The 144,179-nt window shown below is 29.9% G+C and overlaps 1 protein-coding gene across 1 annotated transcript; it reads right to left on the bottom strand.

Annotated features, from left to right (window-relative positions):
- Positions 1-19,898: 19,898 nt before the first annotated feature.
- Positions 19,899-119,528, bottom strand: LOC107450980 (T-box transcription factor TBX3-like). Its single transcript, NM_001323825.1, is given in 6 exon segments — positions 19,899-20,980; positions 27,227-27,363; positions 28,557-28,633; positions 32,153-32,299; positions 64,292-64,559; positions 118,429-119,528. Coding segments are annotated over 6 exon segments (1,686 nt in total). The 5' UTR covers positions 118,842-119,528; the 3' UTR covers positions 19,899-20,336.
- Positions 119,529-144,179: the final 24,651 nt, after the last annotated feature.

The raw sequence follows: 144,179 nt of genomic DNA on the forward strand, positions 1-144,179 counted from the left end.
TATTATTATAATTCAAAAATTTTAATGACATGACTTGAGTTTCGCTACCACTTTAAATACAAAATTAAAATCTTCGCGTAAAACCGAAAAAGTTAGCAGGTATGAAATAGTCTTACAAGAACCTATTTTCTCTGCAGAGTGTCTATGAAAAGTTAGCCTAAAAATGCCCGGAATTATAGGCAATTCCAAGGTATTCTACAGAATGCCGGCATTTTATACTTTTCTGGTAACATATGCAGTTCTCCGCTCCTAAGAAAATATTATCTGACCTTAAATATTTAGGTCAAAGTCTAGTACTTTATTTAAGGCAAAGTAACAGAATGGAATATCCATTAGGTGTAAAATATACACTACCACTTTTTTATATTGGTGCTTTTTATATATAGATAAATTATTAGATAAATCTTTTTCATCATCAATTTAAATATAACATAGATGAAGGAGCAGATATCCCCCTAGGATAGGCACTCCGTTAAAACTGTGTCAGTCAGTCAGTGTAATCATTGAAATAAGCAGGGCTTCCAAATTTCCACGCATATGGTAAAACTTTATTCTGGTGCTAACTATTATTATTTGTTGATCATATAAACTTATGCTCAGCATTATTACATATAAATGATTTAAAAGTTCATATGCAACGCCACTTTGTTTATTTATAACTCGACCTGCCCTATTTAAGGGCATACTAGAGTAGATACATAAAACATATATTAAACATGCGTAAAACACCAGAAATTATATCAACAACAATTATTTTAAAATCACAGATGTCAGTGGCAACAGCCCGACAGAAAAAGTACAACATCACCAGTAACAACACAAAAAAGCTATAACATCAATGACATCAGCTAAAATTGAGCTATTATAGAATTAAAAGTAAAAGTTATTTGGGTCAACATTCCCTTATGACTTTATGGTTAAAAATAGGTCAACAGACTCTTATATAGCTAAGCAGACTATTATATAGCTAAAGATAGTGTCAACAGACCCTTATATTTAAAACAAACCGTGGCTCAAAAGTTAAAACCAACCTGCACAAGATCATCCCCAAATTTGTCGACTATCATGTAGAAGCTTTTAAAATGATAAAAAAATTATCAAAAATTCTTAAAGCTTTGCATAAAAAGCGCAGTAGTTGGTAAACCTACAATATGCGAAGGCATAGTTCTCCTTCGAGTACTGCAGCATGCGACACTCATTATTAACACATTGAATGCCACGAGGATCACCCATGACCGGCGAAGTCAAGATTATTAAAAACACATAATTCGAGTAAATTTTTAATTTTTTTAATATTATTATAGTTACTAAAATGGTTTGAAGAAATCACTGCTATATAGAACACACAAAAATAGTTTTATTCATGTACACAGCGATGCCAACTTGCTCCGGACAGCGACTAAATATTTTCAAGTGGTAGTTCATTAATTGTGATTCTTGGTTTAATAAATTCAATTGAGTAGATTTTTATCCAACACTATTTCTAAAAAATTCGTAAGGTTATATAATTCACCACTTTTTTCAGTTACGTCATGCAAAACCTTTTTAAAAACTAGCAAAATTTGTCAAATTTGCAAATTTAGTTTGTAGTTATTTACCGTTTGGCCAGACGAGAGAACCATGTAAAATTAGTCTGTTTTTCAAAGTGTTAAACAAGTTACAATATTTTATGTAGAAAAAATGGTGACTAAAGTTAAAGCAATGCCAAAAATTTGCTTTTAAAATTGATTATCATCGAGCAGTTAAAAATGTAATTAATTTACTTGATAGATTCTCTACTGATTATTCTTATCACGATACTTTATTTCAAAACCGGAGCTGATTTTTCTTACGGCGTTATATGTTCCGTGTTTGAATGCTGGTATTAGATTCTTAACTATTTAAATTTCTTTGTAAGTTTGGTTTAGAATGAGAAATTAGTAAACAAAAGGATTTTCAGTTTTTTTTTTCTGAACGAACGTTCACTGAGAAAGCATTTGGTGAGTTATCTTATCTTCCTTCATATTTTTAGCGCCAAAACCATCACGAGTCTACGCATCGGTTAACCTTTTCATCGATGCGGTTCTCACGGCCAGTTACAGTTGTTAATGATTTTCTAGAACGAGACTAGAAATTCTAAAGAACTTCGCCAAGTTTTGGAAAAATGGAAATATCCGGAATAACTCTCACGCCAGTCTAAAAATGGAGAAAGTAAATCAGGTGGGGGTGGCGAAAAAGCAAAAATGGTTTTTGTTTTCCATCCTGCAGAAGTTTATTCATCTGTCTTGAGGTATGGAATTATTTCCGCCAAGAATCATTAGTATTCCACGGTAGCCGATAATGCCGAATCTGTCCATCCCACTTTGTGTGTGGCATATTTGTTCGAATAGGAGATAAGAGACGCTTTCTTATCATTAATTATAATAATTTATGACTTGTGCGACTAATTATTTTTTGCAGATAGTAAATCCACTTGTGAACTGGTTAGGAAACATGTTCAATTATTATGTGATGATTAAAATTTTAATGTTTTGGAGTTAATAGTGAGATTTATATGAGTTGAAGCACATGTTTGCATGATTTCTTTTACATTGGTATTTTGAGCACGGTGATATGCTAAATGTTTATTAATATTAAATGTGCTAAGAAAAAATATTTTCTCAAGCATACATATATCAGCGAAACTTAAGTTGACTATTTACAGTCTACCGTGGTCAACTTATAGAGTGATAATTTATTTTATTTGACTATAATAATAAGATAAATATTATTTTTTTTTAGCTATCAATTTAAACTTTTTGATATCGTTAAAAAGAGAGTATTGATTTAGGACTAATCCATGGTTGATACTTATCTACTTATCTGGATGATACTAGTCTCAAACTGGTTGACGATACTAGTCTCAAACTGGTGACTACTTACGATACAACTAACTATTTAATACATTACCGATATACTATGAAAACTGGAGTATGATACCTATCTGAATTTGGTGTTGAATAAATCTAAAAGTTTTGTGATTGATTATGTTATTTCGGATTAATACCGAATCGTTGAATAAATCTAAAAATTGTGTGATTGATTATTTCATTTCAGACTAATACCGAATCGTTGAACTAATCTAAAAGTTGCGGGACTAGCAACTTTATTTCAGACTAATACCGATTTGCTCACTTTAACCCTTTCGCACCGGACGGGACATGTGCTGTCCCATCATCATCATCAATATTTATCTGGGCGCCTGGGGCCGTTAGTGGCCTTTTTCCCATTCGTCTTGAATTGTGATCTTTAGGGTGGTTCTTTCTGGTAATTGGAATGCAATTGAAGTAAAAGGAATTTAAATATTTTGAATTTTTGATAAAATTACATAACTACAAAAGTAAGCTGCCATCGGCCTGAGGTTTATGTCTTCTCTTAATTTTTCAAAAGTAAAAATTTTTGAATCCTGCGGTGTCACAATTTATGGTTTTTTCAAAAAAACTGAAATTTAGCTTTGCAATGTGATGATCTAAAGAATCCATGTTGATGTGCTGTCCCAGTCCATACCTGCCAACTTTTAATCCCTTTCATTATAATTTTTCCCAATGGTAGTAAAATGGAATTAATATTTCAATTACAAGCAAAAAAATACGTTGTAACTGAAAAAGCTTTAGCTGACAAGTATGATAGTAATACATTTAAATATATATGCTTAATATTTTTAAGAATAGTGGTAATCAAAATCATTTTAAAATTAATCTTATAAAAGAAAAAATAGTATATATTTTCTACCACTTTAAATATAAAAATAACATTTTACGCCAAATGCGTAAAAGTTGGCAGGTGTGCCAGTCCATGGGTGAAAGCCCTTATTTAGCAAGACGGAAAAGAGAAAAACCTGGTACGTAAAACATTTCATTCCAGCATTTTTTTCGAAAAAAAATGAAATATCTGTAACTATCAAGATTTCTTTTATAATTCTGGCATATATATAAAACTGCTTCTTTTCCAAGATAAAGTAGATATTGTTGAAAAATTTATAAAAAGAATAAGTAAACTCCTCCCCAAAACTAGCTATAACTGAAATGGTTTTACTACCAGCCTTTCCTCTTTTCCGTCTCGCTTTCACCCCTGCTGATTTTTCGCCGTATTGAAAGGGTTAAAGGGCGTTGTTAATTCTTAACCCCAATAATAAAACTTACACCAATCTGATTTTTTTCCTTCTTTTTTTAATTTTTTTTAATTTCTTTTTTAATCGAATATTGATTTTAAAGCGTTAGCAAAATTATCAACAATAAATAAACGGTAGATGAAAATGTTTGGATTCTTGTTACTAAAAATTTCTAAACATATCATAAACATAAAATGTTTCGATAGCTAAGCCTATGATATATTAGAGTAAATAATTGATTGTAATTGTAAATTTAAGGCAAAAAGTTAATGTTAAGACAAAACAGAAAGGGTTTTATAAGTTAAAAAAAGGAGGAAAAAAATTCTTTATTTGCTCAAAAATTGAAAAAAAATTATAAAACATATTGCAGGCAAATTTTTCGGCATTCCGTAAATTTGATGAATAATCATCATAAGATAAGTAACTAAATTTTTGTGTGAAATGATGATAGGTTAAACGTATAAATGATTTTTTACCGTTATTAGAAGTTTAATAGTGAAAAATTGTGCAATGTCAGAATAGTGACAAAATGGGGTCAAGACATACCTGCCAACTCTTCCGGATTTTCCCGAAGATTTTATTTTCATATTTAAAGTGGTAGCAATACTCAGTTTATTCCAATTAACTTTTTGAATTATAATGATAACTATAAATGAGTTTGCCCACCACTACATATAAATAATTACAATAAATATGTCAAAGCATAATAATCCTTGCTCAAACGAATTTTAACGGGATCAAAATATAATTATATTTTTGAGTCAGATTGTTTTTCGTTTATTGTTTTACAACCACTCTGAAAATCCTTTCTCGGAAAGAGTGAAAGTTGGCAGGTATGGGTCAAGATAGTTGTTTGTTTACATACCGCGTATAGGTGAAATGTGAGTTTCTCCTGCCGGATTGAATTGACAAACTGATCATAATCTCTTTAATACTAAGTAATGTTGAATCCTCTTTTCTGATTGATCAAAATATTGATTGTGGTCGATTATTTGCCAAGTAATTTCAAACTTCTCGTAAGATTGAATTGACAAACTGATCATTATCTCAGATATAATCATGATGATGATCATAATGTTGAATCCTCTTTACTGAATGATCAAAAATATTGATTGTGGTCGATTATTTGCCAAGTAATTTCAAACTTTTCGTAAGATTGAATTGACAAACTGATCATTATCTCAGATATAATCATGATGATGATCATAATGTTGAATCCTCTTTACTGAATGATCAAAAATATTGATTGTGGTCGATTATTTGCCAAGTAATTTCAAACTTCTCGTAAGATTGAATTGACAAACTATTCATGCAAACTGTTATAAAATGCATGTATGCTTTCAATCATATAATATATTTATATTCTCAATTAGACTTACATAAATCTGTCAACTGTATTAAATAATTTTATAATATTTAACTTCTATTAACTTCAGTTTTGCTTAGCCTAGGACAGTGTTTTCCAAACTTATGAATCTTGTGTACCATACCTGCCAACTTTCACTCTCTCCGAGAATGAATTTTCAGAGTGGTTGTAAAACAATAAACGAAAAACAATTTGACTCAAAAATGTATTTATATTTTGATACCGTTGAAATTCGCTTGTGCAAGGAATATTATGCTTTCATATATTTATTGTAATTATTTATACGTAGTGGTAATCAAACTCATTTATAATTATCATTATAATTCAGAAAGTTAATTGGAATAACCTGAGTATTGCTACCACTTTAAATATGAAAATAAAATCTTCCGGAAAATCCGGAAGAGTTGGCAGGTATGGTGTACCCTTTCTAAATTTTTCGTAACGCTGTGTACCCCTAATAAAAAAATGTATGTATTTTTTACTATGAAAAAGGCACAAAAGTTAAAAATCACAACTGGATGTTGACACTACTAATTATTAACTGTTAACTCTGCAAAAAATAGTCAATATAAAAATAAGTAATCGTAAATTTTCATGGCTAGTTTTTTTTTTAAATAAAAAATTTGGCAATTTTGTTATATGTTGCAAGATATTTCGCATAAGAACGCGCACCGTTTCTTTTCGGTTTGCCTCACTTTGGATAAAAAAATTTCTAGAATTGGCCCAAATTTATGTTTAAGTGTCGAATTCTCGGTTTAATAAATGTGTAATAAGTAATTTTTTTATACCTCAAGAAAATTATTCTAACGCATAGATATTATTTAATATGCTAATTTGCTTTTACCGTTTTGTGGTGAGTCTCCTTAAGCGTTTGTATAAAGGGACAAAGTTCTGCAGGCTTTGGTCTTTAATTCTTTAAGAAATATTTTTCAGAAATTGGAGCATTCGGCTTCCCGGTCATGAGAAAATGGTTCCTTTCGAAACAATTCATGGCTTCGAAAAATATTATTTTTCGGCAAATATCATTGCAAACTTAAAATTCGAGAAGAAAAAAATCGAATTGTTATAATAATTTGGCCAGCTATGTAATTCCTTTCCACAATCGAATGTTAAAATTGCTTGAATCTAAATCAAAAGCTTTCGGTTATTTCCCTTCGCCATTCCATCTAAAATTGATTGCTTTTTAGATATCGAAAGGGAAAGGAGTTTCTCAAAAAAGGAAGAAGAAAAAATCGCTTGGGAATACAAACCAAAGCGAAATCCGTTAGTGCTAAGTGGCAACAGCTAACAGCAGACGAGAAAAATGGAAGCATTTGAAAAAAGAGTGGGAGATTCGTTACCATAGCAACAACTGAGCTTTGGATGAAATTGAGTGAAAATTGTGGCTGATACAAAATGACGAACATTTTTTTTAAAACTTTTTTTCCTCTTTAACTGTAGATAATATTCTTTTTCATAAAGCTTCGGTTCTCTTTTTTCTTCTTCTTTTGTTCAACAGAGACGCAAAACTTGGGGATATGTGGTTTTCTTAACCCATTAATGGGGATGCTCACTTGCTCCGTTTCGTGGCAAATTTTTTCTAGTGGCAGTAAAATTCTGCGTGATCATCGGCTGTGAGTTTTATTAAATATAAATACGCTTAGCATAACTAATAAATAATTAAAACGTACATATAAATTCTAGTTATCGGGTTATGAGGTTTTTATGGAGTTACCAAAACCAGATTGCTAAAAGTTTTTGTTTCTCCCCTACCTCCCGAAAAAATTTAATACAAAAAGCAAACTTTAATTTTCATTTATTCGTATCTATATTTCTTATTGAGTTTTGATTTGTAGAGTATTACATCCTATTAAACAATTAAATCTTAAACAGAGATGCAAAGCGGGGCTGAAAGCCCATATATATCAAGACGGAAAAGAGTAAAAACTGGTAACAAATAAATTTCATTTTATAATTTTTTTTCGGGAATAATAAAATTCTTTAATTGCCAATTGTTTTTAACGGATACAATTTTTATATTGAATTGCTTCTCCGCCGACTAAAAGTTAATTAAAGTGAATTGTTTATTGTTGAAAATAGATTAACTCTCCCAAATATTATCTAATATAGAAATAGTTCTCCTACCAGTATTTTATCTTTTCCGTCTCGCTTTCAGGCCTGATGCCAACTGCGAAGGATTCGCCAAAATAATTAAAAAAATGGTAAATAACTACAAAGTAAATTTTGCAAATATTAGACTATCTTTGCTTGCTTTTTAAAAAGCATAGCATGACGTAAGCAGAGATGCCAACTTGCTCCGGAGGGTAAATAAATATTTTAAAGTGGTAGTTTATCAATTATGATTCTTGGTTTAATAAATGCAATTTAATAGATTTTTATCCACCACTATTTATAAATAAACACTAGGCTTATATAATTCACCACCTCTAAGTTGTTACGTTATACTCTGCCCTTTAAAAAGCAAGCAAAAATAGTCAAATAATTGCAAAATTTAGTTTGCAGTTATTTACCGTTTTTTTACTTATATTGGCGTGTCCGGAGCAGTTGGCATCTCTGCGTAAGTACAATTGAGTGATGAATGATATAAGCCTATGAATTATTTAGAAATATTGGTGGATAAAAATCTACTAAATTGAATTTATTAAATCAATGAATCACATTTAATAAACTACCACTTTAAAATATATATTTCCTGTCAGGAGCAAGTTGGCATTGTTGCTTAAAGAAAAAATTCAAAAACAAAAAAAAAAAAAAAAAGGAAGAAGAAATAAAAGAGTTAATTTGAAAAAGAATATATAAAAGAATAGAAATTTGTTAAAAAAAATAAAAAAAAAAGAATTTTTTAAAAATAGTTGTTACAAAAATATATTATTTTGAAAAATAAATTTATTGAAAAAAAATTTTCATAAATTTTCGAAAACATATTTGCAAACTTCGTTGTCTACCAGTGGAATTTAACGATACATTTTATATTAATATTTCAAAATTTTATCGTGTAATACGCTTTAAAAGTCACACATCTCCCTAATCAAGAGAACATTTTCCAGATCAAATAGAAAAGTTCTGGTCAATGTGAGTTATTAGTTCTAATCAAATTCCGAATTTTCGCCAAAATTAAGTGTGGTATTCTGCGTGCCTAACATATGAATTAGTTAAAAGTTGTAGGAAAAGTTTTTAGTCTAAAAAAAAAAAAAATCAAAGTTTGGATTTCAGACAGTAATTTCGATCGTAATTTCTGCAATATTACATGATATTGTAAACGTCTGTCTTAAACATTGGAAGTAACAGTATTATTTAATAATATAATTATATTATTTTATTGGAAGTAAAAATAATGTAATAAAGCAATAATCATTTTATTATTATTTCTTGTATATTTTATAACCGTTATTGAACAGCTGATTCAATTTTGGGTTTACTACTACCGATGTTCAACTCCGTAGCCTTATAATTTTGAACCCAATCCAGAAGACAAGGGAACTTCAGGATCAAGTAATGGGTTAAATGTGCCTTTGTGGAGAACTGTTTTATGGAACTAAACAGCATTTGCGTTACATGGAGAGGCAAACCACGAAAATCTCCCACGGTTATTCTAACGGTAAGGAGACTCTAACTCATGATCCATCTACCGCTGATGATATTTTATGCCAGCACTGTGGTCGGTGCAAACCGGCTGTGGAATTCCTATCGAGCAGCCATTGCTGGGATTCGAGCCTGGGCTCACTGCATTGAGAGGCGAGAGCTCTATCCTTTCAGCCACCACGGCCCAAGAAATAATCTTAATATGACAAACTAAAATAAAAATAAATAAAATTAATAAATGAAAATTTCTACCAGAAGCCATCATTTTTTCTTCGTTATTTGATCAGGAGATTTCTTTAGTACAGATTAGGTTTTCTGCCATAAAATTATGTCCTCTTATGAGTAAATTCGGCCACTCAAAAGAACTCTATAAAATGAGCAAATTTTCAGGAGATGAAATTCTAAAAAAAAAAAAAAAAAAAAAAAAAAAAAAAAAAAAAAAAAAAGTTTATCCTATATAGAAGCTAATAAAAGCAGATTATTAGAGTAAAAAAGAATGTTTCTTTCCCTCCGCTTTCAAAACATATTAACTAGAATCATAAGTAAATATGCTTGATTTTTACGAAGAAAACAAATCAGTTTGCTTTCAACCAACGCCTCCTATAACTGAAAGCCTCCACACAATTTATTTCTAGGTTGTCTGATTAGACCATTCTGAAGGGTAACTAGTTTGAGAAAGAGACATTTAATACAAAATTTAATAAAAATTAGAAAGTGGTAGCAAATATATGTCTAAAAACTTGTTTAATTTATGAATATGAATGGTTTGTTTTATTTACTTGTCCACCGCTACAGATTCAATTCTCAACTATATATGATAAGTTTCTCTCATTTACTTTTAAAATAGAATTTGGGTTCATGCGCACAAGTGGTTCGCTTTTTAAATAGTCTGCGCAAACTACTTATAAAATCCCGTGTGGAGGCTTTCTGATGTAGGAGTTGTTGTTTCAACGCAACAACATCGAACTTAATAAAAGTTGTTCTGGATATTACTCTTTGAAAAATGTAATTAATTTGGTAGATGAAAAATAAAGTTTTTATCAATAAATTGCTCGTGCCCACAATAATTACATTGCCGGCCAGGTGGTCGAGCGGTTAGCGCTCCTGACTGCGAAGCCAATGGCTGCGGGTTCGAATCCCGCTCTGGGCATGGATGTTTCTCTCTCTGTGTGTTGTCCTCTGTTGTGTGTGAATGTGGCCCACCCTATAAACAGGTTTGTGGCGTGGGTAATGTTGCTCGCCTCCGTGACTTTGGTTCACAGGTGCCCACTGGGTAATGTGAAATGAGTAACAATTCCGGTATCTTCTAAGGCGAAGAATAATGTTCAGTGCCTGCCATTTGAAGAAGAAAAAAACAAAACAAAAAAAATAATTACATTATAATAGCCTTATTACTGAGCAAAGATATTGTAGATTTAGATTTTATTGTAGATAATAAATATAATTCTCTATTAAGAACTATAAAGATGACACTGTTAAACAATTCTTTTTTTCTGCAGCATGAGAATTTTTGAGCTGATCTAAAGTACTTTCGCGTCTCTGATTTCAAATCTGCAATCGGAATCTCGCTGTTCTTGTACATTTTAAAAATGTATTTCTAGTCAGGATTTTTTCAAAGTCACTATAATGAATACTAAGCATCACCATTTTTCTGCTACGTAAGGAGTGGTGGGAAGAAGGAGATAAAATATCTCAGGAGATAATACATTCAGGCTGAAGACGGCATGTCTGTAACAAGAGGAGCAACGGGTGACAAAAAAACTAAAAAATTTGCTGATTTATAAAATTCAAAATTCCAGTACATTTGCTTTTTTGTTTACTATTGAATTTTAAAAGCAAATAAGCTTTTTGCTTTAATATGAATAATTTGAAATGTAAGTCATAGTGGTAGATACGAAGGAATAATTAAAGATATTATAAAGAAATTAAAATGAATAGAGCTTCTACTCCCTTTTCACATTTTTTGTTGTCCATGGCATCCTTTTGTAACAAAGTGCAGGGTTGACAAGGGCGAATGAAATTGCAGACAGTGGTGAGTAATAAAATACATTAAAATAAGCAATTATATATATATATATATATATATATATATATATATATATATATATATATATATATATATATATATATATATATATATATATATATATATATATATATATATATATATATATATATATATATATATATATATATATATATATATATTTCTGTTTACTTATTGACAGATTTGAATTTGAAATGAAAGTTACTGTAGTAGTAGTACGCTTTCAGTGGCCCGTGGCATCCCTTTAAGTGGCAATAATTGTTTTCAATATCTATTCTGAAATTGAAATAAATAAATAAAGCCTGTTAATCTAGTTCCTAAAAGGAAATGGAAAAATATCGTTTGCAGAAGGTGAATCCCGACAACGACTATAGAAACAAAGATACTATAGTTTCGTTTGTGTCCCGTCCCTTTTAACAAATTGTGCAAGGAAATAATGAATGATAGTGATGTTCCCCCACCCGCCGATGGTGGCGCCACTGGACTCGTTACTCACAGTCGGAGGTGACAACTCGCCATTCCCACCACGGTTCCGGCTACGGCTCCAGTTAAGCTTATAAACTGAAGCCGACGCCGCCATAAAACATCGCATTATGTACGCCGAAATGCGATCGAGAGGCATCAGTTCCATCATTCGTACGATCCCCCCTCCCTTTAAATGTGTGTTTCATCATGAAGCATTCGATATAGGGACAGCAGACGATATAGAACGAAACTGTAGATTATCTGGTACAAGTCATGGTTACACTTTGTTATCTGATTACCACGGTTGATGCCTCTCTACATATCATTTGGAACATTTTTGGAATGCGTTTAAAAGGTGGTAATAAGTGCTAGACTTATCACTTATCTTTAGAAAGAGTTGGGCGTCGAATCGGGAGGAATTTTTGAAAAGGGCATTGTAGAATTATAATTGATTATCCAGTGTCTGTAGCCAACTGCAAGGATATTTTTGTTTGCTCAATTTCGAAGATAAGTGAATAGGGTCTAAACAACATTCCTTAAACTATGTAACATTCTAACAACTTTCTTTAAACTATGCATATTGTAAAATATATTCTAGTAATCCCTACTTTTTCTACGAATTTTAACGGAATTTATGAGTGACAGACAGAACATTTTTTGTTTTTTTAAACAAAAATGTTGTCTAAACAACATTAGCAGGGCTGGACATACCACCGAAGCTATCCATGCAATTCTAAACTAAATTCACACTAAAAATCTATTCATGTACAAAAACTATTCCTGTGCACCTTTCCGTGAAATTTTCAATGCATAATTCAGCATGAGCATTTTTATTTACTCAATTACGAAGATAAGTGTTTACAACTTTGGTTAAACTAAGTATTCTGTAAAAAAGAAGGAGAAAAAAATCACGAAATCAATACTGTTTTTATGAATCTTAATGGAATTTCTTGGTTTCTGAATGAATATTTTTGTTTGCGTAATTATTAAGAAGATAAGAACGAAAGGTCTAAACAATAGAAGGGTTAGCCTTATGAAAGTTTTGAGCACCTTTTCGTGAATTTTTTTATGAAGATTAAGCATTTTTGGTTGACCAATTTCGAAGATAAATAAAGAATACGATAATTGTAATAGTAAAAATAGCCATACTAAAAAAATTATTCGTGTTATTGCGAACTTTTTCTGTGAATTTTAATGAAAGTTTTGAGTCTCTAACCGAGCACTTTTGTTTGCTTAATTACGAAGATAAGCAGAGAGGGTCTGAACAGCCCTAGAGTCAGGCGTACTTAAGAAATGTCCATGCAATTACATACCTTTCTGGGAATTATAATAGAAATTTAAAGTGGCTTACTCATAATTTTTGTTAGCTAAATTATGAAGAAAATAAATAGTAACAATGTTAGAGTTGTGCATACAATGAAAATTATTCGAGTAATTGCATACCTTTTTATGAATGGAATTTTCGAGTGTCTGACAGCGCATTTTCGTTTGCTTAATTACGAAGATAAGTAAAGAGGGTCAACTCAACACAATATTAGAGACAGGTATATACAGCAAAACTTGCCGATTATTGATCAGATGAAAAATTTATCCACTTATAAAAATTCTAAATCAATTAAAGATTTAATAATATATTCAAATTTAACTTCCCAAAAAATAAATATCAAATTGAATAAAGGTGTTGTTTTGGAAAAAAATAAGATTTTTTTTTTAAGAATAAAATATTTGACTTTTTACACAAATGCGATCAATTTATTTAAATACTTTTATCCTTGCGAACTGAAGAAGAAAGATAATTTATTTTCTTCCCCCTAATATTTTGAAAGTGTTGGCAACTGCGTCGATTTTAACATTAACTGCAGACGATTTTTATCATCTACGTATTTTGAATTTGCATTAGTGCGAAAGTTTCCGTGCTGTGTTGTTTCTGAGTTCTTGTCATGCATTTCCTATTCTTTTTTTTTTCCTCTGAAAATTTTCCCTCTTTTTTTAGAAGATTGTTTTATTTTATCGCGTTTTCACTCGATGAATATGCATTTGTTTTGTATTCAGGTCCTGTGTGGTCTGACAAAAATACCAGAAAAGTCAAACGATTTCGAGATGAAAGGAAAATGGCTGGTAAAGAATATCGCTTTTTATATTCGAATACTTTTGGAAAGTTCGTATCAATTTCGACAAAGAATCATTGTGAAATGAAATTTAAATTTGTCATCTAAGAATACTTAATTAGATACAGATTTATTCCGTAAAAATTTGAATTTTAGATTTGAATCCAAGAGACTTGGAAGTGTCAATCCCAGATTCTTTTGCTTAGACTTAATTTTTTTCCCACTGATTTATTTGAATTCTTTCATGCATATTTTTTTATAGCTTTTTTTAAAATATTTCAGATACTATTTAGGCAGCACGCATTATTTTTTAAAATTAACCCAGGCTAGAGAGGCTAAACTGCTACAAAACTCTAATCAATTATTAAAATTATTAATATTTCTGTTTTTAGCTAAAATTTTAATTAATAAACTATAAAATTGATGTTTAATTATTTTAATTATGATTATCTTGTTAACATTCTGCGGACAATATCATCTTCGTAGATAAATCTAACAAAGACAATTAACACGTTAAAGGCTACGCTAATTTTACACGGCCTGCCCGTATGGCCAAACGGTAAATAACTACCAACAAAATTTGCAAATATTAAGACAAATTTTGCTAGTTTTATAAAAGTTTTAGCATTAAATTGACGCAGAAAGTGGTGAGATATATAAGCCTACGAATTGTTTAGAAATAGTGGTGGATAAAAATCTACTTAATTGAATTTATTAAACCAAAAATCACAATTAATAAACTACCACTTGAAAATATTTATTCGCTGTCCGGAGCAAGTTGGCATCTCTGTGTATATAAATAAAACTGTTTTTGTGTGTTCTATATGGCATCAATTTCTTCAAACCATTTTAGTAACGATAATAATATTAAAAAAATTAAAAATTTACTCGAATTATGTGTTTCTAATAATCTTGGCTTCGCCGATCACCGGTGACCCCCTGGCTCTACAAACAAACTCAGTGCCGGTCACCGGTGACCCCCATGGCATTCAATGCGTTAAACTGAAACCATTGAGCAAATTATGCTCGCTTTCATCAGCGTTAGGTTTCCTTATTAGCGAGTTTCACCAAGAAAATTAATACTTCATTTGAAGTAAAGTTAATAAAATTAATCTACCACTTCTAACAAAAAATAATTTAATATATCTAATTTTTTTTAAAAATTTAATGGTGATTGGAGCATAGGTAATAATTCATGCCTAATTGAATGAATTACTAGCTAGAAAATATGCTGGTAAGGTAAGTTTAACTGAATATTGCCAATCAAGCTGTTGTCCTTTGGATTTTATTTTGGGCAATAGTTAATGTCTTGCGTATAACCTTTAGCGTGTCAAGATGTAACGTGTTAAAATAGTCAGTAGGGATTTAATTACTATAATTTCATTTTTTTTAACTATTATAATAATGCAAACTTAAAATAAAATCAGATTCAGGAACTTCGAATACATTTTTTGAAACTATTATACTTCTTATAACTTTGACTACAAAATGTACTTTTTAACATAAAAATTTTATTGTACTTTTTTTTTTTTGCGCTTGAAAATATTTATTCGTTGTCCTGAGCAAGTTGGCATCTCTGTGCATATAAATAAAACTATTTTCGTGTGTTTTATATTGCATTAATTTCTTCAAACCACTTTAATAACCATTCTACTTTTTAAAAAATTAAAATTTACTTGAATTATGTGTTTTTAATAATGTAAGCTTCGCAGGTGACCCCCGTAGCGCTACGAACAAACTAAGTGCTTGTGACCCCTATGGCATTTAGCGTGTTAAAAAGTAGGTGCAATTATCATTATTCTATAAGTTTAACTATTTAATTCGCTAACAATTTACTAAAACTTTTGCAGAAAGCGGAGCTGAAGGTATTCTTTGAAGTCCAATTAACTACTATTCAGATATCCGGGTATTTTTATGAAAAATTGCATTGTCTAGTATTGTGTATAAAGATACAAGAAACGACAGAGATTAATTGGAATAGTTTAATGTATTTATATATACAGTTACATATAAATTACACTATTTACAAAGAATTGCCATAGTTTATTTTAACCATCCATAAATACTTTAATAGTTTTTATTTTGAAAGAAATACGCACCACACACTATAGAATCCTTTTACAAAGCACACATCACAACATTGCAAGAAGACTAAAAAGTATTCTTTTTTTTAAACATTTACACATAAACAAATATACAGCCACATTGTGATGAGGAACATTATGATGTTGTAAAAGTGCTACATTTCATTTCGATGCTTTGAGTAAAAAATAATTCTTTAAGAGCACAAATATAAATTGACTAAAAGAAAAAATATTAATGATTTAGTAATAGATACAGACCTTTACACTTTTTGTGGAAGATTTTTCTAAATTATTGAAGTACAACAATTTTTTAAATATGATTGCAGAAGTTATTTAATTAATTTTAATAATTTTTGCAGAAATTCGATACATTTTTACAACTCTTCAGAATATTCGTTGTCACAACGTTCGTTTGAAATATGCCATCAAATTAAGAACAAAAGTTTTAATATAAAAATGACAAAATATTTAATTTTTCGATTTTACTTTATCATTTTTAGAACTAAAGATGCTCATGCCGTGGTAGTAAAAATATTTTGCTCAATCAAAAATTAGGCGAAACCATTCTAATTTTATTTGGTTATTAACCCGCAAAGATCGCTATGCAGTGGCATAATTTTCAAATATTTTATATACACGTCTTAAAGGTTATACGTTGCCTGATAATTTTTCCGGATTTTCCAAAAGATTTTTTTTTTAATTCATCATTTACGGAAGAGGCCTCATTGACCAGGTATTCCGTGTCACAAATTATTAGTTTCCTCAATACTCGTGCTAACAAATTAAAAATTTTAATCAAATTAGTAAAAGCTAGCCGATATCATATTATAATTTTTAAGTTATACTTTAAATTTTAATTATTATATGATAAAACTAAATTAAATTAATTATAAGTTAAAATTATTTTAAGTTAAATTAATTATAAGTTAGAATTATTTTAAGTTAAATTAATTATAAGTTAAAATTATTTTAAGTTAAATTAATTATAAGTTAAAATTATTTTAAGTTAAATTAATTATAAGTTAAAATTATTTTAAGTTAAATTAATTATAAGTTAAAATCATTTTAAGATAAATTAATTATAAGTTAAAATTATTTTAAGATTGATTAATTATACGTTAAAATTATTTTAAGTTAAATTAATTATAAGTTAAAATTATTTTAAGTTAAATTAATTATAAGTTAAAATTATTTTAAGTTAAATTAATTATAAGTTAAAATTATTTTAAGGTAAATTAATTTTAAGTTAAAATTATTTTAAGTTAAATTAATTATAAGTTAAAATTATTTTAAGTTAAATTAATTATAAGTTAAAATTATTCTAAGTTAAATTAACTATAAGTTTATTATATTTTAAGTTAAATTAACTATAAGTTTATTATATTTTAAGTTAAATTAATTATAAGTTAAAATTATTTTAAGTTAAATTAATTATGAGTTAAAATTATTTTAAGTTAAATTAATTATAAGTTAAAATTATTTTAAGTTAAATTGATTCTGTACAAATGTTCCTAATTTAAGGTGAAAAGTGAATTTTATATTAGTTGTACCTTTCTAGCGGGAAACCATACATACTTATTTATGTTATAAAAATGTAACTTTTAAAAGTTATCTTTTCAAAGAAAGGGTGAAGCTACCATAGAAGTTATTTTCGCTGAGCGTTGAGGATATTTCCATAAAAATTGTTAATGATGCGAAATTGGAGATATTTTATCAATTTTAATATGTATGGTGGCTCTAGGACTTCTAAAGAGGTAGATGGAATATTAAAATTAAATTTCGAAGAAAGAAATGAAGCGAAGCTATTTCTTTGATTTAGTTGAATTTATAAACGTTATTTTTTTGTTTCATGTACTTAAAAAACTTCATAATTATGTGGAGATGTTTAATGAATTTCTACGATATTTAATAAATTTCACTACCAATTCAATACTGCTTCCAAAAATCTTCCGCAAAAAGCTTAAAAGTCAGCATTTTGTATTTGATTGAAAGGGATTTTATATTCTTTATCAATTTAATTTCAAAACTCATAGAGAGAATCTAATAAAAAATACGTAAAATTAATTTAAAGAATATTAATATTAATAAACTATTATTATTATAGATTTATGAAATTATTAAATTTATAAAAACATATTTACAACATTGCGGAGCAATTGTTTTCTTCTTTTTTTTCTGTTGCATGAGATTTTTAAAAAGATCTTAAATATTTTTGCGTCACTGGTTTCAAATCTGCAGTTGTTTTCTCTCTAAAAGCCACAGATTTAATGCAACTTAATATACTCCTAATTGGGATTTTTGCTGGGAAAAAATATTAAGCGTTCTCACTTCTCTGCTACGTAAGGTGTGGTAGGAATAAGGTGATAATGCATTTCAGTTTTTAATGCGATACGTTAAGTGATATATGTTTTTTTACCAATGTAAGTGTTTTTAATAATGTTTTTTTATTGTACTAATGTTTTTTTAATGTTTTTTTATGTAGCAGACAAATGTACAAAATTGGACAAAAATATGGGAACACTTCAATACTATTTCCATGTAAACAATTTTTCTTACAGCAGTAATTGTTTGGGAAGATTTTACATGACAAAACTACTCACATATTCTGAAAGATTATGCTCGAAGCTTTTAGAAATGGTGTTCTTATTACCCATACAAAATATGTATCGACCAAAATGGAATTTTATGCGTCTTTCCTGTTTCAATACTACTATAACTATAAAAGCTTTCTAATATAAATATTGCAATCCTATAGAATGCTATTGAAATCGAATTAGACAGCCTCTGTTAAAAGCTTCAAGCATTATCTTTCGAATTGTGTCAAGAGTTTTGCCATGTTAAATATTTCTAAACATTGGCTGCTAAAGCAAGATATAGTTTGTCTACAGAAAAAACTCCCCTCGCCACATAGTCTAAAACCGTCTGCTGCTATGGAAACAAGAAAAAGAGCATTTCAAAGAGGGTTTCTCTTTCTTTCGCCGATGCGAGCGAAAACCAGTCTTAAATAATGACCCAACATCTCTACTTGAAATAGTTTAACCTCGTAATCATAGTCACCGCCACTGCTCCAAACTAATGGCTGGTGGAGTTCTTTTCATAGATAAACTATAGTTTATATATAATTAGAATAAAGGTGTTTCCACATTTTTGTCTATACATATATTAACTTGTAAGTTCTTTAAAAACTTGTACATTCATTCAAAAAATTAATTGAATTAAAAATATCATTTTGAAAAGAAATCTGTAGCTTTTGGAACAAAACTAATTTCAGATTTGAAAGCCACACATCCGAATTAGGTAAGATGAAGTATTTAATGCAATAAATGCAATCAAAAATTTTGTTGTTCAGTGAAATAGACTATTTCTGCTATCAAGATTTACCATCTAAGCGGTAATGTAAAATTCAATCGTAAAAAAAAAAAAAAATATTTAATAATTTTGATATTTTTTCAATTGTGAAGTATTAAAAATGCGGAAAAATGATTGAATGAAACTTTGGCTAAAAATGCTAATGATTTGACCAGAGTTCTAAACATGAAATGTTACCCGATTCCCAAATTTGGCTCCCAAATATAAACACATGCTCTTTTTCACACTAATAAAAGCATTCCTCTTTACCAGAAAACAAAAATTAAAAATACTTATTTGAAGAAGAAAAAAAGTTTTAACTATTACCATATATTCTAAACAGTCATTTAACACAGGCTGTGACATGATTAGACATGCTTTTATCTCACTTGAGAAATAATTACAAAAAAAGATTTAAAAAAAAAAGATTGCACTACAGGAAACACGTAACTCCCAGTGGTTAAGTTACACAATTGGCTTACGCTTTAATTCCACTCATAAAATAACAACTTACGTTTCTTATCCCCATTCAAACAAACGAAAATCCAAATTTAAACAAACTAGCGACGATTAGATCACGTGGTGTTGGAAACACGTGGATCGTCACGTGGTGTTGGAAACATAATGATGCCAATTATAATTTTGAATATTTAATTTTTAAATGGTGTTAATACTGTGACTTCTTTGTTTAATTTTGGTATCTCGTTTCCTTAAATGGGTTAATTGGTTGAGAACATTCGATAAGGTTATAGGAACGAAATTTCGAATATTTTTTTTTTATCACTGGCACCGGTTAGTCAACATGTCATCATGTGTATGCCAGTATGCACAACCCCGTAATTTCTATCACAGTCAACATACACATCATGATTATAGTAACGGAAATGCAATGGGACGTGAGGTAACTGAAAGTCCAGTTTCACGGAATGTTAGGTAACACTTTGGCCAACTGTAACCTACAACAACGATCCACTTGTTTTCTTTTTTTTCAGAAAACTCATTTCTTTTTTGTTGAACATTTTCAGAATTTTATGAAAAATTGCCAAAAAAAAAATTATTATGTAACTTTCATGCATTCACCAAGAAATTGGGTTGGTGGATAATGTATAAAGCATCATTCCATTTGAGTTCACGAATTTCAAGTTCCGCCAGTTTTTCTTTGGCTTATTAAAACTGCTTTAAATGTGTGAGTCAAAGCTTATTTAAATCAGTCTTTCGGAGGCGAAGGGTCTTTTGGCGACGGTGAATTTTCCGTGTCACTTCTTATTGTTGTTGGGGGCAACTGACCACTAGTGGCCAATCTGTGAAATGCAGACGCTTCAGCGCTGGACACTGCTGGTAGACTGTAAGGTGCAAATCGATGTGCCTTTGGGCTTTTTATTAGAGTTCCACCATTGCTTGGTACATCCTGGTTGTTAGCAAGTCCATCATACAGTCCATCCATCAAAAGTCTTTGGTTGTGACCCAATTGAGCATGGAGCTGACGCATGGCTGCTAGCTGGGCACCATCACTAGGAGAAAAAAGGGAGCCCATCTGTTGCTGGGCACCGGGCATCAAGAAGGGTAGATGTCCAAGTAGACCAGTATAGAAGGACGGAGGATAGGGCAGCGGCAGGTACTTTTGCAAATTGTCCAAGCCACCTGCTAGATCTGTACATCCACCAAAAAGCTTTTCCTGCATAAGTCTCTGTTCTGCAGTTGGAATCGATGACCCTGGAGAAATAGAACCAACGGGAGATGTTGGCGACCCTCTGGTTAAGTTGTTCGATTCGAACATTCTGATGGAATTGCTGCCAGGAGATAAATGCGTTTGATGGTGACCATTGATGAGAGTCTGTGGTTCTAAATCATCTGGAAAAAAAAAATTAATGATGTTGAGAACATAGAATTTTTATCGCTAATGTTTTTTCTTACTTTTTTTTTCTTCATGAAATATAATAATTTTTAGAAATAAACAACTCTTGGATAGAGATAGAAAGTCGGATTAGATTATCGAAATATCTAAATTGGAAGTAGATTCTCCAATTTCGATGGTGTAACGTTCGTGTGACGACCTTCAGGAGATAATGCAGATTTCGTAGATGCTAGCTGGCTTCGGACAACTGATAAATATTTTTAGTGGTATTCTTTTATTATATGATTCTTGATTTAGTAAATTCGATTTATAAGGTTTTTACTCACCACCTCTCTAAATAATTCAAAGGCTTATGTGATACTCCAATTTGTTATACTTAAGCTACTAAAAGCAACCGCCAGTGCCTGCTTACTTCAGTGCTCAACCAAAACAGTGTTAAAATTCTAGATGAATTAGTTAGAGAGGGGCTCTTCACTTAGGGGGGGGGGGGCTTCGCGGCCCAAGTACTCGATAAAATCAAAACACTAGGACACTTAAGCTGTGTTGAGCCTTTTAAAAAATTAACCAAAAATCTGCAAATTTTAGTTTGTAGTCCACTAACGTTATTTTAAAATATTTTGTCGAATACGGAGCAGTTGGCTTCTCTGTGATTAGTTTGTAATATGAGTTTGTCAAGATTAAATAAAAGGTATTAAAAGAACAATTAGAATTTTATACTCTCCATCACCTCCGATAACTGAAGGACTCCTTACGGAATTTTACTAGGTAGTCCAATCAGACCACCATGAAGGTAAATCGGTTTACAAAAGAGCCATTTCTTTAAAAATCTAGTGAAATTAAGAAAGTGGTAGCAAATATATCTCTTAAAATTTGTTTAATTTATGAATATGATTGGTTTGTCTTACTTGTCAAAAACCACAAATTCAATTCTCAAATATATTAGATAAATTTCTCCCAATTACTTATAAAGAAGAATATGGATTCATGCGCACAGCTGGTTCACTTTTAAAATAGTCTGCATTGACTACTTATAAAAAAACCGTGTGGAGGCTTTCTGATGTAGGAGGTGATTGTTGAATTTGGTAGATTAGAGGAGGTGCTACATTATTTTGACTTTCGCGGTTCTGTCCTTCGTGATTTTGACATTCATGTTTTTTTTTAAAGTAATATGACTGTATAAATAACAAACGTGATTTTTTTTAATACGTTGATTTTAAGAATTTGCATAAGGTATAAACAACTTTGGTTGCAATGTTCTTATCGTAAATATAAGGCGGATCATTATGCAAAAAATTATGATATAAATATTCAGTTGATTTTGAAAACAAAGGTAGCGTGCTTTCTGTATATTAACGCAGAAAAATCAGAGCGATTTTCTAATATTCGAAACAACTAATACCCTCAAATTCGAAAAGAAAACTATCACAAAAAGCGGTATATCACAGTCATTTTATAGGTATTATTTTTCTCATAAATTATCGATGCGTTTCCACTTCCACGTATAAAATTGGATGCTTAATATTCCCGGTTTGTAGCAAACTAGAAAACGGAATTCATTTCACGCCATTAGAAGGAAAAGAAAAGCGCCAAGGCGTTACAATAATGCCCCGAGTATGCAAATCCTTTAGCCAGCTACTGTCGACTAACTGCCTCTTTCACACGCAAAGTACACGTAATAAATAGCATTCTAATGCGAGGAAAAAGAGGCAATGGCTGATCCAAGTACCTGCAATCGACTTGGCGAAAGATCTCATCAATTATTTCGCACTTCTCTCCATTAGATGGTTTCATTGTTGGCTTCAGAAAACGTGTTATGTGGTTGTGCGTGTCGAAATGTCGGAAAAGTTTATCGCCACAATCCACGTCAATAGAAGAAAGGATTTAATGACTTTCGGCACTTTTTTTCTTTCGATCAATGATGTTAATATTGATGTACGCCAATAAGAATTGAATATGCATTCTGTGGGCATTAATGAATATCCAATAAGAATTGAATATATATTTTATAGGTAACGAAGACAGTAACAAATCTATGATTTAATGAATGTACAGTTTAATAACACAGTTAATTATGTAATAATTAATTTGTCTTAAAATTTTACAGCAGGGTCATATTACTATATATATATCATAATAAATAAATACAAAAAGAAAAAAAAACGTAGACCAATGGAAAAAGAGGAAAACAGTAACCGAAAAAAAAAAACGGAGAAAAAGGGAAAAAAATTATTAAAAAAAACCCGGAAAATAAACGATATAATCTTTTCATCAGCTCGCACGATTATATCCGCAAAAAGGAGTGCTGCAAAAGGAGAAAGCACTCCTTTTTGCTGATATAATCGTGCGAGCTGATGAAAAGATTATATCTTTTATTTTCCGGGTTTTTTTTAATATTTTTTTTTCCTTTTTTTCCGATTTTTTTTTCGGTTTCCTGTTATTTTCATTTTTATTATTATTTTTCTTACCCATCTTTTTTTTTCCTTGTTCTGTTTCTCTTTTTTCTCTAAACCCGTTTCGAACAGGGTTACCATTGTCTGGAATTTTTTTCAAGTGGAAGCGAAAGTGAGATAGATCTAGATGTTTTAAGCTACCAATAAATGTTTCATTTAAAGGAAATATATATAGGTTCAAAAAAATGCATCGGGAATAATTTCATGCTTCTCAAATGAAAGCTTAATTTAAGCATCTTTCAGTAGTCTGGAAAAATCTTAACTAAAACTCATTTATTTTTTCCCAGTCGTGGGAACACTGTTCGAAGATTATAACTCAAAATTATTAAAAATCATGGTATAGAGATATTAACTGCTCCGGATGCAACAAAAATATTTTTAAAAAAAATTTATATAGTACAGCAAATTAAAAATTGTCGAATTTCGGTTAACTTTGTCCACTTTTCAAGAGGCTCAACGTGGCTTAATAATTTTGAATAGTAAAGTATAAAATTTTTGACATCATTTTAAAGAATGTAATAAATTTTATGTGGGAAGAGTGAAAAATTTGACAAAATTCGTTTCCACGAAGAAGAGACGATAATTATTTCGTCACTTCGGAAAAAATCTTGCTCGGGAGCATTAACCATTTATGCTATTTTTCGAAGCTTACACTTGAAACAATACGATGATTTTAAACTATAGATATACTCTTGTTGTGAAGAATTATCTGGCCTTTAGAACAGACAAATAACTTAAATATTTTAAGAGTTATTAAACTTTTTTATAAATCGCCAATTTGGCGACATCTTTCCATCTAGATCATGTTTTCCAAACTTGTGATTTTTGTGTACCCTCTTTAAATTTTTCGTAAAGCTGTGTACCATTAATAAAAAAAATGAATGTATTTTTTTAAAAATAGGTTTATTTTTCTTTTTTGGTACAAAGTTTTGTAGATACTAACCAGCGATCCATATTTTACGTTAAAAAATAATCAAAATAAGTAGAATTTATTACAAACCTTTACTATAAAAAAATTGGACAAAAGTTAAAAATCACAACTGGCTGTTGACACCACTAATTATTAACTGTTTACTCTGCAAAATATAGCTAATAGAAAAATACGTAATCGTAAATTTTCACGCTTAGCTTTGTTTTTAAATAAATTTTTGTGAAATTTTCGTTTGTTGCAAGATATTTCTCATAAGAACGCGTACCTCCACTAAACAGTTCCGTACCCCTGGGGGTACGCGTACCAGGTTTGGAAACACTGATCCAGAGGAAAATTATCAAAATCACTGCCTTATTCTCAGTTTTTTCAAATTTTTATAAACCCAGGTAATGCAGCATTGGAGTAAGTTTTTAAATATTAAAATATTAAGCCACAAATGCTTTTTATTTTCACAAAACTGTGGCTTTACTCCATATCGACGTTTTGTGACTTTTACAAAATGAGCTTCTACAGCACTGGTTTTAGATAGGCTGAACTTGACCTAACAGTCATAAATAACAGTTGTAAACAGTTAAAGAAAAAAAAAAGCGTATTATTCGTAAAAAAGTATCATCTCATTTTACGACGAAAATCAGCCTTTTAAATGGTTTCGTCAAAAGCGAAGAAAGTTTCAGTTACATTTTTTACAGTGAGCGCTGAGAGAATTATTTTTGGCACTCGTTTTAATTTATTCGAAATAAATGATTTTTCACTCGTGAAAACACGATATTGTAGTAGTCAGAGGTTTTTTATTACCTTTTCGAAGACAAAACAAGTTTTTATTTTAGTATTATTTTTTTAATATAAAAGCAATAAGGTGGTGTAAGGTGATAAGACAAAAAGTTAATAAGGGGTTACGAATAAACCACTATAGTTATGATCGCTCTTTTCGACACCCTTGACTTCGCGTTTCCCACTACAAAAAAAAAAGTGGCAATTGTGGGCGTGGCTCTTCTATTTAGCGCCACTTGGAGCTCAGAACGGATGCTGTTAGAGACCTGTAATTTTGCAGTGTTCCAAAACTAGTGGAAGGTATGAAGATTTCTTTTTTTTTTCTGAAGAAATTGTCGTTTGGGTAAATTTATGGAATCAGTCATTATTGTATTAAAGGAAAGGGGAAAAAGGTAGAGGAACATTAGATCTATTGCTGGAAAGGGGGGGGGGCTTAGTTGGAAAATTTATAAAATCGTGTGATAAGAAATGTAAAGAAACACGGAAAGTGGGGTGAGATAATATGATACCAATGCACGCAACTTATTTTACGTGTAAAATTAGGTGCTAGTGATGTACTAAGGGGTACTTATTGTAGTATAACAATAATCAAACGATATTTTGACAACTGTTAAAATGGTATATTGAAACTTGGATTAATAACTGTATTTTTTTTAAAAAAGAAGCGTTTCCTCAGAATTAAAAAATATGGACAAAAAAGAATAGCCTTATTTCTGAATTTCTATAATTATTTTTTTAAAAAAAATGGCTAAAAGTTTTGTATTTAGATATTTTTTTTGGGAAAATACTATGTTTAATTACTGTATTTTAAAACGAAACATTTCCCCTGAAATAAAAACATGATAAAAAAAGGAAGCCTTATTTTCGAATTTTTATAATTATTAAAAAAATTTGCAAAACTTTTTTTATTTCGATAATTTTTTGGAAAAAATGCAAAGTTTAAGTTAGAGTAGTGATTTTTTTAAATTTTTTATTATCACGGAAACTGTTTATTGAAAGTTATTGCTTTAATTGCGATAACTTTTATTATTTCTTTAATTGTATTATACATATAAAATATTAATAATGAAATATTAATATTTGTTTTAATGAACATTAATACAATATAAGTACAGGGTGAATGGTGTTAATCTTGATAAATTAATTTGATTGTTTTCAAAAATTTATAATAGCAAAACAATTATTATTATTTATTTATTTACTTATTTGTTTCTTGCCGCAAAATGATCCCACATGGCCTCTTTTCTTAAAAAATAAATCCTGATTTTAGCTCAAATTTTTGTCTACAGATGGTGCTGTAGATAGTTAACGTATTAATCGAAGTAGTAGTAGTAGTAGTAGTCGCTCTAGAGCTGCACAATGGGCGCTGTTGGCGACAGTATGAGAAACTTCCCTAAGGATGATTTGAAGACACGCATCACATTTCTGATCCTTTAAAGAGGGGATGGCTCCCCCAAGTTCACAGCAAACCGACCTGTGTGCGAAGTTTAACTATTTACAGCAGAACAGTTCCATGGGGACCTATACCGCGTAACCTTGGTCTCTTCGCAGGCTGATCAAAGTGCTCGTCCACCCACTCACTGACTGACTGGTTGCTAGTGAGGCTTGATTTCGGTGATCTACTGAAAACCGCGTCTTACGAACAGTCTAATGTGAAACGCATAAAACAGAGAAAATGTTATTGAAAAACGTAAATTTGAAGATTTCCACTATGAAGAGATCCACTATTATTCGTAAATCAAACTGCCCCACAAAAGAATAGTAACAAACAAATACTCAAACTTGTTATACTGTCAATACTCGACTCTGGCATCAAAACACAACAAAAAGAACAGATGAAGAGATTTGCAGCGCTATCTTTTGGCAAATTTTAAAACTAAAAACTGGAGTTATGGAAGGCAAAATATATGGCCTGTTACCTAAATTTGAGGTAAGAATTTTTTTTTAAATTTTGTTTATTTGTTTTTTATTATTATTCTTAATTGTTGTTGAATTATACATTTTTGAAAACTATTAGTTTTATTGAGAATCCCTGTATATGTGGAATATTAAAATAAACATTTATTTTAATGTCTTTCTTTTCTTCTTACCGTTATCTGGCGTATCAACATCAACATTTTCATTATCACTACTGTCTTCACCGTCGTCACCTCTTCCGTCTTCAGGTGGTGACGCAGTTAGCGATTCTTCTTGGTAGGAATGAGAACCGAATAAAGAATTCTGTCTTCTGAAAAAAAAAGAAAAAAAATTCTGTCTTCTAAAAGAGTAATCAAGGGATTTCAACTTTATCGCTGCTTAAATATAATACAGATTCGAGGCAGTAATAGCAGAATATTTCAGGTTCATCTATAGGGATGACACTGTAACAGGGCGCAATTAGAATACATAATTATGATTACTATTTTCATAATAATAAAATACACTATGAATAACTAATTACAGATTAAAAATGCAAGTGAATTTTTAGCTTAATTACTGCGTTATATATAAATTATGTCGACATATGATATATTTAATCGTTTACACATGTGATAGATTAATAAATTAGTAACTGGTGCATAGTGTAGGTAATAGATTCATAAATTTTATACTGGTTTATACGAAATATGTTTCTGATTTGGTCTGTGATATGCATATGTAACAAGTTTTACAATTACTTGTTGGTATGCATATGCAACGGGCTTTACAATTACTTGCTAGTATGCATATGTAACAGGTTTTTGCTATTACTTGTTGGCATGCATATGTAACAGATTTTGCAATTACTTTTTGCTATGCATATGTAACAGATTTTACAATTAGTTGTTGATATGCATATGTAACAGATTCATAAATTAGTTACTACTAGTATGCATAACTGAATGATGAAACAACTACTGGTTTACACACGTAACAAGTTATAAATAGTTATAAGTTTCTGTTGATGGAAAAGCTTCATTAGCTTTTCCAATTAATTTTTTGAAGATAATAAAGTTTAGCCGCAGACACTCTTTTTACTTCAATTTCTTGGGATTATTTAATTTGTTTCAAATTAGTTAACAAAAGCAACTCCTTTAAAAATTTAATTGCTGGCATAATTACGCATTAAATTTAAAAATTAGTTACCTGCGTGCTGGTTTATGAGGCAGATGATTACTTTTATGCATATGTAACTAGTTTGTAAATTAGTAACTGATATACAAGTATATTATACTTATAAAATTTAATAATTTCGGCAAAATAATAGTCATAAAGTTAGAACACTTTTTGGTGCTTTGCAATGGCTCAGAATGCAGGGAAATTTTTAAAAAATGATATATGACATTTTTAATATTATTTCGCAACTTTCACACTAAACTACAATGTATTTATTAATTCATGTAAATGTGTTTTTAGTTATTTATTTATTTCAATTGCACGTTCTGACACATAACAATTTACCTTTTATCTTTTCTTGCAGCTCCGGAATCCCGAAATCCTTTGGCAAATGGATTGTTGTCAATCTTCAGCCTTGTTATCTATAAATAGATAAAATTACTTTTATATACTTCAATAAAATTGAATCAATTCAAACATTATTCTTGTGTATGAAATATTTAATAGTTTACACATGCAATAATGTAACAGATTCATAAATTTGTATCATTTCAAGAATTATTTCTGAATGAGATACCTGCAAGTGACGTAGTGTGGATATCTCGATCCTGATTGGTTGTTGAAATGTAGCATTTGTTTACGTTAGCAATTGTTCTTTCCATTCTATTTCGAGTAAGCCAAGCCCGTAAAGTATCAATTCCATTAAATGACACATTCTATATTCTTTGACATAGATTTTAATTCTTTCAATATATACTATTTCTTACGTAACACAAATACAAGTACGAAACCATGTGGAACAAAAACAAACTAATCATGCATCGAAGTTGCCAGGTACACAAAACAAAAATAAATCACTATTACAATAAAATACATAAACAAATAATAAGTCTAAGTTAAACAAAACAAGTAGACGAAGAAGAATTCTATTTCAGCAAATTTGATGCGCGATACAGCACTGTTTTTAATTAACTTCACGTATATTTTAACATTTTAACTCGTGTGGAGAAACTTAGATCAATTTTAACACGCAATTTTGCCTCTGGCGATGACGTCATAGATCACATGTGTGGGTATAAGTGATCTTCTTTTTGAAGTGCGAGTACCCAATTGTATCATTTCAAACATTATTCTCATCTATGAAATATTTAACAGTTCACATATGTAATAATGTAACAGATTCTTAAATTTGTATAATTTTAAACATTATTCATGAATTTTATTATTTTATAACATTATTTTTGAATTGTATTATTTTATAACATTATCCTGTATATGAAATATTTAGCAGTTTTCATGCGTAAAAATGTAACAGATTCATAAATTTGTATAATTTTGAACATTTTTTATTAATTTTATCATTTCAAACATTATTCTCATTTATGAAATCTTTAACGGTTTACATTTTTAATAATGTAACAGATTTCTAAATTTGTATCATTTCAAGCATTATTTCTGAATTGCATCATTTCAAGTATTATTTATGAATTGCATCATTTCAAGCATTATTTATGAATCGCATCATTTCAAATATTATTCTCATTTATAAAATATTTAAAAGTTTACATTTTTAGTAATGTAACAGATTCAAAAATTTGTATCATTTCAAGCATTATTTCTGAATTGCATAATTTCAAACATCATTCTGATAAATGAAATATTTAATATAGGTAGCAAGTTCATAAATTATATATACTGGTGATTTAACCTATTCAATAAACTCATAATTTCACTAATTGTTTATTATACTAATATGAAATTTTGCTTTTACTACATCCTATCGCATACATGTAATACATATTGCAATAATGTAAGGTGCGCATATTTTCTTTTCTTTCCCTTTTTTTTTCTTTTTCTTTATTCGCAAAAAGTAGTTATACAAATATAAAACTAAGTTGAAACTTCTATCTGTTACCTACTACATTAGCTTTCAATCGACATTATGCTCTAACATCAGAACCGAGATTTTCATCCCAGCCATTAATAATATATTAAGGTAGACAATTCCACCCTAATATATTATTAATGAATCTTATTTATTCAAAATAAATAATGAATAATACATCTATTCTTCCGCATAAAGCGTAAAAATTGGCAGCTATTACGGTATTCTTTTTAGTGACATAAACTTAATCTAATAAAGTGAAAAATAAAATAATGAAAAAAAAAGTAATATCACGCTTCCTTTGAAACTGATAAATTTAAAAGAACATTTTCGCTCGCAATTAGCAATTAATTATTTAATTTTAACACTGAACAAAAATTTAAATTTCAAACTAAATTAAAGGCAATTTCCCAACTGAAGCATATTTATAATTTTCTCGCTTCTAAAATACGAATTAAAATTCCCTTATTGAAATTAGTCTCGTTTACTGCAATTAATCTAATTTGATTTCGCCAGATTAAGTCGCCAAAGAACACAGACGAAGTAGAATATTTTTCATTTTTAATTACAATTACATATGGTAATCATCGCAGATTCTAATAATTGATGTGAGAATTCTAATTTCCTAATGAATATTTTTATAATATTTATTACGTATGATGTTTATTGTTTTCGACAGGAAAAAGTTAAGATGCAAATCGTCTGCGAACATTTCCCTCGGGCATTAATAATTATACGTTGCCAATAATTAGCAAATAAATTCATTAGAAACTAAGAAAATTCCTGTTTTGATTTCATTAGTGAAGTATATTAGATTATTTTCTAATTAGATTTCATTAAGGTTTTTTTTAAAGAACCCTCGGGGTGTTTTTATGATTGAGAAAAAGGTATAAAAAACTAATTAATTATTAAGAAAGTTTTTTTAATTTACACTTAAGACTGTTTATCTAATAAATTTTTTCATAGAGAAAGCATTTTTTTTTCATTAAAAAAAAATCCGAAATAACCAGTGCGAAAAAAAAAGTTAAATCAAAATTTTTTTACCAAGCTTTAACAAAATTTTATTCATTTAGTTTAATTGATTCATAACATTTAAAATCAAAATGTAGAATATTGACTACAAATAATGACTTCATTGGCAACAAAAATTGCATATTTCTAATTTTTAGTGATGGATTGTGTAAAAATAATAAAAACTATTACTGAGTTACGATTTTTTAAAAAACAAATATTTCACGCTATATACGGTCATAGTTCATAGATTTACTTACTTTAACACTTTTGTATATGGAGTGAATAAGTCATTAAAAGGAAATTGTAAAAATTGATATTCGAGAAAAAAATGGTGCTAATTATGTACCCTTATTAAAATTACCAAAATTTTATTAATTATTTGGATAAAACAACATAAATAGCAAACAGCACAAACTCTGCTATAGAATTATCGAATATATAAATACTATACGTAATTCAGTTTAAACCAAAATTTATTCGTATAATTTTATTTCGTAATATTTGAAACAAAATTGCGGAATATTTTTATACCAAATAATGTTCACGATGGAATACGGCAACGAAAATTAATACTAACAAATTTCAATAATCAAAGAAAGTCACAATTTTTAACGCAGTTTTAGTACTTTCGGAGTTAATAAACTGTAAAAATAAATTTATAAAAAAAAAAAAAAAAGAATTCTAAAAAAATTATCAAACTTCAGCGATCCACATAGCAACGCATGCGCACTGTTTACTATTACTCCTGAACACAGTTGAAAAGTGTGATGACTTCCAAATAAGGCGCGCACGCCATCAAACTCGAAACAACACCTATTTTGCCGATGGGTACTATATAAACCGCACCAAGTAATAATTAATTTCATTTCTTAAAAGAAGAAATATTTTCACGAGGGCTAGATTATAAGCATGTTTAAATTACTAAGTCAGGAATTTTGGCTACTTAGCATTACATAGTAACAAAAGTAAAAAAACAAAAACAGCAAAAGAAAAAAAAAACCAGTTTGATTTGTAACATGTAATTATAAAACGAAAAAATTACCTTTTCATTTTGGTACGCAGTAACGGCGATGAATTCAGTTTCTTTGAAAACATACGTCCTAAATGTGGAGTAGGGTAGTTTTAGAATATCGTTTGCTCTCACCAGATGGAACCTCGGTTGATACTTATGCATCGAGTTCAAGATCGTCTGAAATAAAACATTTTATTATTCCATTGGGCAACTTTATATAAATCACATCTGATGTTACAAGTACAAATCATGAAATGTAAATATTAATAATGATAATGTAAAATATTACGTCATATCTAAATGATAATTTAAAATGCTATAATTTTTTTTTTTTTTTTTGGTGAAAGAGCTTTGTTTTTAGATTTCTCCGGGCGTTACATGAAATAACGCGATTTTGTAAATAATATGCTCTTTTCATAACTGTTGCCAGCTTTCAACAGTTATTAAACCTATTTATAGGCAGCGCAATGTTCACTAATTCTAAAAAAGTTTAAAAGTTTTAGTATAGAAATCTCGCCAATTAGAAGATTTTTTTAAACTTATTAATTTTTTTTAAATATTTAAGTTATTTTTCAGTTTTAAATCTCAGATAATTCTTTACGTTAAAAGTCAACATAGTATATATAGTTTAAAATGTTAGTTTTCCCTCAAAATGCTAAAAAAATGTTTAAAAATCTTGCTGATTTATTCTTGCTAAAATATTTTACAAATTTTAACGCTCTTTAAAAATAAAATAAAAATGAAAGTTATTCGTCCATTTTAAAATTTAGAGAATTTGTCTCCGCAAATAGGAAAAATTATTTTAAACTAAAGCTTTACTTTTAGTTTAAAGCATTTAATTAAACTAAGGTTCTTATTTTTGTAATTTTCTTTAGGTAAATAGCTTTAAACTTAAAAAGCTTCTCTTGAAACCGTCGTATATTTTTAACTGTTATGAAAAAATTCAAATAATGCATTTATGGCAATTTACGTTAAGCTTAAAAAAATAACAGCAAAATTTATTTTATACCTTAGCCAATAAAAATTTTATTGATTTCTTAGGTGGAATTATCTTGCTAAATTAGTGATTTTTTTTTTTTTTAAAGTTGCTTTTTTTAATATTAAATGTATTAGAGCCTTTTAAAAACTAGGCTACTCTCTTCTGCAATATAGCATACATTGTTTAAAATTAAAGCTTTGCTTTCAGTTTAATTTAATCACTCAATTAAACTGTAGTTCTTTTTATTATTTATTTTTCTTTGGGGATAGTAAGAAAGAAAAATCTTGCCAAATTGGCGACTTTTTTGAAAAGTTTGGCACTTTTTTTTTAAAAAATAGTTAATGTATTTGTGAATTTTTAAAACTAGGCAATTATTTTCCATAATCGACTACATAATTGCCAAAATTAAAGCTTTGCTTTAAGTTTAATTTAAAACACTTGATTAAACAGTGGTTGTTTTTTTTTTTTTTTTAATTTTCTTTGGGGGAAAGAACTAAGCTGAAGAGTATGCCTTAAAACGGTCATATATTTTTAATGGTTACAAAAAGTGCGAATTACAATTTTATGAGAATTCACATCAATTTCAGACAAAGCTATAACAAGCCATTACGTCAAATTTATTTAATATCTTAGCCAATTAAATAAAAATATATTATCACACCACACACACAAAGGAGATATAATATTGATATCATTTCCTGTCAAAAATCATCAATCTTTCTACATGACAACTGCGTTGCCAACGAATTTTATACTCTGGAACGAATATTCAAGAACAAAATAAAAATATCACGATTTTTCCAGCTATACAATGGCAACAAATAAGATTATTATCGTTATTTGATTATTATGAAATTTATGAAAGGGGGAGGGGGCGATAGAAAGCATATCCTTGGTCCTCCCCAGCCATTTTTTCACGAATAAATCAGGGAAGAAATTAACAAAACAAACATGAAATATTGCGGTGTGTAATGGCGTGCGCTCAATTTTGTGATAAGATTGTCTAAGGAGTGAAAATGATAAATTGGATCAATTACAATTCGTAACGCCCAATTGGCAGCTTTGGATTTTAACAAAGTAACTAGATATAACATGTGAGGTTAACTCACTTTTTTTCTTCTTCGTTTTTTTTTTTAAACTGACAACAAAAAAATTTTTTTCAAAAGAAAAATAATTGTTTAAAGTTGATTTTCATATTGTTTCAGTTACGGAGAAACTTTGAAATTGGAAAATTCAATGTGGTGCTATATATTTTGGAACTGTTAATTTTGGATTATTCCTTCCCTGTTGTTAGCAGAAATAATTGGATCACAACATCCTCCCATACCTTAGTAAAAAAGTCGCTTGTTTTCTCACATTAGACTATCACTATATAGTAATTTAATTTTAGGATTAAGATCAAATAAAAGATGCAAATTTGCATAAATGAAAATTTATGTTCTGGAACATTTTATTAAATTTTGAATAGTCGAAAAATGCGTTACTTCTGAAACTCTTCGAAGGAATTTTATTCCAACTTTTTCTTTTTTCAACTTTTATCTTTTATTCGAAATTTGAAATTTTTTTCCTTTCTGTCATTTCCTTTTTGTAATTTTTTCCTTTTGTAGGGAAAGTAAAACAAGTTTGTCCCTATGATATGTTACGTCTCAAGAAAAAACGGAAACATTAATTACAATTGGTTCATTAAATAGGTAGAGGGAATAATATGGTTCTCACTATTAGTAAAGGGAAAAACTTAAAAGTTTTTCTTGCATACTTAAATTCTAAAAGTAGAACCAAAAAGGCGGATGTGAATAATAGTGTGAGAAAGCGTTTAATTTTGAATCATACATTAAAAAGGAGAATTTATATTTTAAAAAATAGATTTAGTTTAAACTTTTATATACATTATTACATTATTTTTATATACATTAATAATAACTTTTATATACATTAACTTATAAACTTTTATATACATTATTTTTTGAAAAAAATGCTTGTTTTTTAATATGTTACGTAAGCATTGTTTATACTGCTCTTTCCTCTTTCTGCAAAAATAAGTAAATAACAATCCCCTCTCAGATTGTTAGATGCTTACGTAATATTAGGATGATCCCTATATCTAGCAGCTATTTAGTAAATTAAACGATTAAGTAATATTAATGGTGAAAGCCCGTTTCGTCATTTAAGCTTAAAGGACATTAGATTACACAGAAAGATTAAAAAATTTTCTGTTTAAGAATCGAAAATATTTGGTTCGACGAGGAAAAAATCAGTTTTATAAAGAAAAGCAACTAATCCTGGTGCGCAAAAAGTGACAGAAGATCTAGGTCTGAAAGCACATATACAAAGACGGAAAAGTGTAAAAACTGGTAAAAAATTTATTTCATTATAGCTTTCTTCCCCTTCTTTTTTTGAGAAGATTAAAAGATCTATGACTTTCAAGATCTTTTTAACTGCTATGTCATGTTATAACATATATATTAGACTTCTTTTTTTTAAATCTGAAAAAGAATGATTAAAAATTAAGAATAAAAACACCTTAATTTATTCCTCACAAGAACCTGCCAGTTTCCTTATTTCACTCCTACTTTCAGCCCTGCTGACGATTCGAAAAGTAGATAAAATTAAGGCAGAAGGACATAGAAATGTATGGTTTGTTGCCCTCAACTTAGGAAACCACACATTCATTCAAACTAAGTTGAAAAATTAATAACCAAGTTCGTCAAAAGATGGAGTTACTGACGAAAATAACTATAAAGCTAAGTACTCATCGGTATGCTACTAGAACTAGACCTTTCTAACTGGAATACTTCAAAGAGCGTCTGCTAATTAATTCCTTGGCGTTAGCCTTGCTGCTTATTAAAATGACTCCCAAAAAATAAAGGTAAATAAAAAGTAAATAATTATCCTTCTACTATCATTATTATTTATTTCATTATCAATCATTCTTAAATCGCTAAAAATACGTAAAATAAAAGCCGTCCATTATACTTTCATTAATGTGGAAGAAAAAATATTAAACTGTGTAAAATTTCTGAGCCGCACTTTTGTCTTAAATGGCGAATCTTTGTTAAAAAGAAGGAAAATAATAATAATAATAATGAAAACAATGCAATATATACTTTCTCACAATCGGATACTGTAGGTTTGTAAATGGAAATGATAATAACAATACAAAAATGCTATCGAAAAAAAGTGGCAATCGACAATCTTAATTAAAATTTTATTTTAAAATTGATTTCATTATAAACGAATCATTTTAGCGTTACTGCTTAAATTATTTTTAACCAAAATTATATATATCTTTAATTATCTACTTTACATTATAGTGATTTTATTACTATAATAAAAATAAATTTTCCTCTGAAAAAAGAGGGGGAAGTGAGATTGCTCTCCAAACAATGAGAGGATTAACAATCACCATTCAGCAGTTAATGTTTTATTTATCGTCAGTCATTCTTAGATATCTAAAAGTAAAATAAATACCATTCATTACGCTTTAATTAATGTGAAAGAATATAAAATAAATTTCCTAAAATTTATTGAGAAACTTTTGTTTTGAATGAATAATGTGTGTTAAAAAAAATGAAAAAAAATTTTTTTTCAAATATATAGATTCACACATTCAAATACTGCTGCCAGGTTTGTAAAAGGAAAAGATAAAAATAATATTAAATGACTATAGAAAAGAGCAGACGATTTAAAATAAAATTTATTTTAAAGTGATTTTATTGAAAATTAATTATCTAAATGTTACAGTTTATTTTTATAGAGATACTTATATCTTTTATCAACTACTGTGCTAAAAGTCATCGTTCTTGAGTCCGAAACATTTTATTTATCTTATATCATTCTTAGATCGTTAAAAGTAAGTAATTAAATATCTTTCATTGCATTTTCATTAATGTGGAAGGGGAAAAAAATTGATTACTTAAAATTTATTGGGCCACTTTTGTTTTGAATGAAGAATCTTTGTTAAAAAGAATTTTTAAAAAAAGCGCATTAATATATAGATTCACACATTCAAATACTGCTGCCAGATTTGTAAAAAGAAAAGATAAAAATAATATTAAATGACTATAGAAAAGAGCAGACGATTTAAAATAAAATTTTATTTTAAAGTTGATTTCATTGAAAATAATTTATTTAAATGTTACAGCTTATTTTTAACAGAGATACCTATTTCTTTTATCAACTACTGTGCTATAATTAAAAGAAATTTCAGCTGGAAAAAAAAGGGAGAAAACTGACAAAACTCCCAAAAAATGAGAGGATTAAAAATCACCATTCTTCAGTCGTTAATATTTTATTTATCATCAATCATTCTTAGATCGCTAAAAGTAAAATAAATATCATTCATTACACTTTCATTAATGTGGAGAAAAAAAATAGACTTCCTAAAATTTATTGAGCCACTTTTGTTTTGAATGAAGAATCTTTGTTAAAAAGAATGAAAAAAAAAAAAACAATATAATATATAGATCCACATATTCGAATTCTGCTGCCAGGTTTGTAAAGGGAAAAAATATTAATAAAAAAAAAAATTACTAGAAGAAAAAAAGCAGACGATTTTTTGGCTCATTGCTGGCTGCGAGAATCGCATCCGTCTTCTGGGCCCCCCTTTTCATCACGTGACTAGACGGCAGGTGGTAGGCACCCCCTTCATATAGCTGCAACCCCTCCCCTGGGGAAACTAAAAAACTACCAGCTTCAATGATTTTAGGTTATAATTAGGGATGATACAGCCCGGGGCTTCTTTGTTTTAGAGAAGAAAAATGAGTTCTAAATGTGATTAGGTCTTCCAGAGTGCTTATCGCTGATAACTGCATCAGGGGGTAAAATTTTTATCTTCCTTCATTTCATTTATTTATTTTTTGGTGGTAAATTTTTTATGACATTATCTCTCTCGGTCCCTCCTTCAAACGTTTTGTCATTGCGTACAGGGAAATAAATGCGCAGACGATTTCTTTTTTTTCCCTTCTCCCTTTCCTTCTTCCCCCTTTATTTCGCTCCCGATGGAAAATTCGCTAATCGTTTTTCATGGAAAATTTTATAGAAGTGCTTTATTAACGATCGATCTTTGATACAATAACAGTTTTGATCATAAATTTTTTTTAATGTATACTAAAATAAATTTGAATAAAAACTTTTATTCTTGCGATGATTGTGGAAATACCGCTTGCAATTGAATGATTCTCTATTCCGCGCCTGTTCTTTTGCCAGTTATTGATATCAAGCAGAAAACTACAAAAAAAAAAAAAAAAAAAAAAAAGAAGAAGAAAGTATACATTTTTGAAAAATGTGTATACTTTCTTACATTTTCTGATACTTTGAATGATGAGCATAATAGACTATTTAATAATTATTTACTTTTACTATTTACTATTTTTTTTTTTTAAATAAGCAATACTTTTACTTTAAGAGACAATCTAATAATCTGAAAATGTCGAATATTTTTATATTTTCCGATATTTAGAAAAGAATAATTATAATTATGACAAGAAACATTTTTCTCATTATTAATTATTTAAAAAATTTTTTTTGTTAGTTAACGTTGTTTTAGTTTTACCAATTCCAAATTCTAGCATGCTTTGAGATCATCGTAGATTTTGATCACACTTTAAAAGAAAATAAATATATAGTTATTATATTGCATATTCTTTAGTGCACAGACTCAATTTTAACAGAAAAGTATAGACTCACCGTACAGTACAGCGCTGTATCGCCACCACCAGTTACGTTTATCAAATGCTAATTTAATGAAAATTTTTTAAAGATAGTTTTCAAAAATTTCAGTGATGAAAATGTGTGAAATAGGATCAAATTTATAACTCTGATAACTTTATTCGTTTATTTTCAACAAACCAATTTTCTTAACAAAACATTGTATGAAGTTTGATTAATGGAAAAAAATCTTTCCTGCTAAAATATATTTTAATTATTATATACTATTATAATACCACAGACTTTATTATATATAAAGTCTGTGGATTAAGACTTTCGAAAAATTCAATTTTTCTTGCCAACTACACGTTTTATTTATTTATTTTTATTTATTTATTTATTTTTAAATGTTGAGACATAAATTTTAACAAAAAAAAGTTTTAAGTTTACATTTCTGAATTAGTTATAAATTTTTTTAAGTCATCCCCTCCAACTCTAACCAGAAATTCATTATTATTTCATTTTATTTATCAGTACACTAAGAAAAAAAATATCGAAAAAAAAAAAACATGAATAAAGAACAAATGAAAGTACATAAATGTAAAACAGTAATATCTATTTATGTACTTTCATTTGTGCTTTATTCGCGAAGTTCTTTGCTTTAGTCTACATAGCACAAAGTACACCCTATCCTTTGTTGTACTACGAAAATCATTCGGAAAATTTAATGAGGGTTTCATTTCCTACACATTGTATCTTTTTTAAAAACATAAAGACAAGAAAAAATTATAAATATATGGAGTTAAGCATCACATTGTGCTAAAGTTATCGACACTATGATAAGGGATCGTCACGCCAAACGGGATATCAATGTTCCCCCCATATATGATAAATGATAGAAAGGAGATTCGGATATTATAGAACAACATTTGTTTTGGGTAATAAATATAATTTTAATAAGAGATTGTCACGCCAAGCAGGATATTAACATTACAATGGTAAACAATTGTTTCGTGTTATGGAATATTCATTTACTATTGGCGTTGAAACTTCTCGCTTATTTAATAAAAGTAATATTCATTAATAAAAATAGGCTCTCCTGATCCTTAATTTTTTCTCCCAAGAATTTTTTATAATTTTATAACAGTCGTTGAGCAGCCGACTCAAAGTTTGGGTTTTTAATGTTTAACTCCGTAGCCTTGTAATTTACAACCCAATCCGGAAGACAAGAGAACTTCTGGATCAAGTATAGGGAGAAATTTGCCCTCGTGCAGAACTTTTTGATGGAACTAACTCGCATTTGCGTTACATGGAGAGAGAAACCACGAAAACGTCCCACGCTTAGCCTTACGGCAAGGGGACTCTAAACCATGATCCGTCTACCACTGAGGATATTATACGTTAGCACTGTAGTCGATGTAAGCCGGATACGGCATTCGTACCGACCGTCCATCGTTGGGATTCGAACCCAGTTCACCTCATTGGAAGGCGAAGCAATCACGGTTCCTTCTCAAGAATTTGAAATTTATAAATTCCCCTCTATTGTTTAAAAAAAAGTTTTAATAGCCATAGTGACTCAGAGGATAGAGTGCTTGCCTCCCAATGAGGTGAACCGGGTTCGAATCCCAGCGATGGATGGTCGATACGGATGCCGCATCAGTGTGGCACCGACGACAGTGCTGACGCAAAATATAGTCAGTGGTTGACAGATTATGGGTTAAAGTTCCCTTGCCGTTAGGCTAAGCGTGGGAGGTTTTCCTCTCCTTGGAACGCAAATTCGAGTTAGTTCCACCAAAAAATCCTTCACGAAGGAAAATTTCTTCCAATACTTGATCCATATGTTCCCTTGTCTTCAGGATTGGGTTCAAAATTACAAGCCTACGGAGTTAAACATTAGTAGTCCTGAACTCAAACATTTTATCGACTGTTCAACGACGGTTATTAAATATGAAATAAAACAAATCTCCTTGCAACGCAAGTCCGGGTGTGTTCCATCATTAAATTCAAAACTTGACCCAAGAGTTTCCTAGTTTTCTGTGTTAGGTTCAAAATTAAAAAGATATCTGCAGGCCTAAAAATAGCTCGGCTGTTCAGTTCAAAGCGGAAATAAAATAAAACTAATCCGAGTGCAATAAACGGACGATTTATTTTTATGAAACTAAATTTTTAACTCCTTTCTTTTCAACTAAATATTATTTATTAGAAATCCTACTGTTGATAAAATTTTCCCGGGCATACATTCCATCAAATGGAGGTATTTATCAATTATTCTTTCTATAAGTGTTTTTGTTTGGTTTCAAATGAAATTGCAAGTGACAAAAAAAAATAATAAAATTCTGAGTGTTCAAATGTTTACTTTTAAAAAAGCATTCTATTCTAGATAGAGAAACAAAAATAAAAATCAATTTATCAGGTGAAATAGTACGTTTAAACTATAACACAATCGCTCAAACAAACACGATTATTTTCTAAAAACAGTGGGGGGGAAAATAAAATAAATAAACACTCTTGCGCTTTTTCAAACACTTATCACTGAGAAATTGAGAGAAATAAAAATAACTATAACAATCAACCGACCCTAGAAGCTCTTTTGAATTATAAAAACAAAAATAACGAAAAAAACGAGGCGAAAACAGAAGGGGGGGGGGGGAAGTATCATTCGGCGCCATTTTAAATCTCATTTTAAAAGAAAACCAAAACATAAACTTCGCATTGAGTAAACATTTTGGCACAAAATAAATAAACAGATACGGGTAAAGGTAAATAACTACTTCATGTGGTACGTTTAAAAAGGTGCACACGTCCGATTCAGGTAAAAAAAATAAAATTAAGAAAATGAAAAATTGTTGTAATGATACGGTAAGAGAGACACTCAGCAATTTCCATTTTAATGCTACCATTCTTAACCAGTAAGTATCAATTTTCCTCCATGAAGATTCGGAATCGGAGGAGGGGTGGAGGACAAGGTATTCGTCAATCTTTTATTTTATTTATTTATTTTTATAAATAATGATTTTTATTCCTCATCTTTAGCGTGATGTAGTTTTTTTCTTCTTCTCTTGTTAGGAAATCATTCTATATAGGGCTTCGTCGCAAACTTAAATTGATTGACGATTTTTTTTTCCTAGTAATATTCCTTCGATGGTTATGAAATCGTTCTATATCGAGTTTCTATATTAACTTAAAATGAGTGGCGATTTTTTTTTTTGGTCTTGATAATTTTCCACTTGGTATGAAGTCGTTCTACATAGTGTTTCGTCGTAAACTTAAAGTGATTAGAGAATTTTTCTCGAACCTCTTTTGTAATATTCATGCATTTGTTAGGAATTCGTTCTGTTTAAAATTTCGTTGTAAGCTTAAATTGACGGACGAATTTTGTTAGCGTTATATTCTTACATTTGTTATGAAATCGTTCTATCTAGAGTTTTGTCTCAAACTTAACTTGCTTGACGAAGTAAATTTTAAAAGGAGGTGGATTGAAATTTGAATTAGACTTTTAACAACTGTGATAAAATTTAATTATTCAATATATTATTAAACTAATATTATTGTATATTTAGTTAAGTTAAAAAACATTTACATTAAAAAACATTATATTGTATACTATTATGTATTTAATATAATATTATTAAATAATTGTGTCTTGTTAAATTTATATATCGCCCAAAATAAGTATATTTCTTGGTAGTTATCGAAACAGCGTGAAGATATTTACGTATATTATATATATTTATACACAAGTTAGCTTTATTATATACTTTGCCTCGTCATTGTATAGAATGCTTATAGGTTTTCAAATACTCATCGTATAAAATGTTTGAATGTTTTACAATGTGTTCAAGGTTTGTAGGTTTTTCAATAGTTGTTGTATAGAATGATTGTAGGTTTTTCAATAGTCGTTCTATAAAATGCTTTTAGTTTTTCAATAGACATATGGAATTCTTGCATTCTTGTGTCAGTTTTAGTTGCAAAGAATGCTTATAGGCTTTTCCATCTTTTTTTGAATAAAATGATTGTAGGCTTTCTGTTTTCAATAGTCATTGTATGGAATGCCTAGGAAATGCGTAAAATAGATAATTGTACCAAATTTGGTTTGTTAGTTTTAGACATTTTATACAAGGATTAACGCACATACTATGCTATATACATAAAGTGTCAGATTTCATTCACATATACACGAAGAAAATTGGGAAATTCGTAGATATTCGTTCAAAAATAGTAAAAAGGATGAAAGATATTCTGGTCTTCATTATTAATATCTTCACATACGCGGCGGCTACTTTAAATTTCCCACAAGCAAAGCCACACACGTAGAAGCAAACTTTTATCAGGTAGTTCTATCTTAACTTCAACCATTGTTTGATTAGTGATAAATAGACTTGCAATAGAATATCTAGATCTTTATATAGATTTCACTTGCTTAAAACTCATTTTTACGACTTGCATCAAATCGTGCGCCAGTAGCACGACCCCGTGACCATGGGCTATTTTTAGGAGTGGCATAAAAACCATATCTTGAATCACGTGACCAGTATTAAGTATTATATTTTTAGTGTCAATTAAAGAAATGTGTATTTGGTATAAGTTATAGTTAGTTTCTTTTATAATTTTTGGAGAAGATTTACGACATGGCATCTATGTCTAATGTATAACAATGTATAAATAATTTTACAATGTATAAGTAACAAAAATGTATAGATAATTTTACAATGTATAAGTAACAACAATGTATCAATAGTTTTACAATGTGTAAGTAACAACAATGTATAAATAATTATACATTGTTTTCGTTTGAGAATTATCACATATAAATAAATTGCTTTAAATAAAATATTTTTTAATAACAATCAATAAATGATATAGCTAGTTTTTTATAAGTTTCATCATTTGTTTTTGGTTTTAATCTCGGTTTTTTGAAAGGATAGTACAGTTACAACAGTAACACAGTTACAACAGTAGTTACAACAGTAAACGCGTTTTTCTCAAAAATGGAACTCACAAATTAGTCTTCATTGAGCTATATTGAATTAATTACAAAAAATATGATATGACGTGACTCTATTCTAAACTATATTACAAAACTTGATTTTTTTAAAAATTATACTTCGTAGAGGTTAAATGTTAAGAAGAATGGGGCGAAATCAACCCCTTGAGAGAGAGTAAAAGGTGCAGTATCCTGAAAAATGAATCCGAATAAATATTTTTAGTTCTGAAGATGATATTTAAAATTATCTTAAAGTCATAATAAACATCTTTGATTTATTTAGGTCGTTAAAAAACATTTGCAAATTTTTTTTGCAAGTTTTTTTTATTATAATAAAGGTCTAAAGGCAAGGGAAAAATTCATTTAAATTATGCAATAAATTATAGCTATGGTATATTGTAACTATGGATAAATGCTAGTTAATATAGTTAACATAAGATAAAAATACATGGTTAAATAAGAGATTAAAACTAAAAGAGAAAAACTAAAAGCCCTGATAGAGCAAGATATGTTTAAAAAAGTAGATAAAAAAAAAGAACAAGAAAAAATTAAGTAATGAAATGAATCAATAATCTATATAAAAATTCAATGAGCTCTAAATGGTACATATTATAATTATAAATAAAAGCTATTAAATTTAGTAAACGTAAAATAAAAATAAATTGATAAATAGGAGACTACTTATTAAAAAAGAAGAAAAATTAAATGCAGGTAGAGGGTTGATCCGATTAAAACTCTGAATTGTCTAGATCTAGAAGCTACGCATTCAGAACTTGAGATTCAATTACTAAGTAATCTAGATTGCGTCATGGGGAGAAATTTTTAAATGATGCATTTGCGGAGGTGCCGGCATCACAGAATTTAGAAAATTGTAGTAAATCTATCACAAAATGACAGTAAAGCTTTTCATTTAAAATCTTCATTTTTTTGAACACACAAGCACAGAAAATCAGATTTACTGGGAGTAGTAAACTTTTAAAAATTTACAAGTTGGCTTTCTAAAAAATGTCATTATATATAAGTATATATATACTGTAAAAGTTTGTTTGAGTATTGAGTATAGTTAAGTGCGGCGAGCTCTCTGCTTATCGCTTATAGCTCTGCGTTTAAGTTTATTTGTTGACATTTCGAAAATTCTGGAAACATTCTAAGTATTAAGATATCAAGCTTGCAGCTTGTTAGCTTACCGCTTGCATAGAAAGATAAACTTAAGGAATTAATATAGAAGCCAGTCAGGTAAAAGTGCTAAATTGAGTAATAGGTAAAATAAATAAAATGCGTGACGAACAATATCACAGCACCAGTACATATTGTATTTATAATAAAAACTAGTAGATATATTAAGTGTAAAATAAAAACAACTTGTTAGATAACAGATCAATCGTTAGAAAAAAAAGGAAATAAAATTATGTTTGATCGGGTGAATCTAGATGAAAGTAGTACAATTGGATATTACTAGTACACATTATAACATTGTAATTGTAAACAAAATTTCGCAATTATAGAAAGAGTAAAATAAAATTTAAAAAACTTGTTGAATAATAGATAAAATATTAACCTAGTATTTACTATAATCTATTTACTATAATCTAATCTAATTTATTTACTATAATCTACTCTAGTATAGTAAAAGAAAAGCTATAAATAGCTTGTCTCATCGGATAATTAGCTAGGATAAATAGTTTAAAATTGGATCAATAGCTGTCAGATAAATAGCAGTTGATCGTATAAGTAGGCAGTCTAGATGCGTCTGTTTAGCAGGGGGAAATCGTATTCAAATGATTTCATAAACTATCACTTGTACAGATTGTAATTTTTAATAAAAAAAACTAGTAAACATAGCAAGCGTAAAATAAAAAAAAAAACTTTTTAAATAAAATATCAAATATTAAGATAAATAAATAAATAAAGAATAAAAATTAAATTCAGCTGATCGGCTGAATAAGTATTCTACACGCATACAATCGGAAGGAGAAAAAAAAAAATTAAATGATACAATAAATTATAAATAGTACATACTGTAATTCTAAATAAAATCTAGTAAATATAAAAAGTGTAAAATAAAAACAACTTGTTAAGTGAGAGATCAAACAGTAGAAAAACTAGATGCAGCACATTTATTTCTTTATTTAATCTGGCCTCGAGAAAGAAAAAGAAAAAAAATTTAACGATGTAGATTTAATTCATTGCATTTAATCAGGATGAAGCTCTTAATAAACACCTGGCATTGCTTTATACTTACACCTCTTGTAGAATTACTTACTGCCTTAGTGTTAAGTTGCTCATATTATTTCCTTCTGTTTATTATCCTTTTAAACTACCGAACAAAAAAAAAACTTCCTCAGAAAAATGAAATATTAATATATTTTATTAGAAGAGAAATCTAACAATTTATAGAGTGAGGGGGAAATAATGGGAGAAAAAAAAACGAATCTCATATTTACATAACATATATATATTAAACAACTTCAAATTTATACAATGCTGCAAACGAAGAAAAAAAAAAGAGAGAGGATTACCACCTTCCCACTTACGTTTTTCTCCCTCTCCCCCTTTTCGCTTTATGCAACATCTTGAAAGAAAATATACACAACTAGCTTTAACCGTAACCATCTGTCAACACCACCGAGACAAAATACTCATTATATATTCATGATGTTATATACATTCACTCATGCGTTGTTGGTTGGCGTAAGTCAAAAACCAATCTTTGATAGGGATTGAAAAGAAAAAAAATAAAAACAAAGAAAATGAAAGAAGAGAAATAAGTTGATGAGGAGATGAAAATTGCCCAAGCGATTAGTAGGTAGAAGTTTTGGTAGAACGCCCGTATTTATTCGTTTCTTTTCTTTCTAGAAAATAAGTGTAAATATTCAGCTATTTTCGCGGTAATTTTTTTTCTTCTTCTCACCATTAAAAGCGAACGAATTCTAAGATGAAATAGAAGGCAGCTTTCTTGAATAACCATTTTTTTTTCTTCTTCTAAGAATCGTTTGCTGTTTAGAATTTACAGACGGTAAGGAAGGGAATTATATTGTCTGATAGTAAGTCACAGAAGAGGAAGTAGCCAATTGGTTTTAATTTTTTTAATCAAAATATTGAGTTATCAAAAAACTTAAGAGGCCTCTACTCGCACCATCTTGGATTTTAGGTAAAATTTTTGCTTCTCATTTTCATATTTTTTTTGTTCTTACAAGGTTGCCACGGGAGAGTAAAAACACAAAAAGTAATGACATATAGAATTAAAAATTTTGTTAAATTTTTTCCCCTTCCGTTAAAAGCAAGCGAATTTTAAGACGAAATAGAAGACAGCTTCTTGAATAACCATTTTTTTCTTCTTCTAAGAATCGTTTGATTTTTAGAATTTATACAGACGGTAAGGAACAAAATTATATTATTTGTCTAATAGTAAGTCATAGAAGAGGAAGTAGCAAATCGATTTAATTTTTTTAATAAAAATATTGAATAAGTGATATCAAAAAGCTTAAAAGGCCTCTACTCGCGCCATCTTGGATTTTAGGTTAAATTTTTGCTTGTCTTCTTCATGATATTTTTTTGTTCTCACAGGGTTGCCACAGGAGACTAAAAATGTAAAAAGAAATTCAAAATTTTATTAAAAGTGATTAAAATTAGTAACTATTTATATCATATTTTTTTCTGTTTACTATTGAAAGTAATTTTAATTAATGCTTTTGTTTTAAATATGAATAATTTGAAATGTAAGATATAGTGGTTGTTACAATAGAAAAATTGAAGAGATAATAAATAAATAAAAAGGAATCAAGTTTTTATTAGATTAGGAGAAAACTTGCTTAATAATTTTTAGAAATTATATGGAATTTTCTTCAAAACTCTAAAGCAATAAAAATGTGAGATTAGAAACTTTTAGTAATTAATTTTAAAATTACATCTTTATCAGTTCTTTGGATTTTTTAAAATTCAACTTTATGTACAGTTTAAACTGATGGAAACTATTTGGATGACGTTAAAAAATGCTTACAGAGTAAATTGCGAAAAAAGACAGAAATTTATATTTAAAATTTAGAAACAGTAAAATGTATACTATTTAATTGCTTTTCAAAAACTGCTGATTGCAGAACTGTATAGGTAAAATTTTGCCAGAAAATATTAAAAGAAAAGCTAAAATACCGCACGCTACACCGATAGAAATTTCTCAGAAAAAATGGTTAAAAAACAATTTATTTAAATGTTATTATACCATATTCATACAAAACAGTCAAATAACTATAAATAAGATGCTATTTAAAATTGTTAACTGTAAGAAAAACAGTTTATCACCTTACAACCAGGCTTTCACCTTACAACCAGAATTGTGTTCCACTAACTATATTTCCTTCCGGAAAGTTTCTTACGTACGAATACGTACGTGTGTTACATCAGCGATCAACAAGTGGTATCATAAGTATGTGTCAACAACATTTAAAACACACCTAGCTTCATATGTATACAAGATTTGTGATCAGACTAAGAATTGAATCTTCGACCCGACGCTTTAAACCACAAATGCGAACCAATTGCCATAACACAATTCATCTGCTTACAATGATGGCCGGGATAACCTGGGTAGAAGGGCGTCCGGCCTATGTCCGAGAGATGGTGAGTGCCATCACCACCGGCCGAAGACAAAATGCACTCTAAATCTGTCGGAGTCACAAAAACCTCCTAGTTCCCATAACAAATCATTACGCCAGGAGGTAATGAATCAGAGATTAATTGTGCTCTGGTTCAGGTCAAAATTACGATCTGCGAATGGATGGTGTGTGAATATGCGTTCCCTGTAAAACGGGCTGTGACGCGTGTATGTTGTCTCAGAATCATCCTTAGGGATGTTTCCTAGACTATCGCCCGCATTGGATAAATAAAAACACCAAAGTATTATTTAACGATTTAGTTAAACGGGTAAATGTTCCACGATGGTCTGATTCCTAGTAGATCGCAGAAATCGAGCATCACTGGTAGGCAGCGGTCGATGAGCCGGGGGGTGAACACTTTGATCAGTGTACGAAGAGACCGATATGGGTTCTCGTTAAACTTTTGTTCCGTAAAATAGTTCGGTTTCGCGAACAAGTCGTTAGGCTACCACGGCGGAGGAGTCGTTCCCTCTGGGGAGAATCAAAATTAAAATGGCTTGTCCTCAGATAATCCTCAGGGAGGTTTTCCAGACAGTCGCCAATAGCCCATTGTGCAGCTCTTGGTACAAAGTAAATAATGTACTACTACTTCTACTTCTGCTCAACAATTAAATTTGACCGTATTTTAACTTCTATACTCTTTCTTTAAAATTTTATTTTTCAAAATTTTTATTTTTTATTTTTTGATCAATTTTTTTAAAATTTTAAAATGGAAAAATACTGAGTGGAATAAAAAAAAAAGTCCCATTCTTTAAAGCATTTGAAAGCGATTTATATTAAAAAAGCAGACGATTATAAAAAGTGTTATAAAACTTGGCACGAACATATCCTAATGATCACAGACACAGTTCATTTAGCTCTGGTTTGTTACCTCACGACAACGAACGAAAAAAAGGGAGGGTGTCAAGCTTCATGAATCGTTTGCGTCATTTTCGAAATCGCCTGCAGGGAAAAAAAAAGTTTCCAACAATTTCATTTTTCTTTATTGTTTTACTGGAGTATAACCCGAAGTAAAGTACCAGTTAAATGCATGTTCTTCCATAGGTGTTAGGTGGCTTGTTTCGGGTTATTACCGCTTTGGGGCTTTAAAAAAGAAGAAAAAAAGAAGTAGGAATGTATCTTTTTATTTTATGATATTATTATCAGGAGCAGCATGTAGCGAGTCAATTTTACGCGTATTTTTTATTTTTTTTCATTTGAAAGTTAGAAAAAGCAGTGATCATATTTATTGGATAGATCTGGAAACAAAAATTATTTTCACTTATTACGTAATTCGGGACCATAACAAGTGAAAACATATAAAATTATCTATCCAAATTTATGAAAGTGTGTAAAATTTTTTTAGTTAGCACATAAATATAAAATTATGTTACTTCTCATGATTTATTTCTATTTCATGAAATATTATTTAATCAACATTACGTTAACAATGCTGTAAAACGTTGTGTTTTTCACATATGTGTGCTGTTTTGTTCACTTAAGTGTTGTTTTGTTAATTCTGGTAAAATTACTGTACTGCAGTAGTAGTAATGACACTTGTAGTCAGGGTTTGAAAAAACCCGGGGATTTTTGAAAATACCCAACCCGCCTGGGTTTTATTGAAAAAACCCGGGGAAAATTGGGTTTTATTTGAAAAAACCCGGGGAAAATTGGGTTTTTTCATTTAGTGCTCATAAATTTTACTGTGAAAATATTTTTATTTATTAAATAGTGTTGTATAAGTAAACACTAAAATTTCATCTGACTTTTACCTGTAATAAAATTAAACTGGAATAAATATTTAATGGTCTTCCATGTTTTTATAATACGATTAATAGAAAGTGAAATTAAAATTATGTATAATTATAAAGAGTATCAGTTACTTGTCCCTTTTTTCAAATATTTAGATAAATATATGCATTTTAACTTTATAGTTTCAAAAAACAAATTAATCTTAAAATTATAAAAAAGCATATATAAAAAGTTATAGCTTATTTTTTTAAAATTAGATAATAAAACTTTAAATTTGTTTATTGTTGTTTAATGTATCACTTAATAAATTTTTTTGTTTGCTTTCAATATTTTTAAACATGATTAAAAGAAACAAAATAAATTGTATTCAAATGAAATCTTAAAAATAATATTTAAAAAATCTTAAAAGTAATATTTTAATTTTTAACTGTTTTTTAATTGTGATAAACTTTCTCCAAATAGTTAAAAATTGTCAGCAGATGTTAAGAGTTAACTTTAAAAAAAAGGTCCATTTTTTCCTTTATTATTATTATCATACAACAGATTCAAAGTGTCTACATTTCTCTCTTAGATGGCAATACACTTTTACAAGTTTTGTAGCTTTATCTATTCCTAATCTATTTCGAAGTTTACTCTGCACCAAACAGAAAGTTGAAAAGTGTCTTTCGATAGAGACAGAGGATGCTGGTGCTGAGCGCAAAGAAAAAAGAATTGACAGAAATTTTGTGGAAGCTAGGAATTTTATTTATTTACTTATTTATTTATTTTTTTTGCCATAATTTTCCACTATTTTTTGATGAAAACTGTTCAATAACAGTGTCAAGCATCATTGATTTTGGAAAGTATTCAGGATAGGAAATTTTGGATGCCATAACACGTGGCAGAAATTCTGGATGATGCTTAGAAAGACAGCTTTCTGCTAATTGGTCTTGTTCATCATTTAAAAATTGTCCCCTTGTTTCGGGATCCAGGATGCATATGCTAATAAATGATGTGGCTGAACAGCCTGATCTTTTAACAAAATGTTTATGGGATTCTAATTCATCACACGATAGTAAGTTAATTCATATTTCAACAGGTTCTGAAATTGAAATGTTTTCTGGTTGAAGCTTTTTTAAAGCTTCAGAAACAATTGATATCTGTTTTTCCCAATTGATAGTTTATTGGTAAAGCCCAACATTATTTAATTTTTTTGACATATAAAATTTTTCAAGAACAATCTCTTCATATTTATGGTAATTATTGGCAAAAGTTTTTACGCGCTCACAATATGAATTCCACCTAGTATCATTTGGTCATCAAGCAGTTTTTTTTCATTTGCCCATCCATGTGCTTGATGCACATTTCTAAAATATTTGTTAACTTCAACGATATGTCCAATGATAGTATTAGGAGATACTTCTTTTTGAACCAAATTTAAAAAAAAAAAAAACAATTTGTGAAAAAAACCACCAAGTGGGTTTTTTCAAAGTGGGCCCACTTGGGGAACCCTGGTTATATGTATTTTATATTAAGTTTAAATAACGCATTATCACTAATACATATTTGAATCTTCTTTATTTTTAAGTGCATTACGTTTAATAATTTTTTAACTCAAGAATTATAAAATATAAATGCAGTAATATAAAAGGAACAAGTTTATTAATCTTTTTGTTTTCACACACATTTATTTACTATATTTATTAAACATATGGATATTACCTATTATAAAATTATAATCTGTAAATATTTATAATCAGTAAAAACTAAAATTTCATCTGACTTGAGTTAAATAAAAAATAGAAATAAATATTTAATGGTCTTACATGTTTCTATAATAAGATTAATAGAAAGTGAAATTAAAACTACGTATAATTATAAAGAGTATCAGTTACTTGTCCCATTTGTTTTCAAATAATTAACCCTAGGAAAAGGATTTCATTTTTAGATAAATAATTTTAAAAAGTTCTCTTATAAAAAGTTTTAGCTTTTTTTTTTTTTAAAGCCAGAAAATAAAACTGTTTAAATTTGTTAATGTATCACTTGGCAAAAAAAGAAAAAAATTGTTTCTTTTAAATTTTTTTTTAATATATTATATTACCTGTATGTATTATGTTACCTGTTTATTAATATATAAAGCATGCAACTATATTTGAAAAATTGATCTTTTCAGACTATATTATTTAAATTTTTATTTGATTTAATATCATTAAAATATTACTTTTTTGAAAAAACCCTCTTGAAGTTTTCAATAGCACCTACTATAAAAATTATATGAATATTTGAGTTTCTTTTACTTTACTAATATTAAAAACTTAATCATATAAATCATGCAACTCTATTTGACAAATTTATGCTGCACAATAAATTATATAAAAATAAATGTGAATAAAAATAAATGTGAAACAATAAGTTTTGAAAAAACCCACTTATCGTTCCAAGTGGGTTTTTTCAAGGTGGGCCCACCCAATAAAACCCGGGCGGGTTTTTTCAAAGTGGGCCCACTTGGCGAACCCTGCTTGTAGTTGAAGAAACCATAATTCTGGTAGTAAAAAAAACAAATTTTACAGTATTTAAAACTACAATTTGGTAATTTTTCCGGTGCTTTGGTTACGGTTCACCATAAATTCCGATTGTCAAAATTATAGTTCGTATTATCCCTACATTTAGTCAAAAATACAAAACTGAAAAGTTAATTTAATTGAATAAATTATTTTTATGCCATGCTCTAATCGTGATAAAATTACTAAATTTTATCACATAATATACAACCATATTAGGTTTGACTAATTTTTTTCCTCAGTATTTTAAATTCTTTCGAATAAATATTTTAATATGGAACAGTCACCAAAATTTTTATTAAAAAAACCCTCTTTTTCTTCTTTTTTTAAAAAAAAAAATAAAATTTAAAAAGTTTTTGGTTAATATTAATAAAAAGTTATTAAAATATAAATTTCTACTTAAATTATATTGTTAAATTAAACAGTTATCGCGGTTGCATATCTGTTTAATTTAACAATAGAATGTGGTTTTGGAGTTCTCGTAAAATAAAAGATTCATACAATTAAAATAATTCTAAGGGGACTAACAGCACTAAAAAATAACTGGATTGCAATTGCGGACATGATTTATTTTGAAGTGTGACACACTAGATTGGTAGTAGAACGATAAATATGATAATACGGAATTCAGTAATAATTATGAAATTTCTTACCATCGGTATCGGAATAATAGTGAGTTAACAGTAACTGCCACAATCTGACAGCAATATCAGTATTGGGATATTCATGAATTATTAGTAAATGTCAAAATTTGATTAATATCGCTATAAAAATCTTGCAGTAGTTATGAAACTTTTTAATATCGGGATCAGAATAATAGTGATTTAACAGTAACTGCCACAATCTGCCCGCAATATCAGTATCGCTATGAAAATATTGCAGTGATTACAAAACTTCTTAATATCGGTATCGGAATAATAGTGAGTTAACTGTAACTGCCACAATCTGCCAGCAATATCAGCATCGCTATAAAAATCTTGCATTGATTATAAGACTTCTTAATATCTGTGTCGAAATAATAGTGAGTTAACTGTAACTGCCACAATCTGCCAGCAATATCAGCATCGCTATAAAAATCTTGCAATGATTATAAAACTTCTTAATATCTGTATCGAAATAATAGTGAGTTAACTGTAACTGCCACAATCTGCCAGCAATATCAGTATCGCTATAAAAATCTTGCAGTGATTATAAAACTTCTTAATATCTGTATCGAAATAATAGTGAGTTAACTGTAACTGCCACAATCTGCCAGCAATATCAGTATCGCTATAAAAATCTTGCAGTGATTATAAAACTTCTTAATATCCGTATCGAAATAATAGTGAGTTTACAGTAACTGCCAAATCTGCTACCAATATCAGTATTGAGATAATAATAAATTATTAGGAACTGGCACAATTTGATACCGATATCAGTATCGGAATGACTATGAGTAAATAGCAAATATCTCAATTTGCTGCTGATATCAGTATCAGAATAATAACGAATTAATAGAAACTGTTATAATACCTTCTAATATCAGTACCAGGATGATAATGAGCAAATAGTAACTGTCTCAGAATCAAATATATTTTAAATTTTCCCAAAAAACATTGAACAAAAATAATCTCTACAGAATTTTTGATCAAAAGTTATAAAAACTAGATACATGGTGATATTTTTCAAGTACTTCGGATTTTCAGGGAATACCTAACTGAGTTTTTGAAAATGAGTTTGTACTTCTGAAATTAATTTAAGTTTCGATATTGCATCAGTATATTTGCAAAAGTCTTTTAAAAAAAAGATCATTATTCTTCGTTAAAACACATATTTAAAAAAAGAACAAAATATGACATTATTATTTTTTCCAATTCAGTCTTGTAAACAAGCTCTTTGTTTAGCTTAAACGTAATTTTCCTACAATTATTCTCAGCAGGCAAAATTACTAAATATAAGTTATAGCCAGCTTCCAGCTCTCTCCCACCATTAAGCAGCATTTATTATTCCGATGACGTTATCCCAATTAAGGTTCCAATCCGCAATGGCCGTTCCTGAACGTCTTGATCCATTATCAAAAAAAAGCTGACAAAGGAAGATAAAGAACGGGAAAGAAGATGGAATTCGCTTTACTCATTTGGTGATAATTCGAGCTAGCTGTCAACTGATGCCAAAAGTAAAACTTTGAAGTAGGTAGGAAAATCGCTTTATCTGGAACGCTCTCTGGCAAATTTTAACAACTGCAGATGAAAAGAAAAAGCGCAAACGATGTCTTATCGAATTTGTGTGAGAAAACGAATTCCAGATTTGGAGACCTGAAAAAAAAATGGTGGTCGCGCAACTGACATTTCTGTAGATAACGCATTTCTGATTTGCTGGCAGCATGTCCCCGGGACTTGTCACCAGGTAGCTCTTGGTTTTTTAAGGGGACAGGCAATTTGTCGTTTCGTTTTCATGTAGCTTTTAAGATCTCTAGGCTGTTAATGGTGTGAGACAACGAACTCGAGGTGTTGCCATTACGAGTAAACATGGTTCCATGATGATAGGAGAAGTGTGAAAATTGTAGGGTTTGGTCTTCTCGTCTTATTAAATAACAAAGCTTCGGGGTTATGGCAGTGGTGGTCCAATCCATTTCTTTCTAAATCACGCGCGAAAGTGATAATTATTGTTAAGGTATATATAATACTAGGTTTGAATTGAAAGTATGGTGTGTAAAAAAGTGTGAACATAAAACCTTGTTACGTAACAAGTTAGAAATCAATACTTATTATAGCGAAACGTCTTATTCTCTTTTTACAGCAGCGGCAAGTATTTGATTATTCTGCCAGATTGTAGACTTTTTTTTTAAACGTTAATTATGACAAATAAGGAAACGACATCTTTCAGTAAAGAGGCCTGTACCCTCGCCTTCTATGATGTAAGTAAAAATATTCGATTTTGGTTTTTTCGATGTTCTTTTTAATTTTTTTTCCCTTTCTTTTCTTTATTTTTCTTTTTCTTTAACAGACTTTACAGATAGAGATCATTCCACAGCTTCATATTTTTTTCAAAAAAGGCGCGAAATTATAAAATTAGTGCTGCTGTAATAGTGTTGGTAATATCCATAGTGGTATATTCATAAGTAATATCCATAGTGATATATTCATAAGTAATATCCATAGTGGTATATTCATAAGTAATATCCATAGTGATATATTCATAAGTAATATCCATAGTGGTATATTCATAAGTAATATCCATAGTGATATATTCATAAGTAATATCCATAGTGATATATTCATAAGTAATATCCATAGTGATATATTCATAAGTAATATCCATAGTGATATATCCATAAGTAATATCCATAGTGATGTTCATAACAACTAATAAGACTTCTCAATGCTATTTAAAGGTTCCCACTTGAGCATTATCAAAATATACTAAAGTTTTTTTTCTCTTTTTTTTTCCTACTGGGTACGTAGCCAAACTATTCAACAAAAAATAAGCACCTTTTAAGCACTTTTCAAGCCATGAAAAAATATTTTCAAGCACTTTAAAAAATATCATTAATTAGGCAGGGATGGAAAGTTTTTGACAGTTGACGGTTTTATCTTGTTTAACCGTCATCTAAAAAAAAAAAAAAAAAAAAAACCTTTTGGCATTGTTTTTGACAATTGTCAAAAATTATGAAATTCTGAATCGTGTAAAACGAATGGCGTTTTCATACGCTACGAACTGACAATATGCCGAAACAGTTAGGGGTTGAATTAATTGTGAAAATGTTGAATAGAACAATGTGAACTGTGCCTTTTTGCATAATTCGAAGCGAAAATCAACATAGTAAAGGAAAAATCTCATTTTGAAAAAGGGAAAATTAAGCACTTTTTAAAAGCACTACGCACTCTTTTCTATATATATTTATGTTTAATCAAAACTTTTTTTTCTTTTTTTTTAAACATCTACATATTTCTTTTTTATTATTTTTACCTCATAAGGAAAGAAAAAAAAATCTAGATCAGAATATTCACAGCTCTGAAATAGCGCTTGATAATTTTTAGAATTTATAAAGATTTTTTTCTTAAAAATGTAAAAGAGAATGAAGTTATGCTGTTAGTGATTTTGAGTAAATAATTAAATGCTGCACATTTATCGAATTTTAGTTCTTTTGAATTACATTTTTATTATTATTTAAACTGATGAAAACCGCTTTATTTGATGCTGAATATTTTTTCGACAGTAAACTATGCAAAAACTAAAATATTTATTACAAATATAAAATAGAGATACGCCTAATGTTTAATTATTTTACTAAAATATGCTGATAACAGATTTGTATTCGTCAAATTTAGGCAGAAAAAAATGAATAGATAAATCTAAAATACTTATTTTTCTCAAATGCTGATTGGGGAAAGGCCTTGCATTTTGCATGTTCCGTAAAGTAATACCGAATGATGTAAATATCCAACATTAAATGATTTGTGAAAATTAAATAGATTGAAAGCATATAATTGAATCTTACCACATCGTCCCCCCCCCCCAATCAGACAATTTAGCATGAAGGAAAAAAGGTTTTCTAAGTTGCTAACGCTTTTAATTTTTAAAACAACATATTTTGAAAGAAGTAACAATTTACATTTGATTTAATTATGAAATCTATTCCTTTTTCTATTGAAACATTTAGTGTATTAGATCATATTTATTATAAGAAATATAAATATATAAATATATATTAATAATGAACTGGAGCAATAAAAACAAAACTCATGCTAGCGAAGCCATACAAAGACTTTAAACAATGCAAAGAAGTATCTGATGATGCTAACTTGGTATATTACGAGAAAGACAATGACTAATAAAATAAGACGTAAGACAATTAAATAAGATATAAAGCATAGACATAAGACTAATAAAATTAGACATAAGATTAAAATAAGACATGAAATATCGACAGATGACTGTTAAAATAAGATAATTAATGATAAAATAAGATAATTACTGATAAAATAAGATAATTACTGATAAAATAAGATAATTACCAATTAAATAAGATAATTACTGATAAAATAAGATAATTACTAATAAAATAAGAAAATTACTAATGAAATAAGATAATTACTAATGAATCAGGATAATTACTAATAAAATAAGACGTAAGACGGTTAAAATAAGACAATTGGTATTAAAATAAAACATAAGATAATTGAAAAAGTTTCTGGTGCATTGAGAAAGTTAATCTTAAAAATGACATTGTACTGGCTATATAACGTGAAGGACTGAACTGACAATATTCGCAACATTTTGGTCTTGGCATTCTTGAGAAATCAAACGATCAAGAAAGTTTCAACAAACAGGGCGGTTAAAAAGTTTATCGATCTAAACTAGACTAAAAAATTTTAAATTGACGAGCGAATTTCGTGTCAATAAGTTCATATCACTGACTATTAGAATAAATGACTCTACAAATTTTTAAAATAAACTACAAAAAAAAAGAGAAAACACTGAGAAAATAGATGGAATAATATTTAATTAAAAACTTATAAGAAGATATATTGATGCTAATTTCTTTTAACAAAATTTTTTTTCTATGTTTCCTGGCTTAAGAATAAAAGGGATTATAATAATATTTTTAACACGTAACTGTCGAAATTGTTGAATAATTAAATTATGAAAGTAATCATGCCTTTTAAAATGGAGTTTTTATGCTTTTTCTAGGATATTAAATAACTAAATTTGGGTTTGCATACTTTAAATAATTGAACTTAATTGGAAAATAAAATTTTTGATGAGCGAAGAACTGAATAAAATCCTTAAATGAGATTGCTAATTATCTTCAAAATTTAATTTAAAAAATTCATTTTTCAAAAATATAATATTTTTTTCATACTCATATTTGAAAAAATATATTTTGACATGGAGATTGTTTTCAATGAGTTTTACAACTAGTGTGGCTATTAAATTTAAAATTAAAACAAATTAGAATTCTTATTTTTTTAAACAATTAATTCTCGAAAAAATAAATAAAATGAATATTTACCTGCAATTCGAAGATATAAATATTAATTTGAAATTAAGCATCAGAAAGGTAATCTGATTATAATGATTGTTTAATGTAAGAGTTATTTTAAAAATAGAACATTCATAATTGTAGAATAACGCATGAGAGAGAGAGAGAGAGAGAGAGAGAGAGAGAGAGAGAGAGAGAGAGAGAGAGAGAGAGAGTAAATTAATAAACCTTGCTTTGATTCTTGTAAGCAATCGAATTTATTGCAAATAAATGCTTTGAATTATTATTCTACCGTAATAATAAGATATTAATAATGCATGCTTATTGTTCAGCAGTGGTTTTATATTATTTTAGATTTGCAACTGAACAAACGCATTTAAACAGTTAATTAAAAGGATTATTTCATAAATAAAAGAGGAGAGAAATAACAAATATTCAAGAAATAACGAAAAATATTATAATAATTACAGTGCTGAAATGAACAAAAATAAAAAATGATGAAGCTGCTAAAATTGTCACATAATTGAAATGAAAAGAAAATGAAAACAACGAATAAAAAATTAATCTGAAAGAAAAAAAAAATGAAAAAAAAAAACTTCTTTCGGAATATAATAATTGACAGTAATATTTTGATGGTATAAAATATGAGTTTTAAATTAACCATGAAAGTAGGTAATTTATAAGTTAAGAGTCATATTTATAAATAAATCATGCAAAAGAATAAAAACATGAACATTGCTTCGATTTTCACAAACGATCAAATTCATTCCAAATAAAATTCATGAATATTTAATAAATGCTTTGAATATTATTGTACTTCAATAATAAGTTATTAATACGACATGCCTGTTGCCTAGCAGTGATTGTTTATTACTTTAGATTTACAACTGAAGAAAACGTATTCGTCTAAAAAGTGCTCTAAAATTATTATTCTCCACGCAAAATTTATCGTCTGCAATTTGACGTAATCAAGATAAACTATATCACTTGTGATCAAAATGTTTTTAGTTTTATAATGACTTTTGAAGTTAAAGCATAAAGATATACAGATAAAAGAAACGAAGATATAATTAATGCAATAAAAAAAAATCACAGCTTCCAAACGAAAAACCTTAATCATTAAAGCTGTTAAATTTCTCACACAACTGAAGTGAAAAGAAAATGAAAACAAAGTGTAAAAATATAATCTGACAAAAAAAAAAAAATTGTTCACTCAGAAAATAAAGATGATTGACAGTTATGTTTCAAGCGTTACTATGGTAACGGAAGCTCTTGCGCATTGATAAGCGACGCGTCATTCCCACTGCCAATCAAAACTCGCTGCGGGAGTGGCTGCGTCACGTAGCAGTCGCAAAAATATATAATCGACGGAAAGCGTACGCGTTCTGTATGAAAATTCATTTGATAGTAATCTGAAAACCTGCTTTTTTTTTTGTAAAAAGAAAAAAAAAAAAACAATTCGCTAGTTATAGAAGATCAGATATTTTAATACCCTAGAAAAAGGGAGAAAAAGCACTCATTTAATTACGACGACACCTTGGGTTATGGTTCAGAATATAATTATAATGAATTGCGCGTTTTATCATTTTTGAAATATTTATGGAGATAAATCGTGTTTTCGAAGAGATTCTCTATTTCACAAATAACTGTGATGAAGAATAGTTCGTAATTTTCTTTCAGAAAATTATGATAAATTTTTTTTATTCTAGTGTTTACGGGTCCGTTTTACTATGTATTGTTTATCAGTCAGGGACTTACAACTTTTAATTTCAACTTTATCGTCAATTCAGTTAAAGTTTGAAGATTATACTAAATCTATCATCACTTTATTAGTTTTAAAAATACATTCTTAACGATTTTTTTTTTTTTTTTACCAATTATAATTTTTTTGTTAAGTAGTGAAACTTATAAAAAATTGTCGATAGTTTTTCTTCTTCTTTTTAATGTACCTGAAAAGTATTTTATCATATATAACTAGTTCCAAGCATGCATTAATATATATTTCTTTTTACTTTATAATAATTTTTAAAGTTTTAAGCAATAAAACAACAATTTTGCCTCTGAACAATTTTTTTAATGTACTTTAAAAGCATTTTAATGTCTTTTTTTTACTAAATTCTATACCTACATAATTATGTGTAATTTTTAAATCTGGAATTTTTGAATAGGAAGTACTAAGCAACAGACAAAAATTTTTGTCTTACGATAATTTTTTGTAATTATTTATTAGGCATTTTTTAAAAGATTTTTTTACATGTTGAATTCAGGTTTAAGAGCAGAATAGCATATTTAGAAAAATAAAATTTTGAATGACCGTATTTTAACTCTATAAATTATACTTTGATGATCACCATCTTAAGCAAGTGATCTTACATATCTTAATATGCATACATGTTTAGATATCTAAACATGTGATTTGACATATCTTAACATGTATACACGTTTAGATATCTAAACATGTGATTTGACATATCTTAACATGTATACATGTTTAGATATCTAAACACGTGATTTGACATATCGTAACATGAATACATGTTTAGATATCTAAACATGTGATCTGACATATCTTAACATGTATACATGCTTAGATATCTAAACATGTGAACTGACATAATTTAACATGTATACATGTTTAGATATCTAAACATGAGATCTGACATATCGTTCTGGAGTTTCAAAAGTAGAGCATAAATTTAAATTTATGGCGCATAGAGGATTAAGCAAATTCACTCGAATTAAAGCTGTTAGAGATGTAAATTTATGACCACAGTTATTTTCATTATTATAATTCTGAAATATTTCTGCTTTTTCAGAATTTTTACATCAAATTATAAGTTTAATTATTTTCTTTTAGCGTATTTGTCGATTATTTTCATACCCTAAAATCGAAAAGAGGCGGGTTTAGATAGAAACCAAATGATCTAATATTTTCTAAATAAATTTTTCAATTTGGTGCGAACTATTCTATCTCTATTGCAATAACTATTTATTTTTATTGCTAGTTACTTATATTATCCAGAGCTGCCAACTTTCTACGTTTTTTTCGGAGAATTTCTCCTCGTGGTTGATAAGTTTATCTTTTAATGAAAGATTTTTTTTTGTTTTGTTTTGTAAATTTGCAGTGCAGTAAATTTCCTAGTGGTTGCCGAGGTAATGTACCAATCTTTTTTTAAGAAATCATAATTAAAAAAAATTATTGCATCACTGCATGTAAACATTAAAGTAACCACAACGACTCTTAATCATAACGAATGCTTGCAAACATTAAACATATCCTTGGGATAGCCTAATTCTTAACTTTACATCTTAAAATTATTCCGCTAATACAAAATAACTTTGACTAATTTAAAAAATTTCTAGTGGCAGCTAAGTTTATATTTTCATGTATGATTCTATGCTTTGTAAATTTGATTTAAAGTTATTTTCGACCCCACTACATGTACATGATTCAAAAGTTCATACGAACCACAAGGCATTTGACCTCGCGTGGTGAGGCATTTGAAAAGTCTACCACTGTATAAAATATTATATGATCTTTTGCTGCATATTTATATTAAAAAGAAAAACATTTTTTTGTGGGGGATTATAAAATAAATATAAAATAAAATGGTTTTTACTAAGTATCCTTATTCTATCTTAATTCGTTCTAATTCTTATTCTAAGGAATCCTTATCTTCTATTATTTACTCCTGTTGCTACAAGATGATACACTAATAATTTTTCAAACGCAAATTCAGTTCTACTAACCATTTTATAATTGCCATTTGCTACTGAGAATCTATGTTAACCTGACTGAATACAATGTACAGATAATATTGATCATAAAAATAAATTGGTAAATAAATATTATCGAAGTATTTACAAATAAAATCTTTACAATGAGAGGAAACGTTAAAAAAGCTCACCATCAAAATGCTTCGATTGCGTGTTGGATTTGGAAGTTCGAATAACCCCGAGAACTTACAACTCCATCGGTGGGCCACCCCGTACCCTCCGGCGGATGACAGTTAACCGCTGTTTGGATTTAAGTTCCAAATCACGAAGTGGTGGGTACAGTTAAAAGATAGCAGTGATCAAATGCAAAGATCTCGTCTTGCAAAAGATTTTCGAACATTTTTTGATTCCTTTCTATTTCTCTCCGCGCATGCCTTTTTCGAAGAAAGCAGATGTCTTCTTTTTCGAACTATTTTGACAGAGGTAAATACGGACACTAATGAAAGCGTATGTGGTTTAGACAGGGCGTACGCTGTCAATTAAATGAAAACCCGATTAGAATACATTAAATAGAACGTAATTTTTTTTGTCGTTTTAAGATGTCGTCGACTGTCAGTTTCACGATGGGCTTTGGTGTTGCGAAATTGGACAATCTAAAAGTGCAGATGGAAGGGAGCTATAATTGGTCGTTTTTCGATGGTGTCTCAATTGCAACTGTCACTCATCCCTTGTCAAACGATTATTTATTAGTATTGTGGGGAAAAAAATCGTTTTCTCCCGGACATGATTATTTTCCTAAAAATCATTCATGTCTGATTCACATTTAAAACAGATGTTTACAATTGATTTAATTAAATATTTTTTTTATTATTATTATAAAAACTATACAAATCTTATTACATATTACATTTTAAACCTCATTGCATATTAAAGTATCCTCATAACCTTCCTGCATATTAAAGTAACAAGTGAAATTCTTACTCCTATTTTTTGTAATAATTATTTCACCATTCGTTTATATTTTAAAAAAGTGCTGTTTTTTCAAACGATTATTTACAGGGTGGCCACAGTTTGCAAAAGTTTACAAAGTGGTGATTAATATTTCAGGAAGCTCTTGTTTAATAATTTTTTATTTTATTATTTCGTATTTAAAAATTTTCTATTTTATTATTTTTTATTTTACTTTTAATTATTTATTTCTTCTTATTTTTTTTTTTTTATTTCTAATTCGATAATTTCTTATTTTTTATTTCATTATGTCTTAATTCATAGTTTTATATTTCATTATTTCTTATTTTATATTTCATTATTTCTTATTTTATATTTCATTATTTCTTATTTTATATTTCATTATTTCTTATTTTATAGCTGCCTATTTTATATTTTTTTTTATTTCTTATTTTTTTAATTTGTTATTATTTTTATGGATCTCTAAGTCCAATGTTATTTAACTAACTATAAACTTTTTTAAAAATCGATAATTTGGAGACGTTTTTCCACCTAGAAGAAAATTATCAAACTCACTGTCTTATTCTCAGTTTTTACACATTTTTATGAACCCAGATAATGCAGCATTGGAGTATGTTTTAAAATATTTTTAAAAAAAAGAAGAAAAAACCGCAAACGGTTTTCATTTCCACAAAACTGGCTTTCTCCGTATGAACGTTTTGTACCATTTTCATAATAACGCTAGCTTTCTATTCTTATTCTGAAAATGGTATTTCTGAATTATACTATTCTATTTATTCTGAAATCAGAAACTGTTGCAAACTCACGGCAATCAGGAAAACAATATATTATTCGTAAAAAAGCATAATTTTATATGACAACGAAGCCTTCGAAAAGAAAAAGAAAAAACTTAAAAAGCTCATTTCTGAATTATTTGTAAGTGTGGCTCATTATTATATTTTTCCTCAACCTTATTATCGAATATTTGATTATAAAATACTACTTACAAAGCTGTGCTTGTTTGATATGTTGTTTGTGATTTTCAGTTTGTGAAAGGAGACAACTTTCTGCATCCATTGTTCACCAGTGGATGGTGAATCAGGATGGATATACATCCTCTTGGGCATCTCGGGGTCGGCCTTCCCTGCCACTACCCACCGGCTATTATGGAATTTATACCGGCAATCGTCTGCTGCCACAATGTCCATCAGTAGAATGTATTTAGCTTTCTTGTCTAGGCCGCTCACCCGGACTTTGTAGGCAGGAAACATACGCCTGAAAACAGAAATGCGTTCATTATATATTTAATAAAATAACATTTCAAATTATCGAAAGATATCAATTGAAGTTTTTATTTATTAATTCATAATTAAAATCACATATAGAAGTTATATTTTAACTCCGTTCATATTATATAATTATCATATTCGTATTATGTATATCGTAATTATTTAAAAGTTATATTAAAATTTGTGATGTATTTGAACCAACAGAGTATGCAGAGTATTTGTTCGATTAATCCAACTAAAGACTGTTTATTTTAACCAAAGTCTGATGACTACGAAATGTCTATTCGAAACTACCTGTTGAGACTAAGAAATGTCAATTTGAACTAATCAATAGAGACTACCAATGATTATGTGAACCTACCAGTGGATACAATGAAAATTCTATTTGAATCCATCAGCGAGACTATGGAATATCTATTGAACCAACATTGAAACCAATGATTGGAATTGAAATCATTTGAATCAATATCCATTTGAACTTATGGAATATCTATTTGAGACAATCAGTTGTGAGGAGGATCAGCTGGTAATGATCAGACCATAGAATTCTTATTTAAATTCACCTACGAAAAATATGGAATGTCTATTCGAAACAACCGCGGAGATTTAAAAAAAAATGTAAATTTGAACCAATCAGTAGAGACTACGGAATGATTATATGAATAGACTAGTGGATACAACGAAATGTCCATTTAAATTAATCAATTAAGAAAGTGGAATATTTATTTGAACCAACCGCTGAAATGCTATGAAATTTGTACTTGAGCCAATCAGTGGAGACAACGGAGATTCTGTGAGAATTAGTCAAAGAAGATTACGGAATGTCTGCTTGAACTAGTTAGACTATAAAATGTTTATTTGAACCTACTTGTGAAGATAACGGAATTTCTATTTTTACCAATTTTGGAGACTAAAAAATTTAAATTTGAATCGATAAGTAGATACTACGGAATGATTAAATGAACCAACCAATGGGGACAACGAAGTGTCTATTTGAATCAATCAGTGAGACTATGGAATATCTATTTGAACTAACCATTAAAAGGCTACGGAATATCTATTTGAATCAATCAGTGAGACTATGGAATATCTATTTGAACTAACCATTAAAAGACTACGGAATATCTATTTGAGCCAATCAGTGATGAGAATGAAATGACAATTAAACCAACCAATGGTGACTACGGGATGTCAATTTGAACCAAACACTGAAAACTACCGATCTAAGTCACATTGTACTCATAGTCAAAACTCCCACAACTTCACTATTAATTTAAATACTAAACGTTGCAGTTGGTCAAAAAGAAAAAAAAAGAACAACAAGTAATAACAGTATCCTTCGAAATATACAAAATTATCGCTATAAATAAGGTATGCACAATCAAAAGGAAACCACAAAGAAACCACGACTTGGTAAATAGGTCACTGTCATCTGTCATAGTTATTTTTAAACCAAACTTATAGCTAGCAGAAAAAAATAATTAAAGGTAAATTTAATAATCCCCGCTACCTTAATGACCATTTCTTTTCAATGTATAAAGTAAAGTTTAGTTTTAATTAATCTTCATATTTCAGTTTTTTTTAATAACTGTTAATTTGATATAAAGGAAAAGAACGATGCTCCCGTATTAATTCGCCAAGATTAATTCAATTATATTCGCCAAGAATTTTATCAACTATGTTAGCAATAAGCAGGGCCCTGCAAATGCGTAAAAATGTGAGAAAAAAAATAGTGCGTGGAGTCCCTCCACACGGAAGAAGTTAAACTTCGCAACCTGCGACGTTAATTGTAGAAGAATCAGCAGTCGTATAAGGATCACTAGTTCTATTCAACGACTCTTTTTCCTACTCCGCTCTCTTCCGTGCTCTGTAATCACGGTAATATTGTGCATTTTTCCCTCGTGGACCTCTTGAACCAGTGGAAGTGCTTGTGGTTACCTCATCGTCTCGCCCTGGAAAATGTATTTGTATTAATAATGTATGTGAATGCGTCATAATGTAATTTCAGGAGAGAGAACCTAACAATCAATTGATATTCACAGAAGACGTACCTTGACATAACCTTATAAATCCGTCGCATTGTCCGTGGGATTGTTTTCACTCATTTTTTACAATTGTTATCCACTAAATTTGAAAATAAAAAATACTACCCTATTAAATTATGTGTGTATCAAAACAAACTAAAAAAATATTTATAGAAAAACAATACTTTTATTATTCTTATGCTAGTGAGAACCAAAACAATAAGGAAATGAATGAGGGAAAGCTGGATCCTACCCCGTGATTTCCCGGCCAATAATAATGTAGCGTTAAACGTTTAACGCAACCTTGTTGGAAGTCGCATAAGAAGTATAACTTCAATAATTACTATCTATCCACGCAATATTTATTTTCTTTAAAGAAATATCTTCGTTTACATGATAAACTAGTCTTAACGCTTTTTTCAAGAGTCTCTTTAGTAAATTATCCACGACTACTGACTCGTTATAACTTAACCCGTTACAAACATACAAATTATACATTTTAACATTAGCCTTTTAACTGCGGCTTGGAAACTTATCGTAATATTGGACTTGTAAATCTGCTGTACTCGTCATTTCAAGCTTTTACTGTAGTCAAAAAGCTGTTTTCGAAGTTATCTCAACCTGCCCGCATAGTTACAAAATGTTTCTGTTATTTTGGCGGATAATTTTAACATTATTTCCGTTTAATTTATTAGTATGGTCCCCAGTAAAAAGTCTCCAATACTGGAGAATAACTTTGGGATTTGAAGATTTCGATAAAAAGCTTTCTAAACAATTCCAGGACAATTATCTCCAACCTGTATATTTCTGGCTCGGCATCATTTTATCGAAGGAAAATAAAATGCAAATCAGACTATATTCAGTAACTCTGCAAGGCTACCTGACTTGAAAAAAACGATTGATATTATAATTCGGACATTGTCATCCTCGCAAATGACCCTTCATACATATCAGATAACCGAACCTGCCCACAATGGTCATAGAATAAACGGAATCATTTGAGTAAGAAATATATTCCAAATGAAGTATTCACTTTATGCGAGAGCGTGCTTCTTTTCTGGACAACCCCTTTTTTGTCGTTTCGTTTGTCCGATCTTTAACGTCCAATGATCGCACGTTATGTCGTAAAAAGTGAAGCGACTGTGGTTAGTGTCACACCTTAGCGTGACGATTCATACAAAAAAAAAAAATCCTTCAAAGTGAAAATAATAATCATAATAATACGCCGGATTCAATGAAAGTGCAAATATCTCACGTTATTGTCTACTACTATTTGTTAAAACTCTATCAAATTATGAAAATTCAGATATATATCATTTGCTAATGGAAGATCAAAATACCGACTTTCTATATTTTATAAATACTTCCTTTGTGTAAGGTTATACAGCATTTTCCCAACACTTTCGTGTTTTGCGCTTTTCTATAGTATTTGATGTTGACGCTTTATTTTATTAACTTTATGCACGTTTGGCGTAAATGGCGCCATTTCGCTCACATTAGAACATCTGAATCAATAGGTTTTATTATCTGTCAATTGAGCTTAAAGCACGTCATCCCTAAATTATTCTTTTCGCCTTTTGTTACCAGCGAGGAATATTTTTAATCAGAAATTGATAGAATTGTAACAGTAGTTCCACCAATTTCAATAGGGTGGGTGGATCTGGCAATAAGGAAACATGGACCAGTCTGCTTTTTTTTTTAAACAAAAGAATCTATAGAAGTGAACCGTTGTGAGCATTCAATTATTAAAAGTTCTTCGGCTAATGTATTACTTTTTAACTAAATACTAAAGAAAAGAAAAGCTATTTTGCTAGCTATCTCGTTGTTAATTGATTGGTTTTGCATATCAATGTAAATACTTTTTTTTTAATGATAATATCTAGAAACAAAACGTAGTAATATTTTTGGTCAATACGATTCGAACAGCTACCTTAACTCATTCCTTTAAAAGGAATGATCCCTATATCAGAAAAAGGAAAGAAAAAAATTACATAGTAGCACAAGTTCGGGTTTATTTTGCAAAAGCAATATAGCTTTGAATACCAAAAAATATCAATTATATAAATATTAATACCTGGAGTTTGCATTAGTTACTTACTTACTTTATTTAACAAAAGCTGGGCACCTGGGCCGCGCAGAAGACCCATATCCCATTCATCGTGAAATTACAGTAAAATTAAAAAATATAAGCAGTTTGTATGTGAGTGACTTTAGAGTCTCTGGAGTGACTGATATTGTAAAGCAAGCACCTTGCTTGTTGAGTTTGCATTAGCATTGATGTCAACTAGGTCCTCTTAGTAAAAAAAATATTTTCCAGTGGTAACAAAATTTAAGTTTAAGTAATATTTCTCCTCTACATATCAAAAATTCAAAGCATGAAATTAAATTATTTCAGTTATTTTGTGGAGGCTTTTTTAAGGAATGGACACAATTATCTAATTTTTACTATTTACTTCGTGACCCTTTTATTAGAACTTATGCAAAAAGTGGAGCAGCTGCTATCCCAACATTAGGATAAGAAGTCGTTTGGATTTTGAAGAGATAGGCTTAACTCCTGACAACTATCGTCTGCTTTTTGTACTTCGTTTATAACATGGCAAATCTGTCTGCTTTTTACTTTTTCGCATTTTTTGTGATTATCGTCTGCTGAAAGCTATCTTTCGATAGAATTCTCAATAGAATCCCGACATTATGGCAGTTACAGAAACTTACATCAAACATAGCAAAAGACTCATATTTCCTAATTATAGCATTTATAAATGTGATTGGACCATCCATACTGGACTGTAACGTAAAATCACAACTAGCTCTATACTGTCTTGCAATAACTACCTTACCAGTGTCTCTAAAAAAAAAAAAAAAAAAAACTCTCGAATCGAAGGAAAACTTCTTAGATGTCTTATCGGTGCACCATTTTGGGGCCACCAAAATGCATAAGTAAAAACAGCATCATATCAGGCTTGAAAATAGAAGACATTAACATACTTATCAACAAACTAAGTCCTATGGCAAAGCCAGTTTGTGCACAGCCAGCGATTTCAATGAACTGTTTGATGTAGAATGGATTGATGATAATACTAAATATAGCCCTAATATGCTATATGAGTGCGTTATAATGCTGAATATAGCCCTTTAACTGCTTTTTTCCTAAAGGTGCATCTAATGCCGCCATTTTTTTATTAAATTTTTCTGAATTTATTTCAACTATTTTCAATTTATATCTTTTTTATTTACGCACACATTTGTAAACCAGTGTAATTTATCGGTACCTCGGTATGCGAGTAACCCTTTGGGTAGCATTCAAGCAATTAATCAATCTTTTGAGTGATTTTAGAGTGATGACCAATGAAATGAGTGGTAAACACCATAATGCTAGGGGCCATCACATCAACAGAGATGCATACTTTAATTTGTTTTAGCTTTGCTGATACTACTTAAAGTAAATTTTTAATTTAATTCGCGATTTTATCTTTAAGATTCCAAACTATTATAATCAAGTCAGTTTGGACACGCATCACTTGAAGGTTTGTCACTTGAACGTGTTTTGAAATTTGGGTAAATATTTGCTCATAAAATTTCTAAATATTTTACTTATCCCCCTTATATTGTCTATTTGTATCTTTTTTAATCTGTATTTTATAATTTTAATCTGTATTTTTAATTTATAATTATAATATAATATGATTTGTCTTTTGGAACTCATGCCTTTCTCGATATATTCGTTGTAACATTTGTTTGAGCATTAATTAACAGGGCTCACCATTTAAATTTGACTAATGAATTTTAATTTAATTCTAAATTTTTACAAAGTTGTCAAATTTCATAACATTACATTTCAACTTGAATGTTGGTTAAATCTAATTTTTATAAGATATAGTAAAATACACACACACACACAGAGGGGGAGAGAGGAAAACTTAATGTTGGACAATATTTATTTGAACGTTGCTTTGCTGAAATTTGATTAACACGTTGAGCGCCGCGTCAGCCATCGGTAGCTGACACTGGACTTTCCATTTAGGCCGAGTCAGCCACCGGTGGCTGACACTGAAATTACATTTAGGCCGCGTCAACCACCGGTGGCTGACACTGAAATTACATTTAGGCCGCGAAAAACAGCTGGCTGACAGCGTATAACATCATATAGAACTATAAAATTTACACTCTTTTATGGAATTGCAGAAAATTTATTCAAAATTTACTTTATTATTGTGATTAATGGTTTAATAAATTCAATTTAGTAGTTTTTTATCCACCACTATTTTTAAACAATTTGTAGGCTTATATAATTCACCACTTTTGTTAGATAAACCCTCTAAAAAATAGCAAAATCCGTCTAATATTTGCAAATTTAATTTGTACTAGTTATTAACAGTGGCCAGATGGGCAAGTCATGTAAAATTAGCGTGGTGTTCAACGTGTTAAAGTGTACTTAGGCCTTTATAGTAGGAAAGTTTTGACTAATAAAATTATAATATGATTCCACTTAGACGTTGTTAATACAAATGGTATGAAAAAGAAATAAGTATCTATTTAACCTCTTCAAGACGGACGAGTCATGTACGCATTCTGAGGGTGTCAATAATCAGGGTAAAAATGATAAAACTGGTAGACAAACTATTTTTGTAGCAGCTTATTTGTGGGCGGAGTAATAATAGTTTGCTTTATTTAATTCACCACTACTTAGTTCGAATTAAAAATTGTACAGTTACACTTTTAACACACATGGATTGGATGTGTTAGATTTAAACTGAAAGCGAAAACAAGTCAGTCAAATTAGCCATGCTCAAACTTTTTAGCTACCGCTTTTATTTTTTACTATCCTGATTCCGCACGAATACATTTATGACTCACCCGTCCCGAAAAGGTTAAAAGAATAATTTCGTTCACCATTTTGATCTTCGAAGCACTCTTTCTCGAATTTACTCTACTTTGATGTGATGGGATGGTATATAATAACTATTCTGGAATGTTTGAATAAAACTAGACCAGAAGCCTGAAATGTAACTAAATAAATAGAGTGTTTCCCGAATTAGAAATTCCATCTAGGTGTTATGATGAATCAACAAACACACACCCACGACTGCAAACTCTAAAATCCATCCCTGGGCGATGCTTGACCCATTGTTATTCCAGGTAATCGATTGACCAAGCGCTGGACTTCCTCATCTAATCGATTATTGTTTCCCCACCAGAGCGATTCAGGCAATTTCGATCCTTCGAAAATCCGCCAAGTGTTCCTGACAGCAGGACCCGATGCCATTTTATCCAGACAAATATGAGTGCTTCTCGTAAGGGCAGACGATAACAATCGCCTGTGGGTGGAGTCAGTAGCAACGTGCTGTCATCAACCGCACCCTTGTTGCCACAGGAAAAAGATCGTGTTGCATCGAGATTTTTGGATGAGATTAATATTATGACATTTGGAAGGAAGAGAGCAAGAAAAAGAAAAGAAAAGAAAAATCAAGTGGAGGAAATCTTAAATCATCTCTTTCTCTCCTAAGGCGTGAATAAATATTTAAAAGCCTGTTTGGAGACGTTAAATGATTGTAGAACAGATGAAAATATGTCTATTTTTTTGGCAATCGGAGAAATCTGGACATAAACGGAAACAGGACGCTGTCCTTGGTGTTTATTTTTAACGTTCTTCCTCGTGTCCGCGAAAAAAATACTTTGTGTTTACGAGACAAACAGAGAGAAGCATCGATAAATTTTTTTTCTCGATAGAAAGACCACACACGATTCATTTGGAAAAGTGGTCTAAGTTGAGTTTCATTAAATTTGAAGCAATTTTCTATATCTTTGAAAAATCCTAAACTATGGCTTCAATCAGCATGATTTTCTCAACACTGATTTAAAATATTTCAACTCCAGTGATATGCGGGTCCTGAGTTAGTTGAGAAACTTAACCCTTTGCACTCGAAGTCCTTTCAACAGATAAAAAAATGAACGTAATCGCCTTACATCTTGAAAGATTTTTTACAAACTTATATACCCGGAGATCACTAATGAAGTGGTAACTAAGCATTAAGGTGAAAAAAATTTCACAATTGGAGTGGTGGGTAATTTACAGGTGACAATGGTGACTGACAGTCACCTCTCGAGTGGAAAGGGTTAACACGTTAAATGAAAGATGGTCACCGGTGACCGGCACTGAGTTTGTTCATAGCGCCACGGGGGGATATTAATGCTATATAGAACACGCAAAAGTAGCTTTATTTATATCAGGGGTGAAAGCGAGACGGAAAAGAGTAAAGGCTGGTAGTAAAACCATTTCAGTTATAGCTAGTTTTGGGGAGGAGTTTACTTATTCTTTTTTTAAATTTTTCAACAATATCTACTTTATCTTGGAAAAGAAGCAGTTTTATATATATGCCAGAATTATAAAAGAAATCTTGATAGTTACAGATATTTCATTTTTTTCGAAAAAAATGCTGGAATGAAATGTTTTACGTACCAGGTTTATCTCTTTTCCGTCTTGCTATATAAGGGCTTTCACCCATGATTTATATACACAGAGATGCCAACTTGCTCTGGATAGCGAGTAAATATTTTCAAGTGGTAGTTTATTAATTGTGATTCTTGGTTTAATAAATTCAATTCAGTAGATTTTTATCCACAACTGTTTCTAAACAGTTCGTTGGCTTATATAATTCACCACTTTCTACAGGCATGTTATGTTAAACAGATGTACAGACAGATGTTACAGAACAGCTTCGGTGCACTACAGAGCTTGCGCAGATCCTACAAATGTGAACGCGCGATATGTTACGTTAAAATGCAAACTCATTTTATAAATTTTGCACTCCTATGCAATGCCGTGGGCAATTATTGCAGAACAACCTCATTTCTCTATAGAGCTTGTGTAGAATCTACATATATGAAAGTATGCATAAAAGGACAAAATCTTTCCAATAAAGAGATTTTACATTTCCCCGTATGTAAGATCTGCTTATCGTTGTTATTGCAAAGTAACCTTGGATCTTTATAAAAATAAAACCAACGTACGTACAAAGATAACTTCAAAGTTTAAATGTTGGAGAAAAATAATTATATTTTGGATCAAACTGGTTTTGTCAGTTTATGAGTTTGTTAGGAAAACTTAGTACATATCTTCTTGTTTAATTTTTTTACTCCATAAAATAATAAGTTTAAAAAAGTATAGTTTAAAAAAACGCACACTTTCTTAGCATTTATATTCGATGTAATTTTTATTTCATTATTTATTTGGAAAAAAAAAAGAGTGCCAGGTTTCAACCGTATTACTCATGGTAAGTCGAGGAATATATATTGGGCAAACAAAAACTGGAAAAAAAAGTTAATTTTCTGAACAAGTGAATCTAATTAAGATAATTTAAAATCGAAATGCTTGAAACTACTTTAAAACTACGCAAAAAAAGAGCAAATGTAAATACCGTATCACTTTTTTAGTAAGAAATTTCACTTACATAAATTTTTTACTCTAGCTCATTAACCCGTTTTGTCCCGAATTTATTTATTGAAATGATACAAAAAGTGGTTTTTTGAAAAAAGTGGTATAATATATTATCGAAATTAATTGGTTTTTCTACTGTTAGGGCATTCAAAAAGTCTTTGATAGATCAAAAAGTACTTGTTCCTTTTAATTCTGGATCTAGTCAGAAATAACTAAATCATTGTGGTATCTGAGAATCTTTTAATTCACCCAGATAAATGAAAATATTGAAAAAACTTTCCCACCACAATGAATGTCTTTGAAAAAAGGAACTGTCCTATATATATGACGCTGGGCGTTAACCGGTTAATCGTAGGATACTATGCACAATAACTAGCAATGCCAACTTGCTTCGTTTTTATAAAACAGTATTTTCTAGTGGTAGCGAAATTCAAGTTACTTTTAGTTTAGTGTTTTTCCTTTTATGTAATTTTTTCATCACTAAATATCAAAAATTATAAGTATCATATAATATGCAACGTTAAAGCATCAATCAACTGGTTACTCACTCTAGTAAAAAGTAGGCGTAACTGTACGTTTCTAACAAATTTTACTTTATAATTTGCTACCACTTTATTGAAACTATTCCAGAAAGTACAACAGTTGGCATCCCTGTACAATAATAACACCCCAGGTGCCCAATAAAATCAGAACACTAGGACTAGGACAATAATAACACAAATATTTACAACATTGCATCATCAATCACAGCATAGTGCTTTTCTTATCAAAACTGAAGTGATACATAAAAATATATCTATATAAAATTTAACAAGTATGTTCTCCCTCTCTTTTTCACTCAGGTGTTTTTCATCCGTAGATCACTTCTAATAATTGAACATTAGTGTGCTCAAAAATATTCAATAGAGTAATAATCATACTACCACTTTATTTGTATAATCTTCCCGTGCTTGCATACTAGCAACTAAATCTAATCCGCTGTTATCGGGACAGTAATCCTTCAAACCGCTTTAACGGAAAATTACTTATTTTTAAGATTTGATAACAACCATTTTAATAATTGGTTGTTATCTAGTTTAAATTTTAATTATAACTTGATATTAAAGGGATGCGGGTTCTCCTAACAAATCATTTTATATTATTTCAGGTTTAAAAAAGTAACTGGTAGGTACAAATCTTGAAAATCTTGGTTAGATAGCTATAAAGGAGAGATGGCCTATTTCAATATCTCCGATATTTGCAGAGATGCCAACTTGTTCCGGACAGCAAATATATATTTTAAAGTGGTAGTTTATGAATTGTGATTCTTGGTTTAATAAATTCAATTTAGTAGATTTTTATCCACTACTATTTCTAAATAATTCGTAGGCTTATAAAATTCACCACTTTATAGTAATTGTGTTATGCTATACCTTTTAAAAGCACGCGAAAATAGTCAAATATTTGCAAAATTTACTTTGCAGTTATTCACCATTTTTTAAAATCATTTTGGCTTGTCCGGAGCAGTTGGCATCTCTGTATTTGTTAGTAGTATGGCAAAAAAATGTATTGAGAGCAAAATTTATTATTGACAACAAAAGTTGTGTTAAGTCCTTGTTTTATTTAAGTGACAAATATTTTTTGGGAATTAGGAGGTATTTTGTTGTTTTTTAATGCGTAGAATACGACTCCAATAAATTTTAAGAGAGCGATTTTTTTAAAATTCGATTTAATCAAAATTCGATAAATCGACCATCTATCAGACTACTATAGATGCAATAAGTTTCCGAATCTTTATGGTTATCAAGAAAATTTAATGTTCCATTTTTTAAAAACAAAAAAATCATTTTATAGTATAAATTTGCTACCACTATAATATTTCTGGAGGGCCTTAGGGAGTTTCACCTATTGAAAATAGGCACGAACTTTCCAGACAATTCAATATTTATAAAACTGATGACGATATTACTTTTAAATAAACGTTAATCCCTTTAAGGCTAAGAGGTTGAATATTTCTGTGCTTTAAATCAAATTAAAAACTTTTGTTCGCCAGTTAAAAGTAAAATGGCTTCCAATACTAATTTTTTATTGGAGGCTGCGACAACTACCTTTATTAACTGATGCATATTTGCTAACTTGTACGGTCATTGAAAAATATTTTACATAGTGATTGTAAAACAACAGTTGAGTTAAGAATTAAGTTAGGTAGAATTTTATACAAATAAAACAATTAAGACATTTAAGCATAATAAGATAACGGATTTTATTTTATTTTATAACCGTCGTTGAACAGCCAACCCAATTTTGGGTTTATGACTCCTGATATTCAAGTCCGTAGCCTTGTTTCGAGCGCAATACAGAAGACAAAGGAACTCCTGTATTGGGAGAAATTTGTCTTTGTGGATGACTTTTTGATGGAACTAACCTGCATTTGTGTTACATGGAGAGGAAAACCTCCCACGGTTAACCTGACGGTAAGGAGACTAAAATCCATAATTCTACTCCTGAGGATATTTTTCGTCAGCATTGTGGTTGGCACGAGCCGAATGCGAAACTCGTATCGACCATCCATAGCTGGGATTTGAACCTGGTTCATCTCGTTGGAAGGTAAACTCTCGATATCCTAAGCCACCACTACTCCAACAGATTTTATGTACATATTTTTTTAAATTATTGATTCGCCGTGGCAACCTTAAATTTTTTTTTGATTCTTTAAACTTCAAGATTTAATGCGCCATAACTAATATTGCTACTACTAAGAAAATGATTTCACAACGCCCGTACTAGTTGTCAGCTATGAAAATATGAAAAAAGCTAATATGTAAAGGAAAATAATGCTAACAGAGTAACAGGAAAGAAAGATGATTTTATTTTAGCTTGTTTTCGGAAAGGTTAAAATATACAAGACTACCAGAAACAATTAACAGTTTTAACATTTATACAGAAAGGCTAACTTGCTTCACTTTGTGGTAGAAAAATTTACGTTTATTTTTGCTTTAAAAAATGCGATTGACGGTTGAGTTGTCCACATTTAAACAATTCAAACATTCATGTGACCTGCTATTTGGGGAGAATCACATCACGGGGAGTCTGTTAAAGTATTTTTATATTTTTATATACGTCGTTGAACAGCTGACCTAATTTTTGGGTTTACGACTACTAATGTTCAACTCCGTAGCCTTGTAATTTTGAACCAATCCCAAAGACAAGGAAACTCCTGGATCAGTACCCCCAGAGGTATTGATTTGTTATGGGAACATGGAGAACTTTGAGACTCGACAGATTTAACGTGCATCAGTCACCATTTACTACACGGGGAGTCTTCAGCCGGCGGGGATCGAACCCACGTACTCCTGGACATGGGCCCAGCGCCCTACCGACCAGGCTATCCCGGCCTCGGTTAAAGTATTGGCGAAATGAAACAAATTAATGCCAAGTTTTGAATTCGTTACCACTTTATAAAATGTTTTGGCAGTTGGCATCGCTGTATATACAGGACTGTTAAAATGACTCTAAATAAAGTAAATGGGGATAAATTTTAATAATTAAAAATAGTAAGTATTATTCTCCTCCAAAAAGTCAGCTATAAATGAAATGGTTTAGCCACCAGTTTTTTTGCTTTTTCCGTCTCACTCTTGTCCCTGAACGGCACCTCGAAATACAGTAATGGCATAATTCGAATAATAAAAAGATATTTATTTAAAAGAAATGAGTGATCACTAATATTGCGACTCGAAAAAGTGCCTGTACTGTAAGGGACTACGCGGAAACAAAGCCATGGGCACTTGGGTCTTATAAGTTCATGGTTCTGCTTCCGTGTATATCATATGGGTTTATAGGACCAAGGTTCTATAAACCCATATGAAAGTCAAACCTTGAACCAAACAAATGTTTTGTTTTTATAACGCATCTTTTTCATTTTCTTAGTTCTTCAATGATTATTTTCGAGAACTTTCGTCAAGTGGAGGAAACTAGCCTTTTTATATCAATCTGACTGTTTCGTATAAAAAAACAAAGTGTGTAACGCGATCAGGAAACGAGATAGACGAAGAGGAGTAGATGCGATTAACTGGTGGGGTCGATTAAGCGTTCGATAAAGAATAAAATATCGCTTTCGTATTATTATAATTAGTGTCCTATCGAACATTCAATCATTATTTCATCTCCAGACTTCAGTACTGAGAGTAAAGTGTGACCATTTATTTAGTAAGTATGATTTACATTACGATTATGAAATTGCAATCCATCAAGTAGGGCATGTTGATTATAAGTTTGGAGAAAAAGCTTTTTATATCTTGTAGACTTCTTTTTCTAGTTCGATACAAGTAAATGTTTGAACATCAGGATTCTGCGTAGGGTAATGGTGGTAAATGCAGCCACGAGGCAATTATTATAATTCGTAAAATACGTAACTGAAAATAAATAAGTAAAAAGTCATACGCGAAATTTTTTTTTTTCAAAAATCGTGTTTAAGACTTAACTTAAAATGCACGTTTAAAAAAATGGACATTGCTTGAGATGTATGTTTTAAATGATGACTACAGCTAAAAAATGCACGTCTTAAAGATGGACGTAGCTTAACCCTTTCGAAGGCCGTGGGAAGTATACTTCCCACCACTTTTAATTTAAGTTTCCATTTGTTAAGAACTTCAGCTTTCTTGGAGTGCGTTTGAATAAAATCGGTAACCATTTGTTAGTTTGTGTAAAAGTTAAAAAATACATAATTCCTTTTGAAGTTTCTAGCATTAATAAAATTTATTTTATAAATAAAGAAAAATAAAAGTCAATAAGTTCCTAATAGGTCGTGTTAAATATATTTACCACCAAAAATGGCATTTTTATAAACTAAATGAGTATTTTTTTCTCATATCAATTACTATTCTTAAAACAATTTCAATTCCAAAAATACTTTAATTCACCTTTACTAGAAATAAATGGCCTATTAAAGGGTTAAAATGCGTGTTTGAAATAATAAAAATGCACGTTCAAAAATGGACATTTCTTAAGTGTATGTTTGAAATAGTAGCTATAGCTCAAAATGCACGTTTAATAAAATGAACATAGCTTAAAATTAGTGTTTGAAATAATGACGATAACCTAAAATGCATGCTTAAGTAAAGATTAAATAGAGTTTGGTTTAATAGAGCACTAGTATTGATCAAATGGTAGCAGGTTCGAGTACCTGCGCATCGCTATTTTTTTGGCTCGGTTGTTTGGTTTACGTAACGTTGTCGGGCTTACAGCTGTTGGTTTGCATTTATAAATTTTTATGCAGCAATTTTCCTTCATTAAAAGATTTCGAAGCTATCATACTTGTTATTTTCAAGTATTTTTCACTAATTTAGACTTTAACTGTCTACTGTTGCAAGACTTTTGTACTGAAACCAGGAGTTTTGAAGGAGAAAAATATTCACTATCACAAGATTTTTTCTGCCAGAATTATTCTTTTAACTATAACCCTTTTGCGCTTTCTCGCTTTGTATTATCATTAGATCATTCTAAAAAGAATTGCATGTAAGAATAATCTAATACTAAGTAATCTTAGAAAATATAGGATTTGTATCAATGTATTCTGCAAAATGCATCATAGTTCCGCTTTCGTCTAGCAAATAAGTACACTTGTTTTGAATCAAGGAAAATCTCGATGAATACATTTTGTTATTTTGTGTGTCCAAATAATTCGAAAAGGAAATAAGCCATAAAAATAAACAGCACTATATGACACACTTTTTCCACAATACAATAAACTGACTAAATAACAAAGAAATAGTGAATTTAAAAATAAATTAATTAATAATAAGAACTGATCAATTTTCAATAACGAGGAAAAGTTTACAATTGATTGTTTTTGTTTACAAATTTAAAGGGGAAAAAATCAGATAAATGATTGCTAAAGTTACTTAAGACAACTTTAAACGAACTATCTTAAATGATATGCAAGTAGCCGATTATTTGTCTTTTTAATTGAAGTGCTTAACTTTGAGTATTCTGTTTTTGCTCAAATGGCAAAGAAATGTTGAAAAGCACGTAATAGCGCAATTTTCTAATACAACTCGATAGTTGTTTTTTTGTAGGTTGTTGAACTAAAAATAATATGTTTGTGCTTTAGCTGAGGTCAAGCTTATTTTAAATATACCTCCCATGTTGTTTGCGAATGAAAGTTTAAAAATAATAAATGGCAATAATAGAATAATCGTGAATGGATAGTATAAATATGTTGCTAGAAAAGGATAAAAAATGATTACAATAAATAAAAAAAAATGTTCCGATGTAAAGTAAAACTTTCCACCCAAACAACAATTTTATTGTGAATAGTTTTAGTAAACATTCAAATGATTTGCCAAAAATGAAAACTATATTTATATAACTATGCGCAAACGACAATACAAACATCTTTGAAAAGTCGTTTGTATGCATTTTCTGAAGTTAATTTCATGGTGAAATAGCTGTTTGGAATTCATATGATTAAAGCTCTTTTTTTCTTCTTTCTTCTAAGCTGTTTGTTGCAGTTTGAAAGGTGCCGTTTCATATTAAAATAGCCTTAACAAAATAAACTGCTGTTTGTAGAAAATGCAACACCATGAAAGAATCATCAGAATCAAATGAAATTTAATGCAGAAACGACTTGTACTGATACAAATAAATGATGAAATTTTCAAAACAAAAGAAACAAATTAAGCGTCCGAAATCAGTATTTGGTGCAGCCACCACGCGCTGCAATAAGTGCTGCTATACGACGTGGCATGGAGTCAAACAGATGTTGAATATCTGCTTGAGGAAGAGAATTCCATATCGCTTGTATGCGCAACCAAAGTTCGTCTTTGGAAACTGCAGGACGCGGATCACGAGTGAGACGCCGACCAACCATATCCCACACGTGCTCAATAGGCGACATATCCGGCGAATAAGCAGGCCAAGGAAGAAGTTGCATGCGTTGTGCTGAACAGAAGTCTCTAACAGTCCGCGCAACATGTGGGCGTGCATTATCCTGCTGAAAGATAGCTCCAGGGATGCCTTGAAGGAAAGGAACGACTTCGGGCTGTAGCACTTCACGGACGTATCTGTTGCTATTGAGATTACCCTCAATTCGTATCAAATTGGATCGTCCATGATACGAAATCGCACCCCAGACCATAACTCCGGGTGTTCGACCACTATGTCGTTCAATAATACACTCAGGAAGGCAGCGTTGACCGGCATAACGTCTAACACGAACACGGCCATCATGGGTCCACAAATTGAAGCGTGATTCATCTGAAAAGACAACTTGGTGCCAATCAGCTCGCCAGTCTCTGTGCTCAAGAGCCCACTGCCGACGCAGCCGTCGATGATCCGCCGTGAGGGGAATCCTGTATAATGGCACCCTTGCACGCAATCCACGGCGTAGCAGACGACGACGAATTGACGAAGCCGACAATTGTACACCTGTAGCAGTAGACCAATGTGCTGCCAGCTGCCTGGAGGAAGCTGTGCGATCATTCACCGCCATGCGGAGCAGGTGTCGATCATCGCGCTCTGACGTCACCTTCTGTCGTCCAGTGCCTGTTTTTCGAGTTGTTAGGTGCTCGTCGGTCCACTACTTCCAAACTCGCATCACTGTGGAACTGTTCCGCTGCATACGAGCTGCTATTGCGCGATAGGAAAATCCTCCTTCTCGAAGGCCGATTATCCTCCCTCGTTCAAACTCCGTAAGTTGCTTGAATTTCTTATTCCTCCGTCGTGGAGGCATACTCAGGTCTCACTAAACGTTTGCCACTAACAAATAATCATAGACTATTTTCAACGTCCCGCTACAGCACTTTATTTATACGCTTTCAGCATCAATTCAGAGGGCGCTGCGCGCGCCACGCACGCGCGATGGCTCTGAAACTTTATTAATTTGCATAATATCCTATAATTGACATTTGCTGCGAATTTCATTTGATTCTGATGATTCCTTCATGGTGTTGCATTTTCTACAAACAGCAGTTTATATAGTTACAAAGTATTATATTATCTCTTTTAATATTTTTGAAAAAGCATTCGAAACTTTATAGAGTATTTCCAAAAATATTCAAAGAGTTCTAAAAGTTTTTATTTTCAGTACTAAAATCTGTTTATAAAATTCTCGCTATATTTATTATTCCACTACTGGAAGGATATTCAGTTATTTTTACTTTAAAAATTTGAGAATGTTTGTAGAACAATAATAACATGCCTATAAGCAAGACAATTTCTTGAAATAAGATATTGATCTATCATGTTTTATTTTTCTTATATCGCTCAATGTTTTGTTATTGGAAAACTCTTCTGTTATTTTCTTTGTAGTAAAAGAAATGTGTTAACGTTAAGATTTCAAATTTTACTTAACTTATAATTTATATAGTGAATCAAATTCAGAGTTAGAAGTCAAAATTTTATTTGGAATTCAAAATTAGAAAACAGTTTTAAAACTTACGTTATTTTTCAAACGATTATTTTTGAATAGAATAAGGCAAAGAAGGCACATTTTGAATTACAAATTGTTTAATTGCTTGATTTTATTCCAAAGCAAAGTTTAATATTCAAAATGAGAAAACTATTTTAAAAATTCTGTTATTTAAAATAAGCTTAACAAGGCGCTTTTTAGAATTGTTTTGTTCAAAATTTGTTTTGCCTTATTTTATTTTGCAAGTAAAGTTTAAAATTCAAAATTAGTAAAGATAGCGAAAAACATGTGATCATTTTCAATCTTGCATGTTTATTTTTAATGAAAGTAAGCAATCGTTTACGATTCGATTCAAACTATTTTCATGCTACAAAATATTTTACTGCAATTATTATTAAGTTCGTTGAATATTTATTTAGTTACATATCTTGTAGAAAATATGTAATTTCAAACTAATGTTGTTTGCGTTTATTAATTTGTTAGAATTTGCCATTACATTCTGTGTTTATTAAGACAAAAAAACATATTTAAATACATTTTTATTTGTATTGTTCTATGTAATAAAAACGTAGGTTAATTTTCGAAATGTTGAGAATAAAGCTTATTAATTTGTTTAATGATTTTTTACAGTAAGCACTTTTGAGTTTTTGAATTTTGATAAGTTTTAGACTTTATATAATATTATACTATTATTATACCTTAAGTCCATTTATTTATAACGATACACTTTGTTGCTGAAAGTTAGGACCTATTTTTAATGCACATCTTCTGGATGTTAAAACATTTAGGGGGGGGGGGGAAAGAATATTTTCATTAGAAAAAAAAAGTTCGAAAAAAAAAGTTTTTTTAAAAAAATTAAAAAACAAAATTTAAAAAAAAATTAAACCCTTCAAATGGAGAAAGGCATTGTTACAAATGAAAACCTGAGAATAATGTGTCTAAATACGGGATTTAAATTTAATTTCAATATTGTATCACATTCGAATTGTCAAAAGCAATGTTTTCTGCAGATGATATCTTAAGTTTCGTTAACTTTAATTTAATTTAAATTATTGCGATTCTTTTTCCTAATCTGCTCACGATATTGAATTGATCAGACGATAATTTTATTTATTTCCAAAGACGATAGGCGTTGCCACACGAATTATAAGAAACTGAAACAAATAAATTTAATATTGCAAACGCTTATAAGGCGGGGCACACCCCAATTTCTTCCAAAATACAAACAGTATTTCAATTAGTGTGTTTTAGGGGAATCGATTTTCAATTTCCCTTCGTAAGGAGACAATTCTACGTTTAGAAGGCGTTTCCCCTCGGGATATCATGATGTCATAATTGTATTTGGACAAGTTTAGTTGCAAATTTACTGTTGCGCTTTGAAAACGATTTTGATTTGCATATCGATTCTCACTGTGGAGATAAAAAAATTTTATTGACGAGAACCGCTCATCAGTCTTGTCAGCTTCACAGATTCTCCAAAGGAAATGATATGGTAAGCCCAGTAATTTGCGTCGACAGTTATTTAACATGAACAGAGGCCTTTTGCGGTGATTGGTGGCAGTGTCAAGAGAAATTCGGTCACCCGTGACTTAAAAAAAAAAGGAAACAGTTAAATGGAAGACTAAACGAAATTTTTAACGTCTTGTTTTAGGATCCACAATGGCGTTATAATTCTATTTCCATAGTATTTCTTTCAGTAAAACCGAAGTACAGAAAAATAAATTTTTTGAATGATAGGAAAAATCCGTTTAGAATTGTAAACTGGTTTTTTTTCTTCCCGCGTTTTTCTTGAAAAACCATTTTAACAATGGAATTATTTTTAAGCAAATATAAACGATACAAAATAAATAAATTAAAAAAAAAAAACAAGATACAAATAAAAACTACACATCTTTTTGATATGGAGTTAATTCTAAAGCCAAAATAAATTTTTTTAGGGTAGAAAAAAACCCAGGCTATTTTTGGAGAGGAAAGGAAAAAACGTAGATAGGTTTGAGTTATATTTTTATTCTTTATTTTTTTGCATTCTTGAACCAAAACTTATTTAGATGGAAATGCTTTTAAGCGGCGAATCAAAGAAATTAAGGAAATAAAGAATAAAATTTTTCTTTTGAAAATTTCCTGTTTTTTTCCGGAAAAAAATACGCAGTTTTAATTCAGTTAAACCAGATACGTATGCCAATAAAAAATTCAATGACACGTATTGTGTCCGACTAGTCACTTTTATTAGTATTGTAAATAACACGTCTTTAACATATATATATATATATATATATATATATATATATATATATATATATATATATATATATATATATATATATATATATATATATATATATATATATATATATATATATATATATATATATATATATATATATATATATATATATATATATATATATATATATATATATATATATATTATATATATATATATATATATATATATATATTATATATATATATATATATATATATATATATATATATATATATATATATATATATATATATATATATATATATATATATATATATATATATATATATATTCAACCGAATCTATAATATACATTACATTTCGTATATGTTAACAATAATATATATTAATACTGTAGGTTTGCTTCTGAATTAATTTTTTTTAAGAAAATAAATAAATAAATAAAAGTGTCTTTGGAAAAAAGAAATCAAAAGACTACCAAGATTTTTGTTGGAAAAAGATGCATAATTTGAAACGGGTAATAATTTATTTTATCATATTTATTTATTAATTAATTCTATTCTTATTTATTTATTTGCGAAAAAAATATTTAAAAAAAATCTGTACAGCTGCCAACTTTTAAGATTTTCCTTAATGGTAATCAAACACAGGGCTAATCAAACAGCAGAGTAAAAGTATTAACATTTTCAGCAAGATATAATTTCCAGGGTTATGTACGTTTTTAAATTTTTTTTCAGGTTGCTGTCATTAAAACAACTTTAAATCAACTTTTACAATGCCAAAATAATATACAAAACTATAACATTGACAACCACTTGAAAATATTCGTCAAAATCGTGAAAGTTGGCAGGTTCATTTCAGTCAGCCAATTTAAAAAAAAAAAAAAAAAACTGATCGTATCATGATCATCACTAAATCATTTTTCCGAATATTGGAAAGACGCATCTTTTAATAATTTTTCATTAAGCGTGACAACAGCAGAGTGAAAAAAATACACGCCATGTGATAATATAAGGCGTTCCCATTTATAAATCGAGATCTGGACCCATAATTTTAGTCGTCTTTATCACAGTTCGATGAGTAGACCCGAATCTGAAATTCAAATTTTAGGTGGAAAAAAATCGCCAAGGGAAGTGAAATTAACTTCCCTAATGAATACACTAAGGTGTGAAACAAACGGATGCCGCTGTTTTTCATCTATGACAGCTGGTTTTGTATATCATCCACTAAAACATCGTATAATATTCTAATGTGGAAAATTAAGAATAAACCTAAAGATACAACTTAACTCCTTCAACATTAATAGCCCTAATGGGATATCTTGCAAGAGGATTCGTTAATTACGGAGTTCTTTTACACGCGATTCGAAAATAACACGCACTCTAAAAAAAATGGCGTGGATATTTATGCTTGTAAAAAGTTTTGACATGGAACAGAAGCGGTACAATTTATTTATTTGGTTAATCAATTCGTTCTATTAAAAAGATATAAAAGAATTGTTTTAGTGTGAGTTTTATCTCCTAAAAAAAACTATTATCATGATTTATGTAATGTTTTTATTGTTTGAGGATTTATAAGTGTTCTAATTTTTGAAGAATAATTAGCAGACGATAATTTATATCAATTATGAATGGAAATTTGAACTACGCAGACGATAAATTATAATTTATTTTTAATGTTTTTTTTAATTTTATGTTTATGTTCTTCCTGTTGTTTTGATAAACTATGTATCATTTAGTACTCTGCGTCGAGTAAAATAAAAAATTAAAAATAACACGCACTGCAAAACATACTTTAGATTGTGTAAGACAATGATTTCTATGTTAGTTTTTGCATAGAAAATTCAAAAAAATAATTATTCTCTTATGTGTGTACTAAATTCTTTTTTTAAAAGAAATGTCCAATTTAAAAAATTGGTTTATTTTTAAATTAGTAACGAAATATAGCACAGATATTTTATACGTTAAACTATGATTTTCATCAAAGTTAGTAAACTCATTCAATGTATGTGGGATTATTTTGTAAAGCAATTTTTACACATAAAATGTAACACTAACTCTAAATTATGTTGCCTTACACAGTATTTACACTTATGAATATTATCATTATGAAAATTGTATTTGACATAAGAAAAAGGGAAAACGCTGAGCATCGATAGTATAAGTTTCTTTGGCTAATTTTTACATTCAATTACACAAATTGAGTAATTAAATAAAAAAATATTAAATTCATATATAAATGCTTACTTTTAAGTAGCATAAGTATATCTAATAAAATTATGTCATTTATAAAAATTTTAGACTCAGGTTTATATTTATAATATATCATATATGCTGTTATGCTTTTTACGAGAATATTTCATTAAAAAAAATTGCGATTGTAATAACAAATTTGTGTTTAATTAAACATCAAAGCGGTAAATATTCTGAAATATTGGATAGTTATAGAGTTTAAAACTTAGTGCAATGTTTAGGATTTAAAAAAAAATCTTTCTTAAATAGTACTGGAAAAAAATGTATTTGAATTTTGAATAAACTCTCAACGGCTCAGCAGTAAGGGACCGTCCAATATTACGTAAGCATCTAGCAGGGGAAAAGGTTTGGGATTTAATTCTTTGTGTTAAGCAGGCTTGAGTTTGAGCAAAGCTTACGTAAGGTATTAAAATCCCTTTATTTTAAAAATTTCCTTAAAAAGCTAAATAATAAATATATACATATATAGTAAAAAAATTTCAGACGCGAAAACTTGAAATTTGGAACAAAAGTTCGGAGCAGGCGATAAAATATAAATTAATTTTAAAAGTTTTTTAATTTTATATTTATGTTCTTTCTGTTGTTTTTATAAGTTGTATATCAAGTTGACAAATTCGAAATCGGTTGAATGGCTCCTGAGGAATCGAATTTTAAAGAAGCCGTAACATTTAAAATTACATACTTTAAAGTGACGCGAAAAATTGTGTAAACTTTCTTCGACTTTTCACAAACTTTTTTTGACTTTTTACAAACTTTTTTCGACTATTATTAGAGAAAATAGTAAAAAATAATAAATATTTACTGAAAGTTATTTTTTCGCATGGAATTCTGCAAAATATTTTCATTTCACTTAAAAATTTCTCGAGATATTTACGACTACCTCTTACATTTTGGGAATCAGAAATTTGAATCTGTCGAGAAAATAAAAGATATATTTATTCAGAAAAGTACGTTTTTGTGTCTGATTACACAGCTTAAAGAATCGTCTGCACTAATTAATTAGCATATTTGAGGTCACCCCCTCGAGCCATTAAGTTTGAGTCTTAGAACGTGAAGATCCGATCATTAAATCAAAAGTTATTAAAACTGTCCCATTCTTTTTTATTTTTGAGCATTGTATACTATTTTGAACTATAGTATGAAATAACTTGAATTATGCTATAAATCAACTTAAACTATAATTTGATCAACTTAAACTGTAAAAATCATTAAATTCAAACTAAAAATTGAATTAACTTTTTTTGTAAATCAAATTTTAGAGCAGAAATTGCAATAAAATAAATTAAAACGATAATATCGATCAACGCAGTCTAATACCAGATCAAGTTGACATTTTGCTAAGACTTTTTTAACACGAACAATAACATAGTTCAACTTGAGCTATGATGCTTGATAGTACGATATAAATTACGATAAATTGAATCTAAACGATAAAACAACACTATAAAGCTAATTTAACTTAAACTATCGTTGACTTCAATTTAATATTAAGTTATTCAATTATTAATTTAAGATATAAATCAACTTGATATTTTTATGAATCGACTTAGTAATAAAATAAATTTAAACGATAATATCGACCAGCATGTGCTATTACCGGGTTCAAGTTGGCAGTTTGCTATGACTGCTGCAATTAGAAATAAAATATAGTTTAATTTGAACTATGATATAAATAGACTGGTTATTTTTTTATGAAACAATTTCTATGGTAGAAATTGTAATAAAATAAATTTGAACGATTATATTGATTAATATAAGCTATTACCGGGTTCAACTTGACATTTGCTAACGGATCAATCGGTTTTTGCATTCCAACTCAGAATTTCTATTTTCAAATTATCAAAAAAAAAAAAAAAAAAAAAGAAACTTATTATTTATTGAAATATATTAAACAATAATAACGAAAGACCATTGGCAAAAAAAATCATGAACTGGTGTTGTTGTAGATTCCTTACACCAAATTCTATCGCACAACCTTAATTGACCATCATTATCAATTAAAGCTATGAATTCTATAAATCATGAAACCGAGGGCGAGTCCCATCTTTCACCATATATTTGTTTTAGGGATGATAAATTTCGCCAATCTCTGGCGGAAATTCCGAAGGAGATAAATAAAAATCACTGACAACCAAAATCGCGGGAAGAAGAACAGGAAGTATTTTTACGAATTCTAGAAAAGGTCACACCAAATGATTCTTTTATTTTTGCTGACATTTTCACCCCATTCATTTGTTTCAGAAAGTGAGGTTTCTTTCTGGAGTGAATGTAATTAAGGATTCACAACCTCGACACGCAATATTATTCTCTTATTGTGGAGATTAAATGAAAGTGACATTTTGGGGTGTCTCATCAGAAGAGTTTGGCATTTGGCGACAAATATGGCGAATGTTAATTGAAGGGCGAAATTATAATCCACATTTTCAAATTGTTCAAAATAACGTATTTATTAAGAAAGAAAAGAACTTGACTTCCATGTGGGACATAAATACTTACGTGTATTTTTTTTTTTTTTGTAAACAGTTTTATTAAGGGGATATTTCAGCGAAAATTAATTGAAATGCAGAGAAACTGCGCTGTTATTCAGTGAAAATCCGGGAGAAAATGAATTGAAGGACAGTAAACTGTGCTGTTATTCAGAGGAAATTTTAGGTATTTGTAAAGTGCGAATCCGGAAGCAATATTAAGGGACAGTTTGAGTCGTGGTGGCTCAGGGGATAAAGCATTCGCTTCACAATGAAGTGTCCCAGGTTCGAATCCCAGCGGAGGCTACTGGGTAAGATTTCTGCTTTCACCTCGCACGGACCACAGTGCTGACGTAAAATGTTCCCATGGATTATGGGACCCTTGTTGTCGGGCTAACCTTGGGAGGCTTTCGTGGTTTTCCTCTCCATGTAACGTAAATGCTGAATAGTTCCATCAAAGAAAGTCATCCGAGAAGACTAGTTTGTCTCAATGCTTGGTCCATAACTATCCTTGTCTTCTGGGTTGGGTTCAAAAATACAAGGTTAGGGAGCTAAACATTGATATTTGTTAACTCTGAATTGGGTTGGCTGTTCAACATCGGTTATGAAATAAAATACGGACCAGTTTGTTGTAAAAATGTCTTAAATGTATGGCCTATAATTACATAGCTACCATAATATATGGTCATTACACAAATAATTTTGTTTTTCATTGTTTTATCCACAATATCAAAAAAAAAAAAAAGAAAAAAAAAATTAAAATATAAAATTTATTAAGTAAGCAGTAATATATTTAGGTATCGCAGAAGAAGCTTAATTTTTTAAAAGCAATAAATTCATACTTATATTCTTATTTTAATATTACGTTGCGAAAAATTTCCCAAGAACCGAACGACTGGACAACTATGTTAGCATCAAGTCATTCAATTATAAGTGTTATTGTTTATTGCAGAACTGTGTTAATTTACAAAAAAGGAGGGGGGAATGATAAAAGAATTTATGTATTAAGTGCAATATATAGTACCAGGTTTCACATCTAATGTCCTATAACTAATAGCAATATTGCGTATTGCAAAACAATGCTAACCAGCATAATGAAATGTGGAGAAAATAATAAAGGATACAAAAATTTATATATTAATTGCAATATGTAATTCCTAGCTGATTTTTTTTCTTTTATTAGGTTTCCAATTACCAGTTAAAAGTAAAAATTTAAAAAAAGCAAAGATAATTTTGTTAATAAATTACATAATTTACTTTCTTCGTAATTTAAAAAAATTTCAGAAACTGAAAGTGTTTCTACCATTATTGTAGAGTAGTGTCTGTGCGCGTATGCGCGTATTATATATATGTATATATATATATAATATATATATATATATATAATATATATATATATATATATATATATATATATATATATATATATATATATATATATATATATATATATATATATATATATATATATATATATATATATATATATTAAATAAGCAATATTTAAAAATTGATACAATTTTGTTAAAAAAAACTCGATAAATAAAATTAAAATAACAAGCACTTTTTAAGAAAAAAATATATCAATTCAAAATCATCTGACCATAAAAGTTTATATTTTTCATCGTAATTTCTATAAAAACATCTTACTTTAAAACAACATTTATAAATATATTGTTTTTTCCAAAAATATAAGTTTGAAGCAAGATATTTGTTAATATAATATTACGAAATGAGATGTATCCTGTTCGTTTTATTTCCCCAGACACAAAGATTTTAAAGAGTTGCTCTTTAAACATAAAACACTCAAATTATTATTTTTATTTTTTCAAATTTCCACAGCGGAAAACATGTTAAACAGGTATTAAAAAAAACGAATTCTGTACGTGTTATTTGTTAGTGATGGACAGAATTTGGATGAACTTAATAAAGCAAACATCCTACTCAAACTATTTTTGAATTTTATATTATAAATAATAATAACAATAGTTCAGACAAATAGTTTTATGTCTGTTTTTTCTAGAACTTAAAGAGTTTGGATAAGCGATAAAAACCATTTCAATTTAAATTACTATTGACTATTTCTAAGAGCAATATCATAATAAACACGAAAGATCCTGTCTATTTTAAAGTTTATGCAAATGTAATATCAATAAAGTAAAATTTTCTTTGAAGATTGCTATGTTTACTTTTATTTCTAAACTAAGTATTTTACTCAAAATAAGTCAGTATATACTAACTGAATTTAAAAGCTGTGAAGTTCACTACTTCTGTCAGAAATTTCAGGAAGGTTTTATAAGTTTTTACATTTGTATTGCATGGAAAAATGAGTCTCGTTGTTATTATGATTTATTTTTTACCTGTAAGCATGATTCATTAAACAAGCGTAAAAAGATGAAAAAAAATGGAAGAATTTTTTTTATAGTTTTGCTTAAAAAAATTATGATCAAAAATATATATTATTATGCGTTAATCAGATCCTCAAATTAAAATCTTTTTATTGATTTCTATTTTTTATGTCAATACGATGATAAAAAAAAAATTGGATTCTCGCGTGCAATATAAAATCTTAATGATTAAAGAAATTAATCTTAATTATGCTAATTAATTATTGTCACCGATATTTAAAATAACGATAACTAACACAAAAACATACTTTCTTTGATTAAACGCCCTTCTTTTTCTATGGATTTGAATTTCATTTTTAAAACTAAATTATGGAGGGAGCTCGCAATCTGGAAAATATGATCTCAATAGTTTAGGACGGAGAGCAGTTTGCATTCATTACGGTGGAAGGCAACAGAAAAAGCTATCCTATTTTTTTAAAATAAAGTTTTTTTCATATACCATAAACTTTTTGTGGCAGTATACCTGAACTTAAACTGTTAGCCGTATAACACATTATACCTTAACATACTTGTATATATATATATATATATATATAATCCTTTTTTCCAGATTTTTATTAAATTTTTATAAATTTTTTTCAATAATTTTTATTTTTTCATTATTCTGTAACTTTTTCCAAGTTTTCTCTGCATTTATGAAATCTATAAGCTTGCAGCTTATGAGCTGTAAATAAAACTTATTGATTTTTTCTTCGTTTTTCTTTTTTTAGTCCTTTCTGTAATTATTCATTGTGACGCGAAGAGATATGCTTACGGAAATATCCCCACTTTAAAAATTATTTGCATCCTACGATTTTTTTTAAAAAAAAATACGTAGTTTCCTTACATCACGACAGAGTGTTGCGTTAATGCAATGTTAGAGAGGAATGGTATAGGGGTTGGACAAAAATATGGAATCACTTTCTATATTAACTCTATGGAAACAATCTTACTTTTAGCAAAAAATATTCTGTAAGACTTTACATTTCAAAACAGTTGGCACAATTTGAACCGTACTGGCAGTTTTAAGCAGTGGCATCTTTCACACCCATGGATTGACAAAATAAGCGCATGAAGATAGCAGCTTATTCACTTATTTAGCACAACTGTACGTAAAAATGCATTCTAATATAATATTACAATCCTGTAGAATGATTTCAAAATTGCTGGCTTTAAAGCTTGAAAAAAGTTATTAATTTCCTCTGCTCCGTTTGGATCCCCCGAACTTTGCATCGGTAAAAATGGTATCCATTCTAAAAGCTTCAAACATGGTCATTTTGGGTCGGGATAAGCTGGTTGGTAGGGTACTGGGCCCACGTCCAAGAGTTCCTCTATGCTCCCATAACAAATCAATACCTCTGGGGGTACTGATCCAGAAGTTTCTTTGTCTTCTAGATTGGTTCAAAATTTCAAGGCTACGGAGTTGAACATTAGTAGTCGTAAACCTAAAATTGGGTCGGCTGTTCAACGATGGATGTAATATAAAATAAAAAATATGGTCATTTAAATTGTGCCAACAGTTTTGCCATGTAAAATCTTCCAACACATTTGCTCCTAAAAAAAAAAAGAAAGATTGTTTTCATAGAAGTGTCTTCATATTCTTGTAAATCCAGTGTATCACAACAAAAGTCAAAAACTAGCTACGGAAAAATAATTAAATTAAATTTTTAAAAAAAATCGTTTGTCACCGTTTAGAAGAAATGGAAACTGTATGAATTGTTAGTTTTTGAATTGTTCTTTATTTTTGCGGAATCCAAGTGACGAAAAAAAAAAAAAAAAAGGTTTCATGTAATGATCTCATCGCCTTACCGCCAGCTGTTTCATTAACTTGGCTGCCTTTAAGACATTGGTTTTCTGCTAGAACGTGATAATACTCCTAACTTTTTTGGCCATAAAAATTGAGAACCTATTATATGATTCGAAAGAAATGACACACCTGCATCGTATATTGAAATCTACGCAAGTGAAGTAAGTAAACAAATTACAGTCAATGTAACGCCCTTTTTTCCAGCTATTTTGGCCAAAGTTTTGTGTGATTGGAGATTTCATTGTTTTTTCGTTCAATAATGGATAGCATACAGCTGCCCAAAGAAATATATAAATCCAGGTAGGTGATTGGATTTTTCGAAAGTGCCTCCACTTCCTGTACATCCTTCATTTTTATTTTAAAAGAAGATCTAGTAATTTATTTTACCGAGTAAAGTTCTCTTAACGCGTTGAGTGCCACGCTAATTTTACATGGCTTGCTAGTCTGGTCAAACGGTAAATAACTACAAACTAAATTTGAAAATATTAGACAGATTGTGCTAGTTTTTTTTTTCTAAAAGGTTTAACATGACATTTCTGAAACAAGTAATGAATTTTATAAGCCAACGAATTATTTCGAAGTAGCGATGGATAAAAATCTACTAATCTGAATTTATTAAACCGAGAATCACAATTAATAAACTACCACTTGAAAATATTTAGTCGGGCAAGTTGGCATCTCTGTGTATATAAATAAAACTATTTTCGTGTGTTCTATACTGCATTAATTTCTTTAAACCATTTTAGTAACGATAATAATATTAAAAAAAAAAATTTACTCGAATTATAGGTTTCTAATAATCTTGGCTTCGCTGGTCACCGGTGACCCCCGTGGCGCTACGAGCAAACTCAGAGTCGGTCACGTGTTAATACATTTAAAGATCTCCTTAATCTTTTAATAGTGTTTTTTGGAGGTCTTTCGGCAATGAAAATAAAATAAATAAATAAAAGAGCTAGAGTTATAAAGAGCCAGAGCTTTGCATCTGGTTTTTTCTCTGTAAGCTGAAGCCAGAGGCAAGGCTCTGGCATTTTTATTTATTTTTTATTTAGATCTGGTGTTTTTTATTTTATTTATTTACTAATTTAGCTATAATTTTGAACTATGAATACCATTTTGACGGTAAAAAATTATCTGTGTTTTAGTACAGTCAAATAGCTTAAAAATTTTAAACGTTATTAAACTTTTTTAAAAATCTCCAATCTGGCGACATTTTCCAACTTTGATCAAAATAACAAAGCACAATTAAAAATTACAATTATAAGGCAGCATTAGAGTAATTCTTCACACATTAAAAATTTAGATTCCAAAGGCTTTTCATTTTTTCAAGAATGTAGCTTTTCTCCAGAACGACGTTTTGAGCCATTTTCGGTATTAGCATAGAGGGCGCTGGCTAAAGATAGGTTAAACTTGAAATAACAGTCATGAGTAACAGTTGCAAATTCACAGCAGTTTTATGAAAATAGCATGTTAATCACAAAAAAGCATCTTTTCATGCATCTACAGAGCTTTCGGAAAATAGCCTTAAGCATATAATTTAAAGAACATTGGGAATATTAAGAAATATGTATTTCGCTAATTTAATTTAATATATTTTTGCCATATCAAAAATATTATTTTTTTGGTCAAAGTATTTTTTTTCTCTGCTTTACTGTTCACAACATAACGCTTATAATAATTTTTAATTGATACTCAAACTTTTAATGTTGGCAAGGCATTTTGCAAGAGGAACATCATTTTATGGAAAACAAAAACAAAACAAAAATAATTGATATAATTCATTAATTATTTAAATAAGGCAATAGTATCTCGCGTGTTCACAAAATTAATGAATTGTGAAGACTGCTAGCAGTAAAATTACTTTAAGTTTCATGTTATATACACTTAAAAAACATAAAAAAACGAGCTTTTCTTAGAAAATTATAATACAAAAAAAGAAAGAAAGAAATGCGTTAATTAACCCTTCAATGGGCCCTTTATTTCCAGTAAAGGTAAATTAAAGTATTTTTGGAATTGAATTTGTTTTAAGAACAGTAATTGATATTAAAAAAAAAAAACTCATTTAGTTTATAAAAATGCCATTTTTTTGGTGGTAAATATATTTAACATGACCTATTAGGAACTTACTGACTTTTACTTTTCTTTATTTATGAAATAAATTCCTTAAATGCTACAAACTTCAAAAGGAATTATGTATTTTATAACTTTTATACGTTTTTTAAAAGTGACAAAAGGTTACCAATTTTATTCAAACTCACTTCAAGAAAGCTGAAGTTACTGAAAAATGGAAACCCAAATTAAAAGTGGTAAAGCGTGGTGGTAAGTATACTTACCACGGCCTTCAAAAGGGTTAAAGACAATTTTTCAGAATTTTTTTTTTTAAAAATTATATTTGCATAATTGTTTCTATCTAAATTAAATGAAATTTCTACAAATCGAATCTTTAGAAATCAAAATATATTCAATTACTTAAAATTAAGTTTCAAATTAATAACTAATAAAACACTTTTGATTAAAAAATTTTTGATTAAAAATTTATAAGGAGCAAATGTTACTGTGAATGACCGAAATTGGTGGTTGTTGACCTCCACCGGTGAATGTTGACAATCACATTGTCGCTTTGGTAAATGTCCGAAATATATGCCAGGTCCAGTTAAGTGCCACTGCTCGGTATACATTTGCCCGGTATACCCTACATCAATGTTTTTTTTAAGGTTCAGTGCCACTGCCCGGTATTGTATAAATTTGGCCGGTATGCACTACACCAATGTTTTCTTAATGTCTAGTGCCTCGCCAAGTATACATTTAACCGGTATTCCGAACATTGATGTTTCTCCTAATCTATCCTCAGCAGATATTAAAATATCGAATAAATATAATAATATCAACAAATAAATTAATATCAAATCAGATATAACAAATATTTCGGACATCCACCCAAGCAACTATGTGATTGTTGACATTCACCGGGGAAAATCACCATACTTTTGATTTCGATCATTCAGAGTAACATATACAAATCGTATTTTTTTTTCCATCCAAAATAAATAAAATTTCTATTGGATCTGCATAAATCGAAACTTGTCAACAAGTTATTAAATCTTATCGATTTTTGAAATGCAATTTACTAAGTTATGAATTATCTGTGGTGAACAGTAACAATGTCGCAGTAATGATTCATTTTCTATTTATTTATAGAGTTATGTGAGCATTCTCAATCGTTACCTAAATTACTTTGCATGTTTTTGTTCGTTAATGACGTTTGAAAACATACTTATGGATTAACGCACGCAAAAGCTTGCAAATATACATTGAGATTTTAGGGCTGTTATTTTCTCAAAAGATTGCAAAACGGACCACCCACCCTCAATTTAGCGAATCTCCCATGAAATAATAAAAATACCTTTTTTATGGTAAAGGCAGATCAATATCGTAGATCTTCTGATCCGTGGAGCATCTGTGGCGGAAGAGTGTTCTTATTTGTGACGATAAGTAAATAGAAGATCTCACGCGCTGTGCTTGTTTAACAGGGTCGGAATTTTAATAGACTTTAGTCACGTCTATGTAGGGTAATTATTTAGATTTTGCTGGCATTTTTAAGTATTGCTTAACCCTTTTAAGGACATTGGTATAAAAACTATTCCACTTATTTTCGACAATAATATAAACCACCGAAATTGTAATTTTTTTAGCTCCTTAAATTGTCCAATCTAGCTCCCTCTCCTCTACCTATTTGGGAAAGTTAACGACATATTAGCACTGACGCTAAATTATAATTTTTAAAGTGACTACCACTTCAGTTTAAAAAAAAAAAATATTAGAAGTTTCAGAAATTTCTAAAAGATTAAATATATCAAAACAAAAACTAGTATAATAATTATTCTATGCGTAGCTTATTTTTGAGAAGTATAATTTATGACTATTTCTGCCCCTTGAGAGTAGTCCTATATCTGTGCTACAATAGTTAAAAAAATGTTTTATATATAGTGTTTATTGTAAATATACACACACTAGTTTTAATTTTTTTTTTACAGTTTATAATAAAAAATGAACATGGAAACAAAATGAACAATGAAATAAATTTTTACAGTTTCTTTCTTTTCTGCTTCACTTTCATATCAAAATTGTAATAATTTAGTGAATACGAATGTCCTATACTTTTTAAAAATGAAATAATTGAGTTACCTACCTTTTTGAAAAAAAAAGCGCACTGGATCACAATATTTTTGGCGGTTTCGCTACTGATGAACTTAAATTATCTTTATTAAAATTACGTATGCAAACTAATGCTTGCATATGTTTAATGACCATTAAGCGAATCTAAATTAGAATTACCTACAATATAATTCTTGCTATATCTATAAACGAAGTTTTATAATAAACGGTGGTAGTAATAAAATTTTAAAATGTTTAATTTAATAATTATCATCTTTTACGAAACCATATGAATTGTTTTACTTAGATTACAATGTAAAACGTTTAAACAATGCAATATTAACAAATCATTTAATATTGTGCGAAGAGGGGGGGAGGGGTACTGTTAGACAATTTAATATTTTGTAAAAACAGAGCGGCTTAAAAAAGTTCGGAACATCTGGTATTAACAAAAATATGCTACCACTTATTTCATATCAGGAGATAAGTGGATGAACATCATAGGATAAAATAGCGGGCTATCCATGTCATTTTATCCTATTATTTTTGTATAGAAAGTATTTTTATGACATTCACACGCGGTTAAATTTCATGAATGTTTCTATTTGTGACTTTTAATCTTAATTTTAACAAAAAGGATTTTCACTATTTTATTTAACCCTTTCGCACCGACTGTCACAAATACGTGCCAGCATAAAACCGTATCAATCAGGGTAAAAAGATAAAACTGGTAACCAAAGTAGTTCTTTAGCAGTTATTAATATCAATATTGTAATTAATCTACCACTTTTCAGCAGTTATCAATATTATAATTAATCTACCACTTTTCACAAAAAATAATTTAATATATGCTTTTTAAAAAAATATTTAGATACTGATCACGAACCTTAATAATTCAAATAATATTAAATTAATTTTCTGCTCTAATTAAGGTTAAAGTAAACTGAATATTGCCAATCAAGCTGCTGTCTTTTGTGAATGGGATTTTATTCTGGGCAATAGTTATTGTCTTGTGTCAACGCCTCCTACGACTGAAAGCCTCCGGAAGGTCTTTTGAAAGTAGTCTGATCTGACTACAATGAAGGTATATTAGTTTACGAAAGAGCCATTTAATACAAAGTCTAATAAAAATTAGAAAGTGGTAGCAAATATATCTCTAAAAATTTTTTTAATGTATGAATATAAATGGTTTGTCTTATTTTCACCCATTACAGATTCAATTCTCAAATATGTACGATAAATTTCTCTCTATTACTTTTTAAATAGAGTTTGGGTTCATGCGCACAACTGGTTCGCTTTTTAAATAATCTGCACAGACTACTTATAAAATCCAGTGTGGAGGCTTTCTGATGTAGGAGGTTATGGTTTCACTCACCACTATTTCATAATAATCGAAAGACTACTTCCAATAATCGGAAGAATATTTGATAGGCCATTTGATTTGATTGTTACAGTTAAGCCTCCACACGGTTTCTTATAAGTAGTCTGCACAGATTATTTAAAAAGCGAACCACTTGTGCGCATAAACCCAAATTCTATTTTAAAAGTACTTGAGAAAAATTTATCATGTATATTTGAGAATTGAATCTGTACTGGTTGACAAGTAAACAAAATAAACCAATTATATTCATAAATTAAACAAATTTTTAGACATATATTTGCTACCACTTTCTAATTTTTTATAGATTTCATAATCATATTAGATGGTTCTTTCAGTAGATGGTTTACCTTCATAGTGGTCTCATCGGTCTACATTCAAAAAACCGCGTGGAGGCTTTAAGTTATAGGAGGCGTTGGTTAAGCGCGACAAAATGTTGGCAACGATAACAGAGATGCCAACTTGCTCCGGACAGCAAATAAATATTTTTAAGTGGTAGTTTATAAATTGTGATTCTTGGTTTAATAAATTCAATTTAGTAAATTTTAATCTACCACTATATCCAAAAAATTCGTAGGCTTATATAATTCACCACTTTTTGGTTTGAAGTCATGCTAGACCTTTTAAAAAGCAATAAAATATTGTCAAATAATTGCAAAATTTAGTGTGTAGTAATTTACCGTTTTTTCTATAATTTCGGCGTGTCCGGAGCAGTTGGCATCTCTGCGATAACCGAAATCTTAATTTTAGTCAGTTGGTACCATAGAGTTGAAATATTAAAGAGAACTATTAGAACATAGAGTTGAGAGCTACTATTTCAACTCTATGGTTGGTACCATTTTTTAAATTATTTTGTCCAACCCAGAGCAGTTGACGTATCTGTTAATGTAGTAAAGCATTTCAAACGCAAAAAAGAGAATCTTACGAAAAACGAAAGCATTGTAACGTGGAAGCAAAGCAAAAATTCTGCTGCTACTTTAAATATTTTACAAATATTTCCTATTACAAATAAGAAATATTTTGAAACAAAAAAAATTTTTTTGTTTTGAATGGCAAGGCTGAAAGCCTATAACATACCAAGACGGAAAAGAGTACAAACTGGTACAAAAAGCATTTTTGAGTTTTTTAAAAAAAAAAAAAACATTCAATTTCTGTTACTATCGATTTCGAATAGATTTTTCTACTATTATAGAATATATATAAAACCACTTCTTTTCTGAAAAAAAGGTAGATATTGTTATATAGCTTGAATAAGAGAATATATTCACTCCTCCTGCAAACAAGTTAAAACTAATATGGTTTTACTACCAGCTTTTCCTCTTTTCAGTCTCGCTTTCGCCCATGTTGAATGGTCAACAAAGTGTTAAAAAATAGTATTTGAAGTACAAGTTAACTAAGTTATACCATTCCTGACTTGTTTGATTATAATCTCGTTGCCGACTTGTTTGCTTATTATCGCTTTATTCAATAGCCTCAGCCTTTTAACAAAAACTGAAAAGTGGTATAAACATTGCCATTATAGATAACAAACTATTTAAGTCTTAGTATTCTCTTTATTTTAAGAATAATACTATCGATGATCCGTCCCATCCTAACTTATGCTTCTCCAGCTTGGTGCAACATCTCCACATCACTCCTTAAAAAACTCAAAACATGCCAGAATAAAATCCTCAGGAAAATAACAAAAGCAAGATGGTTTATCCGCAATAAAAACATACATCGCGACCTCAACATAGATTTTTTTAGATCACCATATTGCAAAGTTAAATTTCAGATTTTTCGAAAAGACCATAATTTGTGACACCGCAGGATTCAACGAAATTTTTACTTTTAAAAACTTAAGAGAAGACATAAACCTCAGACCGATATCAGCTCATTTTTGTAGTGACGTAATTTTAACTGAAATACAAAATATTTAATTTCCTTTTATTCCAATTACCAGAAAAAACCACCTTAAAGACCACAATACAAGACGAATGGGGAAAAGGCCGCTAACGGCCCCAGGCGCCCAGATATATTTCGATGATGATGATGATGAAGAATAATACTAATGTAAGTTAAAATACTAAATGCGATCTCACTTGAGAGTTTAGATAGATCATCTTGTTTCGTTCCAAAAATAGGTATAGGAAAAATTTATGCTGTTCTATCACTATAATATTTTTAATAGTTGCCTAAATAATGCTGTAGCTCATATACACATAAGGAACTGGAGCCAATATAAGCCCTACTTTCTCTACAGGTAATATTTTCTAAAAACTTATCCTTTGTAGTGTTTCCAGATAGTTTCTTTACAAGTTTCGGGAATTTACCCTAAATAACACTGCAATACCCATAAATATCTTACCTCTTACGAGAAAATCGATGTGCTTTTCATCTAAAGTGTCTTCCTGAGGAATTTGAAATTGCACCTCATTATTTCATAGGACCAAGCCTTTAATTTCTTATAATTCGAAGCACATTTCTTTATAACATCAATCTAACAGTTAGCTTGATACCTTTATATGTTTTTTTCAATTTTGTTCGTAAAATTAACAATGAAAAGAAAGAATGTATTTCTCAGGAATCTGATGTAAAGGAATTTCAGTTACATATGCTGAATTTTAATACCTTTTTCCTGTTTTCAAAAAATAACTTGGTAATAAATCTAATATATTTTCAATTTAATCTCCGACAAATCAGTTTTATATATACGTCCTTCGTCAACGTAATAAAAAGAATTTTATAGCCAATTTACAGTTTTCAACACGTAGCTGTGAAAATAAAACTTCGCCTAAGAGAAATAAAATATATATAAACTTGTATTTTACTGAGCGTAATGGCAACACTATGCAGGTCATGTCTGCTCATATATAATAATTTCTTGTGATTCTAAAAAACTTTATCTTTCTTGTTTGATAAGAATACATTGGATATTCTGAAGTTTTACTCGAGTAATACTGTGATATAATAGTGAAATATCTCTTTTAAACATCAATGTTTCCTTGTTTAGATTTTTGAGTCAATTGAAGTAAAAGTTAATGTTTCGTTCATTGCAGACGATTTCTGCGCATGATGTAAAATGCCATTATATATATATATTTTAAATTATTCAAAACATGCACAGAAATAAAAACAGAATAACACTGACTTTGCGCTTGATAACCTTGTTAAATTTTTTTTTTAAATAACTTGGATGCCAGATTTACTTCTCTCAAAGCGGATTTGAATGTTACTTTTATTCTATTCTGCGCATGTGCAACGTCTGTGTTCTGCTTGCAAACGATTTCGTTTTAAAGATGAAATTAGGATTTTATGGCCGTTTAACATAGCACATAAAAGGAGTAATTTGATTATTTTTGCTGATAAGGAGAGGGAAATATGAGCAATGCTTACGTACACTAAAATCACCTAATTTTCAAATTGTCTTTAAAACGCGAATAACATAATAAACAATGCTTTTTACAAAAAAATTGCAACAGAATGTGCAATAACCTATTTTTAACAAATCTAGATTTACGACAAATTTAATTTGTCCATTTTCAATTCTCGATCGATTTTTCGCGCAGTTATAGTAATGCATAACATAATAATAAGAAATAGTAATAAAATAATTTAATATGCTTTGAGAATTGCCCTTTTTCATCAAAACTATAGAGCAAATATTATAATTTCTATTTATTTTGATATATTAAATAATAATATAAATAACCATAAAATCAAACTTCCTGAAAAAAAAACAGATAAAATAAAAGCCCAAAAGTTAGTCAAAGTGTTACATTTCTTATTTTACACCTACGTTGCATGTTTCAATAGTGCATATTAGGAGCCTTAGTGCATATGTTTCAACAATGAGAAACTAGTCAAGAAACAACATAAAAAAAGGAGAAATAGCTTTTTATGGTTAAAGTAAAATTTACGGGAAAACGAGAAACTTTTTTCCTAAAAGATATTTTCCACTTATGCAATATTATAGTTATAATAAAATATATAATAATAAAACAGTATAGTTTAAAGGTTGTTATATTTTGACAAAACCATAGCGCAAATTTTACACTTTTTATTTACTGTATTAAATTTTTGATACGTCAAATAATTATGTAAATCAGGGCATAAAGTTTCAGTTCTAAAGGAACAAGCCGAACTAAAACAACAAACACGATTGATATTTTCATAAAAAAGAATAAACCAATATCGTTTTTTATTATCTAAATCTGATCGGGAGTTAATGAAGAATGAAATAAGTACTATTGAGAATACTTTCTTTTCTAAATCTTAAATACGTGCGTAAGGTAAACTGAAACTAAAATAAAGTCAACTATTTGCTTTAATCGTTTTTACTTGAAAGAAAACGAGGGGCGAAAAAAGAAGTTTTAAAAGCAGTCATCGAATTTTTAAAGTGATGCCATTAAGTTATCGTAACTCAAAGTATTTAAATGTGCAAACGATAAATGGATGTGTCAAAAGAATTTCTTTTTGAAATCTGCTTGTCACCTCTTAACACAATTTGCGTTAATATATTCATCTCAACATTAGATTTCATTCAAACGAAAATAAAAAAAAGGAACTTCATTATTCATAAATTAACTTTTTATCCTGATTTTTGCAGCGTAATTTCTGTCACATTTTCGCTTTCAGTAAGGTCGGAATGCGCGAAATTTAAAAAAAAAATTTTTTCTTTTGATCCGAGTAATAGAGAATGAAATTTTACGACAGAATAATTTTTCTTTCTTTGATGTAATGAAATGAAATATTACATCAAAGAAAAAAAACTTAAATTTGGAATTAAATTACGACAAGGATTAAACTTGCCCTGGAAACCATGCCTGAAAATGTCGTCATGCACTGTCAGCCCCTAGCTGTGTATGACGGCCGACCGGCCTGTGTAGGGGGCAGGGAACTGCTCTTGCATCAGAAAGGTTCTGAGTTCGAATCCCGGGCAATGCATGGATGTTTCCTTCTCTCTATCTGTGTCATGTCCTTTCTCCTTTGTGTGTGAATGTGACCCGCCCTATAAACGGGTTGTGGTAGTGTGACGTAGGCGACGCTGCTCCACCACCGTGGCTTCGCCACAGGTGCCCACTGGGTAACGAAAAGAGAGTTAGCAGTTCTGGCACTTTCTGTGGCCGATGGACAATAGTTCCAAGTGACCGACCGCCATTAAAAAAAAAAAAAAAAAAAAACTGTGTATGACGATGTATAGGGTGCTTATCCTATTAAGGACTGTTTTTTTGGGTGGTTTTTATCAGGTTATAATAGGTAAGCACCCCCAGCAGCGTACGGCGACATTTCCAGTCATAGCTTTTCATGCGATTTTAATTCTGATGATGTGTCCTAATTTCCTTAGAAATTTGTCGCAACGTTTAAGCTACTCCTTGTTATACATAACGTTTTTTTTACTTGTACATTTCGGCAAAAAATAGACTAAAAATCTCATTAAAAAAAACTACAATTTCAGGAGCAAGGCTAATTTCAGATTCGAAATCCCCATACCTAAATTAGGCATGATGAAGTATTTGTATAAATACAACAAAAACAAAAAATTTGTTCTTCAGCCTAATATATAAAATGCATATAAAAATATTTATTTCTTCAGTGATTCAGGTGAAATACACATGCTGATGTGTGTTTTCATTACAGAACACGACTTAGTCAAATACAATTATTTTTATCTATGTTTTTACAATTATTATTTGTAGTTAAACTGGCAGGTTATATATAAAAATGCCTGCTTTTCATAAACAAACATGTACCGCCAATGTAATGTAATAAAATTATGCATGCTCAAAATCTCATACTAATTAAAAAATCGTTTAAAAATTCTCAGTGTTTCTAAAAATATAATTCAAAACAATATTCAAAAGATTATCAGACGATGCAAGTCTATGAAATTCCAACCTTTTCATTATCTGGCCTCGAAAATAAAATTGTGTTATCTACGCACAATAACTAAAAGTAATTACACAAAATTAATTAGAGCCGTATAAATTCAGAGGTTGGATAGTCTGAAGATCTCCATATAAAAATCCATTCATTTAAAAAGATTAATCTAAAACATCCATTAAAAACGCAACCGATATTTTATATCTAGCGCATTCATGTTATTATTTAAAAATCGTCTGAAAATTCTCCTTATTTCCAAACAAGCAATTTTAAACTCAGGAAAATAAACAATGCTAAAAAAGTTCCACCATTCCGTTATCTGTTTCAAGAAAATAAAACTATGCTACGTTTGGACAGTACCACAAACTAATATCTAATGATTGTATCAAACAAACCATTATAACACTTGCGTTTAAACTAGATAGTTAAATTAAGTGGTATCTTAATCCTCATGAATAATTCATAAAAATGTGAAGAAAACAAACAAAACTGCATTAGACATATACTACTACTTCATCCTTATCATCTTCTTCATTATAACAAGTTACGTAATGTGTAAGTTTTTTCTCCATTGTTTTCTTGTGTCATTTTCAGCTGTTAACGGAGAATGAGAAGAACGGTTACGGAGGTCATTTTTCGGAGTTGGAATGATTATTAATAATAGGTTGCTGGAAAAAGAAAACGATGACTCTATATGGTGATTGTATAGAACAGTAATTGGCGTTCTCAAAATCGTTTTATAACGACTTTATACAAAGTGTGTCGAGTTTTAAATCTCACTTTAATAATTTGATTTTCTTTCTCCTCAATTTAACTTGAGGTTTATTTTTTTTTCATTTTATTAAACTTCTGTTAAAGGAGAAATTTTTAGATTTAAATTTTCTCCAAAGGGAAATGTTTTAAAATTATATCAATCACAAAATAACAATGTTTCAATTGGGTATAATATGAAAAAAACACAACTACTTCGATTTAGTAGGAACAACATATGACGCAATGCTAAAGGAATGGAATTTAGTTGTTGTTTATTTAGTTATTGTTTTTAGTAGTTGTTGTTATTTGTTTTAGTTGTTGTTGTTTATTTAGTTGTATTTAGTTTCAATAACTTTTCTTTATAATGCAATAGAATCTGGCGAGCAGCTATTTAAACGATCGAACACTTCGTTTGTTTATTTGTGGCTTGAAGTTAGGCTCGCAGAAAATGCCGTTCATGGGTTAAATTTAGTAGGAACAACACAACCTGTGACGTAGGCTATATTATACCCAATTACTGTATTTTAATTAACTTGTTTAAAAACTTCATAGACTTCAAAAAATATAAAAATGGTAATACAATTCGACATGTTTAAAGCGCTCAAAAATAGACACCCATTCTCAAGACTTGCTATGCGTGAATGTAGAAAACAAAAGAGATTTGAAATATAAAACGTAAAGCTATCAACGAAAAATGGAAAATAAAGGCAACTTTCGTCGACAACTTAAATGTTATTCATTTCGATGGCAACTTTATATTTTAAGTTTTAAATCACTTTTTTTTCCCCGCACCTTTGGCGAATCTTGAGAATGTACCCCAATTATTGAATGCTTCAAATACCTCTACTGATGATACCATCTTCATATTTTTTTGACGAAAATGTACTTTTTAAACAAGTATATTTTCCCGTATCAATTTCTTATGTACTATATCAATTTCTTTGGATTATTTATTTCATATTTCATTTGACTTAAAATCAAAAGTGTTAAATTAAGAATTAGAAAAAACTTTCGAAAATTTTAATTCTGTTTGGTAATAATAATAATGATAAATCGAATAATTTCGCGAAAATTCTCTAGAAGTTCTAAAAAGTATTCGATTTCTCCTAATCTAATAAAGCGCTCCTTTTGTTTTCAATCATTTTTTCGAAGGGCGGAGTGCTGCCGAATTATCAAAAGTCATTTTATTTTATTCTATAACCGGGATAGAACAGCCGACCCAATTCTGAGTTTACAACTATCATTGTTCAACTTCGTAGCCTAGTGACTTTGAACCAGATCCAGAAGATAAGGGAACTCCTAAATCAAGCAATGGGACAAACTAGCATTCGAGTTGGACTTCTTAATGAAACTAATCCGCATTTGCGTTACATAGAGAAGAAAACCACGAAAATTTCATACGGTTAGCCCGATAGCAAGGATATTCCAACCCATGAGGGTACTTTATGTCAGCACTGTGGTCGGTACGAGCCGGGAACTGAATTTGTACAAACCTGCGACCGCAGGGATTCGAACCTGGGTCATTTCAGTTAGAAACGAACTCGCTATACCCTGAACTACAATGGCTGCATTAAAAGCCATTATCATTTAAATTTAAGAACGAAGACAAACCTATAAAAAACGCAAGGCAAATTAAAAATTTAGTTTAAAATCCAAAATGGTGACAAAAGTCTCTAGATTTAGGCGAACTTAGCCATGCTCATTTTAGTCAATCGATTATTCTTAGCTACTCTTAAATTTCAGTTATTATAAAGTAAGTTATGCTTAAATTTGAGTTATAAATAAATTTCTGCTTAATTTGAGTAACTGTAGAGCAAGTTTTGCCTAAATTTGAATTATTATAAATTGAGTTATGCTTAAATTCGAGCTATTATAAGGTAAGTAATTCCTAAATTTTTTGTAATTATGAAGTAAGTTATGCTTAAATTTGAGCTATTATAAAATGTGTAATTCCTAAATTTGAGTCATTATAAAGTAAGTTTTGCTTAAATTTGAGCTATTATAAAATATGTCAATACTAAATTTGAGTCATTAAAAAAGTAAGTTATGCTTGAATTTGAATACTGTAGAGTAAGTTACACTTAAATTTCAGTTATTATAAAGTAAGAAATTCCTATATTTGAGTTAGTGTAAAGTGAGTAATTCCTAAATTTGAGTCATTATAAAGTAAGTTTTGGTTAAATTTGAGCTATTATAAAATATGTCATTCCTAAATTTGAGTCATTATGAAGTAAGTTATGCTTGAATTTGAATACTGTAGAGTAAGTTACACTTAAATTTCAGTTGTTATAAAGTAAGAAATTCCTATATTTGAGTTGGTATAAAGTAAGTAATTCCTAAATTTGAGTAATTATAAAGTAATTCCTAAATTTCAGTCATTATAAAGTTACTCTTAAATTTGGGTAAAGTAACCGTGTAAAAGAATATTGAAAATAAATCAGATATGTTTTCATAAAAAAAAAATGTCTCGTGGGTGGAATTTTTATTTTATTTTAAAATAAAATTTTATATCGAACGTTTTTTCTTTTCGACAATGAGACCTACTTTATAGTTATTTTTATGAAAGAAATGAGAAAAAAATAATAATAAAAATAAAAAAACACCATTCTTCAAGGACACACATTGATATTTTTATTATTTCGTGTTTCCTGTGCATCATGGATTTTACACCTATATTCCAATAATTTATGGATTTTTATAGGCTTTTTTCAGTGCTTTAGGTGTAATATAGTTGTGAGGCGAAAATCACCCGATCGCCCATAAGAAGTGTGAATCGTCAGATTATCTTTTTGACATTTTTACAATCAGTCGGGTGAGACAAAAGCGATAATAAAATGTATGTATTGATTGTTTTTCGACAATGTATTATTATCTCTCCAGAAATAATAATCACGCGTTCGATGTGTTATTCTTTTTGCACGTCAATTTTTTTATTTATTTATTCTTTTAGAGTGGTCATCGTCCTTATTCAAAGACCATTTCCAAAAGCTCTTAAAGCGTGTAGAATAATATTGTTCTCAAAACTGATCCAAATTCGAATGTTTCGAAAAAGAATCTAAGCAATATTTATTTTATAATAATTTAAAAAAAAAATTCAGAGCCCATTAAATTTAGATAAACTTTACAAATGTGATTGCGTGAAAAGTAAACTAAATATTATTTATTATCTAATTATTAAAAATATTGCATGAATACCACTTAATACTGATGTGTTTAAGTTAAAAATAATCTAAACATTAGTAATCGTATAATAATTAAAAAATAAGAGATATAAATAAATATATAAATGTAATATAAAATATTTATTATATAAGAATTAAAAAAATATTCTTACACAAAAGTATTTATGAAATGAAAGATATAAATAATTATATAGATGTTACATAAATACATTACAAAATATTTATTACATAATAATTGAAAAAAAATATAGCAAATGAATAGCAAAGAAAGCTAGATAATCTCACAAATATAATTGGGTTTAAAATGATATAAATAATATTTATGATAATTAAAAAAAATTTCTAATACCTTTAGAAATCTCGATCCCAGATGTGATTTGTTAAAAAATAATCTAAATGATATATTTAATAATGTTAAAAAAATATTTGAATTTCCAAGAAATCTAGATCTCATAAATGTGATTATGTTAAAAGTAATCTAAGTAATATTTGTTTTATAATATCAAAAAAAAACTTTATATCAAAATAACAAATTAAAAAACCATTTATTAAAACATAAACGCAGCTACCACCAGAAGAAATTTTCCACACAGAAAGCGTAGAAAGTTGACTGCCCTGTATTTAATAAATCATAGCTACCAATTTTCACTCTTTTTAAGAATGATTTTTTCATGAAGTGGTAGCGGAATTACAGTTTTAGGCAAATTTATTTGAATTAAAAATCTCGGAGGTTAAAAGAAAAAATTATAACCTATATCTTTCAAGAATTTAATTTCTTTTTTTCAAGTAATGCGTAGTTTTTTCTAAATTTTAATCTCCACTGTTCAATATTTTTTTAAACTATTTTCCCAATTTGAAATATGCATATGCTGCCAATTTTCTACGTTTTCAGGAAAGATTTCTTCTAGTGGTTTTGTTTGTTTTATGTTTTGTATTATTCTTTGTTTCGTATACTTGAGTCAAAGTTAATTCCCTCGCCATATGTAAATGACTCAAAAGTTCGTTCAAAACTTTATTCCAGCTTTTTAGAGGTAAAGCTTGTAAAAAGTTGGCGAAATGATCAAAAAATTTGAAGGCTTCCGTTTTCTATAGCACTCAGTAAAATATTTTGCAAAACACGCGATTGTTGACTGCTCTGTTTCAAATATCGACATCTTTAATTTCATTTTATAACAGTCGTTGAACAATTTTGGATTTATGACTACTAATGTTCAACTACATAGCCTTGTAATTTTTTAACCCAATCCAGAAGACAAGGGAATTCCTGAATCAAGCTTTGGGAGAACAATTGCCTTCGTGGAAGACTTTTCAATGGAAATAAACCACCTTTGCGTTACATGGAGAGGAAAACCGTGAAACCTCCCACGGTTAGTCTGACGGCAATGGAACTCTAACCCATGATCCGTCTACCACTGAGGTTATTTTACGTCAGCACTGTGCTTGGTGCCAGACGGGTGCTAAATTTGTATCGACCAGCCGTGGTTGGGATTCGAACCCGGTTCACCTCATTGAGAGGCGAATACTAGATCCCCTGAGCCACCACGGCTCCGACACCTTCAATTGAGCAGACGAAATTATAAGTTAAGAAATCAGACGCAAAAACGTACTTTCACTGAATAAACATACCTTTTTTCAAAGGATTCGGATTTCTGACCCCAAATTATAGGGGATAGTCGCTATCTGGGAAATAGGGTCCCCATAGTTTGGTCAGGAGAGATATTCAAAGTAGGGACCCCTTAATGTTTATTTATTTATTTATTTATTTTTGCGTACTTCGCATTATCTCGAGAACTTTTTAAGCGAATTGAAAAATTTTTGCACACAATTATAAAATTTTTCTATCCAAAGATAATTCCATTCAAAAAATAAATTACATTAAATATTTGATATTTTATTTAGTATTAGCCTAAAATGTTTTGAATTGTAAGGTATACAATTTTTTACTTAATTTTGAAGCATGTCATTTTACATGATAAAATGCAAAATTTGAACGAAATCGGTCGACTTTTACAAAAGTCCAATATTGAAAGTTCGATTTCTTAGAAGCATTGAACCAATTTCGCTCCAATTTTGCATTTTGCCATTTAAAATTACACACTGTAAACTGACTTAAAAAATTTTATACTTCACAATTCAAATTTTTTTAACTAGTATTAAATAAGATAATAAAAAATATTTAAAAAGAATTTATTTTTTGCGTGGAATTATCAAAAGATAATCGAATTTCATAATTAAGTGGAAAAAATTTTGACTCGCTTAAAATTGTTTCCAGGTATGGCGAGATTATTGTGTTCAAAAATTTTTGAATTCGTTTAAAAAGTTCTTAAGGTATGGCGAAATACGCAAAAAAATAAAATTTACATTAAGGGGTCCAAACTTTGAACCGCTCTTCTGATCAAACTAAAGAGACCATATTTCCCAGATCACGGCTTCCCCCTATATTTTCAGGTTCAGAAATCAGAATCCATCGAAAAAAGGTATGTTTATTTTGAGAGAGAGAGAGAGCCGCATATAAGCAAAATTTTAAATCCTCGGTAGAGCTAACTCTGTCTAAATTTTCAAGTACGTTCTTGTGTTTGATTTCGTAACTTAAATATCGTCCGTACTAATTAATTAGCATATTTGAGATCCTCGAACCATTAAGATTGAGTCCTAGAACGTGAAAATCCCATCATTAGGATCAAGTTATTCAAGATGGTCCACTTTTTATGTTGCGCACTGTAGACGACAGTTTTGAAGCAAGCGATGGGTATAATATGCGTTGCATTGTCCATTTTCCAACAACTGTAGAATTTTCTATAATTCGGAAATTATTTCTTTCCATAGATAGCAAAATTATTGCATCAAACTATTTAGAATTGATAAAATTTTGTCCACCACGATTTAATAATTTAAACAGTATAAAAGGTCAGATAGACAAATTGATATGTTCAGGGCCCCCAGCTTTCTACGCTTTTTTGAAACATTTCTTCTTATATCTAAGTTTATGTTTTAATGTAATGTATTTTTATAAATTTGATTTAAAGTTTTTTTTTATTTTTATTTATTTATTTTTTTTAATTTTTATTACCACTGCATGCAAATGATTTTCAAAGTTCATCTGAAACACCAACTTAGTTCCGACTCCGTCATTTCGAGGCTTTTGAAACATTTCCAAAATCAAACAAAAACATGGAAAGCTTTAAGCTTTTATTTGCTGAACACTCTATAAAATATTTTGAAAAAAGCATTGTAGTTGGCAACCCTGTTTGTGACAAAAGTCTTATTAAAATTCGAAAAGTTTTAAAAATGTCGATTTTAGTTCATTACAACAGGAAAATATCATTCACAAAAGCCTCACATTTTCTAGAGTGCGTTTGAATATCAAGTTATAGTATTGTTTCTTAATAATAATAATTAAAAAAAAAAAGAATCAGGAAAACATTTGTAATTTCAAGAATGTAAAAGTTATCCCTAAAACAAAACAAAAAAATTGATATACGTACGGAAGTATTTCTACATAGTTAGGAACTGAAATTCATGTAAATTGCAAAATTGACACGAACAGAAAATGCTTCTAAAAATAATGCATAGCACTAGGGAACAAATTTTGTTGAATTCCTACAAACACGTCATCTTATTCCTCAACTTCAGTGTGTTGATTTCAAATTAGCTCTATTCTGAGATCTGCAGATTTTTTGCAAAATGGTACTTTTATTTAAGCTCTTTTTTCTTCTTTTTTGCATGGATGTTCAAGTTTTTAAAGAGAATATAGGTTTATATACATGTATATAATACTCCTTTGAAAATAACGCTTAAGACGGACAACATATGACCTTAACGCTGTTTTTTGAAGCTCTGTCGCCCCGGAAAATAAAAAGAAGCCATAATTTAAGCCCCTTTTACTTGAAGCAATGCCATGATATTAAACTATATAATATTGCAGTGAGGACCTATCTGGGCTTTAGAACAGACAACAACTTAAATATTTAAAAAGTTATTAAACTTTTCCTAAAAATCGCCAACTTGACAATTTTTTCCCACCAAGATTAAAATTATCAAAATCACTGCCTTATTCTCAGTTTTGGAAAATTTTTATGAGCCCAGGTAATGCAGCATTGGAGAAAGTTTTTAAATATTATAAAATTAGACCAAAAATGTTATTCATTTTCACAAAACTGTGATATTTAGTGCCATTTTGAAAATGAGCGTTAACAGCGTTGTCTTTAGATAGACAAAACTTAACCTAACAGTCATGAGTAACAGTTGCAACAGTTATAAAAATAGCATATTATTCGCAAAAAAAGCATCATTTCATGTTAGGACGGAGCCTTCGAAAAACAGTCTTAACTTATCGCATGATAAACAGAAAAATATTATTGACCTCTTCTTACCACTCCCTACGTACAGGAGAAGTGGGGCTATTAAATATTTCCTTGAATGAACTTTTAAAAAACCCAGGTTAGTAAAATATTATTGAAATGCATAAGTGCTGCAGGATTTAGAGAGAAACCTATTGCAGATTCGAAATTGGAGGTGCAAAAATTTTAAATATTCGTTCAAAAATCTCGTGTTATGGTAGAAAAAAAATTGTTCCTTGGGGTAGCAATTTCCATATCTGTCTCGCACGTTAAGGAATGATTTCAGAAAGTTTTGATGAAATAAGTATTAAAGTAGAAAGAGCTTTTTAAAAAACAGAATATTTAATCATGAATTGAAAGACTAGACAGTGAGTAGAATTTGTAAAATACAGAAATATTCGACACAGATAAAATAATCTCTTTCTTTTTTTTCTTTCTAAGAACTGATTTAAATAATTAGTATGGTTATCGGTGAAAAACAATTCTTGAATCCTGTCATTTTATAACTTAAATTTATGAGCTCGATGAGAAATACTTATGCATGAATAGAATAAGAAATAAATATGTTCTTTATTTAAATTTTTTTTCACATTTTAAAAATAACGGAAATTTTAAATAAATGAGAGGTAATTCTATTGACCTATTAAAAGTTAAAAAATTAATTTCTGGTTAAAAAAAAAAAAGTCCGAATTCCCGGAGCCCCTGCGATCTTTCTACGGAACGCTAGGGTTCAGCTGAACATTTTTTGGGAACCGTTGATTTAAATAATTGCTGTAATATTCATGAGTAATATTTTGGATTAAATACTAGTTATAAATATTTTTCTTAATAGTTTTTATAAGATCAACAAATTTCTCAACAACTCTTGAACCTAACTCTTATGAAACCGGAGTTGTGGCTGAACATGTTTTTCCGACTCCAAATCAGGAAAAATTTTCTCCGTTTCCTATCACAAAGCCCTACTCTTAAAGCGCAATTGCTTTCAGGGATGGCAGTTTCTCCGATTTCTGGAAGAATTAGAACCTAAATCATGCAGACATTTGGTTGTAAATCATTAAACGACATTTTATATGAATGCTTTAATTATTAATATTTAGTAGTATGAGGAAAAACTTCATATCAAATTTATTAAAATAAGAGCCATATTTTAACCGTTAATCTGTCGCACTCATAATTGGCACAAACGGTAAAAGTGTATTTATGGTAAAAGTGGAAGCAGGTTAGAATTTAAATTAAATGAAAATTTTCTACTAATTACTAATACTAATTTTGCTTTAAAATCTGAGATGCCAACTTGCTCCCGACAACGGATCAATATTTTCTTGTGGTAGTCTTTTAATGTATGATTCTTGGTTTAGTAAAATTCATTTATAGGTTTCTTACAACCTCTTCTAAATAATCCAAAGGCTTACGTGACACCACACTTTGTTACAGTTAAACCGTATTGAGTCTCGAAAAGTTAGCAAATTAACCGAAAATTTGCTAACTGCAGTTTGTAGCTCTCCACCGTTTCTTAAATTTTTCTTTTTCGAATGCGAAGAAGTTGGCATCTCTCATACCTGCACTCTTTCCGAGAATGGATTTTCAGAGTGGTTGTAAAACAATAAACGAAAAACAATCTGACTCAAAAATATATTTATATTTTGATCCAGTTGAAGTTCGCGTGCGCAAGGAATATTATGCTTTCATATATTTATTGTAATTATGTATATGTAGTGGTGGTCAAACTCATTTATAATTATCATTATAATTCAAAACGTTCATTGGAATAACCTGAGTATTGCTACCACTTTAAATATGAAAATAAAATCTTCCGGAAAATCCGGAAGAGTTAGCAGGTATGCATCTCTGTAAAATGCCACAGCCGTTTGAATTCGGAGCAAAATGCATATAACATGATATTGAATTATAAAATTCTGATTGATAGGAATACTCAGTTTTTTTTAAAAATGTAAATGCTAAAAATGAAAGATTTGAGTTACCAGTCCAAAACATTTTGAAAAGGAGACATGTTATAAAAATGGAACATTGCTACGAAGCGATTAAAAATACAAATTTTGATACCTCTAGAAAAGTTTATCTGAATGTTTGAATAACTAGTAAGTCTTGCATATATATGTTTTAAATATTTAATTTATTGTGGTAGGCGAAATTTTTTAGAGCCAGGACAGGCCTGCCAACTATTACGATTTTTGCAGAGTATTTCATAGAGTGGTAGACATTTAAAAACCAAAGCTTTCGGAATGTTTGGTAATTTTGCCACCATTTTAAAAACCTCACAACAGGAATAGTGGCGCTGCATACGTGCTTTAAAATCATTTATTTGTAGTGGTGTGGAAAATAAATTTAAAAGAATAAAAAATGATAAATTAAAACATAAACCTAGGTTCCACTAGAATCATTTTTTTAATAAAGCTCAGAAAGTTAGTAGCACTGCCGAGATTTACATTCTAAAGCGTAAGAGTTGCTGCCACTAAGAAAAATTTCCCTCAAAGACTGTAGATGATAGTAGCTAAGGATACTTTGAGGAAAAATTTACATGACTTGAACAATTGAGTAAAATAAATTAAGATAAAAAAAAAATATTAGTAAAAAAAAAAACAAATCGTTATACTTTTTAAATCCGTGTGCAAATATGGAAACTACATGAAATATATGAAATCTCATGAATTTCAAAAATATTTTGAAAAAAAAAAAAAAAGAAGTTAGCAAGTATTGAGTATAGTTAATCATATATGTGTTTAGTTTCACACATTGTTTTACATTAAAATGAAACAATTGAAATATAATTTAAAACATTCAGAATAATGTTAAAATAAATATTACGTTTTTTTTTAATACGCAGTTGATAAATCCTTTTCGAAAAATAGTAATTTTTACAGAAACTTGTTTTGTATTCCTTCTCACTCCACTTGCAGAATTTTTTAAAAAAATTATTAAAATACCACTTTAAAAAATGTTACAAAATTTACACTCAGTTAAGCTTCTGCAGTCTCTTAATTCACAAAACATTAACAATGCAAAAAATGCTTAAATAAATTAATAGAATGCATGGAAAATCATCTTTACGGATTTAAACGTAATAAACCCTTATAATCAGTATATCAAAACGTCACTAATGATCAATCGATGTATCGCTTATATCGATGCCTAATTGCAAACAAATGGTTGACAATCTATAATAGATAAATTTATCTTTTGAACTATTGTCTTACTGATCGATAAAAGTAAAAAAAATGAAGGTTTTTCATTTTATATGATATTTATAGTCCCCACGCTGCTTAGAATACATTCGAATAATTAATTAAACTAAACACTATCATTTTCATAGAATTAAAAGGAATTAATTCATTCCTTATTATTCCTTTTATTCATTCCTTATTAATTCATTATTTTTCAACGATATATGAAAACTCACGACTTTGAATCAATAATTTACATCAAAGTGCAATTACAAATAAATGGTTAGTATTAAAACTTATTGTCCAAGATTTTGCCTGAGTAGAGGGAATTTTTTTTTTAGAAAAAAGAAAAAGTTGGAAAATTTATAAAATTTGAGTCATGTTAAAAGTACTAATATTCCGCAGAATAAATATGCACATAGAATCGATGCGTTAACAAAAGAAATGCTATTGCTACGCTTAATGAAAATTTTTTTTAAGGAATGATAGACAATTAGAGGTTAAACTTTCATATTTTGACCACCATTTTAGAAGCCTTACCATAAGAGAGTTGAAACAAATGAATGTAATATGAACAAGTTGGAATAAAGTAATGTAATATAGGATTACTAAGCTTCAACGCTTTTTGTTAACATTTATTCTAGTATTAGCTAAATTTATATTTTATTTTTTATCCATTTAAGCTTACTTTCCACACCACAACGCAATAAATGATTTTAACCCCTTGGGGACGGGTGATTCAGAAAATCATTCGTACAAAATCAGAATCAAGTTGCAATTAAATAAAAAACGGTAACTTAAATGTAGTCGTTACTAATTTGACAGACTTACTTTGCTTTTATTTTAATTATTGTTAGTTTAATCATATATGTAATCAATGTTAATTCAAAGTATAACTAAATAGTTTTATTTTGAACAAAGTAATGGTGAATTAAATAAATCAAAAAATTATAACTCCGCCTACAAATAAACTGCTAAAGAAATAGTTTTATTACCAGTTTTATATTTTTACCCTGATTGTTACGATCTTATGCTGTCACGTATTTGTGACAGTCGGCGCGAAAGGGTTAAAGTTCATATGCAAAGCCACTTTGTTCTAGCTAAATCATGATGAGACATTTAAAATGTTGGCAAAATTGCTAAAAATTCTGAAAGCTTCTGTTTTCAAATGTCTACCGCTCTGTGAAATATTTTACAAAATGCGAAATAGTTGGCAGGTAATATTTTGAACTAATGGGAACAAAGTAATGAACATATGAACTTTTAAATCATTCTCACGTAGTGGCTTAGAAAATAACTTTAAATCAAACTTACAAAGCAAAGAATAATGTATTAAAACATTAACTTTGAAAAAGAAATTAAAAGGAAGAGATTTAAAGAAGAAACATAGACGAAAAGAAATTTTTCTAAAAAGCGTAGAAATTTGACAGCTCTGTAAGTCTATACTAATTCTCCCTTGCTTAGTTACGAAAATTGTATTTAAAAATGGTTTGTGTTCGCTAATAAAAAAGTTTATTTATATGAAATATTGTTTGACTTTACAGTAAATGTAATAATGAAAAAAAAAGTACTGCTTTAATAAACGAAAAATAAAAAGCAGGAAAGAGTCACTCAAAAAATAAATAAATAATTTGGTAATTAAATAGGAGAATGCATAATAAATTATCGTCTGCTTTTATCACAGCTTACTAAATAGTTATAAGTTTTGAAAAGCAAACGATTTTTAATTTTTTTTTGTAATAGTGAAAAAAATATCTAAAAAAGTTACTTTATTAACAAACAGAAAATCTAACGTAGGGAAGGGTCACTCAAACAAACCAAAAATACTTTCCTTTAAAAAAATAAAAAGTATTCTTATTTTCTATAACTTAGCAAATAAATGGCAAGATCGTCTGCTTTAATAATATCTTGCAAAATATATTGATGCGATTTCTTAAAAAGCAGACTATTCTTCATTTATCTTAAAAACGATATAAAAACTATATTCCAACAAAACATAGAAATAGAATGAAATCTTTCCTACCTTCCTGATTTAGTAACGATCATTTCAGTACTCAGAGAATGGAATTTATCCCACAGATCCTTGGACTCAAGTATCACTTTAGGATCATCCTTGATACCATCATCTTCAGGTTCTAAAGGTCGGAGGGGTGGTCCACCCCTCAAATGAGCGCCCAAAACGTCCTCAGCTGTTATATGATGGGGTGGCGGTGGTGGCTTCGGAAATAGCGCGGCGGCAGCACCCGGGGGTGGCGGGTAGCAAGCGGCCGCTAGAGCCGGGTTGAAACTCTGAAGAGCCGCCGTCAGGTAGTGCGGTTGGGTTAGGATTGAGCTCATGCTGAAGTCCGACTGGGACATGGGCATCCGGGATCCCGGACCCAGAAGGAATGGGTGAAAGGCCATCCCGGGTCCCAAATCAGCAGGCTCGAATCGCATTTATTCTTTTACCACTCAGGACGATTGTTTGGTTCTTAGAGAGACTAGAAAAATGTATCAGTTGCTTGATACTGATACTGAATAAATTGTCATTATCAGTATCTGATGCTTCTTTTCCAAAAATTTCTTAATTCAATATTTGTATACGTAGGTGCATGGTAAACAAGGATAGGTGTGAGGAACTAATGGTGACTAGCTTACGTTGTTAGAAATACAAGTTCGAAAATCTGAGGAACTTTAAAATAGCTTCGAGAAAAATCAAGGTATCTTTTATTTTCTCAGTCAAGTTAGTTTTATCAAATCACAGTTCTTTTTGTAAAATATTCTCTCATTCATTTTTTTGCAAATGATGGTGTTAAGTCATATATCTTTATCAATTCATTTTTATTCTATTTCCAATATCAGTATTAAATATTAGCAAACGATTTCTTTTAAGAAACACTTTCGTCAGAAAAACTGATATCTTTCTCTTGTCCTTTTTTTGCAATAATAGTACTCAGCTATAAAATCGTTTTCTTCATCCATTTCCGAGAAATGCAAATTATCGTCTGCTCGAGGGGATAGTTAAAACGAAACAAACAAAAAAAGAGCCGCAAGCGTTGAAGAACTAGCGAGAGCAAAGCAATCGAAGATCAACTTTCAGCTGACGATGGTGATATCGGTTGAAGAAGGTGATAAGTTCTACACATCGGATATTCCTAAGCCGACTGCAAGACGCCAACAAAATGGCCCCTCCCCCTCACTCGTTCCGTACACTGTCGCCCCCCAGCGGTCAATTTTGGCACCAAGCGAAGGCGGAGAAAGGAACATATCCCGCGAAAACCTGACAATTGATGCGTGGAAAAGGGGGGAGGCGTAGGCACGATTTTGAAGAATCGTTCGGCCCTTGGGGGCGGGATTTCACTATTAGCGAATCTGAGAGAGTTTTTGTTCTTCTTTTGTTTTTGTGGCGGGTTTTTACCTCCTCTCTTCTCCACACTTTCACCCCTTAATTTTGCCCCCCTGTTTCTTTCTTTCGTTTGGTGACATTCTGAATTGTAAGCTATCATGAAGAATATCGAAATGTTTTTCTGTCTACAGCTTGAGGTTAAAAAGGCGGGTGATAGTTTTCTCTCCAATTTTTTTTTTCGTTTGCATTTTTATTTAAAGAATAAATAGAAATAATTGTTAACTTGGTATTTTTTATCTTTTGTTTTAAATGTTATTCAATGTTTGTTTATTGTATAGTTTTCTTTTGTGTATAACATTTTGGCTAAAAAAAAAGTTTTTTTTTCTTATAATGAAATAATAATAACAATAAGTTTTCAGAATTAAAATTTTATTTTAATTTTTTAATCTACTGTACCTTCTACCTTAAAATGACTACATTAATAAATACTAACATTAAAAAATGTTTACCTTTTTTTTAAGCAAAAAAGGAAGCAATTTAAAGAAATTATAGGGCTATTCAAATTAACTTTTTATATATTATTTAATACAATTTTCGTTAATTGCATTCTGTCTCCTTTCAGTTAATTGCATTCTTTTTTCTTTCAGTTAGTTGCATTTTAACTGAAAAAGAAAACTAAAAAATGTAGGATTTTTTTAAAAAAATTTTTGCTAATTCTTCTTTTTTGCAAAATTACAAGAACAAACTTCTTTTTTCTATTATTTTACTTTTTTACACAAAATAAAAAAAAAAATTTTAAATTTTTTTTCTTCTCTTTTCTGCATTTTGCCTTTCTTGAAAGCACAGATATCTTTTTTGAAATCACAGAGCAATAAGTTCACGAGATAAATATTTTGTTTCCATTTTTAATACATTCTGGAACTTTCTAAAAAAAATATCCCAATCCAAGATAGTATTATTAACATATAATAACAAAGCATTTTTGACCAACAATGAACATTTTCTTATCCATCTATTTGTTTTAGAAAAAAGTTATGTGAAAATATTTAGGTTCATTTTGTCTCAAGAAATAGTTTTGAAATTATCATCAATCTTTATAATTTATTCATGTCTATAAGAAAAGCAATGTTTCAATTAGTTAATTACCGAACTGATACTTCCTGATGTTTAAAATCCATTATTTCTTGTTCTCTGCAAATAGATACTCTCCTTTTATAGATTCTTTCACTTGGTATTTAAAATCCATTCTTTAAGGTAATAGATTTTTCTCAGTTATTAGAATCTCTCACTTAACATTTAAAATCCATTATTTCTGTAAATAGATTTTCTTAGCTAATAGATTCCTTCATCTGATACTTAAAATCCATTAATAAACCTTCTCATTCAATTTTGCCAACTGAAATTTAAAATGTATTATTTGCGTTCATAGCTTTTCGATGTCAATGTTTTGATTTTTCCACTTGATATTCAGAATATATTATTTTTGTCAATAGATTTACTCTGTTAATAGATATTCTCAGTTAATAGATTTTCTCTGTTAATAGATTTTCTCTGTTAATAGATTTTCTCTGTTAATCGATTTTCTCTGACTTTCACCTGATATATAAAATGTATTATATATGTTAATAGATTTTCTCAGTCAAAGGATTCGTTCACTTAATATTGAAAACCCATTTTTCTGTTCATAGATTTTTAAATTCAATAGATCTTTCACCTAATTAAAACCTATTATTTCTTTCAATAGGTTTTCTCAGTTATTGGACTCTTTCAATTGAAATTTGTAATCTATTATTAAGTTAATAAATTTTAAATTTTAGATGAAATATTCATTAAAAATCAATTAATAAATAATCTCTGTCTACTGATGCGAATTATCATTTAGCTACTAATAATTTTTAATAATAAATATATTTTATGAATTCAGTCAAAAAGTTATTCATTTCTCATGTTTTGAAAAAATGATCGCCTTGGAGAAAATTTTCAACTGATATGCGAATGAAAAAAGGTTGTCGAAACTTTATATATAGCTAACTATCAGATGTTATTTGAATATATACAGTAAAAACAGAAATAGTACATAGTAAGCATAACGTAATATAGTATAATAAAGTAAATATCAGAATGTTTTATTTACTATAAATATAATGCTATCTATAGATTCTTGACACCAGATTTACATTTCTCATTCTAATGTGAAACTTAATAAAGATATTTCCATCTCTTTTAAAACGAAATTCTTACGAGTTTTTACTTTTTTTCCCAGATACATACTTGTTTATTTATTTTAATTTCAAATTTATCTGATTTGTTGCTATAAAAGTTTTTTTTTACTTATTTTATTTTTTAATTTTTATACGTAGCACAAGCATGCTGAGAAGAAAAAAAAACTCTTAAAAATAATCATTTTGGTTTAAAATCGTTAAATTATACAATTCGAAACTACACCATTTTAATGTTTGATTTCAAAAATATCTTACAAAATGAAAAAATCCCAAAAATGAAAATAATCTCACGATTTTGCTGAATAATTTTAAGTAAATAAAAAAGAGTAATTGAATACAGTAAAATAATTAATAATTGTAGTTGTAAATATTAATAATAAATTAATTGTAGTGGACAGGGATGTAGAAAAAAAATTTCACAGGGAAAAGGGGGGAATCAAAGCCCTATAGCGTTGCCAAAACTAAATATCAAATCAGGCATACCATTTACATTAGATTGTAGAAGACATGTTTGTTTTTAGATGAAAAAATCAAGACATTTTGGATGAAAAAAAATTAAAAACATGTTTCATTATTTTTTTTCTTAAATTTTTAAGCAAATAAAGAAATATTTTTTTAAAAAACAATTAAAACCTCTTCTGTTTTACATTAACTTTTTGCCTTTAATTTTACAATTACATACAATCAAATTTTAACTCTAATTTATGCTTTATATCATATATTTAACTATTGAATTCCATACAGCATTTTTTTAACAACAAGAGTCTAAATATTTTCTATTATTGTCTATTGTGGATACTTCTGTTGATGCTTTAAAATCCATATTCAGCAACAACAAAAAAAGAGTTTTTTTATTTTATTTATTTATTTGTTATTATTTGAAATTTTAAGCAAATTAATTTTTTTTTAATTATTAGAATACTTTCTGCTTTGCATTGACACGATTGGATTGACCCCATCCAACGTTTTTCTAGCAACAAGAATCCAAATATTTTCTACTAATGTTTTTTTTTTTTTTTTTTTTTTTTTTTTCTGATAATTTGTTGCTTTTTTTGCTTTAAACTCTATGCTAGCAAAAAAAAAATTCTTTATTTTTTTCTAAAATTTTAATCAAAATGTCAATAAAATTTAAAAAAAAAAAAGAAAAATTTTTTTTTTTTTTTTGAAATTTTAATTAAAATGAATTTTTTTTTTAATTATTAGAATACTTTCTGCTTTTCACTGATACGATTTTTTTGCCGTTTATTTCACAATTACAATTACATTTTTATCTGTTTGTCCAGGTATCAAACTCCACCCAACGTTTTTTATCAACAAGAATTCAAAAATCTTCCTCTCATGTTGATATTTTTGTTGATGCTTTAAAATCTGTATCCCACTATGAATAAATAAATAAATAAATAAAAAGCAATTATTTTTACTCCTTTTCAAATTTTAAGCACATTAATTTTTTTTAAAAAAAATTATTGAAGTACTTTCTGTTCAGTATTGACATCGTATTCCGTATATTTTACATTCCGTATAATTCTGTATATTTAAACCGTATCTTTTAAAATTACAATTGAATTTTTCTTCTAAAGTCTGATTTATATCGTATGCTTAGGTATCAAACTCTATTCAACGTTCTTTTTAGTAACAGGAATCCAAATATTTTCTGCGATTGTCGGTATTTCTGCTAATACTTTGAGATCCATTTTTGAGAGAAAAAAAAGGAAAAAAAAAAAGATTTTTTGCATTAATACTAAGAAAGGACCAAAGAATCCAGTGGTACCTAATTTTTTTGTTTTTTTGCTGCTTATTCTAAACGATTGAACTTCTTTTGACGAAACATTGACTTTTAAAATGTGTCAACCAGAAAAAATAATAATAATACAAATAACCACAAATCAATTTAGAAACATAATATGTGAAGAATGAAATTCTTTTCTTGTTTCATCAGTATCAATCTCAAAATTAGGTTTTATATCCGGGAGCTGGATTTTCAAATCTGTCTGCTTTAAGTCTAGAAGTTCTTTAGCGTATACATAAATCAAATTGAATTAAATAAACTGAATTGTGGTTGTAGTTGAAAACGAACAGTTACAAGCGGCAAGATTGGTTATAGGTGAAAAATAATTCTTTATTCTTGAATTTGGTTATTTTATTTTGAATTATCAAGTCTGATGAGATACACTGATGTAATCATTTCTAAATTAATATTCTTTTAGTATTTTAATAAAAAAATCACAAATTTGAAAAGAAAAAAAATCCAAAATAAATCTATTGATTGATAGATTTATTGTGGAATTTTTTTTTAAATTTGTGATTTTTTTATTTACAATTTAATTAAATATTTTCATAAAAATAACCAAAATATTAAATAAATAATCGATTATAGGTTCGATACAAACTTATTACAGGTTTGTGTAAAAGAAAAGAAAAAGTTCTAACTTTCGGATTTTTTGTGACCTTTTCACGGAAGCTCCTTTTGGGAGACACTATCCTAATTCAATATTGAAATTTCGCTGTCGTCAGTTTAAAGCTGAGCTAAGTAATTTTCAGCAGGCTGTATGTAAATACATACATTGTTAGGCTTAGTATAGTTCTTTTTACTGAGTACTAGTCCTAGTAGTACTAGAGTACTAGTAGGGCTCACACTGATTTCTCCGGATCTGACATGACTTAAAGCGATATGATACTGATATGGCTAGGCATATATAGTCGAGCCTTGGATTTCCGCAGCCTCTGGTGGATTGTTTTCTAGTAACACTGGCCTGATCTATAAATACACGTTTTATTAACATGAAGATAGCCTTTACAATAATAAAAATAGTAATAAAGTGTTAGGACACAGTTTCAGTGATTATTCAGAGTAGAGTGGCTCAATAATTAAAATGGCCGAATTTGAACAACAAACAAATTGACTATACAAACAAAAGTAATAAATATGGTGCGAGTAATAATTGCTTGGCAACACAAGTTTCCCATTCTGATTCGTTGTTCTTGTCGTATGCCATTAAGGCATAGGGGGTTAGCTTGTTCCTGTTTTCCAGTGGTGCCATCTATTGACAAAAATTAGACTTCTGCCACACACATGCATCTCAACCCGTTTGCAGAGCAGATCCATTCATTCATCCACAGATCGTAATTTTGATCTGAACCAGAGAATGATCGATCTCCAATTCAGTACTCCCATAGCTATGACCCCCCCCCCAAAATGGGAAAGTGGAGGACTTCGTGACCCGACAGATTTAACTTGCACCAGTTTTCATTTATTAGATGGTGTGTCTTCGGCTGGCGGAGATCGAACTCACGACCTCTTGGACATGGGCCCAACGCCCTACCAACCAGGCTATCCCGGTCCCATAACGATGCTTTGCCTGACATATAAGGGATAGATTTGCCTAATTTTTATAATAGATTACAGCTCCCTCTGTTGGTGAGACAAAAATTCGTAACATGCACTTGTGCCTAAGCAAAGTAGATATTTTCAATAATGCGCTGCTAATTTTAAAATAGAATAAAAAATAAAGAAATAATAAGATAGGAATAAAGATATTTATGTTAATGTCTTTATACGATATTAACGTAAAAAAATATTTTTGTTAATATTTTAAGGACAAGAATTGCCCTTATTTTACAAAAGGAGACTAAAACTGAAATAAATAATCTTTATCTTTTATCTTTCCCAAAATGGAAACATTCCGTCGAATCGGTTGGCTGGGTCAAAATTTTGCGGTATATGGTATATAATATTGAGCTTTTCAGCTACCCGTGATGGCCATTTATGTTAAATGTTTAAAACAAAAAAAAAAAAAAAAAAAAAAAAAAAAAAAAAAAAAAAAAAAAAGTTAAAAATTAAAAAAATAAATAAATAAATAAATAAATAAATAAATAAAAATAAAAAAAAAATAAAAAAAAAATACCTGTGACGTGGCTAGCTATTTTTTATTGTACTGTTATTGTCGATATCCATTCTTTGTGGGTGTAATGTAACGCTGCTAGTTATCTATGTAAAATTAAATTGTCGCTACTAGGCCGGGATAGCCTGGTCAGTGGGGTGCCGGGCCCATGTCCAAGAGTTCGTGGGTTCGGTCCCTGCTGGTCGAAGACTCCCCGTGTAGTAAATGGTGACTGATGCACGTTAAATCTGTCGAGTCTCAAAGTCCTCCATGTTCCCATAACAAATCAATACCTCTGGGGGTACCGATCCAGAAGTTTCCTTGTCTTCTGGATTGGTTCAAAATTACAAGGCTACGGCGTTGAACATTTGTAGTCGTAAACCCAAAAATTGGGTCGACTGTTCAACGGCGGTCATAAAATAAAATAAAAAAGAACTCAGAGTGTGAGCCGCGATGGCTCAGAGGATAGAGCGTTCGCCTTCCAATGCGGCGAACCGGGTTCGAATCCCAGTCGATACGAATTCCGCATCCTGCTTGCACCGACCACAGTGCTGACGTGAAATATTCTCAGTGATAGGTTAGAGTCCCCTTGCAGTCTGGCTAATCGTGGGAGATTCTCGTGATCTTCCACTCCATGTAACGCAAATGCGGGTTATCATCAAGAAGTCCTCCTCGTAGGCGAATTTCTCCCAATATTCGATCAATGAGTTCCCTTGTCTTCTGGATTGGGTTCAAAACTACAAGGCTACGGAGTTGAACATTAGTAGTCGTACACCCATAAAATTGGGTCGGCTGTTTAACAACGGTTATTAAAAAAAAATGAAATGAAAAGAACCCAGAGTGTGAATAAATTGCAAAGTTGATGGCCCGTATTGCTTTACTTAAAAACTAAAACCATTTTTAACCATGAATCCGTATAAAACTTCAACGGCTCTAATTCCGATCCCAGATTCAGTAACGAGTATTTTGTAACAGATATTTTGAAGAATTCAACGTTTCTCTCAGTTTAAAAGTCACGCAATCTGAAGAAATGAAATTATTTTATCGTCATATCATTTCAAAGATTATATTATGGCCTACACCGAGGTATTGTGTTTCGAATAAAATCCAACCACAATTTGATTCTTTTCTCGAATCTTGACATAATAAACGAGAAAAATACCGCATATTACCGGCATAACAAAGAAATTACAAAGTACTTAAGAAGGAAGCGCTGCTATTGGTCATGGGTAAGTTAGCCATTTTATTGTCCCAATGTCAAATCTCGAAGCTAAAAATATGTATACAAAATGAATATTAAAACGCTTCACACGATGTGGTGGGTATGAGAGAGTTGTATGCGCGAATTTTGATCTAGTTTTACGACTTTCCACACCATGTAGCACAGCGCAAACAATAAAGTCGTCACAAACCATTAAACTTCTGTACGTGAAAATTTGCAAGTAAAAGTGACATTCTAAAGTACGATGTAATGCGGTTTGTGGGGAGGTACCAACTGCTGAAACTGTCATGTTCATAATCGCTTTTCATGATTATGTTCGGAGAAGTGTAAGATCGAAAAGATGGTAATTTGGCTCTTCAAATCTTCTAAGATGCAGACGATTTAGAATGTTAAGAAGGATGCTTACTCCTCCCACTGGATAGGCGAAGTGATGACGCAGATCAAATGTTTCAAAATGAAAACATCTTTTTTAAGAAGAAAGGAGATTAGTCTGGTTTCATTTGCATTTATTATGAGTTTGTAGTTGTTGCACGTTATGACTAATGTTATATTAATACACTTCTTTTTCCCATATTATGTTTCGTAATTATTCTATTATGATTATTTTTTTTAAAACTTTCACTGTTAAGGCATTTATCTATATTGAATCAACTATTGCAATAAACGTGTATGCCGAATAATTCTATATTTTATTTTATATCCGGGATTGAACAGTCGATTCAATTCAGAGTTTACGACTACTAACGCTTAACTCCGTAGCCTTGTAATTGTGAACTCAATCCAAAAAGAAAAGAGAACTCCTGAATTGAGTATTAGGAGAAATTCGCCTTGGTGGAGGACTTTTTGATGGAACTGACCATTTGTGTTACATAGTGAAGAGAACCTCGGAAACCCCTCACGGTTAACCTGACGGCAAGAGGACTTTAACCCATGATCCATCTACCACTGAGATTATTTTACATCAGCACTGTGTTCTGGGCGATCGGTGTGCAGAATTCTTATCGACCAACCATCACTGGGATTCAAAATCGGGACACCTCATTGGGCTCTGAGTTATATAGTTCACCACGACTCTGAATTATTCTATAGTATAAACTATGTTGGATCTCGATATTATATATTCTTGACAGTGTTGTAAAATTCCTTGAACTTTTTTTTCTTCCTTAATAGTGTGATTTAAATTTATTTTAATCACCACTATATGCAAGTAATTTAACCATGTACGTTCATAAAATACTTGAGAGCAGACAAATTTCTTCAAAATCTAGTTCATTTATTCAAACTGCTTAAAATTATAGTGCACAAAGTTTCATTTTAGCGAAAAATCAGTTGATATTGCTACAAGGTGCTGGTAATAATATGATTTAACGTAAAAAAAAATTTAGAAATTTTTCATAAGTTTTATAGAAATAATTTTTTAAACGTTAAACTTTTACACGAAGCAGAGTTTAAAACTAAATCAAGTGTTAAATAGTTTATATTATTTGTTAAACCGGAGATGCCAATTGCTTCAGATTCTACAAAATATTTTAAAAAAAAAGGAAAGAAAAGAAAAAAAACAGTACATAACTATAAACTAAGATTTGAAGATTTTTGTTTCATTTTGTTTACTTTTTAAAACGTACAACACAAAGTCAATGTAACAAGTTATCCTTCATATGAAATTCTATTAATCGAATTTACTAAACCAAGAATAATACATTAACACGTTCACGCCGGGTGTTGCGCCTGAAAGCGGAGCGGAAAAGAGAAAATACTGGTAGAAGAACTATTTCAATATTAGATAATATTCGGGAGGAGTTAATCTATTCTCAACAATAACAATTCACTGTAAGGAAATTTATCACGGCGAAGAAGCAATTCAATATAAAAATTGCATCCGTTAAAAACAATTGGTAGTTATGGATTTATTTTATTCCCGGAAAAAAACTAAAAAATGAAATTTATTTGTTACCAGTTTTTACTCCGGTGCGCCGCCCGATGAGACAATCTAAAGTGACCCACCGGTGGGTCACCCCGGCTTGAACGTGTTAAATGCTACCAATAGAAAATTTATTTCCGCAAATCCGGATCAAGATGGCATCTCATGTGATAGCCATGATGTTTAATCTTTGGCATATGGGCCGGGATAGCCTTTTCGGTAGGGCGCTGGGCCCATATCAAAGAGGTCGTGGGTTCGATCCTCGCCGGCCGAAGACTCCCCGTGTAGTAAATGGTGACTGATGCACTTTAAATCTGTCGAGTCTCAAAGTCCTCCATGTTCCCACAACAAATCAATACCTCTGGGGGTACTGATCCAGGAGTTTCCTTGTCTTCTGGATTGGTTCAAAATTACAAGGCTACGGAGTTGAACGTTAGTAGTCGTAAACCCATGAACTTGGGTCGGCTGTTCAACGACGGTTATAAAATAAAATAAAATCTTTGGCATATATATTAGGGGGACCGGAAAGTAACGTCGTTTCGGCGCTTTAAATATTCGTTATTCCTTAAAAACCAATTCATTTTTTTTTTCGATTCATTTCAATTCATTTTCGATCAGTTATTGAAAGTTGTTGCTAATGAGAGTGAACAGAATATTGATTAAAAATAAATTCTTGATGCCAAATATCAAATGCACAGAAGCGATATTACTTTCCGGTCCCCCTAATATATATAAGCCTAAAGCTGTGATTCCGCTATGACTTCACTACCACTAGGAAAAATCATTCTTAGAAAGAGTGAAAGTTAGTAGATATGATTTCATCTATACAGGGCTGCCAACTTTCTATGCTTTTTTTGGATTTTTTTAATATTTTTAACGGTCGTTGAACAGCTGATTCAATTCTGAGTTTACTACTACCTATTTTCAGCTCCGTAGCCTCTAATTTTGAACAAAATCCAGAAGACAAGAGATCTCCTGAATCAAGTATTGAAAGAATTTTGCCTTCGTGGAGGACTTTTTGAGGGAACTAACTCCTATGGTTGGCCTGGCGGGAAGGGACTCTAACCCGTGATTCGTCTATCATTGAGGATATTTTACGTCATCAATCCTGTCGATGCTGCGAGCTGGGTGTGGAATTCGAATCAACCAGCCATCTCTGGGATTCGAACCCGGTTCATCCCATTGGGAGGCGAGGGCTTTATGCCTTGATCCACCACTGCTCTTGTTGAGGCATTGGAGGGAGGGCGGTAAGTGACACCTACGGTACTGGCTCATCATCATCATAATCAAAATTTATCTGGGAACCCGAGGCCATTTAGATTTCAGATCCATTTTGAAGTTTTAACTCTCCAGGTGATACTTTCTGGTAACTGGAATGCCAATTGGAATGAAAAGAAGATTAAATATTTTTTATATAATATAATGATGCGTCACTGCAAAAATTAGCAGCCGACGGTCTGAAGTTTATGCCTTCTTTCAGTTTTTCAAACGTAAAAGTTTCATTAAATCTCGCGGTATGACAGTTTATGGCTTTTTCGAAAAATTCGAATTTAAGTTTAGCATTATGATGATTTAAAAATCAATGTTGAGATCGCGATGTGTGTTCTTATTTCGGACAAACCGTCTTGCTTTTGCTATTTTTTCATATTAAAAGTGAAGAAATTAAATGCACAATTATTTTACTTATTAATAAAGTGTATAAGCAGATGTAATAAAAGTGCAGGGCTGTAAACGACTACGCTTTTTTGCAAAATATTTAATAGCAATTAAAACTAAATCATTCGAAATTGTTGGTAATCACGCCAACATCGTAAAAGCCTTACCATGTATTGCAAAATAACTTTAAATCAAATTAAAAAACAGAAAATAGTACATTAAAACATAAAATTAGCTTCCACCGGATGAACATTTCCCCAAAAAACGGAGAAAATAGGCACCCATAGAAAATAAAGTATCGATGATTTTCAAGATAGGTGATCATAAAGAGGGTAATTCTTTGGCAACAAAATTTATTGGTGTGTCATTTTATTTAATCAGTTGTATTGAAGACTCCGCCTCTTGGATTTTTATTTGATAAAACTTGAAGCGAAGTTAACAAGCAAAGGTGTCCTTATACAGCTTATTTGGATGTTAACATTGGCAGTATTTTTTTCTATTGAGTTTAATGCCAGCTGTTTTACTTCCTTTCATACACATTAAAAGTAAAAGAATTTTCAATTATACACGTTACGATTTCTTCTGTAGTTTTAAGCATGTAATGTAAATAACATTTATTTTTGAAAATTCAATAAAAGGTAGTGGATATTTTGTAGCCTAATTCGAAGTAAATTTGGCTTATTAAGGCTTAATTTAAGCTTATAATAAATTACAACTATTTTAGGCTTATATAATAAATTAGGCTTTTATTATCACTAAATTGACATTAGTGATAATTAGAGCCCGGATTTTGATGACCTAAAAAATTTCAATTAATGCCCTTAAAAAGTGCAAAAAATGCCCTTAAAAGTGCAAAAAATGCCCTAAAAATGCGAAAATTGCGCTAAGAGTGCCTTATGACATGACTTAAATAGAAGTAAAAATATTGAACTAAAAAAATGTTTTACTCTTTAAAATTATTATGTGTCGTTTCAAAAAATATAAAGCAATGCAATACTTGTTCTACGTTCATTAAAGTTTGACAAATATGTTTTATATCCCAAATTAACAAAAAAAAGGAAAATATATTGACTCCAAAACATTTTCATTTGGTATAGAAACTTAAATGAATATAACAACTTCCATCTCATAATATTACTAAATATCAGAATTGCAGTGGATTATTAATTTTTTTTTTTTTTTTTAATATTTTGAAATGTAAACGAGCGTCTCTTGTCTGAAAGCAAATTTTTATACCAGGAGAAGCTTCTTTCAACGTCTACTGATGTTATTGGTGCGTACTTGAAAAGGACGGTCACACTTACTGACCATTCTTCTTCAATTTGAAACGATGTTGCTTCACCTGTTAATATCCTAGAAATTTTCTTCATTGTTTGGAAGCCAGTGTAATAATAAAAAATTATAAAAAATAATAAAAATTAGAAAAATTTAACAAAAAATTTAAAAAATGCTTTAAAATGCAAAATGCGCCCCAAAATTTTAAAGAAAATGCCCTATAAATCTCAAAAAATGCTCTAAAGGACAAAAAATGTCCAAAAATGCAAAAAATGCAAAAAAAATGCAAATGTCATCAAAATCCGGGCCTTAGTGAAAATATAAGAATCATTATCTAAGAATAGAAAATTCATTATATATAATGTAAATAATATTTATTTTAGGAAATTCATCAAACCGAGGTGGCTTTCTATAAGCTTCATTTGAAGTACAAAGAAAGTTTACAAAAAGGCTTATTTTAAACTTACATTAAATTATAACTATTTTAGGCATACATAATAAAATAGGTTTCTATTATCACTAAATTATTTTTAGTGATAATATAAGAACCAATATCTAAGATTAGGAAAATAACTATATAATGTAAATAATATTTACTTTAGGAAATTCAACAAACCGAAGTGGTTGTTTCTGAGCCTAATTAGAAGTAAAAATAGCAATGATTCATAAATGGTCATTAAACTGATTTTGTAAGTACATCAGAAAATTAAGTTCTTATACTATTACTTGACTTTATGCTTATTTATTTTAAAATAAATAAACCAGCATTTTAGAATCGCTTTTTTTATTACAGCAATATCCAGAAAATAAATGGTCAGATTGCCAGGACGAGAATTCAATAAACTTTTAGAAACAATATTATAATATTAACGATACAAATAACATAATCAATCAGTGAAAAAAAGTGGGCGTCACCAGAGATGCCAACTGCTCCGGACACACCAAAATAACTAAAAAAACGGTAAATAACTACAAAGTAAATTTTGCAAATATTTGACTATTTTAGCTTGCTTTTTAAAAGGCATGGCATAACATGAGTACTATAAAGTGGTGAATTATGTAAGCCTACGAATTGTTTAGAAATAGTGGTGGATAAAAATCTACTAAATTGAATTTACTAAACCAGGAATCACAATTAATAAACTACCACTTTAAAATATAAATTTGCTGTCCGGAGCAAGTTGCCATCTCTGCGTCACCTTTAATAATTTTTGATTTAATGGTCTGATTAAATTTTAAAAGAAAGGAGCCATTAAATTATGACGTGTTTATTAAACCAACTTTACGCTGGAAGTGTAAAATTTTAATGCTAAACTGCAATTACTTTCCAATTAATTTTATAAATCACCTTTTGGCCCAATTTAAATTTTAAGTTTACGTTTTGAGAGTTACACTGTCGACAAATGCCTAAACCGTAAACGTCACTTATGTATATTCATTATGACGTAATAATATGACGCACTATCTTCAGTGCAATAATTTCTAAGGATGGCTGTTAATGTGGTGGTATTTGTGTACGTGGACTTGGATAGAATTTGGGTTTGCTTTGACTATGGATTGAAATTTTTGGTTTTATATTTAAAAATTTTTTGCGTTCTCCTGTTATTATTGATAGTGTTCGGTCCAGCCAATAGCAACATGGCCTATAGCTTTTGCTGTTCGCCACGTTGCTATACTAAACCAGACGCATTTATTGTTCCAAGGTATGCGGTATTGTTGGCTGGCTGTTGATGAGTAACAACACTTTTTATTATTTACTAGTGGGCTGCACCCCCTGCCTGCTGACGCTTGACAGCCCCCGAAAATTGCTACGCAATCTTATATGGTTTGCTTCGCAAACCAAGCTCGCTTCACTCGCTACTAACTTAGGTATATTGCAAATGAACAAAATTCTAAGAATTAAAAACAATCATTCAAATCCATATAACAACTTTTTTTTTAAAAAAATTGCATCTTTTTAGTAAATACTAAGTCATTAAAATAAATTTGAATTCAAATAAATGACATGTAATTCGCTAAATCTTCACATATGGTGAGAATGCTCTCTCTGGTTATTTCAGTTTCCGTTTTTAAAAGCGCTATATGTTGAGCCACCTCAACTAGATTTGGCATGTGACATTTTTAGCGGCAATCATTGGTCGATTTTCCAGCGTTGCCATTCGGGGAGTCGTAATGAGGCTTTTTTTTGTCGCCGTGTAAGAGAAATACATATATAGATATCTTTTTTTATTGTATATTATATATCATATATTCAACGTTGAACTAAAATATTGTTTTCTTGGATTTTAATGTAGTGTAAATTTGCCGAGACATTAAAAAGTTTATTAATTTGAACCATGTTTTAATTTGAATTGGACCATAAGATTAGGTAATGAAGTTTAAGATGGTTTAATTAGCGACACTATAATTCAAAAGTAGCACCGGTTGCAGCAATTATGAGCAATATTACGGTTCTAACAGTGTATAATAAAAACAATACATTATAGCATTTTATGAAACATACTTACTAAAAAAAATACATAAATTTGTACTTAAATAAATATCAAAAAACCAATGTTTTCTTTAATATGCCTGCATAAGAGACCTTGTATTTATCTATTTTATAATGTATTATTTCTAAGTCCATAAAATTGTTTACTTTCCACAAAATATTGAAATAAGAAAACGAAGCTTAATCATCGATGTTATTCTTCTATAATAAGTTCCCGAAATGAATTATTTAAGGTTTTATTTGCGAACGAATAAAAATCGAGTCAATATTTTTCTATTTTTGTTCTTTTGAGTGACATAAAAAAGTTTTTTCGAGAACGCTCCGTTGACGAACTTCCGCTATCTCACCCTACGTTGCGGAAGAAATACGCACAGCCCGTCCCGAATACATGTTATTTTCTGAATCATAATCAGCACTTTCGAATTCATCTCCCCCAAAAATGTGCTGCCAAAACTCGCACAATCGCATGCCACGGATGAGAAAGAAGAAAAAAAAGCCGTCGCCAATTTTTATGTACTGGAAGGCTTATAAACATGGTGATGTGAAACCTTTAAATTACAACGTATTTACATACGACAGGCAGGTTTCGACATTTACGGTGGTGCAGTTCGTGAAAATAACATACTAAGCACCATCAATTTCTCGCCATAAAAAATACTAAAAAAGGCATAGGACAAAAGGTTGTTCAATATCTTCGATGGTTGAGTGACATTTATGGCGACGGACTTGGCTTCTTATTTTTACGGTTTCGTGTGTCGTGGGCGCGATTATAAGCTGCAATCCAAATGCGATAGGAACCTAATAACAATACCATCAATATGAATTATACATACAATAACAATCAAGGCTTCTTATGGCCGCTTCCTTTAAAATAGAGATAAAAATCACCGGCGATGTAAAACACATCCTCCTTAGTGAATCGTAAAATTAATTCATTTTGGCAAATGTCACCATTATGGGTGGTGATTAAGACATCGAAGATGGTTTTTGCTTCCTGTCCCTTCTGAGAAAAATAAACATTAAAAACTTTCCGATCACCTTTCAATTGAATAAATACAGCGAAGTCTAAATTAAGGTCTCCTTGTTTTGAAGCTATCTATAGAAGCTATTTAAGAACTTAAAAGTTTTTAACTTTCTTAAGAATGTAAATGTCGCTTTAATGAAGAAGACTAAGACTTCCTAGATGGTTTTCGCTTCCTGTAAATTCAAAATGAGTTATCAAAACATAAATACCGGGTAATCTAAATTGTGATCTCCTTGTTTTGAAGCTATCGATAGTGACTATTTAAGAACTTACAGTTTCTAACTTTTTTTAAGCATGTATATTTAAATGAATGTTGTATTAATGAAGAAGATAAAGACTTCTCAGATGATTTTCGCTACCTATATATTCAAAATGAAGTATACAAACATAAATACCGGGTAATCTAAATTATTATCTCCTTGTTTTGAAGCTATCGATAGTGACTATTTAAGAACTTGGAAGTTTCTAACTTTTTCAAGCATGTATATTTAAATGAATGTCGTATTAATGAAGAAGATTAAGACTTCGCAGATGGTTTTCGCTTCCTGTAAATTCAAAATGAATTATCAAAACATAAATAACGGATAGTGTAAATTAAGATCTCCTTGTTTGTAAGCTATCTATGGAAACTATTTAAGAACTTGGAAGTTTCTAACTTTTTTAAGCATGTATATTTAAATGAATATCGGATTAATGAAGAAGATTAAGATTTCGTAGATGGTTTTCGCTTCCTATAAATTCAAAATGAAGTACCAAAACATAGATTTTGATGCCATTTCAAATATAAAAATTATATTTTACCGAAAAATAGAAAGAGTTGGCAGCTATGCATCCATATTAGCACTAAATGCCCGATACCCATGATGTTTTGAAGAGCAAGTGAATTTTTAAAATTGTCTGTTTTATTTTCTTGCTACTGGAAAAAAAAGTGTTAAAAGTTGGAAACTTTAACTTTTAACCTTTAACCTTTTGAGGTTTAACCTTTTGAGGATGTGTGGTACAACATGCATAACAGAGATTAAAACTCCATTGAGGACGGGACTTTTATAACACTGTATCAAGAAATCTACCCCCGAACCACAATGGCTAAGAGCACGGTCCACCTCTTAATAGAAAATGATTCAAAAAAATTTTGTAGGCTGATATGAAACGTTTTTGCCAATAATGGCATTAAAAAACAGATTTTAAAGAATGAAGTCAGACGCATCTCTTTCTTAAACAAATTGAACAATGAAAGCACAATTATTTTCAGAAAATAATTATTAACCTAGCAAAAAAGGAGATTCAAATTGTAAACATTGCGCATCTGCCGTCTTTATTTCCAGACAAGTTGAATCAATCGGTCTCAAGACGGAAATGAGTAAAAACTGGTAACAAATAAATTTCATTTTTAGCTTTTTTTCAGAAATAATATAATATCTATGACTATCAAATTTTTTTAATGGAAAAAATTTAAATATTGAATTGCTTCTTCCCCGAGAAAAAAACAATAGCAGTGAATTATTTATTGTTAAGAATAGATTTACTCTTCCCGAAAATTATCTTTTATTGAAATAGTTCTACTACCAGTATTTTCTCTTCTCCGTCTCGCTTTCAGGCCTGTGTCTGCCATTGACGAGAATCTCTTAGTAGTTCTGATAACTACCACTTATTTTTAAAAACTATATTCTTATTTTTAATTTCAATATTCGTGAATCTTTAGTACACCTGAAATGTTAAACAGGGTTCCCACGGTCCTTGAGAATTTTAAAAAGTGGTAATAAAAATAAAATAAATTTTGACATTTTTATTTCTGTGTAGCCACCACTAAAAGATGTTTTCTAAAAAATATATATATTCACGAAAATCTCAGCACTTTACGATGAAAAAGCATATTAAAACAAAAAAATATATTGTAGCTCCACCCTAAATTTACTACCACTTTTTAAATTTTTCAAGGACCGCGGGAACCCTGTTAAATCAAAAAATCGTGACTGTAATGCATACCCTCCAACTTATGAGGATTTTGAAAATAATTATTTCCAGTGGTAGCGACCCAAAGTAGAAATTTTTAAAGCAAATGGATCTCTCATAAAACTTTTATCAGAACTTAAGAATCTAGCCATATGACCTGCACTTTTATAAGTAATAGTGGACAAGTTACGCTAAAAAAAAATTTATTTTTAAATATTAAGACATTAATTTTACTACCGTCTGAAAAGAAGATTTCTGAAACTACGGAAATTCCGTAGCAGTTGGAGGGTATGGAATGTCAAATTTAGCATATTTAAAACCAGTGCTGTTTACACTTGTTTTGAAAACGACGCAAAATGTCAATCTGGAGAAAAGTCACAGTTTAGTGAAAATGAAAAGCGTTTGTGGTCTAATTTTTAATAGTTAAAATCTTACCCCAATGCTGCATTACCTGGGCTCATAAAAATTTGCAAGCACTGAGAATGAGGCAGTGATTTTAATGATTTAAATTCGGTGGGAAAATGTCGCCAAATAGACAATTTTAAAAAAGTTTAATAACTTTCAAAATATTTAAGTTATTTGTCTGCGTTAAAGACCAGTCAATTCTTCACGCCAAGATTGCATAAATGGTTTCAAATCATCGCATTGCTTCAAGCGCAAGGCACCTAAACTATAGCTTTTATTTTTTTTTTTTTGACGACAGAGCTTCGAAAACAGCCTTAAATTTAATTTTGCAACCCTCAATCTATGCACTTTTTTAAAATTTTATTTTTAACAAGTACTTTTTAAAATTTACGATAAGACTCTACGGAAACAAACTGCATTGGTCATTAAGAAAAAATTTAAGATTTTTATTTTTCTATTTCTTTCATCACGAATAAAAATATTTGGCAGGATTTTACCTATTTTAAAACATTTCATACATCCAAAGGCTTTACCTTTCATACAAACATCTACATAAAATAAGTCATAAAATAACATGTTGCCCATTAATTGAAACGTAAAATATCGTTTAAGGATTCAAGTCAAACAAGCTACATAAATACGTTGTAATTGAAAGAGATTAAAATCAAGGCAATTCTGATCAAAAGGACGTTGATATAGAGTGATGAATATTTACTTTTCTTATTGAGATTTCACATTGGAGGTTTTATTCATCAAATTATAGGACGATTTTTGTAACTTTATACACACAAGTAGCGAATAAAAACACGCCAAGAACATAAAATTAAGTACTTGTGTCATCTGTATTTCAGCTATTCTAACAAAACATTTTGCTTTTTATATCGGAAACCACAAAATGGCGACTTCAATAATACTGGTAAATAATAAGAGGAATTCGGCTTTTTATTTATTAGCTACAATGAAGGTTTTATGAAGACTTTAATACTCTGAGTTACCCTAAGTTATTTTAAATTAACGCTATTTTTCGAACCTCTGACGCCATGGAAAATAAAAAAGCGCCTTACACTTGAAACAATGCAATGATTTTAAACTATATATATATATATATATATATATATATATATATATATATATATATATATATATATATATATATATATATATATATATATATACATATATATATACATATATATATATATATATATATATATATATATATATATATATATATATATATATATATATATATATATATATATATATATATATATATATATATATATATATATATATACACTGGTTATCATAAATTAAGGAAAATTCACAAAAATCGCGATAACTCAAGAAATTACACATGGAATTTTATGAAACTTACCCACAATATACAACACATAGTAAGGTATTAAACAACATAAAAAGAAATTATCAGACATTAATAGTAGTATAGAAATTAGCACATGTATAAAATAAACAAATTGGAAGTATCGGTTTGCAATAGAAAAAGTACCTTTAATATGGAATATGATTGCCTCTAGAAGCAATACAGCACAAACAGCGATGTGTGATGCTTTCAATTATGCGGTCTATCAGTTCAATAGGAAGTGAGAGCCATTGCTCTTGTAAAGCAGTTGCAAGCGTGGCAAGGGTCTGAGGGGGCGGATTGATGGCAGATACACGCCTCCCTAGAGCATCCCAAACGTGCTCGATAGGATTCAAGTCCGGGGATCGAGCTGGCCACTCCATGCGAGTAATTGTTTCCTGTTGAAGATAATCATCAACAATGCGAGCTCTGTGTGGTCTTGCATTATCGTCCTGTAACAGGAAGCAATCACCAATTGCCCCGGCATATGGGCGCACATAAGCATCAAGGATGTTGTCTCGATAAACCTGAGCATTCACGGTTCCCCTTGGAAAGACATGGAGGTATGTGCGCCCTCCTAAGGATATGCCTCCCCAAACACAGACACTGCCTCTTCCGTATGCATCTCTTTCACGGATGTTTGATGGATGATAACGGGTCCCAGGTTCTCTCCATATCAAATAACGTCTACTGTCACTTTCTAAACTAAACCTGGACTCATCCGTAAAGAGAACAGGCCTCCATTGATCTGACGTCCAGTGGACATGTTGTCGGGCCCACTGCAAACGGTCTCTCCTATGGCGTGATGTGAGCGGCACGCAAATGGCTGGTCGTCTCGCATACAGACCACCTTCGTGGAGCCTTCTGCGCACAGTTGACGTTGACACCAACCTTCCGGTGGCTGCAGCAAGAGAGGATCTAAGATGTGTCGGAGTAGCGGTTCTATTCCTGCGTGCACTTAATGTCAAATATCGGTCATCGGCACTGGTCGTAACAGTTGGCCGTCCTTGACTGAACCTCCTAGATGCCGAATCTGTGGTTTGAAATTGCCTCCAAAGTCTATGAACCACAGATGGACTCACATTTAGCCATCTGGCCACTTCTGATTGACTCTGCCCTGCCTCTAGTCTCCCGATGGCTCTCCATCGTAGTTCTTCAGGCAAATGATGCCTAGAGGTCATTATTACGAATTGGCTATCTCAGATTTTCAATGTCGCAATCACAGTAAAATTTGTGTGCTTTCTCTCAAACTTGGACTTTTATGATCCAGGCAGATGACGTAGGCCGAGTGCAGCGCCACTAATTTGCATATTGCAATTTTACTCAGCTACTCTTAGTGGACAACATATGCAAATTTTGCACGGTTTGGCTTACTTTTGAAAGAGTTATCGCTATTTTTGTGATTTTTCCTTAATTTATGATAACCAGTGTATATATATATATATATATATATATATATATATATATATATATATAATCTTGCCGTGAATAATTATATGGGCTTTAGAACAGACAAATAGCGTAAATATTTTAAAAGTTATAAAACTTTTCTTTAAAAAAAAAAAAAATCGCCAGTTTGGCGACATTTTTTTACCTAGATGAAAATTATCAAAATCACTGCCGTCTTCTCAGTTTTTGCAAATTTTTATGATCATTTCATAGTACGGCGAAGTAATTATATCGAGAATAATTATTTGATATGGGTCTGAAATAAATAAAATAAAAAAAACTCAATCTGTAACGGATTTCCTCCGAATTCTTCTGAATGCAAAAGCATATGTTATGATTACTGATTCAAAAGGCGTTGATCTATATTTTTTTCATTCTTGCCCATACATATGCGCGCATGAAGACTTGTGTTCTCATTACAAAGACAGCTTATAAGTCCTAGTCAAGTGACGGAACAGATAGTTCAAATTAGAAAAAGCATCAAAAAGATGCATCCAGAGTTACGGAAGGATTTGAACCCGCTACCTCCAAGCTATAGATAATTGACTGAATGGAAACAATAACAAGTTCCCTAAAACTGGAAGAAATTTAGAAAACTTCCGGTGTGAACCGCGATGGCTGAGGGGACAGAGCCTTCCAATGAGGTGAATCGGGTTCGAATCGTAGTCGATACGAATTCCGCATCCGACTTGCACCGATCACAGTGCTGACGTGAAATATCCTGAGTGGTAGACGGATCATGGGTTAGAGTCCCTTGCCGTCAGGTTAACCGTGGGAGGTTCTCGTGGTCTTCCTCTCCATGTAGCGCAAATGCGGGTTGGCTCCATCAAAAAGTCCACGAAGGCAAATTTCTCCCAATACTCGATCCAGGAGTTCCCTTGTCTTCTAGATTGGTTCAAAATTACAAGGCTACGGAGTTGAACATTAGTAGTCGCAAACCCATAAAGTTGGGTCCACTGTTCAACGACTTTTACGAAATAAAATATAAAACTACCGGTGTATTTCTCCGCTTATGTTATGCTTACGACGCGATGTGAGAATAGGCTTAACATTAACCCCTTGGGGACGGGTGATTCAGAAAAGCATTCGTACAAAATCAGAATCAGGATGAAATTAAATAAAAAACGGTAACTTAAATATAGTCGTTACTAATTTGACAGACTTACTTTGCTTTTACTTTAATTATTGTTAGTTTAATCATATATATAATCAATGTTAATTCAAAGTATAACTAAATAGTTTTATTTTGAACAAAGTAATGGTGAATTAAATAAATCAAACAATTATAACTCTGCCCACAAATAAACTGCCAAAGAATTACTTTGATTACCAGTTTTATCTTTTTACCCTGAATGATATGCTTTTATGCTGGCACGTATTCGTGACAGTCAGTGCGAAAGGGTTAAAGAAAGTTTTACTTTCGTGATTTCTGTTATAATTTACGCATAACTTTACCATTCATTAGAGTTTTCAATAATTTGTAAAATCTAACAGATCGCTAGCCTAAAACAAATTTATGATAATTAAAATCACAACAAAAATTAAGAGTAAGGTTCGTTATGCTTTGTGTTATGTCTTTGTCATTTTTGAAGGCTCCGCAAATTTTGAAATACTATATAAAATTGTGATTTTTTTTTGTGAAAAAGTGCCCATATGTATGTGTGCAATCGATAATAGAAGACTCCAGCGACATATTATGAGTATGTTTACTCAATATTATTTCTGAATACTCAATATTATTTATCAATATTATTTCTGAAGATATGATTTTACTTAAACCCTAACTAGTCTTAAATTTTGAAACCAGTATCTACGGTGGAGAACCAAGATCATAGACGCATATTTGGCAAGTAATTTCAATCTTATTATCAGATTGAGTTTGCAAACTGATCGTAGCCTGTTTAATACCAAGTATGCTTCAATCTTCTTTGCTGATTGAGCGAAAATAATGATGCTGATCGATTGTTTGGAAAGATTTTAAGACCTTCTTGAATGGTTGATCTAACAAACTGATCATGCAAACTCTTATAAAAGGGCCAGATGATTTTAGTTGTAAAATAAAGATATTTATGTTCTCATAAGTAGATTTACATCTGTAAATTGCATAAAGTAATTTTATGATGTTTAAGTACTATTTACTTCAGTTTTACTAAGCCTAGTTCGAATTCATACACTCTCTGTGCTGCGTATATGTCTGATTAACAAAAAAATTTCATTTTAAGAAATACTGCAGATATGCTCTCTCATACCTGCCAACTTTTAATCCCTTCCATTATCATTTTTCCCAGTGGTATTAAAATGGAATTAAAACTTCAATTTTAAGCAAACAAACACGTTGTATTTGAGAAAACTTAAGTTGACAACCATGATAGTAACGCATATTAATATATGTGCTTAATTTTTGTAAGAATAGTGGTGATCAAAATCATCTAAAAATTAAGTTTATAAAAGAAAAAAATAGTATATACTTACTACCACTTTAAATATGAAAATAAAATCTTCCGGAAAATCCGGAAGAGTTGGCAGGTATGCTCTCTGAATTGATGGTTCTTACTTAACATCGTAAAATTATCTTTTCTGACTATTATGTGTTCATATTCAATGATAATTATAAAAATTTTAGTTTTATGGTATTATATTGGTGACTGATTTACACCAAGTAGTGTAAAAGTTCTCGTTCTAACTATCTTTAGTCTTCGTGAAGTGAAACTCGTAGTCTAACACCACTTTCGGGTAAGGCTGTTACCATCATTTTTGGTGATGATGTACAATAATTTTTTTTTTAAGGTGTACTGTGAGCAAAATCATTGCAGGTGTACTCTGAGTTAGTATCCTGGGGCTGATCATGCACATTCTATTTATATATTTCCCTTTCACAGGATTGACTATAAAAGCAATGCTGCGTTTTATGAAGATCATACGGATATCGTTGGAAAATCCAAAAAAATATTGCCCTTTAAAAATTACTGGGGAAAATTCATAATATTGAGGCCTGACTGACTTAATTTCAGGTTAATGGCAAGAGATTTCAGCTTCCACAAAATGAGAAAGGCTAACAATCTGCCTCAAAACCTACTGGCACTCATATATATAATTATACCCACTGTAGACACAGTAAAATATCTAGGCTTTATCCTTGGCCTTAATAAATTCCCCGGAATAAATGTGATTCCTAAAGCAAACCTGCCAACTTTTAATACTTTCCATTATGATTTTTCCAAGTGGTATTAAAATGGAATTAAAATTTCAATTTTAAGCAAAAAAATACGTTGTATTTGAAAATGCTTAAGCTGACAACCACGATAGTAACACATATTTATATATGTGCTCAATTTTTGTTAAGAAAAGTGGTGATTAAAATCATTTAAAAATTAAGTTTATAAAAGATAAAAATATATATATTTACTACCACTTTAAATATAAAAATAAAATTTTACGCCAAATGCGTAAAAGTTGGCAGTTATGCTAAAGTACAAGCTGCTTTGCATGAATTCAGGGCTGCCAACTACAACGCTTTTTGCGAAATATCTTATAGAATGGCAAACAATAAAAAAATAAGCTTTCGGAATGTTTGGTGATTTTGCCAA

The sequence above is a fragment of the Parasteatoda tepidariorum genome, chromosome 4 (assembly GCF_982258835.1).
Source record: "Parasteatoda tepidariorum strain Cologne lab strain chromosome 4, Ptep-v5.0, whole genome shotgun sequence".
NCBI classification, from domain to species: domain Eukaryota; kingdom Metazoa; phylum Arthropoda; class Arachnida; order Araneae; family Theridiidae; genus Parasteatoda; species Parasteatoda tepidariorum.